At 42.0% G+C, this 144,179-nt stretch overlaps 4 protein-coding genes and 2 long non-coding RNA genes across 7 annotated transcripts; 1 reads left to right on the top strand and 5 right to left on the bottom strand.

Moving 5' to 3' along the window:
* Positions 1 to 67,639: 67,639 nt before the first annotated feature.
* On the bottom strand, positions 67,640 to 70,222 carry LOC133792735 (SEC1 family transport protein SLY1). The gene is made up of 2 exons (XM_062230653.1): positions 70,063 to 70,222; positions 67,640 to 69,820 (listed from the first exon to the last, which is right to left on the bottom strand). The coding sequence occupies exons 1-2, from the start codon at positions 70,091 to 70,093 to the stop codon at positions 67,986 to 67,988; spliced, it is 1,866 nt and encodes a 621-aa protein (XP_062086637.1). The 5' UTR covers positions 70,094 to 70,222; the 3' UTR covers positions 67,640 to 67,985.
* Positions 70,223 to 70,450: 228 nt separating this feature from the next.
* Positions 70,451 to 72,524, top strand: LOC133792751 (phosphoglycerate mutase-like protein 4). Its single transcript, XM_062230685.1, has 6 exons — positions 70,451 to 70,640; positions 70,753 to 70,833; positions 71,235 to 71,363; positions 71,489 to 71,551; positions 71,707 to 71,831; positions 72,008 to 72,524. The coding sequence occupies exons 1-6, from the start codon at positions 70,545 to 70,547 to the stop codon at positions 72,198 to 72,200; spliced, it is 687 nt and encodes a 228-aa protein (XP_062086669.1). The 5' UTR covers positions 70,451 to 70,544; the 3' UTR covers positions 72,201 to 72,524.
* LOC133792746 (protein LAZ1) lies at positions 72,428 to 77,654 on the bottom strand. 2 transcript variants are annotated; one of them, XM_062230664.1, is made up of 9 exons: positions 77,394 to 77,654; positions 76,496 to 76,766; positions 76,335 to 76,391; positions 75,349 to 75,457; positions 74,609 to 74,793; positions 74,411 to 74,499; positions 73,828 to 74,089; positions 73,398 to 73,649; positions 72,428 to 73,214 (listed from the first exon to the last, which is right to left on the bottom strand). In XM_062230664.1, the coding sequence occupies exons 2-9, from the start codon at positions 76,646 to 76,648 to the stop codon at positions 72,861 to 72,863; spliced, it is 1,461 nt and encodes a 486-aa protein (XP_062086648.1). In that variant the 5' UTR covers positions 76,649 to 76,766; positions 77,394 to 77,654; the 3' UTR covers positions 72,428 to 72,860. The 2 variants fall into 2 exon arrangements, with proteins under 2 accessions (XP_062086648.1, XP_062086658.1); XM_062230674.1 differs by lacking the exons at positions 76,335 to 76,391; positions 76,496 to 76,766 and having other exon boundaries at positions 77,394 to 77,653.
* A 16,054-nt stretch (positions 77,655 to 93,708) lies between these two features.
* LOC133828498 (uncharacterized) lies at positions 93,709 to 94,458 on the bottom strand. The gene is made up of 2 exons (XR_009891160.1): positions 94,317 to 94,458; positions 93,709 to 94,081 (listed from the first exon to the last, which is right to left on the bottom strand). It is a non-coding gene; the product is annotated as an uncharacterized LOC133828498 (long non-coding RNA).
* A 4,760-nt stretch (positions 94,459 to 99,218) lies between these two features.
* Positions 99,219 to 99,933, bottom strand: LOC133828392 (uncharacterized). Its single transcript, XR_009891056.1, has 3 exons — positions 99,875 to 99,933; positions 99,515 to 99,775; positions 99,219 to 99,282 (listed from the first exon to the last, which is right to left on the bottom strand). It is a non-coding gene; the product is annotated as an uncharacterized LOC133828392 (long non-coding RNA).
* Positions 99,934 to 99,953: 20 nt separating this feature from the next.
* Positions 99,954 to 101,193, bottom strand: LOC133814967 (potassium transporter 4-like). Its single transcript, XM_062247870.1, has 4 exons — positions 101,061 to 101,193; positions 100,774 to 100,873; positions 100,383 to 100,626; positions 99,954 to 100,270 (listed from the first exon to the last, which is right to left on the bottom strand). Exons 2-4 carry the CDS (start codon positions 100,831 to 100,833, stop codon positions 99,954 to 99,956), a joined length of 621 nt encoding a protein of 206 aa, XP_062103854.1. The 5' UTR covers positions 100,834 to 100,873; positions 101,061 to 101,193.
* Positions 101,194 to 144,179: the final 42,986 nt, after the last annotated feature.

The raw sequence follows: 144,179 nt of genomic DNA, 5'->3' as shown, positions 1-144,179 counted from the left end.
TCATGAACGCACTGTCAATGTAATAACATGTGGCTCTGAGGTAAGCAGAGTCACCCATTCAGTAGCAAAGAGACATACCAGACAGACTAACTGGTCCCAAGGGGAAGCCAGTGCGTCAGATAAGACAACAACCATCATGCCAGCCCAAACTATAAGTTTTTCAACAATAGAGTCAACTAGACTCCTCAACCCACATCACGATGCTTTTGTTATTGCACTTTACATTGCTAACTATCTTACTAAATGTATACTTATTGATAATGGCAGTTCAGGTAACGTTTTGTTTTTAAGTGCTCTCAGGGAAATGGGGATAGATGAGTCGAAGATCATAAAGAAGACTACAATCCTCATCGGTTTCAGTGGAGAGAAAAAGAGAGAATTAACCTATGCACAAGGTTCTTCGTGGTAGACTCTCTCTTTGCTTACAACGTCATATTGGGTCGAATCTTGATACATGAAATGGAAGCAGTCCTTTCAACCTACCATCAAGTACTGAGGTTCCTGACCAAGTGGGGGGTGAAGGAAATCAAAGGCCAGCAAAAAGATTCAAGGCATGCTACCAGACTACCATGAAGACCAAACCTGCCCAATTATAGCAATTACAGCAAGACATACAGACTGACTCACAACCGGAGGAGTTAGATGTAACGACCCAACTATTCTAGACTTTGGATCATTAATAACTACTATTCATAGATACTAATCGTAAGAAAAGCTTACATACAAAATATTCGTAACTTTATTAAAATCTGAAAAAAAAAAACCAAAGTTAAAATACATAAAATTCAGTTAGGATATGGGATCCCATTGTTTGAAAATAAGATATAACATAACTTAAATAAATTAATTACAAAATTAAGTGCGGAAATACATAGAAATCATAATTTAAAAGACTTAAACAACTTCATCCTCAAATCGTTCACGCAGTCCACCGATTTCATTCTCCCTCAATACACATTCCCAAGCAGCCAAGAATCTTCCCGCTACCATATCTATTTTCTTGCACATATAAAACATAAAGGAATGAGCCTAATGCCCAGCAAGAAAAATCTACTACAAGCATGAAACATAATCATACACATAAACTATGAACATATATCAAATACTATAACACATATCATAATTCTAACCCATGTACATGGTGACTATTGGGGTTTGCTAACTAAGCAACTATAAGCCTCAGACTACAATGAGGTTTGCTAGTTAAGCAACTATAAGCCCCAAAAACATAAAAGTGTTGGGGTTTGCTATATAGCAACTATAAGCCCCAAAACATAAAAGTGATAGGGTTTGATATATAACAACTATAAGCCCCAAACATACATATATCATAACACATAAAGTCATACTATAGCATAATCATAACACTTTTATATAAACATAGCACATATCACATAAGAACTATCCTATTTTCCTTACCGAAATACCAGGATGATGAGAACATGGTCGGGATTTTGGAACACTCCTAAAAACCATTAATAGAGAGGTGAGTATTCTAAAAGAAAAGAGATGAAAAGAATGAACTAAAACATCGAGAAGATACTTACCAACAAGAACCTCAAGTTCAAAGAACTTAGATGCCTAATCATGAATAAAGAATACTGAGTTAGGATTTGAGTAGATAAAAACTATAAAAAACTAATGAAACAATACTGAAAGGAACTAAGAATAGGAATACCTTTGAATACTTCTATGACCGAACTACACCTCGAAACTGAAATACACTATAAACCTTACTTCCCAAGTGTTTGATAAGCTTATAATGATAAATCTTATAACCCCAACCCAAGTGTTGAACACTCTAAAGTAAACCTAGCAACTTGTAGGCTCTGAACTCAGCTTGAAGAATGAAGAAATGGCTGGGTACTAGGTCCTATTTATAGAGTTCAAGAATGAAAAGATCTTCATTTAGCTTGAATAAAATAATGGCTTTTTAATTGAAAAACATTTGAATAATCGTTCAATGGAGGCTGAAGACTCAGTGAAAAAGATTCTGGACTTATCAAGAGGTTAAGGATTGAAATGAGCTCGGTTTCAAAATTATTCAAAAATCATGCACTACAGTCAATATATCGCCCATGCAAGGCGATATATCGCCTGGACTGATATTACCGAGGCTTGTCGAAGTTTTCGTGCGAAGTTACGTGTTTTTTGTATCCCCGTGTGGTGATATATGACCCCCTAGAGCTGCGATATATCGGAATACGCTGAAATATTATACACGTAATTACACTTTTTCAGTCTAATTTGAATTGAGTAAACAGCCTTGACTAAGTCTTTTAACGATTTTAAAGCTGCTGGCAGACTCTGGGATTTTCAAATATTACTCTTAATAAACTATTCCTAAAAAATACTTAATTTCTCATTAAACATACACATGACAAGTGTTAATATCTTATTAGGCCTATCTAAACCTTATAGTATAATAAATATCATCTTCATAATTAGTCATATTAATCAAACCTTAGGTTATAATTAATATTCTTAAACTATAGGTTAAACTTATAAAATCTACAAGTGTTGCTACGAGTGTCCAACTAAGTCCCGGATCGAACCAAAATCCACAGTAATGAACGTGCTACAATTACGACTAGTTATTACTATTACTACTACTATCTAACTAGCTAAGTAAAGTTCTTGGACTCTACATTAGACAAAGTCCAGATCCATCCAGACTTCCCAAACCATAAATTTCAAATCGGATCGAGAATAGACCCTGACATCAGAACAAAGATGATCGAATTTCTCTCTAATAACTATGATTGTTTTGCTTGGTCCCACGCAGACATGACTGGAATTGACCTTGAGATCATTGTTCATAAATTGCAGGTTGACCCAGATTACCCACCAAGAAAGCAAAAGAGAAGGAAGTTTGCCCCTGAAAGAAACAAGGAAATCAACGAAGAAGTCCATAAGTTCATTGAAAACGATTTGTATGGGAAGTGCATTACCCCAAGTGGTTGGCCAACGTAGTTAGCCTTGATGACCAAGAGATACAACTAGCCTTCATGGACGCTTACTCGGGATACAACCAGATCCTAATACACCCAGACGACCAAGAAAAGATAGCCCTCTTGACCAACTTGGGCATATTCTGCTACAAGGTCATGCCATTCAGACTAAAGAATGCAGGGGCAACTTACCAACGTTTAATGAACAAGATGTTTGCTGAATTACTAGGGAAGACTATGGAAGCTACATCAACGACATGCTCATCAAATCCCTCATTGTAGAAGACCACATCAGTCATTTAAAACAATCATTCGATATTCTTAGAAAATATAACATGAAATTGAATCCGAATAAATGTTCTTTTGGTGTCACTGCAAGAAAGTTCCTTGGCTACCTAGTCACTCAGAGAGGAATTGAAGCAAACCCAACACAAATAGATTCAATTCAAAGAATCCCCTCTCCAACATGCATTAATGATAACTCTAGTAATTAGAGTTATTTTTATGTTTTTAAGCTTATATTTTTTATCAACAAAAGAGTGGTTTAGGGTGTTTTGTAGTGTCTTTATTTTACTTTTGTCAAATATTAAATATAATAAGATAATATTAAATATTAGTATAATGCTAGAAAAATATATCCTAAATTGTGGAATTTTATCTTGGCAGGTGGTTGATAGAGTTTTGAATATTTTGAAAGAAATTGAAGTTTGAAATGGATTCAAGAGGAGGGAATGTTGCAGCATTGCAGCAGCATTGCATTCTACCAGCCAGCTGTTTGGAAGGCCCACGTGGGAAACTTAAATTTTGTCTTATCCAACTCAGTTTTTAGGACTTGTTTTGATTTAGGTTGAGTATTAATTAAAATGCTATTGGGCCTTTAATTTCTTTTGGACCGTTGGTTTTCAAAAGAAGAGATAAAAATTCAAAAGAGGGAGGCTCACGTGAGAACAAAAAGGGAAACTACCCTATTGGATATCTCATCAGCCTTTTCCTTTTTCTTAGGGGGAGATACACGTACAATACAACAGCCACCTTGGAGAGAAGTAGAGAATAAAGAATAAGAAAAAGAAAAAGAAAGAAGAGGAAGGAGATTTAAGGAGAACGACAAGAAGAGAACCACTTAGGGACACCTATTAGGGCTTGATTGTTCTCATCCTTCTCTAAGTATTTAATTTATTTTCTTTTATTTTATTTTTCTTTACAATGTTTGCATTTATTATTAGTATTTTGGATATTTTAATTACGAGGTGAACTATTCATAACTAGTATTGTTAATGAAACCTGATGTGTGATTTTGGAACTTTGTTAATGGTGTTAATGTGAAATTGGGTAATATTCATTCTAGTGGTTTTAAAGTTATTTACTTTCTTTTATTTAGCCATAAATTGTGAGTAAATGAGTTAATTAATAATTTTGAAAAGGTTTTAATTAATGGACACTCAACTTGAATGGTGCAAGATTAAGTTCTTTTAATTTAATTTGTGTTAATATAGACAAATATTAATGCCTTGCATAATCTTTGTGGAATTGGTGCTTGATAAATATTCTTGAAATTAGATTGACATAGACATATGTTAGTTTAGTTAGAGAATTGATACCATAGTGACTTCAACGGAAGCTTATGAACTAAATTGGAATTCTAGATTAATTATTCATAGTTTGCCACAGCATTAGCATCAAATTTACATTTTAGGAGGAATTAATTATTCTAGCTTATCATTATTTTCTTGCTCCCTCGTTCATTCCCTTATTTTATTTACTTTCTTATGTAGCTTTTAGGTTTAATCAAACATTTATTACTTGTTTTGCTCCAAGTTGTTTAGTATTGATTTTTGCATGATTATTTGCTAATTCAATCCCTGTGGATACGATACTCACTTATCACTTTATTAATTGTTTGTCGAATGTGTACGCTTGCACAATTTTATTTGCTTAAATTTACGCAAGAATTAAGGAGGTACTAAAGCTAATCGGACATGTCGCTGGACTCAATCAAGTCATCTCAAAGTCATCTGAATGATGCCATCCTTTCTTTAACTACTTGAGGAAATAAAAAACATTCGAGTGGACAACAGAATACGAAGAAGCTTTGGTTGAACGTAAGCGCTACCTGACCAGCCCGCCTTTGTTGTCGAAACCAAAAGATAATGAGACGTTGTTCGTCTACCTGGCTGTATCTGAAATAGAAGTTAGTACGGTCCTAATCCGAGAGGACGAAGGTAGACAATATTAGTCTATTATGTAAGTAAGTCCCTATTGGACGCAGAGACGAGATACAACTAACTAGAAAAGCTCGTGTTGGCACTCATCCATGCAACAAGGAAACTACGCCTTTACTTCAAGTGCCATCCAATAGGGGTTCTGACCTCCTTCCAACTTAAGACTATCTTGCACAAGCCAGAATTTTTAGGCAGGCTAACCAAGTGGGCAGTGGAACTCAGCGAGTATGACATGACGTACAAGCCATGAACCTCCCTAAAATCGCAGGTATTGGCTGATTTTATTGCAGATTTTACACCTAACATGCAAATGCAAGCAGAAAAAGAGCTATACTACCTTACTGAGGGACAGCCAGCCAAAGCCTGGAAATTATATGTGGATTGTTCAAGCAACACAAAAGGTGTTAGGGTTTTATGCCCTAATTAAAACCCAATTTCTTTGTAATCTCATTTTATTATCAATAAAAGAATATAAATCATATTTTGACTTGGTTAATCACTTTGCTCACATGGTTTATTTTCATGATTATTTGTTTAATATAAACTTCTATTAAATCTCGAGCATATAGCTAATCGTATTTATAGTGACGTAATCACAGTGGAATATAAATATGATTATATATTCAAAATAAGTTAGTCCTAAGATTAGTCAGTGCACAAGATTTACATTGAATTGTCAATCTACGATACGATCTACTTACACATTGTAGTGTTATGTTCTTTCCAAAACATTAGCAAAGTAGATAAGATCAGATGTATTTGTTACATCGGAATGGACCGATATTGACAGTTGATAGGATAAGTAAACATATCGTTATTATCTATTCTAGTCAGTTGACCATAGGTCAATTCAATCTCAATTCTGAGTGGTTAGTATTCTAACTGATTGTATTATTTGAGTTCTTTAACTTGTTCATTACCAGCTTACCCAACGGACCAGCCCATACTTACATCTTGGGAACTCGGTAGTATAACTGAGTGGGAGTGTTAATCATAGATATGAACATCTATAGCTTCTGATGAAGAAGTGAAATGAAGGTTTCCTTTTAGTTTGGTTCAATGTGCTAAATGATAGAGATCTCATTTCAGTAATTAAATTAGTTTACTGAAATATCATTTACAAGGAACTAAGTGTTTTAAGGATAAAATACAATGAGGGGTAAAATGATATTTTAGTCCCATCTCATTGTAGACCGTCTATAGAGGATTGAGTGACAATTATGGTTGTAACAATGGATAATTAATAGTGTATCTATATTTTTTATAGATCGTTCTATGAATTCAATAGTGAAATTCCGAGTCTTTAGTGGAGTCACGAGGAATTAATAAGTTAGTAAATTTATTTGTTAGATTTATGATAACTTATAGGCCCATGGTCCCCACTGTACCTTGAATAAAATCATCTAGATAGTCTCAATTAATTGATTTAATTATCAATTAGAATTATCAAAGTTGATCAGGTCAATTTTGGATAGTTTCACAGAGTTATACAATTTTGAGAAGAAAAGATAAATAAGAATAGATTTATTAATAAAGATAAATTGGTATCTAAATTAATAAATAAGTTTAAATCAAGGTTCAAATTATAAATAATTAATTTGATAAAGGATTTAAATAATTATTTAATTAATTAATTCAATGGAAAATAATACATGCCTTGATTTTAAGTCCAATGGGCTTATAATAAAATGGGAAATTTCACGGGCCTAAAGCCCATGATAATTTCGACCTAGGGATGTTAATTGGCTATTATTTTATTTATTTTTTAATTAAATAAATGACCAAATTGAGTCTATAAAAGGAATGTTAAGAGAGAGTTGAAAACACATAAGTTGAAACACAAGTTTCTGATAGGTTTTAGATTCTCTATAAACATAAGTCACTTCTAAGCCTCAATTTTGCTTTTCTATTCTTCTTCTCTCTGTATCTATCTCATGTGTTGAGAATTGCCCACTCTAGTCTAGGTGATTCCAAGGATACTTTGGAAGACTATAAAGAAAATTGAAGATCAGTTCAGTTTCTTGGTAATACTCTGTGACAGAAAGGATACAAGGGTTAGAGAAACTGAAGGAAAGACTCATTCATTCCACTGCGTATAATGTAAGTATTCTTATCATTATTTCTCTTTGAATTCAATTTTAGAAATATTTTCTAGGTTATATCATATTAATTTGTTTAATATTTGATCCACATGAAAATAAATAAAGATCTTGTATAAGTTTTCCCAACAAAAGGAAGCGGATTCGGACTTTTCCTGACCTCACCCCAAGGTGACATAATAGAGGAAGCAGTCAGATGTAGATTCAAGGCCACCAATAACGAAGCAGAATATGAAGCAATGATAGCAGGACTTGGACTAGCCAAGGAAATGGGAATCAAATGACTTAATGTCTTCAACAATTCTCAATGAGTAATCAATCAAATGCAAGGCAGTTACCAGGCCCGAGACAACAAGATGACAACCTACCTAAACAAGACCAAGGAATTATAATTAGGCTTCGAAGAGTTCACGATCAACCAAGTCCCGAGAGAGGGAAACATTCATGCAAATGCACTAGCCAACCTAAGATCATCCATCTAGACAACCAACCCTAAGATAATACTAGTCGTCTGTCTCAAATGGCCAGTTGTCTAGAAGAATGGAGAAGAGCAAGTTGGCAACATCTCCACCGATCGGGCATGGATGACCCCTATAATGGAGTACCTGGAGTAAGACATTCTACCTGAGGACAAGAATGAGGTGCATCGAATTAAGGCTTAGTGAGCCTGCTTCACTATCATACAAGGTAAACTTTACAAACGATCCTATTCTGGTCCATACTTAAGATGCATTAACCCTGCAGAGACAAAGTACGTGCTCATTGAATTGCATGAAGGGGAATGCGGAAACCACTCTCGAGGACGAAGCTTAACACATCGAGCCTTGACACAAGGGTACTATTGGCCAACCATGAGAGTGGATTCTTCTTCTTACACCATACATTGTGATAAATTCCAAAGGTTTGCTCAGATATCCCATCAACCTCCAAAACGCCTAATATCCATCACTTCACCATGGCCATTCATGAAATGGGGAATGGACATAGTAGGCAAGATTCTTACTGCACCAAGACATAAAGTTTACATGCTAGTCGTGACAGATTACTTCAGCAAATGGATCGAAGCAGAAGCATTCCACCAAGTAAGAGATCGAGAAGTCAAAAACTTTATATGGAAGAACGTAATATGTAGATACAAGTACCCAAGGAGATTGTAACAGACAACGGGTCACAATTCATCAACTTTGACTTTTAAGACTTCTGCAAGTTTTGGAACATCAAACTTAACTTTTCAACACCAAGGTATCCGCAAGAAAATGGACAAGCCGAGGCATCCAACAAGACGATCATGAACACCATCAAGAAACACCTAGAGAAGGCTAAGGGAAGATGGGCTGACGAGTTGTCGGGAGTCTTATGGTCTTATTGAACCACAACCAGGACTTCAACAGGGGAAACACCATTCTCACTGGCCTACGGGATGGAAGCAGTCATCCCTACTGAGAGTGAAGTTCTGACAGCCAAATATGAGCTAACAACAGATGAATAAAATTGGGAAAACATGTGCCATGAACTTGACACCGTCGATGAAAAAAGGGACAAAGCATTCTTAAGAGTCTCGGCCTACCAACAAAGTGTAGCCAGACATTACAACAAGAACATCTGCACTCAGACACTCAAAGTGGGAGGCTAGGTATTATGAAAAGTATTCCAGAACACTAAGGAAGTAGGACCAGGTAAGCTCACCCCGACATGGGAAGACCCCTACATAATCACTAAGGTAGTCGGACATGGAGCATACAAGCTACAAACTAAAGAGGGACGCGATATCAACAACAGTTGGAATGTTGTCCACTTAAAACAGTATCACTTGTAACTCTACCTAGTCTTCTTTCACTAACTTTCATCAATGATCTCACAAGATCTCCATTCAAGCTACATACTAACACTATCATGCAGGAAGTGTCAGAACTACATTTGGGCTTGATCCCTAAAAAAGGTATGTAGGCAGCTCTACGGAGTGCAGCCCCAATAAGATCCAAAAAAATTTACTAGATTGGTCATCTCGCAAGTCTGCCAAGAGGGTAAACTAGCCTGACCATGACTCACCTAAGGACAAGAACGCCACGAATTAACGTAAGAGAAAACCAAAGTCTAAGTATAAAATAGCAAGTATATTACACTTAGACTAAGGGACAAAGATAGAGTAAATCATCCAGTCAATCAGCCATCCAAACAAGGTAAAGTACAAAAAGTAAGATAATACAACCAATCATCTAGTCATCTAAAAAAATGGATTACACAACCACTAAATCGTCTTAAAATGAATACAAGAGGATGAGCTAAGTCGATCAGGCGACTGGAACAAAGGAAAGGATGAGCTAAGTTAATTGGCCATCCAGAGAGTCCTCCAAACGACCATCTAGACAAAACAAAAATGAGAAGTATGATAACACCATTTTTCAAACAAAGAAAACATACATTGATAAAAGATTGTCTTCAGTTAAAATACAAAAAAAAGAGCTACATAAAGCATCAAGACTGACGACTGACCATACCAACCATTCAAACTTGCTTGACTCCTACATAATCAAAGATGTAAGCTACAACAACTAATAAAAAGTTCATACAGTCATCCAACAAAAGGTTCCTACAACAAAGTTTTAGTAAATCAAACAAAGGTCAGGGATCAATCCTTCTGACCAAGGTCGCCTATAGCCATATCTTCAAAGGAAACAACCAGGTTGTCAACTTAACAACCACCTCAGCCTTCATTCGTTGCAGCTCCTCTTAATACCCGATAAACTGAGTTACATCCCAAGAATCAGTCTTCCCATCGTGAAAATCATCGCAATCTGACCGCAGACTAGACCTCAGTCTCCAAGCCGATATCAGTCAGACGACCCTCCATCATATCAACCTTTGCTTGAACATCGGCTAAGGTAACCAAAGTAGACTTCAGACGACTGACATCCTGCTCCTTAGCATTCAACTGGGTCTTAAGTTCCCCGTTAAGTTTCTCAAGATCCACATTGCAAGTCTTTAACCCCTTAACCTCAGTCTGAAGGTCAACCCTCTGAATCTTCAGCTCTTTCACTTGGTTTTCCAAAGCTCGAATCTTCTCATTTTCCCACATAAGGCCCTGCATACCCTAACAAAAATATATATATAAAAATTGATAATCAATTATCTGATAAGTCAGACATACCTGAAAAAGCATGGGAAATGGAAGTGGAAATCGATGATTCTGATCCAAGCTGATGAAACCAGTCCTTGTCCTCGGGCCATAATAACTTGTTAACCTCTCCAAAGTATGGAGTGAACTTGAAATGGGATGAAGTAGATGACGGGAAAGAAAGCACTATCTTCTCACCAAACCAGTCAGTTGGAGAAGTCTGTTTCTTCTTGTTCTTTTCAATCCTTCCAACAGTAGGAGGGGGAGGTGGAACCTCATCAACAACCTCTTTTTCAACACTTAAAGTCACGCCTGCTTGCTTCTTATGTGCTCATAGGTGTTCCATAGCCCCAGAGCTAGCCAGATCCAGATGAAACATTCGTCCAGCCATGAAAATGTCTGCGAAATTCTATTCGTGGCATCAGTTCAGTTAGTAAAAAGATTCATACTCCAAAATCTCAAGACTCCTTGTGGTAAGTACAATTTGAGATTGAATGTGACTCGTAGGAAGGGCATTACCTTCGGGATGACGAGGAACCTTACTCCACAAAGAGCTACCCCAAAGATTCAAATCAGACAAGACAACTTGCCACCTACAGCCTTCTTCCAAAAAATCAGTTGTTGACCTATGAAATTGGCCAATGGTCGTATGTACGATATACAACACCTTTTGAATGATATAAATGTAAATATATGACAAAGTATAAATGTCTAAACAAAACCTACAGAAATTTATAGTGGTTCAGCCATGTTCTAATGAACAGTAATAACCTAATCCACTTAGTAGTTAGTATTGAATCACTCAATTGACAATTACAAAGATGAACTGAAAGAGTTCACTCGTCACAAATTTTCCAAGAAGTTAATCCAAATGATTTATCCAAAAGTCTCTCCCCAAAAATCCCTTTTTTCTTTCAAATGAAGCCCTAGGTCCTTTATTTATAGTATCAAGAGGTTGTTACATGATCAACAAGACTGGGGATCGTAGTTTGGTACACAATCATTGGGAGTGGAGATACGTGTCCACCTTCCCATGATTATGAGTTTGTAGGTCTTCTCGTCATTTCTCTGGATTCGCGGTTGACCATGCACGATTGAAACCTTCGGGAAAACGCTAAGTCTTGGTTGGTCCATAAGACTTAGGTGCTAGGCCCGATGACCATGTAGAGCTTGGGCGCTAGGCCTATTGATGTTCTGGGTGCTAGGCATGTTGATGTTCTGGGTGCTAGGCCTGTTGATCTTCAGCTTAAACGACCGTGAACTTTATCCAGTGAAGTGTATTTGGGAGTTTAGGTCGACCACCCTATGAAGAATAGGGTGGGCTGACCCCCCCCCCCCCCCCCCCCCATGTGGTTCTTAGGTCATGCTAGGCCGACCACCCTTAGGGATTGGGGTCAGGCCGACCACCCCTAGGGGGCTAAGGCCAGGCCGACCACCCCAAGGGGGTTTAGGCCTGGTCGACTTCCCTATAGGTCCTGGACCTATCCATCTTTGTTCATCGGACTTTTTCAATACTTTGTCATATTTTCCATGACTTGTGATGTCAAGTGTTGTTTTCTCATTCGCCACGTCGTCTCTTGAATTTTGAAGGATAATTTGCCCCCTAAGTTTATCGTACTGTGTACAACATTACGGTGAACTTGATCTGGCCCAAGAAACATATCATAGTAGTACTCTAACAGCAATGTCCCTCGAGATATTACGTAGTACTTTATCAACTATCGATAATTTTCTCAGCATGTATTTTTCAAGGATTCTGGTCCTAAAAATAGCTACATTTTTCAAAGAATTTTACTCCTAAAAACATAATCTATTTTTCAAGGAATTTTTTTAATTCTTAAAAACGATAATATTTTTCAAGGAAAATTGTAATTCCTAAAAATAATCATATTTTTCAAGGAAAATTAATTTCCTAAAAATATAATATATTTTTCAAGGAATTTTGAATTCCTAAAAATATAATATATTTTTCAAGGATATTAATCCCTAAAAATACAAAATATTTTTCAAGGAATTTTGAATTCCTAAAAATATAAGATATTTTTCAAGAAATTTGAATTCCTAAAAATATGGTTAGCCTGAGAGGCTATAAGTAGGGACTCAGTCATCATATCCCTAACCTATGCGCATACTTCAGGGAAATTCTAAGCTGTAAAATTCTCCAACTCTTCATCAACTTTGTGTATCTTCTCTTGGGTAAGTATTCTCTCCCAATCTTTATGTCTTTGATGAATCTGTCTAAATTTCCTTGCTCTGTTTTATTTTGATTTAAAACAACTAACTTGTTTTTAATCAAAGATTGGCTTGATCCTTGTTTATTTTTGCGCGATGCTTTAGGTTTTAGAGGTGTGTAGGTCGACCACCCTTATATTTTCCTTAGCCTGGGTGATTTCCATACCTACAAATCCCATCATAGGCTGACCACCTGTAACGACCCAAATCCGCTAATAAGGCTTGAGGGCCTTGATTAGCGTGCCAGGAGGGCATGATGGGATTTATGTGTGATTTTATGAGTTAAATGCATGATTATGATTTAAAGTGTGTTATATGACTATTTGATTATTTGAGATGCATGACTATGTGTATTAGTATGCATGTGGGCCCTGACTGTGTTAGAAGGGCATAATTGTAATTTTGGCCATGTTGGGCATAACTGTATTGATATGTGATGATTGTTGAGACCACACTGTGATGTGGATGTATCTGTGATTTGTGACTCGAGACGATCCCAGTGAGCGGACTAGCGGAAAGTCGAGGCAGAGATTTATACCCGGCTCGGGGCGAGCCTAGGGTTATAAATAGGAAGCTAGTGAGTTTATTGGGGTTTATTTTGATATTGAGGAATACTTATTTGGTGATTTATCAGGTGTTGGAAAGCAGCGGGAAAATATTAGAGACACTTGAGGATTAGCGAGAATTGGGTAAATTGACTAAAATGGCCCTACATGGACAAAAGGGTTTAGAATTAATAGGGAGGGCATTTTGGTCAATTGGCTTTCTAGAGATTGATTATTGGGGCTTTATACACTTAGTGGGATTTATAGAGAAAGTGTGTTGGCTGTGGAGAGAAAGAAAGAAAAGAAAGAAAAAGGAAAGAAAGAAAAGAGAGAAAACAGAGGGGTTTTTCTCAAGGTTCGGTTTGTGCATTCTTGCACCATTTCTCTCCATTTTTCTTGGGGCAAAGCTCAGTGGGGAGCTAGGATAGGCTGAGCATCAAGAATCTTAAGGTTATACTTGAAGATTTGGCAAGGATTAGCAAGAACACATCAATGTTTGAGGTAAGTTTTTAGAGTTTTCTGTTTTAAGGGTTTGGCTGGTTTGAGCTGTGTTTTGAGCTGAGTTGATGGGAATTTTAGGGAATTTCTGGGCAAGCTTTGAGGATGAACAAGCTAAGGAGGTCTAGGGTTGAATCAAGGTCGAAATTTTCATCAATGGTATGAATTCTAAGCCTTTAACTTTGTTGTTGACTGAATTTCTGCGCTTAGGGTTGTTCATGGTGAATTATGAGATTTGGGATGTTTGTGCTTGGGTTTTGAGATTTGGGGATGCTTGGGATGAATGGAGAGTGTGTATAAGCTTGATTTTGGGTTTGGAAAACGTTTGGACAAGTTTGGGGTTGAAATGGTTGAAGGAAATCGTAAGAAGCGATTTTTGGGTTTTGCTGGGCTGCAACTAGCGCTAGTCAGTGGGCGCTGTAGCGCTAGCCCCTGTTCTGGGGGGAGTGTTTCTGCTTGTAGCGCTATAGCACCCTCTTTAGAGCGCTGTGGCACTGCACTGTTCACAGAATGGGATTTTCGGGTTTTTGATGAGGAATTTTGACCTAGGGTTCGGGGCTCGTTTCCGCCACTTTGTTTTGGGGATCTAGGACTTCCCAGGGGCTCAGGAGTGGTCCCGAGGCTAGGTATTCGGACTTGGGATTCGTGTTGACTTTGACCTATGTTTGTGCCTAGGTGTGCGCTAAGGCTCGAGTGGGATCGTGCTCAAGGAGTCAGGTGATCTAAGCTATGGAATTGAAAGGTAAGAAAACTATAACACCCGTAGGACAGGGCATGGGCCCATAGTGTGATTGCGGGGCACGACCCTATATTGCATGATGAGATGATTACAGGGCATGGCCCTATATTGCATTACATGTTAGGGTGCAGACTTAAATGAATTGATATTTGTTTGAATGTTATTTTGAGATATACTATATGTGTGATTATAGTGAAATGAACGGCTATGGCCGAGGGCGGCAAGGCCGAGAACGACAGCGGGGCCGGAAGTAACACTTAGCACATGGGATGCTTATAGTCAGGGTAGGACCCAGTGGATACATGTGAGATCCTACGGTAAGGACCGAGACCCTAGGCTTTGGTAAGGCTTCTGGGGCGGCATGGCCGTGTTTGCTTAGTCTAATGGTTGACTTGTTTATCTGTGGACTATCTGATATGATTAACTGTATAATTTGCATATGTTATGTACTACTTGAGTTTTCTTGCTGGGCTTCGGCTCACGGGTGCTCTGTGTTGCAGGTAAGGGCATAGATTGAGTCAACCAACCATGAGTACGGAGAGCGTGAAGCGACGCGTACATGTTTGGCCTGCCTGACTGCTTTGGTTGGGGGTTTATTTGAGAAATGGCTGTAATAATCTATGAATTTTATAACTAATCAACTGTAAACTTATTTCAAGATGTAAATAGTTTTCAAACCTTATTTTGGGATCCCAAATGTTTAATACTAGAAGTTTTTTAAGAAACGGCGCATTTTCAAAGATTACAGCCTTAACTTTTTATTAGTCACACTTTTGTTTTAAAAACCTCGGTTAGCGAGTTCATTGCACTGTTTTGTCTTAAAACTCACTTGGTAACGGATCTAAGGTAGTAGGGCGTTACACCACCCTAGGGTTTCCATATCTTGGGCGATTTCTAGGCCTACAAATCTCATCATAGGCCAACCACCCCTAGGGTTTCCCTAGCTTGGGTGATTTCCAGGCCTACATAGGCCGACCACCCTAGGGTTTCCCTAGCCTGGGTGATTTCCAGGCTTATAAACCCTATGATTGGGCGATTTCTAGGGTTTCAGATCTAAGCATAGGCAATTTCCAGGGTTATAAATCCAAGCCTAGGTAGCATTTCTCATGCCCTGGGCGATTTCCAGGGTTCCCGAGTCTGGGTGGTCGGCCCAAACCTTAGCATAGGCCGACCACCATACTCCTTAGGCAATTTTCAAGGACCCAAAATCTAGGGTGGTCGACCCAATCATTGGTCGACCACCCGGGACCCTTAAATTTTTTTTCCTTTTTATTGATCTCCTTAGGATTTTCCTTGTTCTGTATGATTTATTGGAGACTTGAACCTTAGCCCTCTGGCATTTTTCTGAAGTTTACATCCTAGGATGGTCAGCCTAAGGTGGTAGGCCGACCACCTATGACATTTCCTTCCTGTTTTGTAAGCTTAGGGCCTAAGCCAACCCTCCTTTGTGACTTTGATCAAATTTTCCTTAGATTTCTTCACTTTTTCTCCTTAGTAACAGATATGCCCCCAGCTACTGGCCTATATGGTTCATGGTAGGGAGCTTCATTATGTCGATATATTAACTTTACTTTTTATCCTTTTTTTTGTTGCAGATGTCCAACTCATCTTCATCTGACAAGTCTTTGAGCGAGCGTACTCCCCAAGAGCTGTTGGAAAGGGTAAAAAGGACTCTTTCTCATTCTGCCCTATATTTATTCAGTGAAAAAGATTTCTTGAAAAGGTATAACCCAATGGAGAGAGTAAAACAGACAACTCACAACCTTCTGAAGATGATCCTCACATTGTCAGGCATGTCACTCAAGGCTCTTCGTCTAGCTCTTCTCAGATCTATTCTTAGCATAGTACTCCCTGTGGCTCTCAGGGCACATCTCATCGAGGTGCATCTCAGGCTCTCCGACATTGTACCACTCTGCCTAGTGGTACTTATGTGCCTCGAGGTCATTCTTCTCAATAAAGTTTGTCGGTCAGCGAGACCCCTCGCAATGCCTTCTCATCGGGATACTATTCGGGTTCCCCATCACTCTTCTTCTCAGGGAGAGTATACCAAGGGCTCTCCTTGCCAGGCTACTTAGCTTCAGGAGCATTCTATTCACAAGTTTCGACCTAAGGTGGCTTGTAGTTCTCCCAAGAGCAAGATAGTCTCACCAGCTGCGCAGCAGAAGAAGAGACGACAGAAAGAGTTCCATCCATCAGATTCCAGGGCCACCTTTGCTAGAGAGATCATATGGAAACTGGTTGAGAAGCCTCACCCTACTGATTATGAGGTGGTTTGTTTCAAAGGGCTTGCCTCTGACATGATCGAAGAGAGGTAAAGAATTTAAGGCGGCCTTCGACCATTGTGGCATTTCCATCATTATCCATGGTCTGGATGACAGAGCTGAGGACCCCCCTTTGGGTATGTGCGCTTGGACATGCTTTGCCATTTAATTCTGGTGCCCTACTTCCTCTTCATCTGTATTTCCAGAGCATGGCAGATTATTTTGATATTAGTCCCACTCAGTTGGCTCCCAACGCTATCTTGGTATTATCTGCATTGTACATTATTTATCATCGTAGAAAATGGGTTGCTCCAGTACCTCATGAGATCCACTACTTGTTTGATCTGAAGACGAACCCTTCTCAGCGCAACTCGGTGTACTTCTACTTCCACCATTATACGAGCGAGGGTACCAACACCTTCTTGGAAGAGATTTCTGGAAACAACAAGGCATTTAGATATGTCAACAATTATTTCTTCACTAAAGATGCAGAGGCCAACTACTCCAAGTTCAAGTATGTCGGGCCTTTTTTATAGACCGCTCCTGACCTACGCCATGACTATTAGGGCCAAGGCATTAATTTCCATAACTTCTGAGGAGAAGAGTGTCAAGGTTCTCGTTACTTCAAAGAACCTTAGGAAGGTCAAGTTATTTCCTTCTAATGTCGTCGATGTTCCGGATGAATATAGCATCAAGCCCGTGAACGCCATAGACTCCCCGGGGCCTATTAATATCAAGGAGGTACCTTCTTCGCCCGTGTTAGCTGGACAGGAGGGTGATGAGATGGGTGCATCCACCCACTCACTGGTTGCTTCAGATGACTTTGATGAAGCCATGTTCGAACCCGAATCTCATTCAGAAGATTCGACACTTTTATCATCCTTACTTTATGTTTCTTCTGTGTTTGATATCCTGCTAATATTTGATCTTCCTTTGCAGGTTTAGATATGTTCGGCTTTGTTCACACCAAACAAAGGTCGACTCTGACCGAGACTATCCCTTCCTTCCGAGCGGCCAAGAGGGCTAGGGTTGAACCTGAATCGATAACGGAGGTCCCTCCTGAGGCACCTCCTTCAACTCCACTAGCATCTAGTCCTGCCATAGAGGTAGAGCCATCCTTGCCCATGCCGGTTCCTCCCAGTATTAGTGATGCAGGTGCCTCCTCCTCTACGCCTGCTCCTTTATTTGAGCCACACCAATCTGTCATATGGAGTTTAGGTGCCATTATGGACCAGGCATTCCATCTGAAGTAGACGACAACGATCTTTAATGGGATTAAGAATGAGGACTTGAGCACCTTCCTCACGAAGTCACTCCTTGACATTCAGAGTGTAAGTCCTCTAAATTTTTGTTTTTGTCTGGTTAGCTTGTGTGTTGATGTTATCTAACACTTGTATGTTTTTTGCAGGCACTGATGTTGGTCTCCCATGTCCGCGATAGGTCTGTGGAGTATACTTCTATGTTTTCCAACCTTCGCTCTGAGTTTGAAGTTGTCCGCCAGGAGGTGCTGGACCTTAGGCACGTTCTTGGCTCTAGGGATGCAGACATTGCTTTGAAATATGAAGAGATCAGAACTCTCTGTAGTACCGCGGAGCTTAAACAATGGGAAGTGACCGAGTTGACTCTTAGGGTAACCCAGGTGGAGGGGAAACTTGCTGATCAGCTTAAATAGTATGAAGCTGATTGTTGAAACGAACCAATTGTGGAAGGATGCTTATGTCGAGAAGGAGCAAGAAGTCAAGGCTGGCCGAGAAAAGGCATGAGAGGAGTATACAAAGACTGCTTTCTCTTGCTTCTTCTTGATCTGGAAGTCCAACAAAAATATGAACTTGGATTTCCTCCCCGAGAAGATGCGAGCGAATGAGCTTAAGAAGTGTCTGGCTTGTGAAGCTGCTGAGGCTCGGTGTGGTCTCTCAGATGATACTCCTTGCCCTAGTTAGTCTTCTTTTGGTCTTTTATTATTTGTCTTTCCTTTTGTGCCATTGGTGGGGAACCTTGTACTTGATGGTTTTACATACGACATTTTATGCCTTTATGCTTTTTGTTATGAGTACTTAGCGTATTGATTAAAAAAAATTATTTCCAATGCTTACTAAGTATATCAACTCACAACTCTTATTGGTTCAGGTATTAGTATACTCTGAACACATGTATTTCATGTGCCATACTAACCTTACTCCTTTACGTTTTTCATGCTAATAACCTTGGTAATGTGAGTAGTACGATACTTCACCATGTACCACGAACAAAGCAGTTAGGTTGACCACTCCATGGGTGATAGGCCGACCACCCTATAGGGTTGATGGTCTGGCCAACCACCCTATAAAGGACATGGCTAGGAGTCTCCCTACCAATGCCTTTTTTGTTTTTGTTTTTTACGCTTTTGGAACACATGTTGAACAAATGTCCTAGAAAAAATTGAGCTTCCTTAGTACTTAGGGTAACATCCTCATTGCTTGTGTATACCCTGATCGGTATGTACTATATGCCCCCCAAGTGATTATTGGTTTAAAAGCCTTGGTCACTTGCTACTTGACCATGCCTTGCTTTGAGCGTTTAGACACATAGTACTATCCTTTTCACCCAATGATGAAACCAGCAAATGCTTGTCCCTCATTAGTAGTCGGGTAATGGTTTCATACTCAGTAGTAATGATACCTATACACAAATGCAGATTGTGTAGCAAGTGTCGATCATGATCAACGTAATCTCTCATGTACTTGTTATAATGATTGTAGACAGAAGTGTCTAAGTTGGACCAATCGAGTCTTGATGGGCTAATTGAGCCTGTAACGAGTCTTAGATCAAATTATCGATTGGTCCCTCAAGGACCAGATTCGATTACGATCTGATGATGGCGACTAGTCTTCGGACCAGTCTCTTTTTTGATCGTATGGGTCGATAGGTTCCATAAGAACCATGATCGAGCATGATCAAATGATGGTGATTGGTCCTCGGACCAGTCTCTTTTGTTGATTGTATGGGTTGATAGGTTCCTCAAGAACCAAGATCGAACATGATCAAATAATTTGTCTGAGACTATCTTCTTCGGTAGACCGAATTGACATATGATATTCTTTACCACAAAGTCTAAGAATTTCTTCGTGGTGATGGTGGCGAGCAGTTCTGCTTCGGTCCATTTGGTGAAGTAGTCTATGGCTACAACAACAAATTGGACTCTTCCCCTTCCCATCGGTAGCTTCCCGATCAGGTCGATTCCCCATACAACGAAGGGCCAAGGGCTTTGCATTTGTATTAATTCATTAGGTGTCGCCCGGGGTATCTTTGAGAACATCTGACACTTGTGGCATCTTCTGACATACTCCATCAAGTCTTCGTTCATCATCGGCCAGAAGTATCCTTGCCTTAAGATTTTATTTGATAGGCTTTGCCCCCTAGCGTGATCTCCACAAAACCCCTTGTGTACCTCGATCATTAACAGATTTGACTGGTCTAGTGTAACGCACCTTAGCAACGGTAGGGAGCACCCTCGTCGGTACAGGACCCCTTCGACTATCATATATCATGCAGCTTGTCTCACCAACTTCCTTGCTTTATTCTGATCACTGAGTACTACTCCTTGGTTGAGATAATTATTAATAGGGGTCATCCATGTATCTCCTAACTCAACAGGTAGTGCCTCCTGCTCGGTTATGCTTCTTTCCGCCAAGTATTCAATGGGAACAACATTCAGGGTGTCCGCGTCTTTGGCACTGGAAAGCTTGGCCAAGGCATCAACATTGGCATTCTTCTCCCTCGGGACTTGTGTAATCGAGTATCTCTTGAACTGTGCCAACAAGTCCTTCACCTTGTTCAGGTATTGCACCATCCTAAGTCCCTTGTCTTGATACTCCCCCAATACCTGGTACACTAATAGTTGGGAATCATTAAATGTCTCCAGGGACTGTTCATGCACATCCTAAGATAAGCATAATCCTACTAGCAATGCCTCATACTCAACCTCGTTGTTTGAAATGTTGAATCCAAATCTGAGAGCGCAGTGGATTTGATGATTCTCTGGAATGATCAGTATGATTGCTACACCTGAGTTGTGTTCATTGGATGCTCCATCAACATATATCTTCCATACGGGAGTATCTCCTTCCTTCTCGGTATCTCCATTCTCCAATTGGTAGGAAGGGTCTTCAAGGTTGGTGCCCTCAGCTATGAAGTTCACCAATCCTTGTCCTTTTATCGTCGTCCTCAGATGATAAGTGATATCAAACTGTCCTAACTCCACCGCCCATTTGAGTAAATGTCCTGAGGCCTCTGGCTTCTGAAGAACTTGTCATAGTAGTTGATCGGTTAGGACTCATATCGGGTGAGCTTGGAAATATGGACGCAACTTCCAAGAGGTGATTAATAAATAGTAGGCTAGCTTTTCAAGAGGAGGATACCTAGACTTCGCACCTACTAGCCTTTTATTAATATAGTACAAAGGGTGTTGTGCCCTGTTCTCTTGTTTCACCAAAACAGCATTGATTGCATGCTCGGTGATTGCCAAATAGATGAATAACACTTCACCATCTATTGGCTTTGCTAGGATGGGAGGTTGAGCAAGATGCTCCTTCAAGGCTTGGAAAGCTTTCTCGCATTCCTCAGTCCATTGGATCTTCTTGCTTATCCTCAGTAAGTTGAAGAAGGGGACACACTTGTCCGTAGACTTCAATATGAACCTACTTAGGGCAGCTACTGTCCCTATTAAGCTTTGCACTTCTTTGATTGTGGTAGGTGACTTCATGTCGATCAATGCTTTGATCTTCTTGGGGTTAGCCTTGATTCCACATGAATTGACTATGTATCCAAGAAACTTACCAGAACCAACTCCAAATGAGCACTTGAGAGGATTTAACTTCATGCGATACTTTCTAAGTATTTCAAAGCATTCCTCAAAGTCTTGAACATGCCATTCACTAAACGCTGGTAGGTGGCTCCTGTGTTCTTCAAGCCAAATGGCATTACCTTATAATAGTACAATCACTTGTCTATCTGGAAGCTGGTATGTTCCTCATCGGGAGGGTGCATACTTATCTGATTATACCCAGAATATGCATCCATGAATAAGATTATTTCATGACCTGCAGTTGCATCGACCAGTTGGTCTATTCTAGGTAGTGGGAAGCAGTCTTTGGGGCAAACCTTGTTCAGATATGTGAATTCCACGCATGTCCTCCACTTCCCATTTGGTTTTGGGGCAAGCACGAGGTTTGATACCCAATGTGGGTAGTAGGCCTCCCTTATAAAATTGTTGTCCTTGAGCCGCTCGACCTCCTCCTTCAGGGCTTGAGATCAGTCTTTATCAAGTAGTCTCCTCTTTTGTTGCACCTGTGGGTAGGTTTTGTCCACATTAAGGACATGGCTTATCACAGACGAAGAAATTCCAACCATGTCCTTATGTGACCAAGCAAAGACGTCCTGGTTCTTCTTCAAAAATTCTACCAACTGTGCCTTAATTTCCACCTTTAGTTCCTTCTCAACTTTGATTATTCTAGTTGAGTCCTCCTCATCTAGTAGAACTTCATCAAGATCTTCGACTGGTCCTTCCCCATGACGACATCCCCAAAGCGAGGATCGATTTCATTTCCCTCGCTTTGGGATACCTGTTACAATAACAAATCTTCATAAAAAGGAGCCCCCGGCTCTAGTAGAGTGTTTCCTTCAACGTCAACTTCCATGTTGACAACCTCATCGGTTCCTTCATTCCCTTCGCAACAGGTCACCACTATGTTGTTTACACATGGTCCTTTCTTTGCTTTGACAACTGATGTTATAGCATTCTCATGCCTCCCTTTGGTTACCATGTACGCATTCTTGCCATGCGCTTGTGGGGACTTCACAGACAAATGCTAGATAGACACTGATGTGTGTAATGCCATCGGGCGGGGTCTCCCGAGCACTACGTTGTAAGCCGAGGACATGGCTTATCACAGACGGAGAAATTCCAACTGTTGACGGTGAGAATTCATCAACTAAGTTAAGTAAGAAAAATCGCAAAGTAAATATTATCAAAAGAAAAGTTTTAGAAATCTAACTGTAAACTCGAAGAACAATTCCAAAAGAACAATGATGAACTCAATTTTCATTCAATATGGTGCCCTTGCTACAGTAAAATTTCTAACCCCCTTCCATGTGGAATTGGGGTGTATTTTATAGTAGGCTCTAATGCCCCCTGATACAAGGTGGTCCAGGGGACCAAGCAGTACATAGGTACACTGTCTGGAGAGTGGTTTCAGAGGTTGTGGTCTTGTAACCAGTACAGGGACAGGTACCAGGAGGATATCTCCACCACTTGTCCGTACCAATGTCAGAGGAGTGGTGCAGGTGGTAGTGGTGTCGACTCTGACATCTGATTGGGAGTATGCAGGCCATGTCCTTTCTTCTAGTGCTCCCACTACCTGATTAGCATGAGTGCCATGGTCAGACGTACGGGACCTTACAACCTGTACCCCGTACGAGATTGTACCATCATGACCCTTCAGAATCATACTTGGACCTTCCCTTCTAGATGGTGGGGTTTCCATAGGTCTCCATGGGAGATGCCATCTCAGGATGAAGGGTGCGGGATGCTCTCTCGCGAGGCTCTCATGGCACGGCAGTGGCGAGGCGAGACATGGCCATGTCTCGTGAGGCCCTTGGAGCGTAGCTCCGGAGGTGATTGGGTGCATGAGACGTGAGGCGAGTGCTTGACGCATGAGGCGGAGGTGGCCTCGCGAGACGCTGGGCCCCGCTTGATGCTGGCACACGCGAGGCAAAGGTGGCCTCGTGAGACATGGGGCCTCGCCTGATGCTGGCATGCACGAGGCAATGGTGGCTCGGGGTCACCCCAACTCAGCCATATTTTTGGATGTTTATGGGACCTGAGCATACACTTTGAGTCTTTTAAGGGCATGGAATATTGAGCATCCACACTTGCCCCCCAGTCTAGGAGAGGACCTTTAGGTGCTCTTGTAGACTATTCTCCTTGATTCTTATAAATAGGCCTTCATGCATGGCTCATTATTTTCACCTTACTTCTTTGGCTTAGTGGTTTTAAGAATCCTCCCCCTTCCAAGAGGTAAGGGGTTCAATCCCCCACTCCCACATTTTTGCCATAGTTTCCCTCATTTTATTTTTTCATCTCTTTTTTTTTTTTATATGAGCCAATTTCTTGGTATGTCTATTTGGAGGCTAACACATCATTTTTGTCTATTTTTGCAGACGTGTATTTTCGACCATTTGGTGCTTTTGGCCCTCGACCTCCTTTTTTAGCCTCGACAGCCTCTAATTTCTACATCTTGAGGTATATTCTCTTTTTCCCTGGTTTTCATTGGGTCCAAATTAGCGTTACTCGGGATGGGGTACCATGGCCTGAGCTCGTAGTGAGTTTGCCGAGTTGCATGCCCCTCTTTTCTATACTCTGTAGTGGGTCATTTAGGGCGTTTGCATCTAGAGGTATTAAGCCTATTCCTTTGTGTTTTGTAGCCATCCCCTCGTTTATACGTGAACCCCTTTTTGCTTTTGGGACTAGGTCTCATGGCCAGTGACGGCCCGTCCGACATACCTCCGAGGGTTGAATTTATTGACCTGTCCTCAGATTCAGAGTCCCCTGAGGAAAACCCCTACCAGGACTATGACTCCTTAAGGCAGGCCCGTATCCACCATCTTGAGTACATGGCTGAACTTAGGCGTAAAATTTGGGTGGTGGAGAGCGAAATTGACTCGGTGTCGGGAGGAGACGGAGCACCTTTCCCCCCAGACCTTAGTGACCATGTAGCGAGCCTTAGGGTGACCCTTTTAGAGTTGCAGAGGGAGTTGGAGTTTATGGGGGGACACCTTCCGCCCGAGCCTTCCATCCCATCCTCACCTGATGACTGTCATGGGGCTGCCTCCGCTTATCCTCAGCCCCTAGTCTCGATTTTTCCTAGCTCAGCGCTTCCGCAGTCGCTCCCTCGATGGAAGACTCTTGCTAGGAAGAAAAAATGGAGGGTCAAGTGTTCTGTCTCTTCCTCACATTTTTCTTTTGATTTTGCAGATATGCCGAGGGCACGACGACAGGTATCTATCCAGGAACAGGACGACGCTCCTTTACTGGCGTCCGAGCTGGTGTCGCATGTGTCCGAGAATAAATTGAAAGAAATTGTGAAGCACTATCGTGTTCCCCCAGAATACGCCTTATACGCTCCTCTGGAGACATGCCGGGCTGACCGCCCTCGGGCCGGCCTTGTGGCTTTGAGCGAGCACATTTTGAAGGCGGGTGGCACCATCCCCTTGCACCCGTTTTTCGTAGCTGTCCTTAACTTTTTTGACATGGCCCCCCTTCAGCTGTCACCCAATAGTTGGTTGACCTTGAGCTGCCTTTTTGTGGTGTTCAAGGAACTGGCTAAACGTGCTCCTACGGCGCAAAAGGTGCACTTCCTGTACAACCTCATGGCCTCTCCCAAGTCCAAGGGCTTCTACTATTTGCAAAAGGCCAATAACGAGCTCCCCTTGATAGAGGGCTTAGTGTCCAATACGGGGTCTTGGAAACAATAATTTTTCTTCGTAGAGGGCCCTCTCTCTGTCCGTGAACACTTCCGCGCCACCCCCAGTAAGTACCCTGGTCCTCCTTTTCTTTTTGCTAGAACTTACTGTTTTGTACTTATGTTTGCATTGACAATGGCGTGGATCATGCAGAGCAATTTGCTGTTCCCGCGGTCGTTGGGTCGGAGGCAGACGCCGTGAAGGACCTAATTAATGCTGACCCCGCCATGAAGAAGGCGGCATTCTTATTCACCATGGAAAATCTCAACCTCCACTAGTTGTCCCCAGTTTTGGACCCCAACTTCCTATGGTCGATTTCTGGGTCAAAGAAGACTATGGCTGTGCCGGCTGAGCCTTTCCCAGACGAAGGTGAGGCTGAGGAGGAGCCGTGGGAAGCCCCCCTTGAACGCGGGGGACCCCACCAGCGATCCTTGTCCCCCGGGGGATGCCCCCCTTCTGACTCCTTTGACCAGGACATGGCCTTCCAATCTCGAGACCAGCATGTCGCACCGGGGTGTTATGTTTGCCCTGACCCTGAGGGCTACGACGCCTTCCCTCAGGCTCCTCTCGACCCTGGACCATCGGGGACTTACTACGCCGACCTTCCGGAGCCTCCCTCTGATCTACCAGAGCCTCAGTTTTCCACTTTCACCGCGCCGCCTCCCGCTTCGGCTAGCGGGTCATCTTTGCTCATCCAGCCAGGCGCCCTTGGTTCGGATGGGGAGCCCTGGGTGACTCGGATGACAACGTCTTACAGGCAGCGATACATCCAACTTGCCTCGAGCCTCCCCGTATCTGACTGGAATGGCCTTGGGAATGTGGCTCAGTTGGACCTTGGGGAAAACCTAAGGCGCGCCATGACTTGGGTGAGTTCCTGCACCTCGTGTTGGCCCTATTATGTATAGGTGTTTATGCATATATTTTTTGTTTTTGTCAATTATTGTTGTTGTTGTTAACTTTCTTGTGTAGGCCTATACTGTGGCTCTACGGTTTGCCGACTCGGCTGGCAATCTTTCCGCATCGTGCACTGAGAGGGACCGTCTTGCAGCACGGGCTTAGGAGCTTGAGAGAGAGCTTAATGAAACCAAGGCTAAGTTTTCAAGGGTTTGGACCAAACTTGCCAACTCGTTACTAAAGAGGAAGAAAGTGGTTGCCAAGGCCAAGGAGCTACAGGGCCAAGTTACCAGCTTGGAGAGCGAACTCCAGGGGGCCAAGACCATTGCGGCCGCATCGCAACAGAGAGTTACTCAGTTGGAGGCCGAAGTCAAGGCTACCAGGGCCAAACTCCAGGCTGCTAGGGCCGATGTCGCCACGTTGCAGGAGAGAAATGCTTCCTTGGAGGCGGAGAAGGCTGCCATTGAGCACAGGTCCATAGACCGTGCCCTTTACAGCATGTGGAGGCAGGATCCCAATTTTGATTTCTCTTCTTTTAGTGAGCACGCTGTCGCTCGAGCGGCCATGTGGAGTGCCCGCGGTAGGAGGCCCTGAAGTATTTATTTCATAACTTTTGTCAGCTATCCCACCATGGGTGTACGCTCTTTTTTTTTGTTTGTTTGTATTTTGAGCCTTTGTAATATGATTGTCATTACTACTTTTCTTTTGTAACTCTTGTATTGTCTTCAAAACTTTCTTTTTCAATGTATGTATATATGTGTTGCTATTTATCTCTTATTCTACTGCATTTGAGGTCCTTTTGAGCCTGTATGATGGGGTTTGGTTGGTTCCCCTCTTTTATTTACCAGGCTGGAGGTCCTTTGGAACCCATGTGAAAGGGTTCACCGGGACCTCTTTTGGTGCCTCTTGATTACTTTTATAAGGATATTTTGACCCCTTGGGTTCTAGCTATCCTTTTATATATTCTTGCGCGCGATTTTTTTTTTTGCGAGAAGCGTCCTTCTCGTCGTTATTCATAGTACTATTTTTGCAAGGGTCTCTTTTAGGACCCTTTTGGGCTAGACGGCTTGGTGGCCACTCTAGACTTATTATTGTCGTTACCATATATATATATTTTTGTAAGTCCCTATGGCCTCCTTGATGTTCACAAGGGTAGCTAATCCTTGTGATCCCAGGGGATGCCTTGTAAGGACTTTGCTTAAGGCCCTGATATAGGGGGTCCCTCTGGGACCCCCCATTAAAGGGACCATTTTAGGGTCATGGTCCCTTTTGGGTCCTCCTGATGGAGGTTCCTTCTTGGGATTCTCCCCTTTGTTGTATGCTTTATCTTCATGGGCATGGTCCCTTTTGGGTCCTCCTGATAGAGGTTCCTTCTTGGGATTCTCCCCTTTGTTGTATGCTTTATCTTCATGGGCATGGTCCCTTTTGGGTCCTCCTGTTTGAGGTTCCTTCTTGGGATTCTCCCCTTTGTTGTGTACTTTATCTTCACGGGCCACTATTTCCCCCCCAAGTGTCTGGTGAGGTTTACTTCGGCAGGCACTTTGATTGATGCTTACGTAAAGTAAAGAAAACTGGAGTGCGAAGGTGAAACTAGTTTCATTCATTGAATTCCGGCTACAGCGATACATATATGATTCTCATAGGAAATAAAAAAAAAACTTACACCTACTCAGGAGGTTATCTAAGTAACCTCTTTGATTCTTCTCTACCATACTAAGATAACATGCAACACTTTTGAGAACCTATCCTTTTAGCACTGGGCGTGGGCGCCTTACTGGTAGTACTTCCTAAGGTGCTCCGCGTTCCATGCTCGAGGTATGATGGTGTCGTCCATGCGCGCCAGCTTATAAGTGTTTGGGGGTATGCACTGAGCAACCTGGTAGGGCCCCTCCCAGTTCGCCCCAAGCACTCCTGCCCCTGGGTCTCGCATGTTGGGGAGTACCTTCCTTAGCACCAGGTCGCCAACTCTGAAAGTTCTCTCTTGCACCCTCGAGTTGTAGTACCTTGTTGTGCGTTGTTGGTATACCACCACCCTCATTTGTGCTTTTTCCCTTCTCTCTTCTAGCATGTCCAAGCTCTCAGCCAAAGCTACGCGATTGGCCTCGTCTCCATACGCCTGTACCCTAAAGGAACTCACCTGCATCTCCACTGGGAGGACAGCCTCGCACCCATATGCTAAGGAGAATGGGGACTCTCCAGTGGTCGTGCGAGGGGTGGTTCTGTATGCCCATAGCACATTCGGCAGCTCTTCCACCCAGGCTCCTTTCATCTTTTCTAACTTGGTTTTCAGGTTCTTTTTAAGAACCCTGTTAATGGCCTCCACTTGCCCATTGGCCTGTGGGTGTACTACTGCTGAAAAACTTCTCTTTATCCCCATTTCCCTACAATATTCCTCAAATCCCCCCCCCCCCCTCAAGCTAGGTGTCGTTGTCAGAAATGATTTTGTAGGGCACTCCGTATCTGCAGACAATGAATTTGTTGACGAATGAGGTGATGTGCTTGGCAGTTATCTTCACGAGTGGCTCCGCTTCAACCCACTTGGTGAAATAGTCCACAGCTACCACTGCGTACTTCGCCCCTCCCCTACCTATAGGAAGGGCGCTGATCAAGTCTATCCCCCAGATAGCGAAGGGCCAGGGGCTGGTTAGGCTAATTAACTCATTTGGGGACCTCCGAGTGTAGTTAGCGTGTTTCTGGCATTTGTCGCATTTCTTGGCAAAGTCACTTGCATCTCTTTCCATTGAAGGCCAGTAGTACCCTTGTCTTACGGCCTTCCTAGCCGTTGACGGTCCACTCTCATGGTTACCACACTCTCCTTCATGTATCTCATGTAGTACCTTTAACGCCTCCTCCTTCTCTACACATCGCAGAAGTGGCATTGAGAAACCTCTCTTGTATAGAACCCCATCTATCAAGGTGTATCTAGCTGCCTTATACACCAACCTTCGGGCCTCTTTCTTGTCCATAGGAAAGGTTCCTTCCTCCAGGTATCTTTTAATCGGCTCCGCCCACGACTCCTTTGGGATACTAATCATATGTACGTCCGCGCTTACGATGCTGGGTTTGGGTAAGTACTCCACGGGTATCGACTCTAGGATATCCCCATCCTTGGTGGAAGCCAGCTTCGCGAGTGCATCAGCATGGGAATTCCTTTCTCTGGGGATCTGCTCTATGCTATAAGCTGCTAACCGTCCCAGATAGCCTTTCACCCTCTCCAAGTAGGCTGCCATCTTGGGTCCCCTCGCCTGATATTCCCCCTTTACCTGGTACACCAACAACTGAGAGTCGCTAAAAATACGAAGGCGCGTTACTTTTAGTTCTTGGGCTAAACGCAAGCCCGCCAGGAGCGCCTCGTACTCCGCCTCGTTATTGGAGGCCTCAAACCCGAACCGGATCGCACAATACATCTTATGTCCCTCGGGTCCTGTCATCATGATACCTGCTCCAGACCCTCCTTCATTGGACGCCCCGTCCACATGCAGACTCCATTCCTCCATATCCCTTCGTTCTTCCTCTATGACAGGCTGCTCCCCTTCTTCACTTCTTCCTCCATTCGGCTGACGGGTGAACTCCACTATAAAGTCTGCTAGCACCTATCCATTGATGGAAGATCTTGGGTATACAAGATATCGAATTGACTCAACTCGATCGACCATTTCATCAGCCTCTCTGAGGTCTCAGGTTTATGCAAGACCTGCCTTAAAGGACTATCCGTGAGAACTTCAATTGCGTGCGCATGGAAGTAGGGCCTCAACTTCCTCGAGGCCACAACTAATGCATAGGCCAACTTTTCAATCTCTGGGTACTGGTTCTCCGCATCCACCAAACACTTGCTAATATAGTACACGGGTTATTGCTGCTTCTTCTCCCCTTTAACCAAGGTTACGCTTATGGCATGTTCATACACTGCCAAGTATAGGTATAGCTTCTCGCCTTTCTCAGGTTTCGCCAACAGGGGTGGCTTCCCCAAGTGCTCCTTCAGCTTGATAAATGCCTCTTCACATTCCTCATCCCAAGCGAACTTTTTGCTCCCTTTGAGGATGCTAAAGAAGGGGAGGCACTTATCGGTTGACCTTGAAATAAATCTATTAAGGGCCGCCACCCTTCCCGTTAAGCATTGCACTTCCTTCTTGTTCTTAGGCGGGCTCATCTCTATCAGGGCCTTTATCTTATCAGGATTGGCCTCGATGCCTCTAGAGTTGACCATGAAGCCCAAGAATTTTCCTGAGGATACACTGAAGGTGCACTTGACGGGATTCAACTTCATTCGGTACTTCCTAAGTGTGTCAAACATCTCACCAAGGTCCTTGTTGAGCTCTGTTGCATTCTTGGTCTTTACTAACGTATCATCAACATACACCTCCATGTTCCTTCCGATCTGGTTAGCGAACATCTTATTGACCAACCTTTGATAGGTGGCACCCGCGTTCTTCAGCCCGAAGGGCATCACCTTGTAACAGTAGAGCCCTTTATCCGTAATGAATGACGTATGCTCTTCATCTACTGGGTTCATTGGAATCTGGTTGTACCCCGAGTAGGCATCCATGAAGCTCAGTAATTCATGTCCTGCCGTCGCATCTACTAATTGATCTATCCTTGGGAGCGGGAAGTTGTCCTTAGGACAAGCTTTATTCAGGTTTGAGAAATCGACGTAGGTCCTCCATTTCCCATTTGGTTTTGGGACTAGCACTGGATTCGACACCCACACAGGGTAAAAAGACTCATGGATAAACCCATTGGCCTTCAGCTTGTCGACCTCTTCCTTTAAGGCCGCGTACCTTTCTGGGTCCAGCGCCCGCCTCTTCTGCCTAACGGGCCTCGCTTCAGGGGAGATATTCAAATGGTGGCACATAACACTAGGGTCTATACCCACCATATCTTCATGACACCATGCGAATACATCCAGATTATCCTTCAAAAACCTTATCAATTCCTTCTTCACGTCACTCTGCAGGTTTCTTCCTACCTTCAGTTTTCTCAACGGTTCTTCCACTACTATAACCTCCTCTACTTCCTCCACTAGTTCTGCTCTTGACTCCTCCACGACTCGGGGGTCTAGCTCTTGCGGACTCCCCACGGGCACATGTAGTGCCTCATGTATCACCATGGCCATTGGTTTCCACGGTTTCACAGGAGCACGGAGTGAGGTGTTGTAGCACTCCCTTGCTTCTTTCTGTTCTCCCTTCATACTAGCTACCCCTCCTAGAGTTGGGAACTTGACAACCAGGTGATATATAGAAGTTATGGCTTTCAATTATCTTAGGGATGGTCTCCCCAATATCGCATTGAAAGCTGACGCACAATCTACTACGACAAAGTTAGCCATGACTGTAGTCTGCCGGGGTTGCTCCCCCATGGTGAGTGCCAATTCGATCATCCCTAGGGGTTGCACTGAGTCCCCCGTGAATCCGTATAGGGAAGATTGGCAAGGCTTTAGATGACGAATGCCCAGTCCCATCTTTTCCAAGGCAGGGCGATACAGGATGTCCACTGAGCTCCCATTGTCCACTAGGACCCGATGCACGCGCATATTTTCCAACTGAACTGTCAACACCAGCGGGTTGTTGTGGGGAAAATGTACCCCCCGCGCATCCTCCTTAGTGAATGTGATCAAGTCATTTTCCCCCTTGAAGCTTTTTGGGAGTCGTTGTTCCAAACTCATGACGCAGGGTGGTGGACTTCGCCGGGCCTCTCTTGTGTATCTATCTCGCCCCTTCCGAGAGTCTCCCCCAAATCCTGGACCTCCGAAAATGGTTCGAACCTCTCCCTGTATTTCTGGGGCTCGCCCTTGCGTCTGGGGTATCACAGGCTCGTCCTCTGGCTTTGGCCTTTCTCTCCTGACATAACGGCCTAGATGCCACCTGCGGATGAGCTCCTCAATTTCCTCCTTCAAGTGGATACACTCTCCCGTGGTGTGCCCAATATCCTTGTGGTACTGGCAGTATCTACTAGGGTCCCTTTTGGACTGGTCCTTTCTCATTGGTGGGGGCTTCTTGAAGGGATCTCGGTCTTCATTGATGAGGTAAATATGCTCCCTGGTGTCTGTAAGGTTCGTATAGTAAGTGTAAGCCGCTTGCCTATGATCACTCCCCCGTTTGGTCTTTCTCTGCTGATCATCTCTCGACCCATCATACGCCCTTTTTTTCTTTGCTACATTCGACCCGTCGTTAGCTGGGGGCTTCGCGCTGGACCCCTCATTTCCTGCCTTTAGGTTTGTGTGGCCATCCTCCACACGAATGTATTTCTGCGCCCTCTCGTAGAAGTCATCTAAGTCGGTGACTTCCCTCTTCAGCATGTTGTCCCACAACTTGCTTCCTGGGCGCACCCCGACTGTAATGGCCATTTTTAACTCTCGGTGGGTTAGGCTCCCCACTTTTGCGGCCTCCATATTGAACCTGTGAATGTAGCTCTTCAAGCTCTCATTTTCCCCTTGCTTCATGTTGGCCAGGCTGGTGCCTGGCATCGTGTAGTCCCACACGGCGTGGTGCTACTGGAGGAATTCATCAGAAAACTACTGCCAAGACCTGATGGACCCCGGCCTTAATCTTTTGAACCATTTGTGGGTGGGTCCTTTCAATGTGACAGCGAAGCAGTGGCATCTGGCTCCACTACCAATTCCTCTCAGTTTCATCAAGTCATGGAATGCATCCAGGTGGTACTTTGGATCCGTGCTTCCTTCGTAGGGGGTCATATTGGGTTCCTTAAAGTTGGCAGGGAGTCGGATGGCCTGAATCTCCCTCACAAAGGGCGACTCATGGTCGAACTCTTCCTCAAAAGCCTGACCGCCAGAGGCGGTGACGATCTTGCTTTGCAGGCTCCTCATTTCTGTGTCCAGGTCCTGCCTCCTCTTGCTTAGAGAGTCCCTCAAAGTGGACGGGTTAAGATCCGCCTTTCCCTTGCCCTCTCGAGGCACCATAGGGGGCGTGGTCCCTTTACCCGCCCTCTTTTTATTGAGCTCCTCCCATAAATCCGAGGGTGCTCTTTTAGAGGTGACCTCGTCCTCGCTGTGAGGGGCAGCGTTGGTCCTTGGCTCTGGTTTCTGGGCCTGCTTCGGTGGTTCAGGATGTTCGCATTGCTTCACTCGGGGGGTGTTACTGGTGGAGTGTCGGGTTCTCCCATCATCTACCGATACAGTGGTCTCCACCCCCTCCTGACCTTTCTCTTTTCTCTTGGGCAAAGTCACGCTCGACTTACCCTGCAATAGGCCATTCAGCACCTCTTGCATGTTCTCCAGGGTGGTCTCCAACCGTTGGTTCTTACGGTGGTGCTCACGTATTTCTTCTTCATAGAATCGAGATTTTGAACTCGAGCTCACGGAATGGACCTGGGGATGCTTATCATGTCTACGCGTCGAGGGGCCCGGGTCTTGCCGGCCGGAGTTCGGTACTTGTGGCGATTTAGGGAGCGGGAATTCGTTGGTATTCCCCGGTGGTGCCCTTGGAGGACTCCCTCCGGGCGGGACGGCTGGTGACAAGGCCTCTCTATCACCCTCGTGAACCTCAGGGTCCCTTGGGGGCTCCACATCTCTGGGTGGAGGGGGATCCTTCATGGAGGCCTTCAACTGGACTCCGTTAAGGTGGACCTCCACCTCTCGTGGCTCCCTGAGTCGCTTCGAACGTCTTGGCATTTCTTCTCACTGGAAGTAATGGTAGAACAGTATCTTGGAACTTAAGTTCCCACAGACGGCGCCAAATTGTTGACGGTGAGAACTCGTCAACTAAGTTAAGTAAGAAAAATCGCAAAGTAAAGATTATCAAAAGAAAAGTTTTAGAAATCTAAGTGTAAACTCGAAGAACAATTCCAAAAGAATAATGATGAACTCAATTTTCATTCAATATGGTGCCCTTGCTACAGTAAAATTTCTAACCCCCTTCCATGTGGAATTGGGGTGTATTTTATAGTAGGCTCTAATGCCCCCTAATACAAGGTGGTCCAGGGGACCAAGCAGTACATAGGTACACTGTTTGGAGAGTGGTTTCAGAGGTTGTGGTCTTGCAACCAGTACAGGGACAGGTACCAGGAGGATATCTCCACCACTTGTCCATACCAATGTCAGAGGAGTGGTGCAGGTGGTAGTGGTGTCGACTCTGACATCTGATTGGGAGTATGCAGGCCATGTCCTTTCTTCTAGTGCTCCCACTACCTGATTAGCATGAGTGCCATGGTCAGACGTACGGGACCTTACAACCCGTACCCCGTACGAGATTGTACCATCATGACCCTTCAGAATCATACTTGGACCTTCCCTTCTATACGGTGGGGTTTCCATAGGTCTCCATGGGAGATGCCATCTCGGGATGAAGGGTGCGGGATGCTCTCTCGCGAGGCCCTCGTGGCACGGCCGTGGCGAGGCGAGACATGGCCATGTCTTGTGAGGCCCTTGGAGGCGTAACTCCGGAGGTGCTTAGGTGCATGAGACGCGAGGCGAGTGCTTGATGCGTGAGGTGGAGGTGGCCTCACGAGGCACTTGGCCCCGCTTGATGCTGGCACGCGCGAGGTGGAGGTGACCTTGCGAGACGCGGGGCCTCGCCTGATGCTGGCATGTGCGAGGCAGAGGTGGCCTCGCCTGATGCTGGGCGCGCGCGAGACGCTGGGCCTTGCCTGATGCTGGCATGCGCGAGGCGGAGGTGGCCTTGCCTAATGCTGGGCACGTGCGAGGAGGAGGTGGCCTCACCTGATGCTGGGCGCGCGAGGCGGAGGTGGCCTCGCGAGATGCTGGGCGACCTCGCCTGATGCTGACACGCGAAGGGGAAGGGCCTCGTGAGGTGCTGATGCACGAGGCGCTAGTGCGCGAGGCGCTAGTGTGCGAGGCGCTTAGGGGCGCGAGGCCATCTGGGCTGCGCAGGAGAGGTAACGGTGGCTCGGGGTCACCCCAACTCAGCCATATTTTTGGATGTTTAGGGGACCTGAGCATACACTTTCAGTCTTTTAAGGGCGTGGAATATTGAGCTTCCACACCAACCATGTCCTTAAGTGACTAAGCAAAAACTTCCTGGTTCTTCTTCAAAAATTCTGCCAACTGTGCCTTAATTTCCACCTTTAGTTCCTTCCCGACTTTGATTACTCTAGTTGGGTCCTCCTCCTCTAGTAAGACTTCATCAAGATCTTCGACAACTCCTTCCCCCATGACCTCATCCCCAAAGCGAGGATCGATGTCATTTCCCTCGCTTTGGGAAACCTGTTACAATAACAAATCTTCAAAGGAGCCCCCGGCTTCAGTAGAGTGTTTCCATCAACGTCAACTTCCATGTTGAAAACCTCATCGGTTCCTTCATTCCCTTTGCAACAGATCACCACCATGTTGTTTACGCATGGTCCTTTCTTTTCTCTGACCATCGACGTGTTATACCATTCTCGTCCCTCCCTTTGGTTACCATGTACGCATTCTTGTCCTGTGCTTGTAGGGAACTTCAAAGACAAATGCTAGATAGACATTGTTGCATGTAATGCCATCAGAAGGGGTCACCCGAGCACTACGTTGTAAGCCGAGGACATGGCTTATCATGGACGGAGAAATTCCAACCATGTCCTTATGTGACCAACAAAGATGTCCTAGTCCTTCTTCAAAAATTCTACCAACCGCGACTTAATTTTCACCCTTAGTTCCTTCCTGACTTTGATTACTCTAGTCGGGTCCTCCTCATCTAGTAGGACTTTCTCAAGATCTTTGACTGGTCATTCCCCTATGATGTCATCCCCAAAGCGAGGATCGATGTCGTTTCCCTCACTTTGGGAAACTTGTTACAATAACAAATCTTCTTTAAAATGAGCCCCCGACTTCAGTAGAGTGTTTCCTTCAACGTCAACTTCCATGTTGACAACCTTATTGGTTCCTTCATTCCCTTAGCAACAGGTCACCACTGTAATGCCCTGAATTTTCCGATGTGTTTAATGGTGGGAATAGTAGGCCGGGAGGGCCATACTTGTTAATTATGCCATTAAATGAATATATGCATGTTTATGAGAATTATATTATAATATGATGTTAAATGCATGCACGTGGGTCCACATTTGTTTACAGGGGTATTTTGGTAATTTGGCCCGTTGAGGGCATAATTGTATATTTGTTTGCATGTCAATGATATATTGTGAGGCCACATTATAATGTGGATTGGTTCGAGTTATTCGGCATGAGACGATCTTTAAATATAAATTATCGGTTTGGTCATAACAGGCTTAAGCTCGGGGCTTGGGGTGAGTCTCGGGGTGTTTTGGTGAATAGAGCGTTACCGGGAATTAGAGGGTAACGGGATAAGAATATTTGGTATTTGGGAATATTGAGATTAGCGGGAATTGGAGAGCGTTAATTATGATTAACGAGATAGGTGGGAAATACCAATTTTACCCTTGGGGAGACTTTAGAAACTTTAAATGACCTAGGGGCATTAAGGTCATTTGGCTTGGGTTTATATAAGACTTTGGTTGGCTGTAGAAGAACAGAACAAAAACAGAGTCCTCATTTCTCCTTCCCGTACATCACCTTCTCATTGTTTTCCTTTGGAGTTTTTGAGCCCAAATTGAGGAATCAAGCTAGAAAATCAAGGAGTTGAGTTTATAGAGTTGGTTCATCCATTGAAAGGGGTTTAATCTTGAATTTAAGGTAAGTTTCAGCCATTAGTTTCTGGTTTTACTCTGCTTTGGTTTAAGTTTTCAGCTTGTGATTTCTTTGTGGATAGTTGGAATTAATGGAAGTTTGGTTGGTGTTTAACTTGGGTTTTGATGAGGGTGAGTTGTAGATGAAGTTTAGGGGTTGAATTGGGTGTTAGGTTGATGTTTGGGATTGGTTTGAAGGGTTAGTTTCAAGGGAAAACTCAGGGGAGAAAAATCTGGTTCCTTGCTATTTTGCGTAATGAGCCGCGGCATGGCTATGGTGAGCCGCGGCCTGCACTGATTTCTGGGAAGGGCCGCCTCTGTTTGTGGGGCGAGCCGCGGCGCGGCTAAGGAGGGCCGTGGCCCATAAGGACATTTTTTGGCCAGAAATGAGTTTTTAGCTTGGGGATTCAAGCCTTAGGCCTTGGGATCGATCCTACTACCCGGTTTAGTAGGATTCGATGTCTCGGAGGCTAGGTTTTGGTTTGGGACCCTTTGTTATTCATTTTCATTTATGAATCCTATATTTTGGTTATGACCAGGTGACCGTCAAGGAATTAAAAGATTGATCGTTCTCAAGGGTCGTTCTTATATTAATTTTCACTCGAACCAGAGGTAAGAAAACTGCACCCTGTGTATATGTGACATGCGTGTTTGTATTGACGCATGTTGATTAATAAGTGTGGATATGGATTTCCTATTAAATGCTAGCGAATGTTGTATACTTGTATATGTACTGACTAGTCAGGGACACTGACCTAAGAGTCAGAAATGGCATAGCGTCATGAATGTCGAGCCAAATGAAGATTAGATCTAATCGATATCAGCGTTGAATGGCTCTAAGGCATTAACGTTGGACTGACCCTAAGGTCGACGAACTTATAAGCGATTGACTAGTCTAAGACTAGTTACTGAGAGCCAGGGCATAAGGCCCAGGTGACTGTTTGTGACATGGCTAGGGAACGCTGTTCCAGGGTTATGACCCTATGGTCATGAGGAAGGTTATGTTGGTGACTAGTCACCATGCACCTATCCTGTTCGAACTGATAAAAGTTCACTTATCTATCAAGCCCCGGTGACCCTATCGTCACAAGGCTAAAGGGAGCTAGACCCAATTTAGTGAATTTTGCGATTGTCACTTATTTGTTTGGACGGATGGTCCTGAATGATTATTATGATCATTGTTGATATTATATCATGCTTTATTGTGTTTTCTTGTTAGGCCTTGGCTCATGGGTGCTATGTGGTGCAGGTAAAGGGAAAGAAAAGCTCACCCAACCTTGAGTGGAGAGCTTAGGTGGTGATGTGTACATGTACGGCCGCTTGACCACCACGGTCAAGGAGTTCTCAGGGGGACTAGGGGGTTTACCCTATTTTTGCCGCTTAGGTCGGCGGGTTTGTAATTTTGAAACTGTAATGACCATTTTGAGTTGTAAATAACTTGTAAATCTTTTATGGGCCCATGAACAGTTTTATGCATTAAATAAAACATATCCTTTCCTTTTTGTTAATTTTTTTCACCTTAACCTGATAATAACACTTAGATCACGTTTTTAACCAAAGGACTCGGGTAGCGGGTCAAATTTCCGGCTCACCGTTCACCGTAACTGTTCTGGGGTAACCAGGGCGTTACAACTTGGTATCAAAGCATGCCAAGGTTAAGGTTCCTGTAGCTGGCTAGGCATGTACATACATCACTGAAGTCAAGCTCGACTCATGGTTTGGTAACTATTTATGTAGTTATATGTGTAACTGCTTAGATATGGTATATATGCTTTACCTGTATGCATGAGACACCATGTTAAACATGTGCCCTAAAATATTATATTCTTAGCAAATGTGTGCTAATTAGTACTGAGATTGCTGGAACATACTTATTAGTGTGGTTGTTTATGAGTTATTATGTGATACATGCTGAGTGCTAAATGATATAAACATGTATCTGCCTGAATAATTGTATGACTGTGGAATATGATAATTGTCTGCTTGTTCTTGGACCGTAAGGCAGCAAGAGGTTTAGTTATTACTACCTGACTGGCCGTATTGATCATTGTTTCAGCAAGGTAACAGATAAGAATGAATGCTGGGCAGACAGACATGTCAGCTGGCCAGAGTGATCAGGGCCAGAATAATAATAACAGCCAGGGTCAAGAGAATGACCAGTCCCAGATTCCACAGCCAGCTCCTGAAAAGTGGCAGCAGTTGTTTAATGATTTGCAGGCAACAGTGTTGAAACAAGGAGAGGAGATTCTTCTTCTGACACAGCAATAAGTGCCTGCGGTGATTAGTGTATCAGAGGCACCTCCTGTGTCGGTGCCAGCAGTAGAGTAGCTGCCTGAGGTAGGAATTAATTGGGAACCTCTTTATGAAAGGTTCAGGAAGAAACAACCTCCTGTATTTGAGGGCAGTGCAGATCCTGCCAAGGCAGAACAATGGATGAGTATGATTACCACTATCCTTGACTTTATGAGGGTAGCTGGTAATGAGATGGTGGCATGTGCTACCTATATGTTTCGGGAGGATGCCCGGATTTGGTGGGAAGTGATTACCCAGACCAAGAATGTTAATGCCCTGAGTTGGGAGGAGTTTCAGACCTTGTTTAATGAAAAGTACTACAATGATGCTATCAGGGCAGCTAAAGCTGAGGAATTCATTAGGCTACTTCAGGGAAGTTTGTCAGTCACTGAGTACGCCTTAAAGTTTGATCGTTTGGCAAAGTTTGCCAAGGAATTGGTGCCCACTGATGGGACCAGGAGAGAGAGATTCCTTCAGGGGCTACAGCCTAGATTAGCCCGTGATGTACGTATCACCACTGTGGCAGGGGTTACTACCTATGCACAGGTAGTTGAGAAGGCACTCACACCTGAGAGTGCAGAGATCAAGATCTGGCGTGACAGTGCAGCCAGAAAGGATTTAAGGAGGAAAGTTCCTCCATTTGTGGGTTCAGGTAGGGGTGTTGGCCCCAGTGATCAGAAGAGGAAGGTTCCTGACACCTTCCCAGTTCTAGGTCCTGATAGACGGCCTCGTGGTATTTCAATGGGTCGTTCAGGTGGTAGTGTAGCCTGGAAGTCTTATCCTGAGTGCCCTAGATGCAAGAGGCATCACTTGGGAGAGTGTAGGGCAAGGGCCTGTTTCTCATGTGGAGCAGTGGGTCATCTTAAAAAGGATTTCCCTAAGGCAAGAAAAGAAGAACCCAGAAAAGCGGACAGCTCGGCCCCAGCTCGAGTGTTCGCATTGACACAAGCAGAAGCTGAGGCTTCTCCCTCAGTTGTTACAGGTCAGCTTCTTAGTGCTGGAATCGCTTATAATGTATTGATTGATTCTGGTGCTACACATTCTTTTGTTGCTAGTAGTGTTATTGATAGACTGTGTAGACCCTGTGATTTTTATGCTGTGGGGTTTGGTACTTTGCTACCCACTGGAGAGTTAGTGGTATCCAGGAGATGAGTCAGATCTTTGCCTGTGACAGTAGAGGGCAGAGAGTTGTCAGTGGATCTGATAGAGTTGGTTATGACTGACTTCGATATGATACTGGGTATGGATTGGTTGGCAAAGTATGAGGCAACCATTGATTACAGAAGGAAGATGGTCACCTTTGAGCTTGAAGGTGAGGATCCTTTTGTATTTGTTGGTGCTATTCATGGACCTCGCATACCATTGATTTCTGTATTGAGGGCTAGGGATTTATTGCAAGGAGGTTGCATTGGATTCTTAGCCAGTGTGGTTGATACCACTCAGGTCGTGCCAGTGAGACCAGAAGATACCAGACTTGTATGTGAGTTCCTAGATGTATTTCCAGAAGATTTGCCAGGGTTGCCACCACACAGAGAAATTGAGTTCGTTATAGAACTGGCACTAGGGACGGAGCCAGTGTATAGAGCGCCTTACAGAATGGCCCTAGCTAAGTTGAAAGAATTAAAAGTGCAGTTGCAAGAGCTGTTAGATTTGGGTTTTATTAGACCTAGTTTCTCACCTTGGGGTGTGCCAGTTCTGTTTGTGAAGAAGAAGGATGGTTCTCTGAGGATGTGTATTGATTACAGAGAACTGAATAAGCTAACAATTAAGAACAAGTATCCTTTGCCAAGGATAGATGATCTGTTTGATCAGTTGCAAGGTAAGAAGGTATTCTCAAAGATTGACCTTCATTATGGTTATCATCAATTGAGGGTCAAGGAGGGAGATATACCGAAGACTGCTTTTCGTACCAGGTATGGGCATTATGAGTTCTTAGTTATGTCATTTGGATTGACTAATGCCCCTACTGCTTTTATGGATCTGATGAACAGAGTGTTCAAGGATTATCTGGACCAGTTTGTAATCGTCTTCATCGATGATATTCTGGTATATTCTTAGTCTGAGTCAGAGCATGAACAGCATCTGAGGTTGGTTCTACAGAGATTGAGGGAACACAGACTATTTGAAAAGTTCAAGAAGTGTGAGTTCTGGTTGTCTCAGGTATCCTTTCTTGGGCACATTGTCAGTAAGGAGGGGATTAAGGTAGATCCAGCAAAGATTGAAGCGGTCAGAGATTGGCCAAGGCCAAAGAATGCTTCTAAGGTTAGAAGTTTTCTTGGATTGGCAGGTTATTATAGGCGTTTCGTGGAAGGGTTCTCAAAGATAGCTAGGGCTTTGACTGAGCTAACACGCAAGAGTCAGAAATTTGTGTGGTCAGATAAGTGTGAGAACAACTTCCAGGAATTGAAGCAGAGGTTGATTACAGCTCCGATTCTGAGTCTTCCGACAGATCAGGAGAAGTTTGTGATTTACTGCGATGCTTCTCATCAGGGTTTGGGTTGTGTTCTAATGCTGTCAAAGAAGGTAATAACTTATGCTTCTCGTCAGTTGAAGGAGTATGAAAAGAGATATCCCACTCATGATTTCCACTCATGATTTCGAGTTGGTTTTTGCTTTAAAGATATGGAGGCATTATCTCTATGGAGAGAAGTGTGAGATTTATACAGACCACAAGAACCTGAAATACTTCTTCACCTAGAAAGACTTGAATATGAGACAAAGGCATTGGCTGGAGTTAGTAAAAGATTATGACTGTGAGATTTTGTATTATCCAGGAAAAGCCAACGTGGTAGCTGATGCTTTAAGCCGGAAGGGTCCGGGACAGATTCACGGTATGAGGCTGATAGCCAAAGAGTTAGCTGATGATATGACCAGAGCTGGTATAGAGTTGCTGGTGGGGCAGCTGGCTAACATTACGCTACAATCTACACTATTAGAGAGGATTAAGGAAGGTCAGCTGAGTGATCCACAGCTGATCAAGATCAGAGAGGATCTTCTGGCTAGAGCATCCAGAGATTATACAGTGTCTGAGATAGGTTTCCTGAGGTACAAGGGGTGGATATGTGTTCCGCTGGACACTGCCTTGAGGCGAGAGATTCTGGATGAATCTCATACTACACCTTATTCTTTGCATCCAGGCACCACGAAGATGTATCAAGATGTGAGATCGTTGTATTGGTGGTCGGGGATGAAGAGAGATGTAGTAGAGTATGTGGCTAAGTGCTTGACATGTCAACAGGTCGAGGCTGAGCATCAGAGGCCGACAGGGTTATTGCAGTCTCTGGATATCCCAGAGTGGAAGTGGGAAGACATCACAATGGATTTTGTGGTGGGCTTACCCAGGACTGTTCGTTAGCATGATTCTATTTGGGTGATAGTGGATCGCTACACCAAGTCAACTCACTTTCTTCCAGTGAGGACTACTTATACAGTTGACCAGTATGCAGATCTTTATGTGAGAGAGATCGTGCGCCTCCATGGAGCTCCTAGGTCGATCGTGTCAGATCGGGACCCTACCTTTACTTCCAAGTTCTGGGGGAGTTTGCAGAAACCCATGGGTACACAATTAAAGTTCAATACTGCTTATCATCCTCAGACAGATGGGCAATCTGAGAGGACGATCCAGATATTGGAAGACATGCTGCGGGCATGTGTGCTGGACTTCGGTGGATCTTGGAGTAAGTATTTGCCTTTGAGAGAGTTCTCCTACAATAACAGTTATCAGTCTACCATTGGAGTTGCACCTTATGAGATGCTGTATGGTAGGAAGTGTAGATCTCCCATTCATTGGGAAGAGACAGGTGAAAGGAGATACTTAGGTTCTGAGGCAGTTCAAAGGACCAGTGAGGTCATTGAGAAGATTAGAGCTCGGATGCTTGCTTCTCAGAGTAGGCAGAAGAGCTATGCAGATCCCAAGCACAGGAACGTGGAGTTCCAGGTAGGAGACTATGTTTTCCTTAGAGTCTCGCCATGTAAAGGGGTGAAAAGGTTTGGGAAGAAAGGCAAGCTGAGTCCTAGGTTTGTAGGTCCATTTGAGATCCTGGAGAGGATTGGTCAGGTGGCTTACAGGCTAGCTTTGCCTCTAGCATTGTCAATCGTGCATAATGTATTCCATGTTTCAGCTCTTCAAAGGTATGTATCTGATGTGAGCCATATTTTGAGTTATGAAGATCTGGAGCTTGAGCCAGATCTCTCCTTTGAGGAGCAGCCAGTTCATATACTTGACAGAAAGGACAAGGTCCTTAGGAATAAGACGATACCTTTGGTTAAGGTATTGTGGAGGAACAACAAGGTTGAAGAGGCGACCTGGGAGCTGGAGTCAGATATGCAAAGTCAATATCCCGAGCTATTCAGGTAAATTTCGAGGACGAAATTTCTGTAAGGAGGGGATAGTTGTAATGCCCCTAATTTTCCGATGTGTTTAATGGTGGGAATAGTAGGCCGGGAGGGCCATACTTGTTAATTATGCCATTAAATGAATATATGCATGTTTATGAGAATTATATTATAATATGATGTTAAATGCATGCACGTGGGTCCACATTTGTTTACAGGGGTATTTTGGTAATTTGGCCCGTTGAGGGCATAATTGTATATTTTTTTGCATGTCAATGATATATTGTGAGGCCACATTATAATGTGGATTGGTTCGAGTTATTCGGCATGAGACGATCTTTAAATATAAATTATCGGTTTGGTCATAACAGTCTTAAGCTCGGGGCTTGGGGTGAGTCTCGGGGTGTTTTGGTGAATAGAGCGTTATCGGGAATTAGAGGGTAACGAGATAAGAATATTTGGTATTTGGGAATATTGAGATTAGCGGGAATTGGAGAGCGTTAATTATGATTAACGAGATAGGTGGGAAATACCAATTTTACCCTTGGGGAGACTTTAGAAACTTTAAATGACCTAGGGGCATTAAGGTCATTTGGCTTGGGTTTATATAAGACTTTGGTTGGCTGTAGAAGAACAGAACAAAAACAGAGCCCTCATTTCTCCTTCCCGTACATCACCTTCTCATTGTTTTCCTTTGGAGTTTTTGAGCCAAAATTGAGGAATCAAGCTAGGAAATCAAGGAGTTGAGTTTATAGAGTTGGTTCATCCATTGAAAGGGGTTTAATCTTGAATTTAAGGTAAGTTTCAGCCATTAGTTTCTGGTTTTACTCTGTTTTGGTTTAAGTTTTCAGCTTGTGATTTCTTTGTGGATAGTGGTAATTAATGGAAGTTTGGTTGGTGTTTAACTTGGGTTTTGATGAGGGTGAGTTGTAGATGAAGTTTAGGGGTTGAATTGGGTGTTAGGTTGACGTTTGGGATTGGTTTGAAGGGTTAGTTTCAAGGGAAAATGCAGGGGAGAAAAATCTGGTTCCTTGCTGTTTTGCGTAATGAGCCGCAGCATGGCTATGGTGAGCCGCGGCCTGCACTGGTTTCTGGGAAGGGCCGCCTCTATTTGTGGGGCGAGCCGCGGCGCGGCTAAGGAGGGTCGCGGCCCATAAGGACATTTTTTGGCCAGAAATGAGTTTTTAGCTTGGGGATTCAAGCCTTAGGCCTCGGGATCGATCCTACTACCCGATTTAGTAGGATTCGATGTCTCGGAGGCTAGGTTTTGGTTTGGGACCCTTTGTTATTCATTTTCATTGATGAACCCTATATTTTGGTTATGACCAGGTGACCGTCAAGGAATTAAAAGATTGATCATTCTCAAGGGTCGTTCTTATATTAATTTTCACTCGAACCAGAGGTAAGAAAACTGCACCTTGTGTATATGTGACATGTGTGTTTGTATTGAGGCATGTTGACTAATAAGTGTGGATATGGATTGCCTATTTAATGCTAGCGAATGTTGTATACTTGTATATGTACTGACTAGTCAGGGACACTGACCTAAGAGTCAGAAATGGCATAGCGTCATGAATGTCGAGCCAAATGAAGATTAGATCTAATCGATATCAGCGTTGGATGGCTCTATGGCATTAACGCTGGACCAACCCTAAGGTCGACGAACTTATAAGCGCTTGACTAGTCTAAGACTAGTTACTGAGATCTAGGGCGTAAGGCCCAGGTGACTGTTTGTCACATGGCTAGGGAAAGCTGTTCCAGGGTTATGACCCTATGGTCATGAGGAAGGTTATGTTGGTGACTAGTCACCATGCACCTATCCTGTTCGAACTGATAAAAGTTCACTTATCTATCAAGCCTCGGTGACCCTATCGTCACAAGGCTAAAGGGAGCTAGACCCAATTTAGTGACTTTTGCGATTGTCACCTATTTGTTTGGACGGATGGTCCTGAATGATTATTATGATCATTGTTGATATTATATCATGCTTTATTGTGTTTTCTTGCTGGGCCTTGGCTCATGGGTGCTATGTGGTGCAGGTAAAGGGAAAGAAAAGCTCACCCAACCTTGAGTGGAGAGCTTAGGTGGTGATGTGTACATGTACGGCCGCTTGACCACCACGGCCAAGTTGTTCTCAGGGGAACTAGGGGGTTTACCCTATTTTTGCTGCTTAGGTCGGCGGGTTTGTAATTTTGAAACTGTAATGACCATTTTGAGTTGTAAATAACTTGTAAATCTTTTATGGGCCCATGAACAGTTTTATGCATTAAATAAAACATATCCTTTCCTTTTTGTTAATTTTTTTCACCTTAACCTGATAATAACACTTAGATCACGTTTTTAACCAAAGGACTCGAGTAGCGGGTCAAATTTCCGGTTCACCGTAACTGTTATGGGGTAACCAGGGCGTTACAACCACCATGTTTTTTTCGCATGGTCCTTTCTTTGCTTTGACCACCGATGTGTTATAGCCTTCTTGTGCCTCCCTTCCGTTACCATGTACGCATTCTTGCCCTGCGCTTATGGGGAACTTCAAAGACAGATGCCAGATAGATACTGCTGCATGTAATGCCATCAGGAGGGGCCTCCCGAGAACTACGTTGTAAGCCGATGAGAAATCTACCACCAAGAACTCTGTCATCACAGTCTCGTGCCTAGGGGCATCCCCCACCATGAACAGTAGTTTGATAGTTCCTAATTTTGCTAGATATTCTCCTGTGAATCCATATATCACTTGGGAACAAGGTGTCAGGTCCTTGACCGTGAGCTTCATCTTCTCGAGGGATGATTTGTAGATGATATATACTGAGCTTCCCATATTCACTGAGCATATTTTCACTCGGGCATTGGCAATTTGAATGGTAAGGACCAGAGGTTCGTTGTGGGGGTACCTCACATGCCTGGAGTCATCCTCCGTAAAAGTGCGAGTTTCACTTTCATACTTCAAATTTTTTGGAGACCGCTCCTCGACTACCATGCACTGGGAAGACTACCCTACCTCATGTCTTAGGGTACTTTCATATCGCTCACAAGCATTGTTACTGTTGCCTGCTATGTGAGCCCCCCCACATATGGTGTCCAAATGTGAAGTCCACGGCCGTTGGCTCCAGTGGTGGACTCCTTTGCCTTTGGAACTCTAGATTCCTGATTGGGGTTTCCTGATCGGAGGAGAAACTCTATCTCATCCTTCAGCTGTTTACACTCATTTGTGTTGTCCATAATCATTATGGAACTGACAAAACTTGTTCTTTTCCCTCTTTCCTTCTGAGCTCAAGGATGGTGGCTTTCAGTATGGTACCTCCTGGTATGTTGCCAAGTAAATCTCAGCCCTTGTTGTAGTCAGGACAATATAGTTGGTGAACCTGGGCTGGTAAGGCTGGTGCTTAGGCTATTTGTTGGTTGGTACTTACTTAGTCTTCTTTTCTCCACTCTACTCAACCTCTGAGGTACTCCTCTTCTTACAGTTGCCCCCATTGTTTCCCTGAGGGTTTGCGACATTATTGCTTTCCTTGATAGTGGTCGGATGGTTTATGCCTTTTTCTTCCTTAATGATAGCGTCATCTAGCTTCATGTATTTGTCTGCTCCATCCAGGAACTCCTACAAGGTGCTGATGGGGTTCCTGTGGACGCTATCCCCCAAGGGACTACAATAAATGATTCCTGCCGAGATGGAAACAAACTTCCCTTCATCTCCTACCGTGTATGCTCGATTTGCTTCTCTTATGAATATTTGGATGTAGTCTGTAATGCCCCGAAATCCCTAATGCGTTTTAATGGCAGGATTAGTAGGTCGGGAGGGCCATAACTGTTTAATTATGTCATTAAATGAATATATGATGTTATATGCATGCATGTGGGTCCACATTTGATTATTAGGGTGTTTTGGTAATTTGGCCCATTGAGGGCATATTTGTATATTTGGGTGCATATTGTGATTTGTGAATGAGATCCCATTATTATGGAGATATATTCGAGCTATTCGGCATGAGACGGTCTTATATGACAGATTAGCGGTTTTTTCATAACGGGGGTCTTTTATTGGGATATTGAGTTATGAGGATGTTATTTGATAATTAATTGGGAGTTATTGAGATCATGAGGAAATTCTGGGAGTTTTGACTATAATGTCCTCGGGGGTATTTTCGGGACCCCGAGCACTAGGTTTTATTTGAGGTTACTTAAGCTTGAAGTAGCTTGTCAGATAGAACCGTACGTTAGAAAACCTCTTGTTTTCTTTCCGTTAGTTCGTTTTACCGTTTGAGGCATTTTCGAAGAAATCTCGAGTTCTAGGAGTTGGAATCAAGCGAGGATCGAGGCATAGCAATCCTAGGGAAGATTAGAAGCTTATTAGTCGAAGGATTTAGTTGGAAACAACTCAATTGAGGTAATTCAAGTTTTAAGTTTTTAAAATTTTTTAAGCTTAGAATTGGGCTTTGTGAATCGTTGAGTTTTTTTGAGCCTCGGGATTTGATGGTTTTGGATCATTGGGAAGCTTGGGAACTTTGATTTTATGATTCAGAAGTGTTTAGGTATGTTTTTGGAGGGTTTGAGATGATGGAAAATGGGTTTATGGCTGGTTCTGGGTTAGGGGTCGCGGCCCTAGCTCGATGAAGCAACTGGGGAGCTTTTGGCCTTGCTGGGCGCCGCAGCCCTAGGTGTAGGGCGCCGCGGCCCTTGCTCCTGGAGTGGCTGGGGTTTGCAGCCCAAGGTGTTAGGGCCGCAGCCCTTGGACAGGTTTGAGCCCGTTTGAGTGTTTTGGCCCCGAGAACTTGGTTTTAGGCCTTGGGATGGTTCCTACTACCTGGATTAGTGGGGATTGATGTCCCGGAGGCTAGATCTTGGTTTGGGAACCCTTGATGTTCATTTTATTGATGGTGTCCCATATTTGGTTATGACTAGGTGACCGCTGAAGGCTTAAAAGTTTATCGTTCTCAAGGGTCGTTCTTTTATTCATTCTCGCTCGAATCAGAGGTAAGAAAACTGTACCCTGTGATATGTGACATGCATGGTTATTATTGATGCATGTGGGATGGTTAAATGTGACATGCATGGTTATTGTTAAGGCATGTCAAGTGATTAAATGTGATTCATGTGATGCACGAGAAATATGTGATTAGGGCATGCTATGCATATTGATTTTGAGATTGATCAGAGCTTGAGTCTCTGTAATTGTGCATGATTATAAATATGCTTTTGATTAATGAGTGAGCATGCCAATTGCCTTATATCCGAATATTTGACATATGATATATGTCTGTTTGTATTACCTAAATGATGAAAGCACTAACTTATTAGTCAGGGATTGGCAATGGTGTCAATATCAATTGTGAAGCTGTGACTCATTAGTCAAGTTCGGCAGTGGTATTGAGCACTGGTCACATGGGATTGACTTATAAGTCAAGTACGACCTTAGTGTGTTTAATGCAAGCCGATAAAAGATTAGATCTAATCGACATCTGCATTGAATGACTCAAATGAGCATTAATGCCGGACTGACCTCAAGTTCGATGAAAATTAAAAGCGCTTGTCTAGTATATGGGCTAGTTAATTAGAGCCAGAGCCAGAAAGGCTAAGGTGACCTACATGTCACATGGCTAGGAGGGTATGGGACCTCCAGAGATTGAGTTATTAGTCATCTATACAGAGTGTGACTTATTAGTCACTGATACCAAGCGTGACTTACTAGTCACTAATACAGAGTGTGACTCATTAGTCACCTATACAGTGTATGACTCATTAGTCATCCATACAGAAATTGTCTTATTAATCATCTATACAGAGCGTGACTCATTAGTCTCTTGTAAAGAGTGAGACTCATTAGTCTCCCATACAGAGTGTGACTCATTAGTCACCTATATAGAGTGTGACTCATTAGTCGCCTAGACAGAGATGGACTTATTAGTCATCTTCACAGGGTATGACTCATTAGTCATCTATACAAAGTGTGACTAATTAGTCACTTATACAGGGTGTGACTCATTAGTCACCCACTCCGAGATCGACTTATTAGTCATCTATCCAAGAAGCAGGTCCTCAGAGAATGATTCATTAGTCCTCTATTCAAATGCAGGATCCCATAATCATTTATTTGAACTTATTTGCATGCGTGATGGAAGCTATTATTGCAAGGCATGCACATTATGATTCGATGACATGTTATTACTGTTCGTGAGCATGTTGAGTTTTCTTGCTGGGCTTCGACTCACGGGTGCTATATGGTGCAGGTAAAGGTAAAAGAAAGCTGGACCATCCTTGAGTTGGAGAGCTTAGGTGACGACGTGTGCATATGCGGCTGCTCGACCACCACGCCCGAGGGTTGAAAGAGGAACTAGGGTTAAACCCTATTTTTCCGCTTAGATCGGCCTGTTGTAAATATTTTCTTGTAATAAACGTTTAAATTATATTTTTGGGATCCCAATGTATACAGTAAACGTTCTAATGAAACGTTACATCTTAACCAAAAAATTTAATCCCTAAACCGCTAATCATACTTAGTTACACGATTTTGGCCAAAGGGCTCGATTAGCGAGTTTAGCACTATTTACAAGGCCCACCGTAACGGTCCCTGGAGTTTAGGGCGTTACAACTTGGTATCAGAGCGATCCAAGGTTTATGGTTCTTAAAGACAAGCTGGGCATGTACAATCATCACTGAAGATAGTTTCACTCAGGGAATGGTAACTATTTCTGTAGTTATGTGCTTAACTGCTTAAATAGAATGTAAATGCTTTACCTGCACATTGTATTAGGGAGCATGAGATTCTGATAGAGCCTAGCTCTTGACTATATGATTATATGCTCCGTGAATATTTATATGAATATGATCATATGATTACTTGCTCCATGAATATATAACTGTAATATTTGCATGTTGGAGTTGGAGGCATGGTGTGGATATTGAAAGGGCAGGGATCGTGATTAATGTATGAATGTCGTGGGCATGTTTTAGCACTGCAAGTGATTAATGAATGTGGTGTGGTAATATTTATCCCGTGGGGGAAAGCTCTTGATATCCCTCATCACCTGAGCAGCAACTTCAGCGTTAGCTCGAGCTAACTGGGTAGCCGCCTCCAGGGCCACAGTAGACTCTTGTGCCTTCAGTCAGCTTCCTGCTCCCTCTGGATCATCCTCTGGACCTGCTCATCTATCTCCCGTCGTTATCGTTCTATAGTCACCCTCTGGAGGGCAACTTCTACAGCAAAGGCCTCCTGCCTCGCCAGAAATTACGCCATCTCCTCCTGGTGAGCGTCCTGTGGATAATCTGCATTAGGTTGATCTCAAACCTCCACTTGAGGTTCATTAATGGGATTGACGGGATCCTGAGTGGTGGAATCTCTGGGAGCCTTATTCTTCATCTGACTGGTTTTTGGAGGCATCGTAAAACTGATGATAGTGTGTTTCTTGAGCTCAGCTCTCAATGAAAGTGCCAAAATGTTGACCTGTGAAATTGGTCAACAGTCGTATGTACGATATATGACACATTTTGAACGATATAAATGTAAATATACGACAGAATATAAATATCCAAACAAAACACATAGAAATTTATAGTGGTTCAGCCTTGTTTAGTTGAACAGTAATAACCTAATCCACTTAGTATTTAGTATTGAATCACTCAATTGACAATTACAAGGATGAACTGAAGATTTCACTCATCACAGATTTTCCCAGAAGTTAATCCAAATGATCGATCCAAAAGTCTCTCCCCAAAAATCCCATTTTTCTTTCAAATGAAGTCCTGGGTCCTTTATTTTTGGTACCCAGGGGTTGTTACATGATTAGTAAGACTGTGGATCGCGGTTTGGTACATGATCATTGGGAGTGGATTTACGTGTCCACCTTCCCATGATTATGAGAACGTGGATCTTCTCATCATTTCTCTGGATCGTGGTTGACCATGGACGATTGAAACCTTCGGGAAAATGCTAAGTCTTGGTTGGTCCATGAGACTTAGGTGCTAGGCCCGATGACCATTTAGAGCTTGGGTGATAGGGTTGTTGATCTTTTGGGTGCTAGGCTTGTTGATCTTCTGGGTACTAGGCATGTTGATCTTCAGCTTGAACGATCATGAACTTTATCCAGCGAAGTGTATTTGGGAGTTTAGGCCGACCACCTTATGAAGAATAGGGTGGGCCACCAGCCCATGTGGTTACTAGGTCATGCTAGGCTAACCACCCCTAGGGGTTGGGGTCAATTCGACCACCCCTAGGGGGCTAGGGCCAGGTCGACCACCCCAAGGGGGTTTAGGCCTGGTCGACTTCCCTATAGGTCCTGGACCTATCCATCTTTGTTCATCGGTCTTTTTCAATACTTTGTCATTTTTTCCATGACTTGTGATGCCACGTGCCGCTTTCTCATTCGCCACGTCATCTCTTGAATTTTTAGGAATAACATCATCAAATTGATCAACCCTTCCTTGAGCCCCCCAACACACCCAGGGAAATGGTAAATTCACTCTACCTGCAAAATAAACAAGATAACTAGTTAGAAAGAATGTCACTGAGACTACAAAAAGGAGTTAACAATTTCATCACGTGCAACACTCATTGGCTGAAGACCATGCATGAGGAATTTTACAACCAGCCAACAACCCCAACACATTATAAGGAATGAAAAAGTATTTATCCTTCCAATATTTGTCACAATCTTTCAGACCAACAATAAGGGAACTCTTAGACAAGAATTAGTATCTACCCTTGTCCTTATGATGCTCCTTCAAAGAATAAGCATGTAATGCCTCTGCAACAGTAAACTCAATGCCATGTTTCTCACTGTTATCCCTGTTTTCCCCCTGGACACGTGGCGCGACGCAATGGGTCCATGGGCTCCTTTAAGAGATCCGGACCCATCCTGAGGCTGATGACCAAGGAAGTAGAAAGTTCTAAAGGCCCAATCATCAGTAAGCCCAACAACGTCTGATAGGCGCGACCATGAAAAGGGAACTGGGAGCAAGATGCAGGCCCAACTCATCTTCCCGGTCCCAATTTTTCTTTATCCTCCTGGATGCCAATAGAAGTGGTTAACTCACTAGTTTGTGGATAGACCATGCCACGGATGAACCCGTCCTGGTGAGCGAACCAAGACTCTAGAAAATGAATTGGATATTAGTAAAGGAATCCAGCCCAGATGTCTGGAAAGGGCAAGATTGATCTTCCCTGACCCTGACATATCCCCAAGAAACACGGAAGTTGGTCTCCTTAACTAACCTGCGAAAGAGGTTACATACGGAATGTACGCTGCTACTAGGAAACAGTACTGCCACTACTCTGACAGATCCTATCCCCAGGATCCCCTTAGAAGCCCACATGGACTAGTCTAAGGTTATGTACGGTTGACAGCTGTAAGGCTTGGCCATGCCCAACCCATCCCAATGGGCCTTGATTAATATGTATTATTTAGCAATATCCTTTATATTAAACCTCATTAGCGAGAAAACCATGATTACATCCCTATTAGGCCCAGATTAGTCTGGCCCAAAACCATCGCACCTAACTGCCTATAAATAGGACTAGTTGTGCACTATAGCGGGGATCCCAGTTTTTCTCTTGTAAGCAATCACTCTACTCAAGCTTACAGAAAAATCCATTGTCAAAAGCTCGCTAAAAATCTAATACAATAGACTCATGGACTAAGGCTCATTAACGCCCCAACCACGTAAAAACTCTACTTGCTTATCTTTGAGCCAATCTTTCTAGCTCTCTTTTCTTATTATATTTCTAGTTTCTGAAAAACTCGGTAAACATTTTGGTGCTTTCATTGAGAGCTGAATGAAGCTTGAGTTAATCTCGAACATCTGCAACAATGGTGAACACCAGGCATACCATATTTGATCCTACTCACCAGCAAAAACAAGGCCATGAAGAACCATTTCCCAATAAACCATCTCTTCAGCACCAACCTGAGGATACACCTTATCATGGGCCTCTGCCTGACGACTCCCAGAACTCCGGGGACAGGGCTGACTACGACGAAGGTTACTACGAAGAAGATGGAGAAGATAAAGGGGAATATCAGGATTATGAGGAAAAAACCATGTTTCCCGTAAAGAAAAAAATATGAATCCCGAAGAGGAGGATCCAGAAGTTGTCCGCCTGAGACAGCAAGTCTTGGATCAAGAAGCCAGGATAGCTGAACAGAAAGAGGTCACTCGCCAGATGCAAGATTCCCTCCTGGCTCTTCAGGCCTTCATGACTGCCCACCTCCAACCGTTCCACCTTCAGGAACACAGCTGCCAGTCCCACCAATTAGGACTGGCGTACCTAAGAACATCAGCCCGATCCCTCCTCCGAGACCACATCTCGGAGTCGGACCGTCAAATCCCGCTCAAGAAAAAGGAAAATCCAAAATGGCCAATCCTGTGGGAAAAGAAAACCCCCAAAAGAAAGCTCATTCCGTTCTAAAAACTGGGGCTAACCCAGGGAAATTTCCTAGGAAAGAACGGATGCATCATATCCCAGGACGGGATCGTCCGAACGATCCACGGGGGAAGCGCCCGCAGGGTGTCAAGCCCCGGAATGTCCCTAGATAGAATGAACGGGAACGACGCTTCTATCCCAATGCCTCCGTGAACAAAGATCACGGAGGACACAAGTGCGAGGAAGAGCCGAAAGTCATCAGTTCGGGAGACAATACTTCCTGGGTAGACTTTCGCGATGGCCTTAATGCCCGGAAGGAACGGGCCCGGAAGAAAAAGATTCGCCCCCGAGGAGGCGACTTGAGGAATAACCTCAACGACAGGAGGAACGAGAGATTCCCCCTGGACGATGGAATGGCCAGACATTTCATGGATCAGTTGGTCGTTCTTAAGAAATTCATGGACCGCTTTATTTAAAAACAAGAAGGCGGAGGCTCTGATTCTGAAGAGGAAGAAAATGAGCCATGCGCCAAGCACATACTGGATGTTGTTCTATCGAAGGGGTTCAAGATGTCAAACCTCCCCACCAATACTGGGAATGCAGACCCCAGGGACCATTTGTCCCGCTACAACTACCTGATGATTGTAGCTCACATATGCGATAACGACAAGTGTTTGTGTTTCTCGATCACTCTGGCCGGGCCCATGGAAGAGTGGTGGAAGAGACTTAAACTAGGATCAATCCAATCTTGGTCTGGATTGCAATCGACATTTCTTAAACAATTTTGTGGCCGCCATGAAGATGGACATGCAAATCAGTGCGTTGGCCAATGTCAAACAGCATCCCACGGAGACCCTCAGGGCCTATATCCAGCACTTCATGGAGGAAGCCTCAAAAACTAAGGTGGACGATGAATAGTGCCTGGTGGTCCAAATCCAATCTTTTGGGTGGCAGCCGGCAACCCAGTTGAGTGCCCAAACCTTCCTCGAATACGGGATGCAGTATCTCGCGAACCTCTATCCAGCAACCCCGACGGCGTCCGGATCTATCGGTACCCATGGGATGACGTTTATGATGGCCCCCCTGATGGTCTACGGTCCCACTTCAACGGGGTACACTCCGGCTCAGTCGGCCCCATTTTCTAGGTATGGGGTGGCACCAGTTGGGTACAATGCCGCTCCCGGTGGAGCCCAACCATCTCATGCCAGAGGAACTGAGGCAAGCGTAAACCCTTCTCGGGGAAAGAGATCGGGCAAGGGACAGAACCTATCCAAACCCTTCAAAAGGGGAAAAATGGGTTACGAACCCCAATACACAGAATATACCAACCTGGTGGACACCCGTGAGCATATCTATCTGGCGACGGGAAATACAGTCCATTACCATAAGCCAGCCCCCATGTTCAAAGGGGGAAATAATTCGAGGGACACCAACAAAAGGTGTGCCTATGACAAGGACGTGGGTCATACGACCGAAGAATGTCATGAATTGACGGACGAGATCGAAAACCTGATCAAGTTGGGGCATCTCCACCAATGGGCCAGAATGCCAGTGGGGGTTCTGGGACTGCCAGTAGTTCCCGGACAACCTGCGACCCCAGGTGCACCTGGATCGTATTGACCTCCCCAGGGAGGGTACGCTACAGGTTCGGGAGCACAGGCCCCTCAGGGGGCCCCAATCGTGCAGGCATCTGAACCCAGAATGCCATATCCTCCCGGGACCACGCCCCCATGCGTAGATGGTCACATGGCCACCATATCAGGAGGCCCGCATCTGGGAGGACCATCCCGGAACAATCAGAAATGCTACCTCAGCGAACTCGGTCACGACCACGAGGTATGCGCCTTGGTCCAAACTCCAGCCCAACACTCGAAATTAATGAACTTGCCCATCACGTTCACAGATTTCCCGCATCATGATCCCTTGGTCATTGATGCCCAAATCGCCAACAAAATGGTATCCAAAGTGTTGGTGGATGACGGGAGCTCCGTCAATGTGATGTTCAAGCCGACCTTCACTGCAATTGGTTTGACTGAGGCAGATCTGGCATCATGCCCAACATAGATCTACTACTTTAATGTGGATACATTGCTCTCGATGGGTAAGATTCAACTACCTGTGATGCTGGGGAACGAGATTCAGGGTTCGTTCAAATGTTGCACGTTTGTAGTAGTGGATTTCCCCACCGCTTACAATGTTATCTTCAACCATCCCACGTTGGTAGATTTTAGCGCCATCAACTCCATCTGCCACCTCTACATTAAATTCCCATGCGATTATGGAGAGGTGGGGACTGTCCAGGGAGATCAGAAGAGCGCCCGGAAGTGTTATCACTTCTCCGCTCGACCAATTTACATGGTCCGTGAAGAGCCTCTTGAAGAGGAGAATGCTGATCCAATTCCACCCCCGCAACCAGCATGGAGTGTGATCCGGGAGGAGGATGAATTGGACCCGTGGATGGGAGTGGATAGGGCATTAGAACCCATGGAAGAGGTAAAAGAGGTGTGCATTAGTGACAGTGACCTGACCAGAGTAATCCAGGTTAGGAGGAACCCTAACTCGAAGGTCAGGGCTACCATAATTGCCTGGGTAAAAGAGAACCAGGATGTCTTGGCCTGGTCTCACTCGGATATGACGGGAATCGACCGCAACGTCATATGTCATGCCCTGAACATTGACATAAATGCAACCTCAGTCCAGTAGAAGCAGGGACCTCTAGGGGCAGAGAGGGTAAAGGTCCTCAAATTAGAAGTTGAGAAGTTGTCCTCGATCAACTTCATTCGGGAGTCCTTGTATCTCGTCTGGCTGGCCAATCTGGTGTTGGTCCCAAAGCCGAACGGGATGTGGAGAACTTGCATCGACTTCATCGACCTTAACAAGGCTTGTTTGAAAGATTGCTTCCCTCTGCCCCGGATCGACCAGATGATAGATGCTACATCTGGGTGCGAGATATTAAGTTTTATGGATGCCTACTCTGGCTACAACTGGATCTCAATGCATGTAGTAGATCAGGAACACACCGGCTTCTAGACAGACAAAGGTGTGTACGGCTACATCGTCATAACCTTTGGGCATAAAAATGCCGAAGCCACTTATCAAAGGCTGATCAACAGAATGTTCCAGACCCAATTGGGAAGGAACATGGAGGTCTACATAGATGACATGCTGGTCAAATCCAAGACCTTGGAGGGACATGTGGATGATCTGGCAGAAGCATTTACCATCATTCAGAAATATGGGACGAAGACGAACCCCAAAAAAATGCACCTTTGGCGTGGCATCCGGGAAGTTCCTGGACTTCATAGTGAGCTCGAAGGGAATAGAATACAACCCGGACAAGACCAGAGAATTGATCGAGATGCCTTCGCTGCGGAAGCACAAAGATGTTCAAAGCTTGACGGGAAGAATATCAGCTCTATATCGCTTCATCTTGAAGTCCACATACAAGTGAATTCCTTTCTTCAATATACTTTGTGGAAGTCAGAGGTTCGAATGGACGACCGAATGTGAAGAAGCCTTCCAGGAATTGAAGGAGCATCTGGCCCAAGCGCCAATCTTGTCGAAACCAATGGATGGGGAACCATTATATATATATTTGGTCGTGTCAGAACACGTTGTCAGTGCAGCGTTAGTACGAGAAGAGGGAAAGGTCTAGCTCCCAGTCTATTAGTGGGGCAAAAGACTGCTAGGCACAGAGCCCAGATACCCATCAATCGGAAAGCTGACATTTTGCTTACTGATCGCTTGTAGGAAGCTAAGACCTTACTTTCAGGCCACGCCTTTTAGATAATGACGAACCATCCCCTACAACAAGAATTACAAAAACTCGAATCGTCGGGAAGACTCTTGAAGTGGCCCATGGAGCTTAGTCAGTTTGACATAGCATATGTCCCCAGGATCTCTATCAAGAGACAGGCCCAAGCCGACTTCATCTTAGAATGTACCGAGATTACTGAAGATGAAGAACCCGTCGACCCCGTCATACCTCTATGGAGAGTCTTCGTAGATGGAGCCTCGAATGAAAATGGGGCCGGGGTCATCTTAATATCCCTCCAAGGTCATTAGTTGCAGAGCACCCTACACTTCTAGTTTGAAGCGTCAAACAACGAATCTGAACACGAGGCCATGTTAGCCGGATTACGCTTGGCCTGATAGGTAGGGGCAACGAATATAGAGGTCCACAGCGACTCCAACTAGTGGTCAGGCAGATTTCGGGGGAATACCAAACAAAGGGGGAAAAGATGGCCGCCTACATGATGCGAACCCGAGAGTTACGCCAATCCTTCAAGAAATACTTCATCTACCAGATCCCCAAGGAACAGAATGTGTTTGCAGATACATTAGCAAAATTGGCGTTGGATGTTGAAGTAGAACTTTCTGGGCTTGTCCTGATCGACCATCTTCTTGCACTCAGTATTCAAGCCCCCGCCATCATCAACGCCATAGATTACTCCACGTCCTGGATGGGCCCTCTCATCCACTACTTTACCACAGGGGGTTGCCCGTGGAAAGGGCTGCAACCAGGAAACTTCGGTACCAGGCTCCCAAATACGTCATGATGGATGGAAAACTCTATCGCAAGGGGTTGTCCATGCCATATCTTCGATGTGTATTTAGGATAGAAATGAGATGCAATCATGCACGAAGTGCACGAAGGTTTTTGCAGAGATCACGTGGTCGGACTCAACTTGTCCAAGAAAATCCTAAGGCAAGGATATTTTTGGCCAACGATGAAGAAGGAATGTGTTGATTACGTCTAAAAATGTGAACAGTGCCAAAGGTACATGAAGATCCTGTAAGCCCCTCCAACAGAAATAACCCTAATGACCAGTCCCTGGCCTTTTGCAGTGTGGGGGATCAATTTAGTAGGATCACTCCCGACCGAAAAAAGTGGTGTAAAAAATTCCATCGTGGTCGTCGACTATTACACCAAGTGGGTCGAAGCGGAACCAATGAGCACCATCACCTCCAAAAAGGCCCTAGACTTCGTCATCAATAACATTGTGTGTCGATACGGCCTCCCTCACAAAATTGTGTCCGACAATGGGAAGCAATTTGACAGCGTCCACTTCACTAACTTTTGTGAAAGACATGGGATCATCAAAAGATTCTCCGCAATCACAAGGTGTCAAGGGAATGGGCAAACAGAGGTCGTGAACAAGATTTTGAAGGGGACATTAAAGAAAAAATTACAAGACTGGAAGAACAAGTGGCCAGAAGAGTTGCCCCGCCTCTTATGGGCCTACCGGACTACGGAAAGAACGTCAACCGGACATACCCCATATTCGATGGTGTACAGATGCAAAGCGGTCATCCCAATAGAAATGGCAGTCTCATCTCACAGACGGGACACATATGATCTCGTTCAGAACCACGCCTTACTCTAAGAATCCTTAGATCTCATTGAAGAGATTTGGGAGGAATCACGTGTGTAGTTGAAGATGTACCAAGGAAAGATCGCCAAGCACTTTAACTCTAAAGTTAAGAGCTGGAGGTTCGAAACCGGTGATCTAGTCCTTAGAAAAGTCATCCCTGCAACTCAAGATCTAGGAGTGGGGGTTCTGGGACCAAACTGGGAAGGACCCTATGAAATCCAAAATGAAATATGTCCAGGAACATATCGCTTAAGGCGACTAGATGGAACCGAGGTCCCAAGAGCTTGGAATGCAGAACACCTCCACCGATACTATTAGTAGTCGGGAGGATCTTATTCTGTTGTTTTTCTTGCTTAATTTTTCTTCCTTTTAACAATGTACGCCCCGGGGAGATGTCCTATTTAATAAAAATGGTGTATACAAAACATCGTAAAGAAATATTGTACGGAAATAAAAAGTTCACACCCGTCTTCATTTTTTACACGAACAAGTGACCTAAGACTACACTCTTTGATCACTTGGGGGGTATGACCATCTATACAAGTAAGTCCAGGAATATTAAAAAAAATAGGATGCAAAGCTTAGAGCTTAGTCTTGATCCGAACTAGTATAGACCGAGGGGTTTAAAACCCAATAAGATGCAAGGCTCAAATCCCAGTCCTTAGCCTGACTTATATGATCCCAGATAACCAATTCCCTATTCATGTTTTCTTTATGATGGCCCAGAACCATTAGAATGTGAATCTTAGGTATAAGTTGTTTAAAGATTATCTTGCAAATGACCCAGGTTGTTAGAACCTGAACCTCAGGTTTGAATTAAGATAATCAGCTAATCTCTGATGGCCCAAGCCATTGGAACCTGAACACCAGAATTAGGACAAATAAATCAGACGACATTTATTAACTCCTTAACAGTCCAGGTTATCGGAACCTGAACATCAGGTCCAGAACGAGTTAATTAATTTAGTCATACCTAAAAGAAATCTCTAATGGTCCAGGTCATTGGAGCCTAAACTATAAATTTAGGGTAAATCAGCTAATTTATTTTTAAATGCAAAATGGTCCAGGTCGTCAAGACCCGAACATGGGTCTGAAGACAGGATAAATACCTTCTACAACATTTCCCTAGTGGTCCCGGCCATTGGAACCAAGACCCAACATTCGACCTAGATTCGAGGAAAAATAAATAAATGTAAAACAGAAATCATTGTGCAAAAAATAAAATCAATATAAAAAATGAACAAATAAAAATTTCCTTGGACGCATCTGTGTCCATAAATGTGATGGTTACAAAAACAGGATGGAAGCCCTAATTAAGATACAAAGGCCCAGGCCTAGGCTTCACCTTGATCCAGAACATCCAGAGTATTCTTATCTTGTTCGTCCCCAGCCAGAAGCTCCGCATCAGCTTTTTCCTTGGCTTCAAATTCAGCCCCTTTGAAGTCAGATCCAAATAGAGGAGGGGGTTCATCTTCTTGTCTTGGAGCCAGGCCATGTAAATGACCTCATGAAAAGTAGCCTCCAGCAGTGCATCTGCTTGCTCCTTCACTTTGCAAGCCTCCTTGCTCCGCTTCTTCTCAAGCTGAACCGTGCCCTCCAAAGCCTGATTCTGAGACTCAAGGTTTGCCACCCTCTCCCGCTCCTAGAGAAGTTGGGCCTCAGCTGCCTCCAGAAGGGTCTTGATCAAAGCCTCCGAGCCATAAACACGATGCAGCTCCGCCTCTAGGTTGTCCACCAACTTCTTATGTTCGGTGTCCTTCCTAGACAAAGCCTCATCATACTGGGCTTGAACTCAGGTAGCTTCCTTGGCTAAGGCCTCCTTAGCAGCTTCCTGCTAGTTCACAACCCCCTCTAGCTCTATCCAAGCCGTCTCCAACTTCATCTCCATTTCGGCCACCAGATCTGCGCTCCTATGGGCCAACAGGGCGTCCTGGAACAAACCAAAGTTAGAAAACATACAGGCAACAAGTATGGTAAAGTAAAAGATCATATGGGCATGTGAGTTACCGCGGTGGCTTGGTGACGAATGGCTTGAGAAACGAATATGACATCCTAGCTAGCTAGGGTAGCATACCGCTTCAGCTGGAGGGTTGACATGGTATTCCCCACCTGGGCTAACAAGTCAGCAACCAATGGAGCTGTATCTTGACCCAGCGCAGGCCGAAACCCGATCTCAGCTACCAACCAGTCCACGATGGATTGGAGAGCATTAAAGGCCTCCAGACGAGTGGAAAACTCCACCTTCCGCCGGATGAATAAAGCCCGGGCTACTTCATCCATTTGGTCCCGAACTTCATCCCATGACCTAGAAACCACTTTCATCCTCTCTTCCCAGATGATCAAGTCCTCCTCCTTGGGAAGGGCTGGATTGACAAGAAGCCTGGGCGCATCCAAAAGCTGCGACGTGATGATCAGGCTCTCCTCAGAGGAGTGCTCCTCGGCCAAGGGAAGATCCTTGGTCCTGGCCCTATTGGCCCGCTTTAGGGACTCTGCCACAACAGGGTCTAATTTCCTCTTGACCGCCTCTCCTCCTCCATAAGGCTCCTAAGACAAATTGATAACTTATAGAGGATCAGGTGAGGACAGGACCGGTTCAATGCACACCATTGGGAGGATACTTGCAGCTGGAGCCCTCTCAAAAACTTCCGGGACTAGCCTCGAATCCCCGAGAATCAACTCTATCACCTTTTTCTTGGCCTGACCCTTGGCGGCCCTCTTCGCCGACACCTTGGTTGTGGCGGCCCTAGCCTCGATCATTTCCTTCATCTTGGACACAGGGTTAGACATTTCCGGATCACCTGAAATAGACAGACAGAAGCTAATCAATAAAATATACGAATGGGGATGGAAGTCAAAAATGAAGGGAAATATTAAGGTCTAAAGTCCTCCGGGACGAACCCTTGTCTAAAGAATTGGCATGACTCAATTCCTCTTGGGCGAAAGAGTGAATTTTGTCCCCGTGTCGTCCAGGTCCAAAAAGTTACCATATTTTAAGAACCCAGATGAATACATGAGGGTTAATGTATCTATAACAATGGAGCAGGGAAGCCCCACTTCTCTGACGGCCCCAGTCAGGTAATCCCGGTATTGTTGCCTATCCCTAACTAAGTCCTCAAAATGAGGAGCATAAGTTAAATCGAAGGCGAGTTACCTTGCCCCGAAATTCTAGCTCCAGGAGCTCCAGTGTTTGGTTGAGTCCCCTCGAGAAGGGCGTCCAATTCTTCGGACGTGGCCCTCTCCACTTGACTGGCCTGCTCCTTCTTCTTCTTCTCCACGTCCGCCATGGTCGCGGCCTCCACAGCCTCTGTAAAGCCCTGGTTACTCCAAGATCGTTTATGTGAACTTTAAACCGTGCTTAACTCGCTAAACGAGTCATTTGGTTATAAATGTGCATCTAGGTGTTATTAATAGGCTAAGGTGAAAAACTCGATCAAAATGAAAGAATATATTTTATATAAAATATAAAATTGTACATGGGCCCATAAAAGCATTTACAAGTTATTTACAATCCAAAATGGTCATTACAGTGCAAAAATTACAACTCGCCGACCTAAGCGACAAAAATGGGGTTAACCCCTAGTTCCTCTGAGAAACACCTTGGTTGTGGTGGTCAAGCGGTCGCATATGTACACATCGCCACCTAAGCTCTCCACTCAAGGCTGGGTGAGCTTTTCTTTCCATTTACCTGCACCACATAGCGCCCGTGAGCCAAGGCTCAACAAGAAAACTCATTACTGCATGTATATAATATCAAATGATGATCATGATAATCATACAAAGCTTATAGCCCTAAACAGATGAGTGAATATCACTTCAAGGTTCTGGTAACCATGTTGGGGCTTGTAGACCTAATCAGATAATATCGAGATTTTGATGATCATGCTGGGGCGTGTAGCCCTAATCAGATGGTGATTGTTGAGTAAGTCACTAACTTAAGCCAAATGAGTGACTATGGAGTCACAAACTTGAATCAGATGAGTGACTGATGAGTGAGTCACTAACTTGGGCTCTGTACCCTTAGCCATGTGACGATCCAATAATTTTGTCCCCCGTCATCTTCCAAAACTCCTCGTTGCTTGTCATAGAGGGAGGCCCATATGTCGCATAAATATGCCAGTGAGTGTGTGGAGGATTTGACTTGACTAAAGCTTTGATACAATTCTTGGATAAACTTTGCATTTCAAATTGAACTCCTTCCTTCCAACAAATACCCAATCCACCAAGAGACCCACATAAGCAACATAAATGAAATCATAAAAGTAAATTACTAATCATAGCAACAAAATGATCATCTTGCACTCTTGTTTCGAAGAGAATGATCATCTCTGGTTGGTGGATCTTGTTAAGTTTCACTAGTTCTCGAACTGTCAGTCCGCGGGCAAGACCTCGACAGTTCCATGCTATAATTTTCATGAGGACTTTGGAGGCTCTTCTTGGCCAGCCTCAGAAGCCCCAAAACAAAAAACCTAAACGGTTTAAGTTGATTCCGATACCGATTGCGAACTAATATGGTCATCCTCCATTGGTTGGTCTTGCTTTTGTGAAGAATCACCAATGTCATCATTCTCATTGCTACGTAATTCTCAGATAAATTTTTGGAACTCTTTTTCTTTTAGTGTTTCCACAGTGTTAAGTGTTACCTCAATTGCCTTCCCCATAGCTTCCATGTGACCTTTTCGCGGTCTCCCCCTTGCTCTGCCACTTGACGAATTGGAGCTTTGGTTTTGAGACTTGGAAGGTGTCTTCAAGTGCTCACATTTTTGGCTCCAAGAAGAGAGAGATCCTTGTTTGGCATCTGTGCTCTCAACAGCCCCGGGAACAAAACCTAGGTTGCCTTCAAAAGATGAGCAAGTTGAAGTGGATGGTACACTTAAGTCGGGTGAGGGAGTTTTGGGTAGATCGACATCAAGACTATGAGATGTTGTATCTGGGGTTTCAATTGACGAAGAAGAAATTATGTGGGTTGGTGGTATTGGGATAATAGGCCCAACAAACTTTTTTTTTCTTAAGGGCTCTTTAGTGTGATCCAACAAGTCCTCAAAAACCAGAGGTGGTTTAAGAATGAAGGTGTGGGCTAGTATTTACTAATAGTTTCTTTGCCCAAATAGAGGTTGTCAATGTTTACACATGCCTAAGACGATGGTAGCGTCGAGACAACCTATTGTCCTTCCTCCGGTATCTCTGTATCCATCAGCGTTGTGACCGTTTCAGTCACCGGAGGTTGCTCCATTAGGATTTTCGGACAAGTGTGGCGTTTCTTTGGTGGGGGTGACTTGATTGCATTGTCGTCAGTGCTCATTACTTGGGCTAAAGGTTGCATTTTTTCTACATTCGAACCTGGTTTAGATGATGCTCATTCTAAGAATCACTTGGGTTGCACAGAGTGGAAGGGAGATATCTCCCAACTTTTAACTTGGATCTACTCACCATACATCGAAAAAATATGGCCTTCGTAGTTCTTTAGCAAGGTTGGCTGTCGAAAACAATGACTCATATCGTGACCCATGATCCCTCACTTGAAACATAGTTTAGGTATTCAGACATATTTGTATTGAAGCCACAATGGGGTCATGTTCTCTCTTCTCAGTGGGAAACTAAATACTAGAGGCTTGTTGATCTCTATAACATCTCTGAAACGAAATGTTCCGGAGCCATACACTAAAGCTCGATCTGGGATCGTGTACGTCTTGCTAGCTCTAGTAGCTACCATATGAAGGTTTGAGTTTTTCCCAACTCCGGTGGGGATTTCGTGGACGTAAACCCAAATTAGTGTAGTTAAGTACTCCACCTCATTGCATCTGACGTCTATAGGACATGGTTCTAGAGCATGGAGTGCACCACTAATAGACCAAGGTCGGCGATCCAGCATTTTTTGTGCATCTTCCATATTCTTGAAGTGGAACATGTAGAGACCATTTTGGAGCTCATTCGTGGACCATCCATCCATGGAAGCCCACACCTTTTTCAAAGCATCCTTTAAGATGTTCATTGAGATCCTCTTCTTTGAGAAAATCTTACCAAGTAGAAGGCTCTCATGGATGTAAGGTCAACAGAAGGAACTAGCTTTATTTCCATGTCCTCCATGGATACTTGGAGAGCTTCATCAAACCATTCGGACAGTTCAGGTGCATCCACAGTATGGCATCCCATGGTACGAAGGTGTTGTTGGTTAACCAGGTTACTAAGGTACTTGAGTCTTGGGCTTACTGGATAAATTGTTAAAGGATTACAGTGTCTACTTTGGCTTAACCAGAAAGCTCATTGAGAGCAAATGCTTTCCTCTAAGAGAAGTATTTTAGAGCTCATTGAGAGCATTTGCCTTTTTTTGTTGGATTTGTTGAAAGCATAAGCATGGACAAGACTTGGAAATGTGTAAAGGTTTTACTTGGTGGGCTTTAGTTGAGAGGGAAACTCAAACTCCAATGTTCAAAAAGTTTAAGATTACCCAAAAAATTCACTAAAAATGAGACCCATTTAAACATAAGTCGTTCACTAAAAATCATACCAAACAAAAGTTTGGTTTCACATTCCCATTCCCAAAATCCTAAACTCCCATAACAAACACCCCAACTCTTTTTGTAGGAATTATATGGACAAGTTGTTCTATACAAATTGCTACATCTTAGGGGTGTTCAAAAAACCGTCCACACCGCACCACACTACACCGCAATTTGCGGTTTGGAATCCTTCGCGGTGCGGTTGCGGTTTGCATTTTTGTCAAACTGCGCAGTGTGGTACGGTTTTAAATTTTATAAATGCGATTTAAACTGTACTGCACCGCATCGTTTACTACATATTAAACTTTTTTTATTATTTTACTACATTTAAACTTAATGCATATATATTTATATAGTATAATATACACAATATCTAGAAAAAAATATATATATAATGTTTCATAGGATGCTATCACATATTCTACTTCAACCTATAGATATTTCTCCTTAATTAAAATACTTACTTCTACATTACATTTTTTTTTGTTATTAGTTTGTTGTATTTTTATTATTTTGCTAAAATTTTATTAGTTTGATGTACATTTAAATGTTTTGTTAAATACTCTTTAGTTATGAGAGTTATAATGAATATTTATTAATTATAATGTTTAATTGTTAAATTATTTGGCAATAGATATAAACCGCCCACATTGCATCGCACCACACCATTCTGTATTTTTGCGATGCGGTTTATACGGTTTGAGGTCTATGCGGTGCGGGTTGCGGTTTATAAATTGCTCAAACTGCATATGCGATGCGGTCCAAAAAGTTGGAGAAAAATCGTACTGCCCGCACCGAAAACACCTCTACTACATCAATTTCTCTAACAAGTTAGGTATTTTTATGATAATAAAGATATATTGTCTTTTTTAAAAAAAAAATTATTGTCTAATTTTCTTAGGACATATTTTTCTCATGTAGATTGTATTATTGGCTCATGGATGAACTTAGCATGCCTTTAAACTAAACAATAAACCCATTTAAATAGAAAAAATCAGTCCCCCTTTTTGTAATATTTTTATTTTAATATTAATACAGTCTATTATAACAAAACAAAAAAAAACTACTAGTGCCTATAAACACCTCAAATATGTTGGGAGTTGTTATGTGATATGGCATGATAAGTTAACAAAATTCTTGCATAATATTTCATTTATTATTTTATTAATACTTTTGTAACTTAAATTTAAATAAGTTTATAGTTGAATTTAAATCATTATTATAATGTAACAAATGAATATATATATGTAATATTTATATCTCATAAATTACAAGTCTCTACCGAAGTTTACAAAATTCATATGTAAAGGGGTTTGAATTCTAATTCTCTAGATAGAACTGCTTCATTTTGTAATCCAAATCATACCCATTGTTGGATTCTGGTAAGTGCAAGTAAATCATTCTCTACTCTACTCTGAATTCAGGCGTTATGTTGTGCTTGGGATTTTCAATTCTCTCGGCGGAGAATGTCTGAATACATTATTGACGATCGACTGCTGCTAATGCTAATATTTGCTCTTATATTGATTGATTTGTTCAGCTCAGAGTACTAAAGACAGGTTTTACACCAACATTGTCAAATAAAGCTGAAAAAAAAGGACTAAAAAGTACATAAAAGAGATGGATACAAAACAAGAAATTACTCTCCCATTTAAATAAATAAATATAACACTTGTTATTTTTAGTTTTACGTGTATAGATAGATAGATAAACATATTCCAGCTTTTGGGCATAATAAGCTGTTAGATCGGTGAGGAGGCACATGTAAGAAACATGGTAATTGGAACTTTAAAAGAAAATTCCACTTACGACCATAATGAATAAATTCTAAAAATTGTTACAATAACAATAACAAAATACTAAATAAATTTTAATTTAACGATTAAAAAGAAAAATTCACAAACAAATTCTTATAATATAATAATAGTAATAATATAAATATGAATATTATACATATATACAATTCATGGAAAAGCCAATGACCAAACGAGAATTTTTGTACCATGTTATGCATCCATGAGGGACTGTCATTAAACTAAGTTGCAAAGAAACAGTATTCTTGAGATATTTGTGATTGTAACTATTTCCAATAACAGTATGATTCATTTAACACATACTAATTTGCAACAATACACTCATCATTCGGACGGTAATCTTTCAATTAAATCAATGAACAGGAAATACCGAATTTTTACGCATAGAAACTTATGAATACAAAACTAATCCAAAAAGTGAAGATTACAAAATCAAATGGAAGTTCTTCCAAAGCTCATTGACAGTGAGTCCTGTCTGAGAATCGTCACACAGGCCTTACAAAACAAGAAAGGAGAACATTTGCCAAGCTTTCATCTATCACGAAATGACAACATGAGTAAAAAATTTCTATGAATTTGTCCACCAGTGCATCATCGAATTCAGAAGGCCATCCTTCTTATACTAAGACCCTTAGATTCTGTAATTCAGATTCTTATGTAGGCGTGGATTGGCTTACTGTGTTAAAGCAGTAACAGGAGCACCACCCAATCCCATTTTTTGACCCAACAATGAAAGCTGTTCCACAAACTCCTCTCCGGTCAGTAATTCTGTTGTTCCGTATATAACATGCCTGGCAGGCTGTTGACGCTGCACGAGCTCTTGCAGGCTCCCATATTCAACATAGTTACCACCACCAATCATGAATACAATAGCTTCCTTAAACGGCCCTTTCAAATGGCTGCTAGTAGATCCAGAGCTTGACTTTGGAGCGCGAGGATCAAAAACAAGGTAAGAATCAACTTCTGGATTCGGCTTCCCCTCCATCAAGGCATCCACTGTTCTTGTCAATGCCAACTGCCTATCATTTGACAAAAGATTCTTCACGCCTGCTGTCACAGCACTGATTGACTGCCCATATAGTTTCTCAGCCCAATCAACAATGTTACTTCGGCTAGCAGAATTGGCAGATGCCAATGAGACATTCAGTGATTTGATCTTCTTTACATACTGAAATGCACGAGTGTCAACTTCGGACTCCCTAAGGGCAGCTTCCACAGCCTCCACTTCTGCTTGATTCATGCTTTCTGAAGAAATAAGATACATGATAGCAAACCTCAGCTTATCCAACTTAGTCCCTTTACCTCTAAGTACACCTAGAAGATCATGTCGATCAATTCCCCCTCTGACAATCATATCGTTCTCCTTTTTGGCATAAGAATCAAGAGACCTTTCCTTGATCTCACCCAACAACACAGTTGCAATGTTTGTGTGCTTATCAATTACCTGCTTCCTCTCAGTCAACTCTGGAAGTGAGTTCACTGCATTCATCAAATGTTTAGTGTTTCCAATCATGTCAGTCCCATCAAACTCAGTTCCATCAGTTCCGCCAGTTCTTCTATTGACATCGTCAACATCTTTCTTATATTTGTTCAGCTGGGTCTCAATCTCCACTGCAACTTCTGGAAACTCCAGAGATCCATTTGCTACCCAAAATAGATCTGAAGAATCCAACTCAAAAGACTTTGTTCCACCCTTTTCACCTGGGACTGTCAACCTATTTAGCTTCAATCCAAGCACATCATGCACCAAAGGACGGTACCTAAAATCGTGCTGTATGCCCACAGACAACTCAAAATTCCGATCAAATATGCACAAAATGGGACGCTGGAAAGAGCTCACAAAGTTCCCACCTTCAGTAAATAAATTATTCTTAGACAATAAGTGATCCCGAAGTCTCTGATCCAATGCTGATGCAACCATCTCTGCAGGACCTCCACGCGGACACCTTATAATTGGCACCACTCCAAGAGTGGCCAAAACACAAAACAACCCACCAACTATCTTCTCAACTATCTCCTCAATCTCTCGATCACCTGCGGATGGATCGTTCAGCTGGACATAACTGGATTTCTGTGCCAATGAGAACAAATTATCCTCCAGTGTTACAAATTCCAAATACTGATCGTGCACCTTTGAAATCCGACCAATTGAATCTGAATTCAGAGTCCCAGAAGCCAGATCCTCGAGAAGCGGGCGGGGAATTGAAGATGAAAAATTTACGTGGAAGCTATCATAGAGTGATCTAGAGGCATCAGCAATGATTCTCTGGATATTAGCCGGACTGGGTTGAACAAAGTAGACAGCAGGAACATCTAGGACCGGTTTTCGATCTTTGTCTATAAGAAAATAAAGGGTAACACCATGTTTGCGAAGATCCTTAACATGAATCAATGGCGAAAGGATATTTTGGCAAAACCTATCATAGATCAAGATCTTGTAAACCTCTTCGTTTGCTGTTCCCGTTGCGTTCACGGGTAGGTTCATATTCAACATTCGAATAATACATTCTGAATCCAAAAATTCTCAAATCAAATTCAATATCTCATATACACGAAATTCATAACCAATTTAAAAAACTCAAAGATACATAATATATATAGTGCCTAGTACCACTAAAAATCCATACCATTTCCTAATTGAGCTCAATAAAAAAACAAACTACAGGGTTTTTGGTTCAAATTCTGAAATTGATTTGAAACAGAGATCTAAATCAAGATTAAAAAAGACCAAAGAAAGATTCGAAGCTTACCTGTTTGTCTCTGACGAAGATTGAGAGCCATCGCCGGAGATCTGAAAGCTCAGTTTCAGAAAAAGCTAGTTCAATTGAAGACGAGGCTTGTTTTTCAGAGCTCTCAAATTTTTGGGAGAGAACCCTCTGAACGTCGAATCGAACGGTCGAACCTCGTGCAGGGCATAGATGTAAGAAAAAAGTTTGAGGATTATTTCTTATGCGGCAGGTTTCTTTACAAAATATTTTATAATTCACTAATATGGTGCCACGTGTACTAAAAAAGAAAAAAATATTTTCTGTGGGGGGTTGGAATTGACTAAGGCAATTTTTGGAGAAATATGATTGGTAGAAAGACGTACGTAGGTTGAGACCCGACCAATGAGGAATGGTTCTTATATATATTGTTATGCAGAAGAAGAGCGCAGAAAACCGTTCTAGGAATTCGGAAAGGCAGTTGAGTTAAGAAGAGTGAAGAGGAGAAGGTGAGACTGAGCTCCAGGATGGAATCGACGACGTCGTTTTTGAGAAACAGATATTGGGTTTTGAGGCACGGCAAGAGCATTCCAAACGAGCGAGGCCTCATCGTTTCATCTCTGGTATTTGTTTTTTCATTTTTTTGTGATTATATATATGTATATGTATATACACAGACAATTGTGTTTGTATTTTGATAATGGGATGTTGTAACAATAAAGATCGTACTTGCAGGAAAATGGGACTTGCCCAGATTATGAATTGGCATCGGAAGGTGTAAACCAAGCACAACTGGCTGGACAATTGTTCCAAAAGGTATACTTGGTACTAGATGTTATACTCCATTATTTTTTCCTTAAAATAATAGGGTTTTGTTAGTTTATGGAAACTTCATTGTTTGAAATTATTTGAACATTGTTTAGAACATACATTTTGGTGAGGTGAGATCTACATAAGCTTGTTTTATCCTTGGTTAAGGGATGTACGGTCAATGCAAGTTTTTTATGTCTTGATGTTCTTAAGTTAATGAGAAAATTATATATAGACAAAATTGAATTTTGTTTGATAAGATAACAAATGTTAGTTTATGGCTCTTTTGGGTATGAGTAGTGAGTATCAGGATTCATATTTCTGATACTTCCGCTGATGGGGTTTTTTAATCAGTTAGAAAGATTGTGTTTATTTCTTTTTGTGGACTAACTGTGATACATTTTCAGGAACTGAAGGAAAATAACATTCCACTCGAAGCTGTTCGCATTTGTTACTCTCCATTTTCAAGAACAATTCATACTGCTAAAGTAGTGACATCTGTTCTGGGCATTCCATTCGAAGGAGATCAATGCAAGGTAAGCCATTTCACCCCTTAGAGAAATTTAGAAACTTTACTGTTTAGAGGCACTACTATTGTTTGTAAACATTAGTCATGTTGACATATTTCATCATAGTCAATAATCTGTATTTTGTCGGACAGGTTATAGAAGATCTTAGGGAGCGTTACTTTGGTCCTTCGTTTGAACTAAAGTCACATGACAAGGTAATGACACATAAATTGTTAAGTTCGTTTTCATTTGAAGTTTTCTTAATAGAGTTATGAAGCTAAATCAATTTTAAAATCAAGATTTCATAATTTTCTTTTCATATGTGGTGTTCTTAATTTCATTTAACATTTAATCTTTTTGTTATAAACAGTATGCAGAGATATGGGCTCTCGATGAGAATGACCCATTGAACAGGCCAGAAGGTGGAGAAAGTGTTGATGATGTTGTGGCTAGACTCACAAGGGCTCTTGCAACCATAGAGGCACAGTTTCAGGGGTAAATTATTCTTCTTGTTTTGCCTTCTTTAAATGCTTAAAGTTTTAACATGTAGTCTAGTGTGTGTTGACGAAAAACACATTCAAGCCATTCCCTCTGTTGCATGCATCCCTGATTACCGCTTGTAGTTGCAAAGTCTTAGCTTTTCATCATAGTAACAGATGATGAATTTGCAGGTGTACAATATTGGTTGTGGGCCATGGGGACCCTCTTCAAATCCTTCAAACAATACTTAATGCTGCTAAGCAACACACAGGGCCCAGCTGTGATAACTTGGAATCAAGAATTCAAGCTGTTAGAACCCCTCCCGTCTTGTCACAGCACCGGAAATTTGCACTGCAAACTGCAGAGCTAAGGGCAGTTTTATAAAAGAAAAGACCCCTCAGCTGAAGTTTGCCCATTATTGTTTCCCCTTGGTAGATTCTTTAGTGAAAATTTGCCGGCTCAGCTGGTTAGTGGCATTGTTAATGTTAGGCTACTGTCACAATAATGCTTAACGCAGTGTCGAATAATGACAATATGGCATTCCATAGTTGGCTATTGCTAACTATTCTATGAGACAAGCAAGAGTATAAAAATGCTTTTGAAGCATGAAAGATCATGGAGAACTTGGTCGACATCTCAATTTCCCAAAAATAGTTCATTGTACACAACGGTCCTTTGAAACGATTAAATACAAGTATTTGAGTATCATCTCTCAGGCACCCAATAACTATATATCTCTATAAACAAGCCCCTGATTCATAGGGAAGTTCTGTACAGAAAATTTTATTAACCTAAAATCATAATAGTGAAAAAGATTTCAACAGCCCCAACCCAAAAAAAAAAAACTGTTTCATCATTACAGCAGATGAATTCAGATCACGAACCACAACACCAAGGTGAAGCCAACTCCGGCATTGGTAAAAACATGCTAAGCTGCCTCCTGCCCATGAGTGGAAAATCACTGGACCATGGCCAAAAATACTAAAGGCACGATCCCCGGCATTTGAATCCTCCTTTTCTGATACAATGAGTTTCACCTTCCAACTAATCTTTTGTGAGCCATCTACGGCCTCTAATCTGATACCCACCGTAGCTTTGGTCACTACTGCTCTCTCCTCCGCTTTCTGCACTAGTATATCCTGATTTTTTGCGATGCTTCTTTCCCCTAACAACCCCACTATCACTAATGCTTCCGTTCAACAGGGGATCATCTATTCCACGAATCACCCTCCGTGCTGGAGGTGTTGCAAGGAAACTGTCATCCTTTGTTCTTCTTCTTTCCTTGTCATGTCTCTTAATGTTTTCATGGATCTTATGTAATTTCTGGTTGAACTTTGTGATCCCCTTCTCAACTGGCTCCACTGCCTGGGTTACCGTGAACTTCACATCATTCACAATCTGTAACAGAGACAAACAGCTAACTCAATATTAAACTATATTGCAAGACCCAATCAGATAGCTATTTTTGCTCCCAGAATCAAGTATCCAACTTTAATGAACAAAACAAAAATGCTCTGCATGCCCAAAGAAACTCAGAGCTTCATTGTTAGCTTACACTCAACAATACAGTAAGAAACTTACATATTCCCCACCACCAATAAAAACATCTCGAACACTTTCTCTGATCGACATACCACTCTTGCCACGAATATCGGGAGAAGGAAGTCGAAGCTTTGTTGGGCGCTCACTGTCTCTAACCTCATCAGGATCTAAAGGACCATCAACAGAAGCATAGTCTCCAAGAACTGCAACACTTCCGGGGAACCTATCTCCCATTACCTCATATGGTTTTGCAGGAAACACATACAGGTGAACAATAGAAGCAATGCACATCTGCACTAGATGAACACATATATGTTGAATAAAACAATTTTCAATAATAAACTTTTTGGAACATGTAAAATAAGGTACATTGGAAAGAGTGGGAGAAGGAACATTAGATGCAGAAACAGGAAGCAAATCCCTATTGCTTGTAAAAAAAACAATAATTCTGACACAAGACAACACTTACCTCTATACAAATAATGAAGTCTTGGACGCTTGACTTTAATTGTAACCCTTGAGCTATTGGACTTTTGAACAAACCAAGGGCATAGAGAACAGCAATTGCCACACCTTGCCACCACGTCAAAAATACAATTGATTTGAAAGTCAAAAACTTGTACAGAGGTTTTATGTGAGATAATTCATCCTTTGTAACAGTATAGAATTGAACTAGGCAATACAACGCCCATGACTGACTAAAATTCAGAACAACTGCAATATAAGGATACCTGCAAGTTAATAAAGAGCAAAACCCATTAGTTTCTTCTAACAAGTTAGATGCCATGACTTCTTTCTCTGCAAGTTTAACCGTGCAAATAACAAGATTGTACTGACTTCCCACATGAAAGAAAATAGAAATTGCTCATCTTCAGTTTCTTTACAATCACAATAGTAGAAAATAGAACAATTCCATATTGCTGGCGATGACAAATAAAATTCCCCAGATTTTTTTTAGCAAAACAAAATCTAATAGATTCATCAGAAAAATGAATTAAACAAAGTAGAATTTAACAAATCCCCAAGATTTTCTCTATGTTAAAATATCTTACCCACATCCCAATTTAAATTCTCCTTCACAATATACACCGAAGGCTTCAAGAACTACAGCTAAAATAGCACTTAGAGTCTTGATTAACATCTGCAAAATGAAAGGAAAAATAAAAATCTACCATTCTGTATGGAGGGAAAAAAGTTGGAAAACAGACACTAAATAGTGATACTAATTTTCAGAGTGATAGCAAACATACATACTGAACAATTCCAAATTTGATAATCTGGTAAAACCATTGGCCAAGTTTCCATGGTTTTAGAAAATAGTTCATTGGAAAAGGATGCTTCACTGTTCCCTTTTCCAAATTGTGCTCTAATAGAGGAGTCTTAGAACTGGCACGTCCTTGTCTTTCCATAAATTCTATAGTCCTCTCCTCCCCACCTTAACAGAAGAGGGAAAAGGAAAAAAAACAGAAACATTAAAAAAAAAAAAAGATTTCATCATAAATCTTAACCAGCGAAAAGTGGCAGCAATCTGAGCTAAACATGCAAATACCATTGACAAAAAAAAAGGGATAATTCAAAATGAATCTTGTATGATGTCCGTGAAATCATGTGTCACCATAGCAGCATTAGATTAAAACTAGAGTATGAAAGGAAAGTTGTTATCTTTGTGCTTTTGAAAATCAAAATCACCTTTTTTAAACCCTTTTTAACCTGTCAATAGTAATAGAACACATCAAAAATTATAATCACTGTTTTAACACATCGTTGCTTTATAAAACTACCAGGTCGTGGAATTTCAATAAATTCAAAGATTCAACAAATATATAGCCATAATAGTCTTTAAACTATCCCACTGTTGCACTTGCTTGAGCTGAGAACCCCCTCTCAAAAACCCAAAATCTAAAAAGCATTACTTGCATTCTGCAGAAAATAAATCATATTTCAAATATGAGTTTTCCTATATCATTGAAAGATCATGATACCGTCATACCCAAGCACGCAACGAGATATCTTCCAAAGCAATACATGGCAAATGATTCATAACAATCTCGAAGTATTCCACAATCAACACCAATTGATGGATGCACCAGTGAGACAAACTGTCAATTAAGTGACGTTAGAAGAAAGTTAAAAACAACAACAGCAACATAAAAGCAACTATCAAGAAGCTAGGTGGCATGTATAGGGTAATCATTTTTTACAATAACAGGAAGAAACTCTCTGATATTCAATACAGAAAATGAACTGAAACATATTTATATGTAAACACTTCAGAAAACATTTTGCTAAACTTACAAACTAACAACCCTATCTACAAACTATTCTGGTAAAGTACAAGACATTCCATTACCAATCTACAAAGCAACATAAAAGTGAACAAAGATAATAAATGAGCCAAATTTAAAAACATACCTATACTAGTCAAAATCCAGAGGGGGGAATTATATATATATATATGTATATTCATAACATATATAAAAGAGTGAAGAAAAAGTGTGGTTTCGTTTGTCTATTTTGGCTTTTTATGCATTGTTCATCGGTACAAGTATGGGGTTTTTTTTTTGTGCTTTTAACTTTTCATTGATATTTTATTTCACTTTAATCTTTTCTTGCTTTACTTTTTCTTCTCCCAAAAAAATTTTACTTTGTATTTCTCGCTGTTTAGTTGATTCACTTCAATCTTATGGTTTATGTGCCTATGACCTAGCTAAGTGTCATAGCAAAATAATGTCTTTAAAATGAGAAAAGGCTAATAACTAGAGTCAAATGTTTGTCAAGGGTACACAAAGGAAATAGTAATCGATCAAATAAATTCAGCTACTTGAAAATTATATAACAAAATATTATGTGAGGATTCAAAAATCACAATGCAAACAAAGGGGAAGTGCATCGCCTGACCAACAAAATATTTTGAACATATAAAGTGCCTATAAGATTACATTAATGCAATTGCATGGAGTTTTGTACAGAACTCACAGATTCTACTGAATAGCAGGGAACCATGAGTATGACAGCAATCAAGAATTTTTGTTCCTGAGTGTTGAGGAAAAATCAAACAAGATAATTAGTGTTTATGAAAAAAAGAACAGAAAAAGAGAAACTAAGCATCTATTAATTAGGGATGTATGCATATCTACCTCAGGATTCTTGTACGCAGAAAGGTGTTCAAATAAAAGGTAAAGTGAAAGAGTAAGAGTGACAAGTACAAAGCCACCTGCAACTAAACTTGCCCATGTAGGAGGTGAGTACCCCAACTCAATAAAAAGATTTAAACCAGCCGTGATCCTCATCAGCTAACTAAACTTCGAACCGTCCAATATTTACATGAAATGCCAGCATAATGGGACTAATAACTCCCCAATGAAAAGCACTGGCTACAGAGTGAAGATAGGCAAAAACTATATGAACCTGTTATCATACATGATGAGAATTTATCAATAATCATCCCATCTAATATATTACCTCTGGAAAATTCATAAGCAAATTGACAGACAAAGGGGACTGACAGGGTGCAGGCAAAACATCCCCACAACCTAGTAAAAGTTCTAATAACATAATCCTATCACACAGCACACATATACCCTTCAGTGAAAATGCAACAAACAAAGCTTAAAAATTTGGTTAAAAACTAAGCAATCGATAGTATTCAAAATCTTAGTCCTCGAAGAGTATGTGTCCAAGGGCGGAGCTACGGAGGGTCCAGTGGGTGCATGTGGATTTTGTCTAATTTGTTTTAAGATACACATAAGGATGGGTGTTTACACATATATATTTCCTAAACAAGAAATGCAAGATAATTCATAATGTTGGAAGCAAACATATACTTTCTTTTCAACAACCAAAACAAAATTGATTTAATAAGAAATTTGAGAAGAAATAGGTAATCTTATCATTTCTTTGGGAAATTAACTCATATCAAAATCTGACTTCATTTTCTTATAGGCAATGATTTCATTTTCACTTAGAAGGATCTAAGTTCAGTAATAAAAATTCTGGTCAACCCATGTAAGAAATGAAAAATAAACAGTAAGATACCTGATAGCGCCGTTGGGTTGGCCGGAGGACCCAACTGGAGCGGCGGAGAAATTAGGGTTTACGTGTGAATTTGAAAAGGAAACAACGGCGGATGATGGAACTAGAGAGCAGGAGAAGATGATAAATGGAGATTTTTAAGTTTCTTTTCCCGTGGACATGGAGACTAATAATTCATATCATCATATTTGGGTTTTCTCAGAACCATTGCCCTGTCCTTGATGAAAATAATTTTGCAATCTGGTCTTTGTGATATTGTTTTGTGTTCAAGAATATATTTGTGTTTTTAACACCCATAGCCTACCACATTTTTGTATGTCATTTTTGCCACAAGTATCTATTTGCTACAATTTCATAAATAACATATTCTTGCAAAAATTTACAATAAGCTACTCCTTTTTTACCTTATTAGTAGGATACGTCTTTGTTTTAGGCACATAAATTAATTATAACCCCATTTTTTTTATGATGATATTCATTGTAGTCAAAGGAGACCTCCTGTAAATTTTTTAGAAATTTCAGATGATTTAAAATATACTAAAATCAGGGTTCAAACAATCTATTACACATGCCTTTTTTTATACGTATGGAAAACAAACTTTTTGAACTATGATTTTGGCACCATAAATTATCTTGAATTTTTTGAAAATTTGAAGGAGGTCTGATATGCCTATAATAAATACTGTCATAAATAAAAAGTTTTAAAAAAAAACTAGGGCTATAATTAATTTACGTACCTAAAACATGGTATTATTCTACCGTTAAGGTAGAAAGGCATCAGGACCGACCTCATCCACTTAGAAATTAGGCAAAAATCTTTGGCCTCAAATTTTTACTTTACTTTATATATAACAAAAAAGGCCTCAAAAAAATTTCTCCGTTAGAAATAAGGCCTTAAAATGCTAAAATACTCCTTAAAAAATATTAAGTTGGTCCTAAAAGACATACCTTACTCTTAACTCTCCCGCATAATCTTACCATGAGTAACTTATGAGTATTAAGAACTAAATTTAACAAGTGTGTACCATAATTTCATAATTTGTTTTTTACCATTTACACTATGGGAGAATGGATTCAGAGGAGAGATAAAAGTTGAGATTCCTTCTTAATTATCCTAAATAAATCATTCTCAATAGGAGAATAACACTAAAAAATCTTTTAAATAAATACATTATTATCTTTTTAAAAAATATATATTAAATATTTATTTTTAAAATATTGTAACAATAATATCAAATATTTACTAATAGTTGCACTTACCTCCATATTCACAGCTTGAGACCCATATCCCGCTTGTGCACGAGCTTGCAATTCATTGGTTGTCATGAGCCAAGGGCGACAACAAAACCATGCCCAATGTCTTGGGCTCATCTTTTAAGTAGCAGACGCCTATACAACACCTTGACTCATATGAGACAATGTCATCCTTCTAGTCATTCAAGTAACAATGAATATACTTTTCGCACTAGATGTGTCTCGTGCACACTATCGTCCCTTGAATAACTCTTACCGAGTCATGCTCACAAACATATATGAGTGCATCCATGCATCAATGTTTTATAACCAAAATACTCACATTGTCTATAAGTTCCCACTAAGGTAAGTCAAATCCCAACCTTGTTGCTCACTCAAACATTCACAAGCTAAGTAGCATGTGTGACTAAGTGCCAACACCAAGCCGAATGCCAACTCCTTTCGTCATGCCTCATTCGATAGTATCGAAATAGTTTCCCTTGACAGCAAGTACTTTCTCTTGTTTGTGGTCTAATCCTCATGACACAATGCCTACACGTATGCTAGCAGGCCCTCAAGACTATCTGTGTGACAATAGCATACATCATACCACTGTCATTTTCTAACATTATATAGCTATCTCCTGCATGTGTAGTATGAAGTTTAACAAATGCCTCAATTTAGTCCTATATTGGCTATCTTTAAGACAATTTATGTTTACTCAAAAGTTGTCACAACAGCTTCAAATGTTGTCACCACATGTTTTCAACATGTCTTGACAAACTGTGTTAGTTAGAATCTTGAGCTTCAAGAATTTGAGTGTGAATTTAAGTAGCAGATATTCTCTTAATATTCTTGCTATTAAATTCGAATATTCGGCTGATGAAATGTAATTTTTATAATGAAAATATGTCTTCTATATTATAGTATATGCTTTCCTTATTTTTAATTAAAAAAGTGTGCTTTCTCTCCACAAATAGAACATTTGGTATATTTGATTTATTCACTAATCATTTTTTATGGAAAGAGTTTTACGGCATGATATATCTCGGGTAAGGATGCAATCTAAATTCGAATTCTCTTTGATAAGTGACTTTGGTCACATATTCAACCACGTTTATCTATCAATCTTTCTAAACATATTTTTCTATCTGTCCTAACAGATTTTGTCTTTTCAAGGAAATTGTGTTTATTTTATTTAATTGTTTGCAGATTCTTGGATTAGCGTTTTGGGCAACCATTTGACTATAAATTAGATCCCAAGAGTCACTAGAATCAAGCATCTATTCCACCTCGTTCAATTATTTGTTGTGTAATTCATTTGCAATATCTGACAAGTGTTTCTATGGGGTGAGATTAAGATAGATATTTTTTTAGTCTAGTTTAGGTTGCCATTTTATATCATCGTAGAAGAGAGCAACACTTTCTTTGAAATTAATCAAGCTTCATCTTCGGTAGTAGATACCCCACTTTGTAAAAGAGATCAACACTTTTTTTCGGGTAGAAAAAAAAGCATAATTTTTAGAAGAAGATTCATCACCAGCATTGAAAAAAGTTCAAGTGCATAATGACTTGGATAAAGGTTAGATTTGAAGAAGTGTTAACAAAATATTGTGTCATAGTATTAGAGGGAGTTTAATTATGCATAAGACAAGTGATAATCAGTTTTATCTCTAGGTATGGTCCTGAAGATTAGGCTTACCAAACCACGTAAAAAATACATGTGTGTTATTTATTTTAATGTTTTTTTCATTATTGTGAGCACTCTACTATACCAGTTTGTTAATATGTTGTGTCAAATGTAAAAACGGTTACAACAAAGTATGCCCTTTGTAATGTCCTCCTAATCCAGGAATATTACACTGTGTATTTTAAATTGTGTTAGACTTGTTAATCAAGTCATTTGGTTATAAACGTGTAACTAAGGTTAACGTCAAGGGTTAGGGTTAAAAATTTTGATCAAATGAATTGTTGACTTTTATTTAAAAAGTTTCATACGTACATGGGATCCCAAAACATTACAAACAAACATTTAAAAGACTATATATACATCAAAATTACAGTCGGTTGACCTAAGCGGCAAAATCAGGGATACAACCCCAGTTCCTTTGAGACATCCTTGGCTGGGGTGGACAAGCAGCTGCATATGTACACGCCACCACCGAAGTTATCTGATTAGTGGTGAAAATTGTATTATTTATTGATTTTAATAGCCAAAATAAATTAAGTTTAATTAATATTTTCATTGAATTAATATGATTTATTTTATAAATGAAAATATTTAATTATGATTTAATTTATTGTTATTTTGTAGGAATTAAATATGCATTTTCTCACAAAGAAAAGAAAATAAATAAATAAATAAAGTTGAAGAAAGGAATGAAGAAAATGGCATTTTTGAAGGAGTTTGGCCCAGTCCCGAAGGCCCAAACGAAAGCCCAGGCCCGCTGGCCTCTTTCTCCACCTTCAGTGCCAAGTGTCCGCACCCCAGAGCGCCACGCGTCCTAGCAGATCCTTCCTTCCCTCCTGCGTTGACCGGTCAAACCAGCCTCCTCCTTCAGCCATGCGCCCAACTCTTCAATATAATACCTCAGCAGCCCCTGCTCTTTTCAACGCCCCAGCAGACCAAACAAAGGCCCAACTCAGCTGAAGCCCACCTGAAGCAACCCAGTAGCCTAGCAACTCTTCAGCCAGATTCTCCAACAGCCAACGCAGGCCCATCTGAAAGCAGCCCAATCCTACCCCAGCCAGTGTGACGTGGCGTGCCCTCATTGGCTGGGAATGGGTCAAAAACCACTTCTGCCACAGCCACCTTCAACCCATATTTTGTGGGTATTGGGCCTTGCAAAATTACCATTTTGAGCTTTAAAGCTCATCTTTTTTGGTGCTTTTGAAAAAGGGTATTTTGACCATACACAAATAACTAGGTTAATATTTATAATAAGATTTGATTTTTCAAAATCATATTTTATTATTAATATTTCAGATTTATTTTGTAAACCCAAAATTATTGTTTAATTTCTTTTTAGTCCTTTTCTCCATCTATAAATAGGGACACTTTCTTCACATTTTGAATGTAATTTTTAGGTAGCAAAACTCTACCAAATTTTAATCTCATTTCTCATATTTTTTCTCTAGAATTTCATGAGAATGTCTAACATAATAGGCTAACCTTCTTAGGAAGGTTAGGATGATCCTATATGCACTATGACTTTGTTTGGTATTTTTGATTCACCATGTGCTTAAAGTTTATATATTTTAGTGATTTATGTTCTTTCATCTTTACTTCTTCATCTTATTATCTATATTTATGTTTACTAATAGTATATAGATTTTGTCATGCACTTTCTATGTATTATCAAATTAGTGAAAATAATATAGATAATATCTTTATCATTTTCTCCATCTCACTCATATATATGTACTTTTGCTAAAATCTATATAGAATTAGTCATGCTCTTTCTATGTATTTTATAAATAGTAAAAGTAATATTTGTGTTAGGTTTTATGTCCAATCTTTTATTGCATTATTGCCAATGGTATAATGTCATTTTTAGATTTCTCATAAGATTTATCTCATCTTTCCATAGTAAAGAATAATAATCACTTGAATACATTTTTGTAAAATATATTTGTGCTTCAATGTTAAATCTTCCAAATGAATAGTTGGGATGTGAATTTCTCATTTGTGTAACTTTTGTGAATCAAAGATCCAAATAAATAAGTATGCATATTGGTGACTCTTGATCCTTCCTACTTGTTACCTATTGTTACATCACACTTTATTCTATCTTTATTTCTAATCTTTAAATTTAAAAAACAACAAAAATATCACTTGTTCTATTTTCCTCACATTATTTATCTCTAACATTTATTTATTGATTAACTTTATTTCTTTGCCTCCTTGTGGAATCGACCGCCTGATCTATACTACGACAACCGCTAAGTGGAAGTCACGTTTGGGCGTTAAACACTATCCAACTCATGGTTGGTCAAGCTCTCCTTTTCCCTTACCAGCACCACGAAGCACCCGTGAGCCAAGGCTCAGCAAGCAAACTAAAACATGTGCATGAACAGAGAATACAGATTTCCAAGTACTTATCTAGTATGTCCAGCAGTAATAACCTACTTATACATGCATATAATTACAAATAAATGGTCATTGGACCATTCTGGATTGCTGTCCTAACTAGTTGACCATAGAGTCAACCTCGGGGCCCTTTGCCCTAGCTAAATGACCATAGAGTCACCTGGGGCCCTCGCCCTTAGCTCTGGGTAACTAGCCATAGAGCTAGCCAAATGGCCTGTTTTCTAATGACCATTGGCTCGAGCAATGTAGTAGTATGCTGCTGATTTGGGCCTAAGCCTTTTGACCAGCGCGTAGCACGCTATTGTCGTCCTTGACTAATAAGTCAAGCCCTGAACCAAGTATTTAGATACAGATACAAAAATAGATACATATAGGCACACTTCAACAATACAAGCATGCATACATATTGATCATAATATACCATAATCGCAAACATAGTAATAACCATGCTCCTTAATAGGGCCAAGCCCTAGCTACGCAAAACATGTGAACTGTTATGTAACACTTAGTCAGGTACAGAATATTCAAGTATGTTCAATCAACAAGTGAAACGATAACTTCAACATAATCATTCTTAGAGGTCCACAATCAACAAGTGAAATGATAACTTCAACATAATCATTCTTAGAGGCCCAAGCTCTATTCATAATTATTATTAATAGTTGCGCCAAGCCCTAATCACATATATCACATATTGGGTGCAGTTTTCTTACCTTAGGTCCGAGTATAACGTATATAAGAACGACCCTTGAGCACGATTCCAGTTCTGAGCCCCTAGCGATAACCTAGTCACAACCATAATATAGGACTCTATCAATAACGAGCAAATAAAGGATTCCGGACCGAGTCCTAGCCTTTGGGACCTCGAATTCTACTAAACCGGGTAGTAGAATCGATCCCGAGCCCTTAGGGTTGAGTTCCCACACTCAACCCTCCCGTGGCTTGAAACCCCAAAGACCTGCGTCGCGGCCCACCCAAGTCAGAGGCCTCAGCCACCCTTCTCACTAGACACGCCCCGCAGCGTGCCTTCGCGTCAAACACCATCCTTGGCCCCTGGGTTCAAGAGGGTCGCGACACCCCAAGAACAAGGTCACGGCCCGCCCCCACGAACCTAGAATTTCTCTGGTTTTTTCTTCAGGCAACCGAATCAAAACCATCCCAATTCAATTCTAAAACCATAATTTAATACCAACAACAACTTTAATATCTTCCTAGCAACAAAACCCAACTAAAAACTAGATTAAAGACCCACCAAAATCCAAAATCTCATACTTGAGCCACAAGCTCAAGAACACCTCAAAGCTTAAGGAAAACATGGCAGAAATTCAACTAGAACAAGGATTAAAGCATTACCTCTGCTAGGAATGATGATCTTCTAGCCACAACCAATCTCGAATCATAACCCGAGCATTCAATTCCTTGGTTTCCAACCAAAATCTTCTTAACTTCTCAAGAATAAACTTAGAATAGCTAAAGGAGAAAGAGAGAGAGAGAGAGAGAGTCAGTTGAGTAAGTGAGGTGTTTGAGTGTTTTGTGTTCTCTTAAGGCTTAAGTTTACTTAAGCTAATCCCGAGGCTCGGGGTACCGAAAACGTCCCCGATAGCAAAATGGTCAAAATTCCCAGTATTCCCTCATAATCTCACCAACTCCAAATATATTCTCAATTATTCATTCCCATTACCTGATAACCCAATACTATGCTAAATACCTAAAATACCCCTTGACTCGCCCCGAGTCGGGTATTGGGTCCTGTTGTGACTTTCCCGCTAACTTGCTCCCTAAGATCGTCTCGTGCCGAGTAACCCAAATAAACCCACATAATAATGTGGTCTCTCAAATATATGCACACATATACAATTTTTCCCACACCATGCCAAATTACAAAAATTTCCCTTCTAATAAGAAACGGGCCCACATGCATATTTAATACTCCTAACACATGCATATCTAGTTACATTATCATATAACCCACATAATCATACACAAATATATCATATAAACATATAATTCCATATATTGCCATCCTGGCCCCCCAATCAAGGCATTTAGCCTTATTAGGTAATGTGGGACGTTACAACTATCCCCTCCTTACAGAAATTTCATCCTCGAAATTTTACCTAAACAACTTGGGATACTGAGTCCGCATATCTGCCTCCAGCTCCCAGGTCGCTTCCTGGACCTTGTTGTTCCTCCATAATACATTAACTAAAGGTATAGTCTTGTTCCTCAGGACCTTGTCCTTCCTATCTAAAATCTGAACTGGTTGCTCCTCATAGGACAAGTCTACCTCCAGTTCTAGATCCTCATAACTCAATACATGAGTCCCATCTGATACATACTTCCTCGGCATGGAAATATGGAATACATTGTGCAAGCTAGACAGTGCAGGGGGTAAGTCCAACCTATAGGCCACCTGACCGATTCTCTCCAGGATCTCAAATGGTCCCTCAAACCTAGGGCTCAACTTTCCCTTCTTCTTGAATCTCTTCACCCTCTCAGTGGTGAAACCTTAAGGAAGACATAGTCCACATGGAATTCAACGTTCCTCCGCCTTGGGTCTGAATAACTCTTATGTCTACTTTGAGATGCGAGCATCGAAGCTCTAATCTTCTCAATAGCCTCAATGGTCCTTTGAACCGCCTCAGGACCCAAATATTTCCTCTCACCCATCTCATCCCAGCTAATGGGTGATCTGCCCTTCCTACCATACGACATCTCATAAGGTGCCACTCCAATAGTAGATTGGTAGTTGTTGTTATAAGAAAGCTCTATCAGAGGCAAGTATTTACTCCAGGACCCTTCAAAATCCAATACACATGCTCTCACACATGTCCTCCAATATCTGGATAGTCCTTTCAAACTAACCATTGGTCTGAGGATGATAAGTTGTACTGAACTTTAGCTGTGTACCCATCGCCCTCTGTAAACTTCCCCAAAACTTGGAAGTAAAGATAGGGTCCCTATCAAACATGATAGACCTCGGAGTCCCATGAAGGCGAACTATCTCTCTCACATATAGATCTACATACTGGTCAACCGTGTAATTCATCTTCACTGGCAGAAAATGAGCTTATTTCATATACCGATCCACATTGACCCAAATCGAATCATGTTGGCCCACTATCCTGGGCAATCCCACCACGAAATCCATCGTGATTTCCTCTCACTTCCACTCCGGGATATCCAGAGGCTGCAACAGCCCTGCTGGTCTCTGATGCTCTGCCTTGACCTACTGACAGGTTAGGCACCTTGCCACATACTCAGTCACGTCCTTCTTCATCCCAGGCCACCAATATAAAACTTTCAGATCCTGGTACATCTTCGTGGTGCTCGGATGTAGAGAATAAGGAGTAGTATGAAATTCATCCAGAATCTCCCGTCTGATCCCGGTGTCCATCGGAATGCAGATCTGATCCTTGTATCTCAACAAACCTATGCTTGACACCATATAATCCTTAGCTACCCCAGCTAGGACGTCCCCTCTAATCTGCCCCAATTGTGGATCATCTAACTGCTTTTCCTTAATCATTTCCAAAAGAGTTGACTATGGGGTGATGTTGGATAACTGGCCTACTACTAACTCAATTCCTGCTCTAGTCATATCGTCAGCTAACTCCCTTGATATCTACCTGACACTATATAACTGTCCCAGACCCTTCCAGCTTAAGGCATCTGCTACCACGTTGGCTTTCCCAGGGTGATAGAGGATCTCACAATCATAATCCTTTACCAGCTCTAACCAACGTCTTTGCCTTATGTTCAGATCCTTTTGAGTGAAGAAGTATTTTAAACTTTTGTGGTCTGTGTATATCTCACACTTTTCACCATATAAGTAGTGTCGCCACACCTTTAGTGCAAAAACCACTGCTGCAAGTTCTAAATCATGTGTGGGGTATCTCTGCTCATATTCCTACAATTTACGTGATCCATAGGCAATCACCTTCCCTATCTGCATAATAACACAACCCAGGGCCTGCCTCGAGGCATCACAATAAACCACAAACTTGTCCTGATCTGTAGGAAGACTCAGAACCAGAGCGGTGATCAAACTTTTCTTGAGCTTCTGGAAGCTGTCTTCGCACTCGTCTGACCATATAAGCTTCTGATTCTTGCGTGTTAACTCTGTCAGTGATGACACAATCTTTGAAAACCCCTCTACAAAGTGTTTGTAATAACCTTCCAATCTCAAGAACCTTCTGATCTCTTAAGCATTCTTCGGTCTTGGCCAATCTCTGACCGCCTCAATCTTCATTGGATCCACCATAATCCCATCCTCACTGACTATGTGACCTAAGAAAGTCACCTGTGGCAACCAAAACTTACATTTCTTGAATTTCGCGTACAACATGTGTTCTCTCAACCTCTGTAATACCAATATGAGGTGTTGCTCGTGTTCTGTCTCTGACTGAGAGTATATTAGTATATCATCGATAAAGATGATCACAAACTGATCCAGGTAATCCTTGAACACCCAATTCATTAGATCCATAAATGTTGTCGGGACATTAGTCAATCCAAATGACATCACCAAAAACTCATAATGCCCATACCTGGTGCGAAAAGTTATCTTCGATATATCCTCCTCCTTGATCCTCAACTGGTGATAACCAGATCAAAGATCTTTCTTGGAGAATACCATCCTACCCTGAAACTGATCAAAATGGTCATCAATCTTTGGCAAAGGATACTTGTTATTGATAGTTAACTTGTTCAGTTCTCTATAATCGATACACATCCTCAGAGAACCATATTTCTTCTTCACAAAGAGAATTGGTGCGCCCCATGGCGAGAAACTGGGCCTGATAAAACTCAAGTCTAATAACTCCTGTAGTTGAATCTTTAGTTCCTTCAGCTCAGCTGGAGCCATCCTGTAAGGTGCCTTAGATACTGGCTTTATCCCTAGCACCAATTCAATCATGAACTCAATCTCCCTGTGTGGAGGTAATCCTGGCAGATCCTCTGGAAACACATCCAGAAACTCACAGACTAATCGGGTCTGTCCTGGTCCCACTGGCACGACTTGAGTGGTATCCACCACGCTAGCTAAGAACCCTATGCATCCCCCCTGCAATAGGTATCTAGCTCAAAGTACAGATATCATAGGTATATGAGGTCCATGCATAGTGCCAATGAATACAAAGGGGTCCCCACCCTCAGGCTCAAAGGTTACCATCTTCTTCTTGCAGACAATCATTGCCCCATACTTCTCTAGCCAATCCATATCGAGAATTATATCAAAATCAGTCATCACCAGCTCCACCAAGTCAACTGATAATTCCCTGCCATTCACTGTAACTGGTAGTGATCTAACCCATCTCCTGGAAACCATTAGCTCCCCAGTAGGTATCATAGTACCAAACCCCACAGGATAAAAGTCACATGGCCTACACAATCCATCTATAATCCTACTAGCAACAAAAGAGTGTGTAACACCTGAATCAATCAAAATAATATAGAAGGTTCCGACATTAGAAATCTGACCTATAACCACCGAGGGACTAGCCTCGGCCTCTGCCTGGGTCAAGGTGAGCACCAGAGCTGGTGTTAGGCCGTCCAACTTCTTGGGCTCTTCCTCTTTGGCTTTCGGGCAGTCCTTCTTCAAATGCCCCACACTACCACAAACAAAACAGGAATTTGCCAAACATTCCCCAATATGGCGCCTCCTACATCGGGTACACTCTGGGAATGCTCTCCAGGTCTCACCACCACCCTGGCAGCCCATCTGTATGCCCCGTGGCCTCCTATTTGGTCCTAGAGCTGAAACTATATCCGGAGTCTTCATCTTTTGGTCACTGGGGCCTCCACCCCTACCAAAGCCTGTAAATGGAGGTTTCGACCTCCTAGAGTCCCTTCTAGCCGCATTCTCACGCCAGATCTTGTTTTCTATGCACTCAACTATAAGCGCCTTCTCCACGGCCTGTGCATAGGTGGTCAATCCTGGCACAGTAGTAATACGAACATCCCGGGTTGTCATAGGTTGTAGTCCCTGGAGAAACCTCTCTTCTGGTCCCATCAGTGGGCACTAGATTCTCGGCAAACTTTTCCAATCTATCAAACTTCAAGGCGTAATGAATCACTGTCATGTTACCCTGAAGTAACTTGTTAAACTCCACAGCCTTCGTAGCTTTAACTGCATCATTGTTGTACTTCTCATTAAACAAGGTTCTAAACTCCTCCCACTCCATGGTGTTTACTGCTTTGGTCTGGGATACCACCTCCCACCATATTCGGGCATCCTCCCAAAACATGTAAGTGGCGCAGGCCACTCTCTCATTACCACCTACCCTCATAAATTCCAGAATGGTGGTTATCATGGTCATCCACTGCTCAGCCTTCAGTGGATCTGAGCTGCCCTAAAAAACTGGAGGGTGTTATTTCTTGAACCTCTCATACAGGGGTTCCCATCTATCTCCCCCTGCCTGGGGCTGAACTGTCATTGGTACCTCTGCCTGTATCATTATCGATACCGTGGGCTGTGGGTTCCTTGTCAGAACCTGTTGCTGTCTCAAGAGGCAAATCTCTTCCTCCTGCCTCTCTAATCTGGCTTGCATGCCAGCAAACACCTGTTGCCAGTTTTCTGGAGCTGGCGGTGGGGCCTGGCCCTGGTCATTCCCTTCCCTGGCCTGTAACTCTTGGCCAACCAACCTCTCTGACCTTCGAGGATTCATACTGATATTCAACCCACTCTGCAGTGATCAAATCGGTCGTTAGGTAAGTAATAACCATACCTGGTGCCGCCTGACGGTCCAAGATCAAACAGACAAACAAATGCAATGCTAATCAGCATGCCAACACATAATATATTCATTCATAGTGCTAATAAGCACTTTATGATATTCATCAGCAAATAACAATGCTAATAAGCATTCCTGACATTCATAAATAATTAACGATGCACATAAACCTATTCAGACATTTACACATGTATAATAATGCTAATAGGCATGTTCTTTATCGTTCATGCAGCAGTCAAGGGCTAGGCCCTATCAAATTATCTCATTTTTCCTAAATAGGCACGCAGATAAGGCATTTATATCATATTTAAACAGTTAAACATGTAACCACATAATAGTTATCGAACCTTGACTCGATCTTGTCTTTAGTGGCTAGTGTACATGCCCAGCCAGTCTTCAGGAACCCTTAAACCTTGGCATCTTTGATACCAAGTTGTAACGTCCTCCTAATCTAGGACCATTACACTGTGTATTTTAAATTATGTTAGACTTGCTAATCAAGTTGTTTGGTTATAAACGTGTAACTAAGGTTAATGTCAAGGGTTAGGGTTAAAATTTTTGGTCAAAGGAACTGATGACTTTTATTTAAAAAGTTTCATACATACATAGGATCCCAAAACATTACAAATAAACATTTAAAAAGGGTATATATACATCAAAATTACAGTCGGTCGACATAAGTGGCAAAATCAGGGCTACAGCCCTAGTTCTTCTAAGACAACCTCGGTCGTGGTGGACAAGCAGCCGCATATGTACACGCTGCCACCGAAGCTCTCCAACTCATGGCTGGTTAAGCTTTCCTTTTCCCTTACCTGCACCACGAAGCTATCGTAAGCCAAGGCTCAACAAGAAACTAAAACATGTGCATGAACAGAGAATCTAGATTTCCAAGTACTTATCTAGTATGTCCAGCAATAATAACCTACTTATACATGCATATAATTACAAATAAATGGTCATTGGACCATTCTGGGGTCGCTGCCCTAACTAGTTGACCATAGAGTCAACCCCAGGGCCCTTTGCCCTAGCTAATTGACCATAGAGTCACCTGGGGCCCTCACCCTTAGCTCTGGGTAACTAGCCATAGAGCTAGCCAAATGCCTTGTTTTCCAACGACCATTGGCTTGGGAAACGTAGTAGTACACTCTTGATTTGGGCCTAAGCCTTTCGACCAGTGCGCAACGCACTATTGTCGTCCTTGACTAATAAGTCAAGCCTTGAACCAAGTATTGAAATACAAATACAAAAACGGATACAGATAGGCACACTTCAATAATACAAGCATGCATACATATTAATCATAAATATATCATCAAGAAATTGGAAAAATAGTAATAACCATGCTCCTTAATGGGGCCAAGCCCTAGCTATGCAAACCATGCGAACAGTCATGTAACACTTAGCCAAGTACATAATATTCAAGTATGTTCAATCAACAAGTAAAACAATAACTTAAACATAATCATTCTTAGGGGCCCAAACCCTATTCTTAACTATTATTAACAGTCAGGCCAAGCCCTAATCACATATTAGGTGCAATTTTCTTACCGCAGGTCCGAGTATAGTGTAAATAAGAATGACCCTCGAGCATGATCCTGGTTTCGAGCCCCGAGCGATAACCTAGTCACAACCATAATATAGGATTCTATCAATAACGAGCAAATAAAGGCTTCTGAACCGAGTCCTAGCTTTCGGGACCTCGAATTCTACAAAACTGGGTTGTAGAATCGATCCCGAGCCCTTAAGGCTGAGTTCCCACACTCAAAAAAACTCACAGGGCTCAAACCCCGTTAAGCGTCGTGGCCCCAGAGACCTACGCCGCAGACTGCCCAAGTCAGAGGCCTCAGCCTCCCTTCTCACTGGAGAGGCACCGCGGCACGCCTTCGTGTCAGACACCCTCCTTGGCCCCTGGGTTCAAGAGGGCCGCGATACCCCAAGAATAGGGTCGCGGCCCGCCCCCACTAACCCGTAATTTCTCTGGTTTTTTCTTCAGCCAACCCAATCAAAACCATCCCAATTCAATTCTAAAACCACAATTTAATCTCCATAACTACTTTAATATCTTCCCAGCAATAAAACCCAACTAAAAACTAGATTAAAGACCCACCAAAATCCAAAATCTCATACTTGAGCCACAAGCTCAAGAACACCTCAAAGCTTAAGGAAAACATGGCAGAAATTCAATTGGAACAAGGATTAAAGCATTACCTTTGCTATGAATAATGATCTTTTAGCCACAACCAATCCCGAACCCTAACCCGAGCATTCAATTCCTTGGTTTCCAGCCAAAATCTTCTTAACTTCTCAAGAATAAACTTAGAATAGCTAAAGGAGAAAGAGAGAGAGAGAGAGAGAGAGAGAGAGAGAGAGAGTTGGTTGAGTAAGTGAGGTGTTTGCGTGTTTTGTGTTCTCTTAAGGCTTAAGTTTACTTAAGCTAATCCCGAGGCCCGGGGTACCAAAAACGTCCCCAAGGGCAAAATGGTCAAAATCTCCAGTATTCCCTCCTAATCTTACTTATTCCAAATATATCCTCAATTATTCATTCCCATTACTCAATAACCCGATACTATGCTAAATACCTAAAATACCCCTTGACTCGCCCCAAGTCAGGTATTTGGTCCCGTTGTGACTTTCCCGCTAACTTGCTCCCTAGGATCGTCTCATGCTGAGTAACCCAAATAAACCCACATAAGAATGTGGCCTCTCACATATATCACATATATGCACATATATACAATTATACCCACAACACGCCAAATTACGAAAATTTCCCTTCTAATAAGAAACAGACCCACATGCATATTTAATACTCCTAAACATGTATATCTAGTTACATTATCATATAACTCACATAATCATACACAAATATATCATATAAACATATAAATTCCATATATTGCCATCCTGACCCCCTAATCAAGGTCATAAGCCTTATTAGGTAATGTGAGACGTTAAACCATTGTTCCAATAGCTTACATAATATTATGCATTTTAATAAGTTGTTTAAGTAATCACTTGGTAATCTTTAAAAAGGAATTTTCAATTGGTATCTGAGTAAGTTACAAAATTCTTAATGAGATCTTGTGTGTTTATCCAAAAAACAGTTGTGGATGACGTGGCAATAATTTTCAACACATGGCCGACACATGGCAGAGATGCTGCACACCTATCGACCAGATATACTTCCATACGCGGGGTTCAAGTTTTATATACAATCAGCCTGGTCATATACTCCATTTATTTATGTATAAATTTGTATAGTTGTAATGATAGCCAAGAATATCTCTTCATTATAACCTGAATATCTGTTTATTAAGGAAAGATATGATTGATTGACTCATGTAACCCTCCTTGAGCCTATAAATATAGAAGAAATAGCTCAAGGGGGGATCTTTTTTTTTAATCCTCTTTTTTGATCTGAGACAAAGAGAATTGTATTGCTATTATCCATCGTCTGTATTGTTTCTTCTTCTAAGGTTTGTGAAACTCAAGAACCCTAGTTCTTTGATCACACCTTTGAAGCTCAACATTAATAATAACATCAAGTGGACGTAGGTCATTACCAATCTTTGGGGCCGAACCACTATAAATCTTTGGTGTCATTTTCTTTTTTCCCATTAGATCTTAATTGTCACATTATTTTCATCCAAGTATTTGACTCCGTGTCAGTTGGCCAAAATAAGGGTCAACATTCTGGTGCTTTCATTGAGAGTTGAACTCAAGAAGATAATGGCAAAAACATCCAAGAAGACTGGACAGGCCGCTAGCTCTGCATCATCCCAGCCTCCTCCCCCAAATGTGGCTGAGGACGAACCACATTTGGAGTTTGATGAGGAGGAGTTAGATTCTGAAACCTTGAAGGCAACACTAGGCACTACAAGAAAAAATGCTTTTAATAACACCGAAAATGTGTTATCAAAACATACGATAACACTTTCTGATGTGTTAAGACCGACTATGTTATCGTAGGTCAGGGTACTTTACATAACACTTTATTAGTGTTATACAGATGTGTTATTGTACTATCAACGATAACACAATTTCTGTGTTATTTTAATATATAGATAAGTGTTTAATTATGTTATTTATAGTCGATTATATAACACTTTTTTTGTGTTATACTACACTTTAGTATAACACATTGTTTGTGTTATACTACACTTTAGTATAACACATGTGTTATATTAGCTTAGAGAAACATAGTCTTTTTTTACTTACACAAAACTAGGAAAACAAATATGAAAGTTGAAGCCAAATAAGGTAACATAAATAGATTTTTATTAATTACTCAAATGTAATTACAATATTTAGTCTACTAGTCTAGGCTTAAGAAATCATATTACAACATAATTTATGCCCAATTCAGATTCCTTTATCACTAAATACAAAACAAGAAATGTATACAAAAATTAGTGAAATACATTCTTCCATTTTAAAGGCCTCAACTACAAATGTTGTCAAGAATTGCTCCAAAGAAATCACTCTACCCTGTTCGTTCTGTCAAGTTTCCAAAAAGTGAGAGGAGGGGTTTAGGTATCAGCAACTTACTCCCAATACTATAATCAGTTGCTCTTGCTGCTTGCAAAAGCATTAGAGGTGAAACATATAACACAAACAACAGCTAAACCCGCAACCTGCAAACCCAAAGTTACATTCATTCAGCACATCTTAACAGCTTTCATGAAAAAAAAACATGGAAAGTGCTCATAAATAGGTTTTCAATTTATATGCCAAAAAACAAACCTTTTGAGCAATCTTATATCTGGATAAAGTTGAAAAGTAAAGCATGTTTAGCATCAGAGATGGAAAAACTCAAAGCAGCTAAGAAAGAAGGGAATATCATATTAAGAATGAATTGGGAAAAAGTACCTTCCAAAGCTCTGAAGAAGCTCTTTCAGTTCCGACTTTGCTCATTTTCAGGCATAGTAACTTTTTCCTAGTGGAATTCCGACCTTAAGGTAGCTAACTTCATCTGTATCTCTATTTCCAAAACCATCTTAGAATGGACTGCAATCGGTAGGAAACAAGGATTTGATTTCTTGAGAAAATTGGAAAACTCTAGTTAATACAAAGAAATATCCGTAGAGACCATAAAACAGGTTCTACTTCAAAGAAATATATAAAATATGACATAATGGAAAATCATAGGGTGCTGAAAGAGGTTGGATTTGGGCACCCTGGCTTAGATAATATTGCAGCAGTGACTAATTTAAAGAGAGTGAGAATTGGACTATCTCCACCATCTTGAGAATGTAATACTTGCCCATCAGCACTGGGAAGTAAACCCAGCCAAGGGGCTGTTTACATGAAGTGTCAGGTATCTACTTCTCTCTGTTCAACATCTGAGATAGCAACAATAAGATTCAAGTGGCCAGAAACACTTATTTCAACTTTAACTAACCAATTAGATGATATACATCATGATTCAGGCATCTCCAGTTCATTTTGAAGACTTCAGTAAAATTATAGCAAAAGCAAGGACACCAGCAACCTTAATTTTATAAACAAACTCTAAAGAAAAGTCTACAAAGTTTGTAATAAAGATCAGATCAGGCTACAAAAACAGTGCCAGTCCTTGAGGTTTTGCTAGGAGTAGAGTCCTTATTGGTCTATGATTAATAGAGGGATCTGCTACTCATTTTTCAGCTCTTTTGTTTTGCTTCATCAAACTCAATTTCCTCTTGTTTTTCTTTCTTTTTTTTTTCTTTTTGCTTGAGAAAAACATGCATGAGAGTTAATAACCATATATATATATTACCTTTATTAGTTATATTCAAAGGTATCATGTAGAGTTATTAATGACCGAATATTACTTCTGTATTCCACAAATACTCTACATGGCTATCTATCTAAATAGAATTTTAACAAATTTGACCATATATTATAAACAAGGTAGCAGACAAAAGTGAAAGAAAAAAAAATGAATAAACTTAAACAGTACACAAATAGCAAACATTCAAACTCAGATTTAGAGCATTGATCTCTTTCATATTTATAGAATACCAATAAAGCAACAACAAATGACATGATAACACCAGTTATATACACATATCAAGAAAAATGCTCTGTATGTGCATGTTAAAAAATTCCCATCCAATTCACACAAACCATGTCTTATGGTCGATTCTAAAATATATTCACAAGAAAATGCATCTGTTCTGTTCAAAACTTCCAGGTATGCTTAAAAATATCTATATTGTACATGTCTTCAAAATCAGTATTTTCTTTAAGTTTTATTTGGTTTCAAATGAATTTTAATGTTATGCCATGAATGTTGGCTAACCCTCAATGGCAATTGTTACTTTGTTAGAATAAAAACTTGTCAATTTCTTTATAGACCATATACTTCTTGGATTTGCAAGGTCAAAATATTACTCAGCTAAAATATTACATTAATAGATGAATGAAGTAAGGGTAGACTTAAGCAAAATAAGCTAGAAACAATGTTAAGCTGGTGGGAAAATATCACAAGCTATTTAACTTAAGAGACAATTCATCAAAACTGTCAATCATAAGATTCCATTTTCTAAAGATCATAATCATCAACAATTATGCTAATTGATTTATTAATTAAACCCAATAGCTCATAACCAATGTAGTTTAAAGTAGTTAGCAAAATAAGAATAAAAGTGTGTTTAATTATTAGATATTTAATCTACAAAACTAGGCACTAATATTGGTATTAAAAATAAATAATTACTAGTCACTGATATTAATATTAAAAGTCAATAAACAACTTAATTAAATTATACCAATCTGAACCAGAAACCCCTCTTGCATATTTTTCTGATTTAAATATTTGGACACCTCTGTCATACCAAGACTTAGTATAATTTGGATCCAATTTCAATTTCCTCTCAAGTTTCAAACTCTAACAATAAGTTAGAAAGGAACAATGCTGCATAAATATACAGTTTAGACATTAGACTCTCACAAAAATAATTTAGCAATCTCAGAAATTTAAAGCTTACCGGTTCTAAAAAATGACATATAGAGGAATATGAAAGTTAATCTCTTTGCCATCTTCATCAACCTCTGTTGGTGCAAGCCCAGATTTACGAGCCTTCTCCAATTCAAGTTGTTTTCTATGATCCTCCCAAGATTTATATGCCACTGAAAAACCCAATACAGTAAGACTAACAATTCATGCCAGCACATCCAAAACATCAACAATAAAATATCTTAAAATCAATTCGTAAAAAAAAATATTAACACAATTGTGTTGTACAGTCAGACATTTCCTTGAACACCTCATATACATTTGGCTATGCCTACTCTGTTTTAAAATATGAAATGAGCATTTGTACATACTCACTACATGGATTCAGTAGCTTATAATAGATAGAAAATCTACAATTATATCCAAATATATATGTATGAATGCAGTAGCTTATAACATAAGGTCTAAAATTATGTATATATATATATGTATGGATACGGCTAAACAATAATCTGGCAGCCATGGAGATGAACCATAACAGTACAACCTGGCATGACTATCAATCCTTGTAAAGATGCACATCATAAAAGGGCACACCAGGAAAACAGTAATATAAAATACAATGAGCAAATTATTCTTAATTAAATATCCTGACTGTATAGATGAAACTAAATATCCTGACTGTATAGATAAAATACAATGCATGAAACTTAAGCAATCAAAATGAAATCGAACAAATCACAAAATATAATGAAAATTTGTACCTCGATGTAAGCTGAATTAATGGCTCGTTGTGCTTCCTCAACAGTAGTGTCAAACCCTTAACACAAGTCAAAAGTTGGAAAATTTTATTGAAAGAACTAAAACCAACAAGAAAAAATATCTCAAAAAGAGACGTTTATTAAATTTTGATTTATTAAAGTTGAATAAAGATATTTAGTCTTCAAAGTACACATTTTTAGCTAATTTTCAAGTAGTGGGACAAAAGTGAAGCATATAATTGTAAATTTAGATTTCTATTCATTAAGATTTGTCCACTAAAAAAATATATAAGAGTGTAATCCCCCATTCTCTCTATTCTGTAGCCATTAGATCATCTTTCTGAAATTGTCTTGCAAAAGCAGCTCCGCTTTGAACCATTTGATCAAAATCTGAAACATTGAGAAAGTGAGGTTCCATCCCCGGCAGACTGTCCCAGATCATATATCTGAAATTACTGTTCACTGTAGTGTTCTTGAATTCAGGAGAGCTGCATATAACGGAATGGAAATAACCTTCTTGGGACAAAGTTACATTGGTAAAATACATAAGCATGGTTCGTGGCAAGTTATCCCAACCAAGTATACAAAATTAGAGAAATGGTCGACTAAGTGTGACCCATGGCGAACCTGCAGATTATGAATGTCACTGACTAGCATTCCCAGTTGAAAGATACCAAAAACATAAACTTGACTTGTGTGTTATAGTTATACACACACACTGTTACATATATGTGTGTGTAAGAGGGAGAGCATTGAAGAGACTTGCTTGTAAATGCTTTAAAAGCATCGGGTGTTTTCCGTTTTTCTGTACCATGAAAAATTTGGCTCCTCCTGGCTAGGTAGATCGCTGGATCAACTACAATTGGTTGAAACCTTTGAGGTCTGCATAGAAAAGTAAAATGCCAATCATCTGGATTTAATCTATGTGCCATAAAAATAGCCATATATAAAAATGTTTTTTGCTAAAAAAAACCCTCAGCAAAACCAAGTGGAAGGGTTTGCATACTCTTTCCATCCAAGGTCACTGGTGTGATCAATGAAATTAAGATCTCTTCTGACAGAGGAGAAGACACGAGAAAGATAAAAAACTAGTGAGGAAAAAGCCTCCAAACACACAGCAAGATATAAATTACGGTGAAAATTTAGGAATCTCCCACATCCTTCTGATTTCATATCAATCCATGTTGCTTGTGCATACATATGGGAGTGTGAATGTGCAATAGGCGTTACAGAGAGAAAAATAGCAGAGGAAGAGCAAAGATAATAATGCCAACTGTCAACTAATGACAGTAAACCAACATTAAAGTAAACAAAAGTAATTAAATCCACTAGGAAAAGATTCCTTTAAGAAGTCAAGAAGTAACAATATAAAGCAAGCCTACTCTGGTATGCATATTCCAATAATTCCTACACTACCTAAATGGAACTTCATTTAATTAACAAGCATCCAACTTTTAAAAGATACTAGCCGAGAATAATAAATATTCACTAGTTAAAGTTGTAGCTCATCAAGTGTACCAATAAGAAATCAAACAATTGAAATCTCAAGTTCAACCAAAACATTGAATTAAACACTTCAGGTTTCAAACGTATTCCAACCCGAAAGATCATATAAAATACATCAAACCAACCCTCATTGCCTAAAACTGAAAGTTCTTCAGCGATAGTTTTTACCCCACTAACCAATTTTCATCCTAGAATGGTTTCTGTATTATTAGAGAGTGGCCAACAGATAAGAGGTTTAAAATGTCAATGTCAAAATGCCAAACATGAGACAGTGTAATAACAATCGCCAAACAACCCTCATCCAGTTTAATCCATGCTCTTAGGGGAAGATCCTTGTGTAATCAAAACTAGTAATACTGACTTTAGAGTTAAGGCGAAATTTAAGAAATTTAACTATACCGAATTCACTCACACTGCTATGCAAAATCAATCTTTTAAACATTGAAAGGGACATCAAGTCAAGTCAGCTTTTCTAAACAATTATAGGAAAGTATTATTATCTACACATGTAAAAATGTGTAGAAAAGAAATTCAATATATTTAGTAAAAAAAAATTATAATAATATAAAACTCACCCTTATTGACAAAGCAGTAAAATGACCAAGGTCTGCAAACATAGCTTCGGTTCCTGGAAGGAATTAGAAAATGCCTATCATTAATTTAACTAACAGAAACATATACTCTAGAACTATAACGATATTTTTTTTGAGGGTATTATAACGACATTTTGTCCTTAGTAAACTACATAGAACTTAATGGTTGACCAGACTTATAAAGATGAGTAGTGGCATAATGGAATTTAACATAACAAAGTCAATGAAAATGATGTTTATTTCCATTAAGTAGGATATAGCACATACCAGTTATAGAAAGAAGAATCCCACCAAGAGAAATCCAACCATCTTTACCAGTCTCCTTAAAGAACTTGACAATATAATGGGGTGAAAAAGCATAAACAACTTTTGGGTTCCAATGTATTGTGTTGTAGAGACCAATAGAAAAAATGGAAAATAATCAGATCAATACGATAGGTGCAAATAAAAAGGCAACTCTATGTGTGCCACAGTGCTGCAGAGCAAACAGACCGATCAAGATGCAACAAGCAATCAAGAGAAGTTCACCTAAAAACAATGAGCATCACATAGTTTGTTAAGTCACTCATAAAGAATCAAAGTGAAAATAAAATATATGTATATATATAGCAAAACATGACAACTTACCACTAGTTAATTTCTTTTCTGTAACTTCAAGCCCCGAAACCGAAGATAGAACTGCAATTTTTTTTTTTTTACAAAGATGTTAAATAGAGACAAGGAAATAATAGTACCAGTAGTTACATATGAAGCAAAATAAGCAAATAGAAAATTGACCTGAGATAGTAGGAGTAAGGACACCATCACCAATGACCATGCAAGCTCCAAACAGTACAACAACTAAAAGGGCAGTCCTTAACCTTTTATGCTTCTCCAAAAATCTCTTCAAGGGAGAGGAACTAGCATGCTGAGAAGATGGACCATATTTATAGGCAGTGAGCTCTTCATCAGCTGCTTGCTGGTTGGGAAGCAAACTAAACTTAGCATGGCGGCAAAGCAGTAAGTAAAGAGCAAAGGTCCCACCTGAAAATGAATTGAATTGAAATGAAACAAAAACTAAAATTGAAATTGAATTGAATTGAATTGGATTGAATTGAATAAAATTGAATGAAAAGGGAGGAAACAAAACACTCACCTTCACCATTATCATCAGCACTGAGTAAGACAAAGACATACTTAAGCAAAGGGATAAGAGTAAGAGTCCAAAAGATCAATGAAAAAGCACCGAAGATTGCATCTTGGCTAATATGTTTCTGTAACTTCCCAGAAAATGTGCTTGAGTAAACATAAAGAGGTGAAGTACCCAAGTACCCGTAAACTACACCAAAGCTCTGATAAGCTTGTAACAAATTCCTCGACATCCTCGACCATGAAAATTGCTGCAACAAAAAGGGTTATCAGTAAACAACACTAAGAATCATCATCACCAACCCATCACAAGATCTAATAAAGATTCGCTCCCCAAAATTCTCATCTTTATACATACATATAAATATATATAAAGACGTGAAAAGATTGGTACAAACCTGGCCTATAGTAGTAGAAGTCGAGCGGTGAGCAGTGGAAATCCTAGATTCTGGCTCCATAGCCTTGTTTATCTCTCAATCTCGTTCTCGTTCTCTCAATCTAACGAAAAAATTATATACAGAAGAGAAGAGAACAGAAGCTCAGGTCAGGACTCTGCCAAAAATACTGTTTTCCTTTCGGCTTCACTGAGTCGAATCATTCTAAACCAGCATAAACAATAATGCAGAGCGAGACACATAAAACAAAGAAAAATAAATACATAAAGAAATCGATGCATCTAACATACCGAGCAGTCTGTTCGGCCAAAGCTTCAATATTTTCTGTAGGCGGAAATTGAGAAGACGATCCTCCCACTACAGTGCCGCCTTCACTGCCTATATAAAAAAGCTTAATAGCCTCCTGAAGCTTCCAACTTGTGGCCTGTTCTCCCAACAAAATTCCATAAATTATCTCCAAAAGCCCAATTCTCAATCAAAATCTTCTGATTTCAACAAAACCAAAATTAAATAAACCAGAAGACTATTGGAGGCAAGTACAAATTGAGAAAGAGAGATAGAGAAACCTGCAAGAACTGCCTGGCAGTCTTGGCAGTTTGTCCAACGGCGATCTCCAAGAACGATGAGACCACTGGGTCAAAGGCACGCAGAGGTGGGCTCGCACCTGGGGTCACTTGGTTCGGGGGTTGGGTTCACGGGTTCTTGAGATTTGGAGCTTGACTTAGAGAAAAACGGGTGTGAGGATGGTGGTTAGGTGGTCAGAGCTGAAGTTGATGGTGGTTACGGGAGTGCGGCTAGGGCGAAGGGAAGAGAGAGACGAGAAGGAGAAAGGGAAAAAAGGTAGGAGAATTGGGTCTCTCTCGGGTCTCACAAATTTTGAGGTCAGAAATGAAAAAAACTCTAAGTGGCGCCCTTTTTTTATTACCGCCCTTTTTTTCACAAAGTGGCCCATTATTACTCTAGCATAACACTTTTTATTAGTATTATATTCATGTGTTATGGAAATGGGTATTTGGTGTAGTGAGGGGTGTTGCAGGATGAGTTGGCCAATCTGAGGGCCAATCAAGAGAATGCTGCAGAGATAATGGCATCGCAGCAAAGGGAAATAGAATGCCAGCGTCAGGAGCTGAGCGAGAGGCAAGCTAAGATGGATCGTCGACAGAGAGATGCCATGGACGCCCTTGAAGCAGCCATCCAGCTAGCAAGGAATCAGGCTGCGCCAGCCTCCCAGCCAGACCAACCACCAAACGGGCCACCTTAAAGGGGTCCCAATCCTAGTCCTCCGCTCCAGCCAATAAGCCCTCAGAGGCCGGAGCAGCCACCTATGGCTCAGGATGATGTCCCACCTAGGCATCCTGAGCAGTAGCCTCTGTCTCAGGCTGGTCGAGGCAATCCCCCGCGCTTGAGGCAAAATAGGGCCGGGCAACCACCCCGCAGCCCTAGACGCCCAGGGGATGAAGAGCCACATCCACCGAGCAGGGGATAGGGTCCTTCTGCCAACAGGAGGAACTCAGAGACAGGCTCTGTGGTCAAGGGCCCCCCACGGCATAACAATGCACGGGGACCCACCGACCAGTGCAGGCCTCCCCCTAACGCTCGGGAAATGCCAACCCAAGGAGGCAACAAAGTGAATAGTCGGTCGCACCATAGTCAGCCACGATTCAGAGATGGCCATGAATACAATGAAGTCGACTCTGGCAGAGGAAATGTTGGTCGGAGGAACGAAGAAAGAGGTGGAGGCAGGAACCCCCCACCTAGAGAAGACCGACCAGCGGGTCATAATGCTGGGGGGCAGCCCAGGAAAAATAACATCTTTAGTCGGCTAGGAGCCAGCGAGCAGCGGTGAAGAGACGATGATCTGAGGGACGTGCTTAACAACCGTCGAGAAAGGCACGATGAGTACATTCCCCCGGCACCAGAGGCCCCAGCAATCCCAGAAGTTGTTCAGGCTCAAATCGATGCCCTAAACCAGGCGGTGCAGCAGCTGGTCGGGGGGTGAACATCCCACATTAAGTACGATCGAAGGAGAGGCACCCCCTTCGTACAGAGGATTGCAGTGGCTGAAACCCCCAGTAAGTTCAAGATGCCAACATTGCCAAATTTCGACGGGTATGGAGACCCGGTATTTCACGTTAATAAGTTTGAGATACAAATTGATATACAAAAGGTGTCAGAAGATGCCCGCTGCCGCATCTTCCTGGCAACCCTGTCTGACACTGCCCAGGAGTGGTTCTTTAAGTTCCCTCCTACTAGTATAGTATCATGGGAAATGTTCATAAAGGAGTTTTACGGACAGTTCTATGCGGGTTGTGTGCACCCCACTGAGGCGAACCAACTGGTCGAGATACGCCAGAAAGAGGGGGAGCCCTTGAAGGAATATGTTCAATGCTTCATGCGAGCTGCAGCTGGAGCCAAGACTGTGGGCGATGAAGGTAAGATGATGGCCCTAACTGCTGGGGTTAGACACCATTCACCCCTCTGGAGCAGCCTCAGAAAGAATGGGGTAAGGAGCACCCAAGAGTTCTTAGATTGAGCTGATCAGTACATCAAGCTCGAAGACGCGATTGCCAAGGAAGGGAAATCGCCAACAAATGACAAGGGGCCTAAGGAAGAACCCACCAAAGCTGCCAATGGGTCCGAAAAACCCAATGGCAACGACAAAGGTAATGGGAATGGAAATGGAAGAAATGGTGGGAAGCGGGCGAGCAACGAACCCTCGACCTCCGAGAATAAGCGCCTCAAAGGTAATCGGTATGAACTGAGATTCACCAACTACACTGCCCTTGTTGAAAGTCGTGCTGAGGTCTACCAGGGGACTAGCTTAAACGTGGCCTACAAACGACCCTCACCTATAAGAAAAGATATCTCCAAGAGAGATGCAACAAAGTTCTGTCATTTTCACAATGATTACGGGCACGACACTAACGAGTGTAACCAGCTGAAGGACGAATATTGAGTTCCTGATAAGGCAGGGACATTTAAGAATATTTGTACGAGCCGTGGGAGGTTCTTAGCGAGAGGCTTAAGGTGGCAACGAGTCGGCACCTGCACGCCAATGATCTCCACCTTTACAGCCAGCTCCCGTGGCAGGTACCCTACTCACCATCTGAATCACATTGGCCCACTATTCTGAGCAATCCAACCATGAAATCAATCGTGATGTCCTCCCACTTCACTATGGGATACACAAAGGATATAATGGCGTTACTGGTTTCTGATACTTTGCCTTGACCTGCTAACAGGCTAGACACTTTACCATGTATTCAATTACGTCCCTCTCCATCCCAGGCCACCAATATAAAGCTTTCAAATCTTGGTACATCTTCATGGTGCCTGAATGAAGAGAATAAGGGGTAGTATGAGATGAATCCAGAATCTCCTGTTTAATCCCAGTGTCCATCAGATCCCAAGTCTGATCCTTATAACTCAATAAACTCATACCTGACATTGCATAGTCCTTACCTAATACATTTAAGAAATTCCACTCAATCCTTCCCATTTGTGAGTCACTCAACTAATTTTCCTTTGATCCTCTCTAAAAGAGTAAATTCAAGCGTAATGTTGGCCAACTGGCCCACCAATAACTCTGCCCTAGTTCTGGTCATATCATTCAGCTGATGTGATGCATAGGCAATCACCATTTTCTCTCAATGAGGTGACAATTCTTGAGAACTCTTCCATAAAGCACATGTAATACCCTGCTAATCCAAGGTAACTCCTGATCTCTAAGACGTTCCTTGGCCTTGGCCAATCTCTGACTGCAAGTATACCAAACTATCATCGATGGAGACGATCACAAACCAATTCAAATAATCTTTGAACACCCTGTACATCTATTCCATCAAAACAACTTGGGCATTAGTCAAATCCAAAAGACATGCCTCAACACTCCTAGTGCCCATATCTGATATAAAAGCCAGTCTTTTGCTTATCCTTCTCCCTGATCTTCAGTTAGTAATAACCAGATCGAAGATCCACCTTGGAGAATACCATCTTACTCAATAACTGAACCTTTAGTTCTTACAGCTCTGCTGAAGCCGTTCAATATAGTGCCCTAGATCTGCTTCCGTCCCTAGCATCACATAACCACAGTTCTATCTCTTGGTGTAGAGGTAACCCAGACAAACCCCTGGAAACACATCCAGAAACTCGCAGACTAATCTAGTCTGTCCTGGTCCCACTGCATGACCTAAGTGGTATCCACCACACTAGATAAGAGTCTTATGCATCCTCCTACAATAGGTCTCTAGCTCTAAGTACAGATGTCATAAGTATACAGGGTCCATGCACAGTGCCAAAGAATACAAGGGTTTCTGTAATGCCCTGGATGGCCAGGACCGTCACACTGTGTACTTTAAATAGTGCTTAACTCGTTAAACGAGTCATTAAGCTATAAACATGCATCTATGTGTTATTAATGGCCAGGGTTAAAATTTTGGTCAAAAGGAATGGATATTTTATTAAAAATGTTAAACTGTGCATGTGATCCCGTAAAAGTGTGTTACAAAGTTGTTTACAATCCAAAATGGTCATTACAATTCAAAAGTTACAATCTGTCGACCTAAGCGGCAAAAATAGGATTAAACCCTAGTTCCTCTTAAACACATTGGCTGTGGTGGTCAAGCGGCCGCATATGTGAACATTGCCATCTAAGCTCTCCCATCAAGGCTGGGTAAGATTTTCTTTCCCTTTACCTGCACCACATAGCACCGGTGAGCCAAGGCTCAGCAAGAAAACGTATTACAGCATGTATACAAGTATTAATAAATGATCATTTGGGGCTTGCAACCCTAATTAGATGACGGATGTTAAGTCATTCTGGGGTCCTGCACCCTGGATTAATGACTACCAAGTCATTCTGGGGTCCTGGGCCCTGAATAGATGACTAATAAGACATCCTAGGATCATGCGCCCTAAATAGATGACTAATAAGACATCTTGGGGTCCTACGCCCTAAGCCATGTGACCAACAAGTCACCTAGGCCTTTTAGCCCTAGCTCTGAGTAAGTAGCCATAGACTAGCCAAGCGCTTTAGTTTTCTTCGACCAATAGGTCAGATGAGCATATAATGCTCTTGTTTATTAGATCTAATCATATCGACCAACGTTCAATGCGCTATTGCTGCTCTTGACTCATAAGCCAATTCCATACGACCATCGTTCAGTACTATTACCGATCCTGACTAATAAGTCAGAGCTTCACGACCAGCACTTAACACAATTGTCATTTCTGACTAATAAGTCAATGCGTTGCTTAGATAAACAATGCATTCAAGCATTCATAATGCAATAGATATCCAAATATAGAGAAATCAACATACTTCAACAATAATTATGTATGTCACATAATGTGTGCAGTTTTCTTACCTCAAGCTCGAGTGTGAAATAAGTTAAGAATGACCCTTGAGAACGATCCTGACCTTAGGCCCTTAGCGGTCCCCTAATCATAACCAAGTATGAAATCCCATCAATAAAATGAGTAATAAAAGATTCACGGACCAATTCCTAGCCCTCGGGTGCTTGAATCCTACTAAAATGGGTAGTAGATTCGATCACAAGCCTTAATGTTCGAAAACCCTCGCTTAAAACCAAGTATAACTAAGCCTGGCCAAAAACAGACAGGTGGGCCACGACCTGCCCCCAAGGGCCGTGGTGGACCTCCCAGAAAGACAGGCCCCCTGTCTGGGTGCCAGGGGCAGGCTGCGACTTGCCCTTAAGGGTCACGGTGCGCCTGCCAGATAGAGCCCAGTGAATGCTCTGGGGTTCACTCAAGTTGTGGCACCCATGAACTCAGTCGCGACTTGACCTCGTGAACCCAGTTCCCCTACATTTTCCTCAATTAAAACTAAGCCAAAAACACAACCCAACAATCCCAATATCAAACCAAACTCCAAAACAACATAACCACCAATTTAACAATAAAACCCAAGCTTCATCACACCTAAAACACCATCAAATACTCAACTCCATAATCAAACTTCCAAGCTTAACAATAACCTTAAAAACAGAGGAAACTCAAAGTTTAAGCTTAGAATCCTTACCTCAACTATGAATTAACACCTTCAGATGCTGCAATAATCAATCCTTAACTCTCAAGCTCTAGAACTCCAAGCTTGAATCCCCTAACTTGCCTCAAAATACAACCGAATGAAAGATAGGAAATGACCGAGAGAGAGAAGAAAGAAACTTTATTTTTTTTCCTTGGTTCAATCTACAGCCTTCCCTTGTCTTATGTCTATCTAATGGCCTAAAATGAGCAAAATGCCCCTAGGGCCATCTAAAACCCTCAAAGCCACCCAAGGGCAAATTTTTCATTACCACCTACCCCGTTAATCATAATTAACGTCTTCCGATTCCTGTTACTCCCAATATCCTCAAATAATTACCAAATCATATCCCATTACCTGCTTAATCCCGGTAATATACTAAGCACCAAATTACCCCTAGGCTCACTCCGAGCCTGGTAATTAACCCCGTTATGACCAAACTGCTAACTTGCTTTCTAGGATCGCCTCATGTCAAATAGCTCAATCATAATCACATAATAATGTGATATCACCCATATATCACATACATGCACATAAATATAAAAATATAGTCATATAATCATAAAATGCACATAATCGTTCATATAATCATATAATAACGCATCAAATCAGTTATGGCCCTCCTGGCCCCCTAATCCAGGCACTAAGCCACATTAGGGAATTTGGGACATTACAGTTTCTCACCCTCAAGCGCAAGGGTTACTATCTTTTCCTTGCAATCTACCATTGTCCCATACTTGGCTAACCAATCCATCACCAAAATCATATCAAATTCGGTCATAACCAACTCTATCAAGTCAAGTGATGAGTCCTTTCCCACCATAATCTAACTCATCTCTTAAAATTACCAATAAGGTACCAAATTCTCATCACAGCATAACCATGTAATCTGCATATCAAGTCTATGTCTTTCTTAAATGCAACAAAACAATGAGAAACATGGCACCAAAACCCATCAGCATAATACAAGAATCAAAACTAGGAAGCTAACCTACCACTCCTGAGGAACCAGCCTTAGTCTCAATCTTTGACTCTGGCTGCGTCAGAGCGAACACTCGAGCTGGAGTTAAGTTGTCTGTTCCCTTTGGCTCATCCTTAGCTTTGGGCAATCCCTCTTGAAGTGCACAACCATTCCACATAAGAAACATACATTTGCTCGGCATTCTCTCAGATGACTTCTCTTACACCGAGTGCATTTTGGGTATAGTTTGCAATCCTCATCCTCTTCCCGATGGCCTATCTGAGCACTCTGGAATCCCTTTTATAATCCAGAGGTACCGAATACATTGATAACTTTTCTTTCCTAATCATTGGGACCTTTACCCCTGCCTGATCCAATAAACGGATGTATCATTGCTTGAGCTTCACGTTCTCCGGCACTCTCCCTCCAAATCTCATTTCCTGTGCCCTCAACAACAAGGGCCCTCCCTACCACCTGAGCATAGGTAGAGATCTCATGTGGTGATTCTAACACCCTGAGCTATTTTGGGATTCAATCCCTGGATAAATCGCTCCTCCTAGCGACATCCTTGGGTACCGTATCAAAAGCAAACTTGGCCAACCCATCGAATCTGTCAACATACTCTGTTACTGTTGTGGTTCCCTGAACCAAGTTCAGAAACTCATTTGTCTTAGCTATCCTAACTACATCACAGTAATATCTCTCATTAAACAACTGCCTAAATTCTTCCCAATTCATCACAGTTGTATCTCACGTCTGTGATACCACTTCCCACCATGTTCAGGCATCTTCCCGCAACACATATGTAGCACAGATCACCCTATCGTGACCCACCACCCTCATACTGTCGAGGATGGAACTGATCATGCCCGTCCAATGTTCAACTCTGAATGGATCTAGGCCTCCCTAAAAAACTGAAGGGTAATATTCCTGAAATCTCCCACAAAGAAATTCTCATCTATTCTCAACCCTAGGTTGAGCCAAAACTGGTGCCACTACTGGCAAAGCAAAGGAAAATGTGTTCCCTGATAGATTATACTGCTTTAAACATCTGATCTCTTCCTCTTGCCTCTACAATCTTAATTTCATATATGTGAACACCTGCAGCCAATTCTGAGGGGCAGGCTGAGGGCTTAGGCCCTGTCTGTAATTCTCAGCCTCGGTATAACCACCACCGGGTCCCATTAACTGCCTTGGGTACATAACCTCTTATTTAGTCTGTAGTCAATAACTTGACCCATTAAGCATGATGAGCACATTCAAAAGCCTTTCCCCACAGGAAAAATCACATAGCACAACATTCACATACCACTGCAGTACTAAAATACATGCCCACAACATTCATACATCAACCAATAACCTTGCTCTATCCAACATGCATACCATGCTCTCAATTCTAGCATGTAGATAAAGCATTCATATATTCACTGAGCAGGTAATCACATAATCATAACAATAGTCAAGGGTCAGGCCCTATCAGAATATCATGCTTCCTAATAAGGCATGCAAGTAAAGCATTTACATCCTATTTAAGCAGTTAAACACATAATCACATAAATAGTCACCATACCCTAAGTGATCTTGTCTTTAGTGACTAGTATACATTCCCAACTTGTCTTCAAAACCCTTAACATTTGCACGCTCTGATACCAAGTTGTAACGCCCTACTACCCAGGGACTGTTACACTGTGTATTTTAAATAGTGCTAAACTCGCTAAACGAGTCATTTGTCCATAATCATGTAACTAAACATGATTAATAGTTTAGGGTTAAAAAATTTGGTAAAAGATACAAACGTTTCACTAAAAATTTTACTATACTCATGGGATCCCAAAATACATTTAAAAGGTTAATTACAATAAAAGAGTTACAACCTACCGACCTAAGCAAAAAAATAGGGTTTGACCTTAGTTCCTCTTTAAACCCTCGGCCATGGTGGTCGAGCAGCCGCATATGTACACATCGTCACCTAAGCTCTCCAACTGAGGATGGTCCAACTTTCTTTTACCTTTACCTGCAACACATAGAACTCATGAGCCGAGGCTCAGCAAGAAAACTTAAACATGCTCATAAGCAGGTAATAACATGTTGCCAAATCATAATAAGCATGCCTAGCAGTAATAACCCTACTCATGCATGCGTACAGGTACAAATAAATCATTATGGAATCATTCTGATGGTTGCATCCCTAATCAAATGACCATAGAGTCAACTTGGGGTCTTCTGCCCTGAATAGATGACCATAGTGTCAATCTGGGGTCCTTTGCCCTGTCCTTTGTATAGCCAGCTTTGGAGCTGATCTAGCGTACTCGGCGCTAAGTTTACTCCGACCAATAGATTGGTCAAGCGTATGATGTGCTACTAGTTAGGCAAAATCATATGGATCATCGCTCTGCACTATTGTCATGCTTAACTAATAAGGCAATGCCTTATGACCAGCACTCAATGTGCTAATGTCATCCTTGACTAATAAGTCAATGCTTTAAGACCAACAGACCCCATGCTAATGTCGTCCTTGACTAATAAGTCAATGTTTTACGACTAGCACTCACCGTGCTAATGTCGTCCTTGACTAATAAGTCAATGTTAGGATATGGGACTAATAAGTCACCCCGAGTCCCTTAGCCCTTTCCTCTGTATAATTGTACCTGGCGCTGACTAGCACTCCACATGCTAATGCTGTCCTTGACTAATAAGTCAATGCTTTACGACTAGCACTCAACGCGCTAATGTCATCCTTGACTAATAAGTCAATGATTTACGACCAACACTCACCATGCTAATGTCATCCTTGACTAATAAGTCAATCCTGGGATATGGGACTAATAAGTCACCCTGGGTCCCTTTGCCCTATTATTTGTATAACCAACTTTTGAGCTGATCCAGCGTACCTGGCGCTGAGTTTTCCCCGACCAATAGGTCGGTCAAGCATATGATGTGCTCCTGTTTAAGCATAACCATAACGACCAGCGCACAACGTGCTATTGCCGCCCTTGACTAATAAGTCAAGCCTTTCTCAATAAGATAATGCAAATAGACATATATCATATGTCAAATATCTAGATATAAAGCATTCAACATGCTTAATCAACAATCATAAGCATAATCATAATCATGCACATACTCAGGCATGCATGCCCTATTCATGTTCTTGTTCAACAATTCGGGAATCACAAGAATAATAATAATAATCATGCACATTTATAGAGACTCAGGCTCTAATCAATTCTATATTCAACATTCAGGCCACGCCATAACCACATGTATCACATACTTGTTGCATTTTTCTTACCTTTAGTCCAAGCACAGGTTACCAATAAATGACACTCGAGCACGATCTCATTTCCGAGTCCCTATCGATAACCTAGTCACAACCATGATATAGAATCTCGTTAAAACGAGTAAACACAGGCTTCCGCACTGAGTCCTAGCCTCCGGGACGTCGAATCCTACCAAACTGGGTAGTAGGATGGATCCCAAGCCCTTATGTTTAAGTTCCCATGACTAAAAACTCATTTTGGCCAAAACTTCCCTTTTGGGCCACGACCCCAAAAACCTAAGTTGTGGCCTGCTCAAGAACAGGGGATCGCCCTCTTCACTGTCTGTGTCATGGGTCGCGGCCTGCAAAAAAGGTGTCGCGGCCCAAGGTGCCCCTGACAACGAAAAACCAATTTATTTTCAATCTTGGGCTGCGGCACACAATAAAAGAGTCGCGGCCCAACCACGAACTCAGCCATGAGACTCCTTTTTCCCCATTTAAATCCTTCCAAAAACCTATCCAAACATACCCAAATCTCAAAAACAAAGTTCTCAATCATCTCAATGGCCCAAAATCATCAAAACCCAAGCTTCAAATCATTCAAAATCTTCTCAAAATGAAAAATCCAAATTCAAAATTTAAGAAACTTTAGGAAACGGAAACTCAGAAATTCAAAGCTTAAATTACCTCTTATTATTCTGCTTTTCGCTAAATCCTCTTGCTAATAAGCTTCTAATCTTTCCTAGAATTGATATGACTCGATCCTTGCTTGAATCTGAGTCCTAAAACTCAAGTTTCCTTCAAAAATTCTAACGAACGTCAAAAAGGGATAACGGGAGATAGAGAGAACGTACTTGTTATGGCAAGTATCAATGGTCTATTCTCAGACAGCGTTTAGAAATTTTCTTTTTATGTTCCTGACAGGTTACTTCAAGCTTAATTAACCTCAAACAAATCCCAATGCTCGGGGTCCCAAAAACGTCCCCGAGGGTAAAATAGTCAAAGTTTCCAAAATTCCCACCCGATCTCACTAACTCCAAATATATCATCAAATAATCATTCCCATTACCCAATAACCCAGTAATGTATTAAATACCCAAAATACCCCTTCACTCACACCGAGTCAAATATGGGTCCCGTTGTGACTTTCCCACTAGCTTGCTTCCTAGGATCGTCTCGTGCCGAGTAACACAAATACATCCTCATAATAATGTGGTCCCACACATATATCACATATATGCCAAATATACCCATAATAGGACAAATTACAAAAATTGCTCTTTTAATCAGAAATGAGCCCACATGCATATTTAATACACCCACACATGCATATCAAGTCATATTATAATATAACTCACATAATCATATAATGATACACATATATATCACATAATCACATAGTTTCCATAATTTTCCATCATGGCCCCCTAATCAAGGCCCTAAGCCTTTTTAGGTAATTTAGGATGTTACATCAACCAAACAAGAGCTAGTGGCAACACTTAGTGAAGTCAATGCTATTCTTGGAAAGGTGAATAGGTGGTGGTATGATACTTGTGCAACAATTCATGTTACCTATGATAGATCTCTATTCAAGACCTTTGAATCCTCAAATGAAGGGCATGAGAAACAAATGGGCAATGAGAAAAGGTCCAAGGTTGAAGGAAGTGGGACTATTGATTTGTTCTTCGCATCCGGCAAAAAGGTTCTACTCGACAATGTTTTGTATGTACTGGAAATGAGGAGAAACCTAGTGAGTGGAAGTTTGCTTGGCAAACCGGTAATCAAGGTTGTGATAGATTCCAACAAGCTTACTTTGTCAAAGGAAAATGTATTTGTGGGAAAGGGTTATGCATGTGATGGCATGTTTAAGCTTTGTACTTCTATTGAAAATGTGAAAAATAAAGCTTCCACTTCTTCCTTTTATATGCTTGACTCAAATTCTATTAATTTGTGGCATGTTAAACTTGCACTTATAAGATTTAGCATAATTATTTGAGCAATTGAATGTGGATTGGTTGATTGTGACAATGTTGAGCATGATAAATGTGAATTATGTGTGTAAATCTAAGATGGTAAAGAAAATACTTCCAAGTATTGAAAGAAATTCTAAGTTGTTAGATTTGATACATAATGACTAATGTGAACTAAATGGAATGTTGACTACAGGAGGAAGTAGATATTTTATTACTTTCATAAATGATTGCTCTAGGTTCACATATGTATATTTTCTTAAGAACAAAGATGAAGCATTTAATGTGTTTAAAGCTTATGAAGTGGAAGTTGAAAATCAATTAGAAAGGAAAATTAATGTACTTAGAAGTGATAGGGGTGGTGAATATTTTTCAAATGATTTCAACTTATTTTGAGAAGATAATGGAATAGTACATGAATGTACAACCTTTTATACTCCACAACAAAATGGTATAGTGGAAAGGAAAAATAGAAAATTTCTTGAGATGATTAATGCTATGCTATTACATTCAAAATTGAGTTTTAGTTTGTGGGGTGAAGCCTTGCTATCTCCTTGTCATATTTTGAATCGTATTCCCATGAAGAAAAATAATATCTCTCCATATGAATCATAGAAAGGAAAGAAACCAAACATTGGTTATCTTAAAGTGTGGGGGTGTCTTACTTATTTCAAAACCACCAATCCCAAAAGGACCAAGTTGGGTCCAAGAGCTATAAGATGTGCATTTGTGGGTTATGCCCAAAATATCAAAGCTTATAGAATATTATACATGGAATCTAATGTGATAATTTAATCAAGGGAGGTTGAGTTCTTTGAGAACATGTCATGCGATGACAAGAAGTTAATAAAACCAACTCAAATTAGAGATCCTCAAGAAGAGACTCCTAAAATGGTTGGTGAGCAACCTTAATTACCTAGATGGAGACAAAGGCTCAAAGACATCGAATCAAGTGAGAAATGTTCTCAAACAGAGACAATATACCTTGTAGAAGGTAATAATGAGGAAGTCACTTGGCAATATCCAATAGTACTTCAAATAGAGGATGATCCCAAAACTTTCGACGAATCTATGTCCTCAAGGGACTTCGCTTTTTGGATGGAGGCAATTAATGATTAAATGGATTCAATTATGTCTAACCAAACTTAGGAATTGGTTGACCTTCCAAAGGGGTCCAAACCAATTGGGTGCAAATTGGTATTTAGAAGGAAATATCATATCGATGGCACCATACACACCTTTAAGGCTAGATTAGTAGCCAAAAGATTCAAACAAAATGAGGGAATATATTATATTAACAGTTATGCACCAGTAGCAAGAACTACTCTATGATATTGTTATTTGCCTTATCATCTATATATAACATTTATGTTCACCAAATTGATGTCAAAACAACATTTCTAAATGGGGATCTTGAGGAGGAGGTTTATATGGAACAACCAATGAGTTTTGTTCTTCAAGGAAATGAACATAAAGTGTGTAGAACTGCAAAATCATTATATGGTTTGAAACAAGCTCCATAACAATGTCATGAGAAGTTTGATAAATTCATTATTTCAAATGAATTTAGACATAACAAAAGTGGACAAGTGCTTATACTCTAAGACTTGTGATGACTATGCCATATTAGTGTGTCTATATGTAGTTGATATGTTGATTTTCAGTAATGACATGAGAGGAATAATGAAAACGAAGAGGTTTCTAGAGTTGGATACCATTCTAGGTATCAAAATTAGAAGGAATAGTGGGGGTTTTGTGTTGAGTCAAACCCACTATGTAGAGAAAGTGCTCGACAAATTCAGTCATCTCAAAATCAAAGAGACAGATACACCATTCAATTCAAATATGAAGTTTCAAAAGAATGAGGGAAGAGTGGTGGCTCAATTGGAATATGCAAATACAATAGGAAGACTAATGTACGCCACTCATTGCACAAGAGCGGATATTCTATATGCGGTTAGTAAACTTAGTAGGTTTACTAGAAATTCAAGTATCAAGCATTGGAAGGCTATTGAGAGGATTCTTGGATACCTGAAGAGTACCAAAGAATATAGCATTCACTATTCAAACTTTCCAAGGATACTTGAAGGATATTCCGAAGCTAGTTGGATATCGGGAGTGGGAGACAATCTCTCCACCGTCGGTTAGGTGGTTACTCTTGGAGGAGGTGCAGTCTCATGGGGCATCAAGAACCAAACTTGTATATCACACTTAACAATGGAAGTGGATTTATAGCTCTAGCGGCAACTGGTAAAGAGGTCGAGTGGCTTAGGGATCTTTCTAGTGAATGTTAATTCATAAACTGATTTGTGAATTTGAACTCAATAACCTTTCGGTTCCAAAAGTCAACCCTTAAGAGAACCGTTATTCAATTCCTCTAGGGATGGTATAGATTATATATCTATATATTATGTCCCTAGCCATCTACAGCAATGAGTTCCCAAAACAAAAGTTTTCAGACTGATCATTCTGACAAACCATGACAAGTGAATCAAAGAAGTCATATGACATAAACATGAGCTCATAATAACTTCAGGATTAAGATCAATTTTTATATGATCGTCTTATTGATATGTTTAATTAATACTTATAAAGTAAACAGTGTTATTCAGTATTAATAACATATTAAGTCCTGTTCACGTATAACCTCTTTATACAAAGTACCTCCACTAAGATGTCCTACTACATCAGTAATCCGGATCTAGATTATATGTATTCATAATACTAGTGAATCGTAGTTACAGTATTTAATCCAAGATTCCACATAACTTTGTTTTATTGCATACTGTTTAAATTTATTCCCTACAATCTTAATCCTCTCATACCAAAACAAGATTATAGTCACAATAACGAATTTGGGAATTTTTTTATATTCATATAATATTTTTCTAATAATAATAATAAACAAACAATATATGCTAAAAATCATTTCAATTATTTATTTCATAAAACATCGTTTAAAACATATGATTTATATAGCACTAATCCCAACAAAGTGTTGTTATACAAGCTAGGTATAAAACACTTATTGCATTTCGCATAATGAAGATGTGAAATTGGAGTTTCAATTGTAGCAACTTCAAAATTCTATTTTTAGGTCCAAAGTTATAAATGGAGGTATCTAAGGATCCACAAAAAGTTTGATAGTATTTGGAGCAATTTTAGGCCCATTGGAGGGGTCATTGGACAGTGGGAGTGGTGATGCATCGCCTCTTTGGAGGTGTTTCATCGCCTAGATGCAAAGGGGCTTGAAAGCCCCAGCAGGCTATGCATCCTCAGCTAGTAGGTGGTGCATCGCATACAAGCAGGCGATGTGTCACCTGACATGTCCATACAGACACTTGTTTTAAGCTCCAAATGACGAGTTCTTTAGTTCTAATCCTATTGGCCAGACCTAATGACAATGCTTACACTATAAAAGGGTCCTCATAGAGTTTTGGAAGACATGATCACTCTCTCAAATCTTTCTTTAACCTCTCTCTCTCTGTCTATATATATATATATATCTTTCAAGAATCTCACCATGTTTTTGTTGGAAAAACTTATACAGGTTCTTATTCATTTTCATGTAGATCTTATATTAAACAAATTAATATGAGACAACCGAAAACATGTTTCCAAAATTGTACTCATACAGAGATAATGATAAGAACGCTTACAATATTGTGTAGCGGAATGATTGAGTCCTTCATTCAGTTTCTCTAACCCTTGTATCCTTTTTATCGCAGGGTATCACCAAGAAACTGAACCTTTCTTCAATTTTCTTCACAGCCTTCCAAAGTATCCTTAGAATCACCTAGACTAGAGTGGGCGATTCTCAACACATGAGATAGATACAATAAGAATAAGAATAGAAGAGAAAAATTGAGGTTGAGAAAATGACTTATGCTGTAGAGAGAATCTAAAACCTAGGGCATCAAGAATAGATCTTCTAATCTTCTCAAAAACTTGTCTTTTCAACTCTCACTTAGCATTCCTTTTATAGGCCCAATTAGGTCACTTATTTAATTAAAAAAATCAATAAAATAATAGCCAATAATCAACCCTAGGTTGAATTATCATGGGCTTTAGGCCCGTAAAATTTCCCTTTTTAATTTTAAGCCCGTTGGACTTAAAATCAAGGCCTATATTATTTCTTATTGATTTAATTAATTTAAATAATTATTTAAATCCTTTATCAAATTAGTTATTTATAATTTGAACCTTGATTTAAACTTATTTATTAATTTAAATATCAATTTATCTTAATTAATAAATCTGTCTTAATTTCTCTTTTCTTCTCTAAATTACATAACTCTGTGAAACTATCCAAAATTGACCTGGTCAACTTTGATAATTCTAATTGATAATTAAATCAATTAATTGAGACTATCTAGATGATTTTATCCAAGGTAGAGTGGGGACCATGGCCTATGAAATCAAGCTCCAATAAGTTATCATAATTCAACAAATAAATTTACTAACTTATTAATTCCTCATGACTCCACTAAAGACTCAGAATTTCACTCTTGAATTCATAGAACGCTCTATAAGCAATATAGATAATATATTAATTATCCATTGTTACAACCATAATTGTCACGCAATCCTCTATAGACGGTCTACAATGAGATGGGACTAAAATACCGTTTTACCCCTCATTGTATTTTATCCTTAAAACACTTAGTTCCTTGTAAATGATATTTCAGTAAACTAATATTAATTACTGAAATGAGATCTCTATCATTTATCACCTCAAACCAAACTAAAAGGAAACCATCATTTCAATTAGATGTTCATATCTATGATTAACACTCTCACTCAATTATACTACCGAGCTCCCAAGATGTAAGTATGGGCTAGTCCTAAGGGTAAGCTGGTAACGAACAAGTCAAAGAACTCAAATAATACAATCAGTTAGAATACTAACCACTCATAATTGAGATTGAATTGACCTATTGTATTGTTCCCAATTCCCTAATGTGGCTTAGTGCCTGGATTAGGGGGCCAAGATAGCCATAATTGATTTAATATGTGATTATATGCAAGATTATGTGAATTATATTATTATATGATGATAATTGCATGCATGTGGGCCCACTTCTTATTAGAAGGGCATTTTCATAATTTTTGTTATTAAGGGCGTATTTGTATATTTATGTGCATGTATGTGATTTATGGGTGAGACCACATTATTATGTGGATATGTTTGAGCTAATCGGAATGAGACGATCCTAGGATGCAAGTTAGCGGTTTGGTCATAACGAGATTAATTACCGAGCTCGGGGTGAGCCTAGGGGTAAATTGGTGTTTAGTACATTACCGTGAATGAGCGGGTAATGGGATATGATTTAATAATTATTTGAGGATATTGGGAATCATGGGAATTGGAGGACGTTAATTATGATTAATGGGATAGGTGGGAAATGACAATTTTTCCCTTGCTTAGTTTTGAAGTCTTTAGATGGCCCTATGGGCAATTTGGTCATTTTGACCATTGGATATGTTCAGCCAAGGAAGGCTATGGAATTAACTAAGGCAAAAAAGAGTTTTGCTCTCTCTCTCTCTCTCGTTGGAATTTTTGAAGTTAAGCTAGGGAATTCAAGCTTGAGGATTAAGGCTTGGAGTTTAGGGTTGTGTTACAGCAACTAAAAGGGATTTAATTCATAACTGAGGTAAGGTTTTCAGCTTGAATCTCAAGTTTTTTACTCTGTTTTTAAGATGGATTGTAAGTTGAGAGTTTGATTGTGTAATTGGGTATTTGATGGTGCTTTAGGTGTTGAGAGGCTTAGGTTTTATAGCTAGATTGGTGATAATGTGATTTTGATGCTTGGTTTTAATATTGGGATTATTTGGTTGAAGATTTGGTTGAGTTAGAATCGAAATGTAGGGGAGTTGGGTTCGCGGGGTCAAGTCGCGACCGAGTTCATGCAAGTCGCGACTTGAATGAACCCAGAGGCCCCCTTGGGCTCTGTCTGGCAGGCGTGCCACGACCCTTAGGGCCAAGTTGTGGCCCGCCCCTGGCACCCAGACAGGGGGCTCTCTATCTTGGGGGCGCATTGCGGCCCTTGGGGGGCAGGTCGAGGCCCGCCTATCCTTCTTGTGCCAGGCTAGGTTTTAGTTAGTTTTGAACGCGGGTTTTTGAATCTCAAGGCTCGGGATCAAATCTACTAACCATTTTAGTAGGATTCGAGGTCCCGAGAACTGGGTTTTAATCCATGAACCTTTTGTTACTCATTTTATTGATGGAATTTCATATTTGGTTATCAGTAGGTGACCGCTAAAGGCCTAAGGACAGGATCGTTCTCTAGAGTCGTACTTTATTTATTTTATGCTCAAGTCTGAGGTAAGAAAACTACACCCAATATGTGACATACATGATTATTGATGAGGCATGTTGAGTGCTCTATATATGGACATTTGTTGCATTGTAAATTCCTGGCAGCATTGTTTACTTGTGAATGGCACTGACTTATTAGTAAAAAATGACAATGGTGTTTAGTACTAGTCATGAAGCTCTGACTTATCAGTCATCATCGGCAATGGTACTGAGTGTTGGTCGTGTGGAATTGAATTACGAGTCAAGAGCGGCATTAGCGTATTAAACGCAGGACAAAATGATTAGATCTAATCACATGAGTATTAAATGCTTGACCGACCTATTGGTCGAAGAAAACTAAAGCACTTGGCTAGCCTAAGGCTAGTTACTCAGAGCCAGGGTTAAAAGGCTCAGGTGACTTAATAGTCACATGGCTTCGAGCGCAGGACCCATAGAGACTTATTAGTCATCTATTTAGGGCGAAGGACCCCAGGATGCCTCATTAGTCATTATTTAGGGCGCAGTACCCAAGAATGACTTACTAGTCATCTATTTAGGGCGCAGGAACCCAGAATGACTTAATAGTCATTATCTGATTAGGGCTGAAGACCCAGAATGATTTCTTGATCATTTATGCATTTATTTATATTGTATACATGCACTAATAAGTTTTCTTGCTGAGCCTTGGTGCACGAGTGCTATGTGGTGCAGGTAAAGGGAAAGAAAAGCTTACCCAACTTTGAGAGGAGAGCTTAGGTGGTGATGTGTACATATGCGGCCGCTCAACCACCACGGCCAAGGTGTTTCTTAGGGGAACTAGGGTTTAACACTATTTTTGCTGCTTAGGTCGAGGGATTGTAACTTTTGAAATGTAATGACCATTTTGGATTGTAAATAACGTTGTAAACACTTTTATGGGATCCCATGTATAGTTTAATGCTTTTAGTAAAATATATCCATTCCTTTTGACTGAGATTTTAACCCTGGCCCATTAATAACACTTAGATGCACGTTTATGGCCTAATGACTTGTTTAGCGAGTTAAGCACTATTTATAGTACACAGTGTGATGGTCTTGGCTAACCAGAGCGTTACAACTTGGTATCAGAGCGTGCCAAGGTTTAAGGTTCCTGTAGACTGGCTGGGCATGTACACTCACCACTGAAGACAAGCTCAACTCATGGTTTGGTAACTATTAATGTGGTTATGTGTTTAACTGCTTAAATAGAATATAAATTCTTTATCTGCCTGCATTAGATACACTAATAGGGTTGGCCCTTGATTGCTGCATGAAGAGAAAGAACATGCTTATTATCACTAATATTGCTAGAACATGCTTATTAGCATCGTTAATTTTTAACTATTAAGTGCCAAATGTTAAATGTTATGATCATGAATCGACATGCTTATTAGCATGATTGTGGAACAAGGATGGATTCTGTTTGATCTTGGACTGTGAGGCGATAAGAGGTTTAGTTATCACTACCTAACTGGTCGCATTGATTATTGCAACAAGGTATTTGTTGAAAGTATGCTTCCAAGGCAGATAGAATCATTAGCTGGCCAGGAAGATGAGGGCCAGAATGACAGACCGAGTCAGGATAATGACCAGGGTTAAACCCCTCAACCAATAACGGGCAGCAGCTGCTTGATAATTTACAAGCCAGAGTAACGAGGCAGGAAGAAGAAATCTACCTCCTGAGACAACAACAGGTTCCTGCAGGGAATATCTTGCTAGAGGCACCACCTATAGCGGTGCCAATAGTTCAGCAGCCGCCAGAGGCTGTGTAATGCCATGGATAACCAAGACCGTTACACTATGTGTTTAAAATAGTGCGAGACTTGCTAACCAAGTCATTTAAATAAAAATTTGAATCTCAAGACATAAACAAGTTAGGTTTAAAGATTTTGGTCATAAATGAGTAATTTTCATTAAAATAAATGTTTGATACATGGGATCCCAAATCAGGGTTTAAATGACATAGTTATAGAATTTCAAAATGTTATAAATAATCAAAGCCACTCTAATGGCAAAACGCACATTTTAGGTTTCTGTCCCTATACACACCCTCGACTGTGGCGGCTGAGCAGCTGACAATGTACACCTCGCCCCTAGAGCTCTCCAACCCATTGTCAATTCATCTTACCCTTGCCTTTACCTGGACCACGTAGCACCCGTGGGCCGAGGCCTAGCAAGAAAACTATAACATCATAGCACAATCAATACTGATAACAAAATAGTTCAAAGAGCATAACCAAATGATTTACAAGACATTAGTCAATTATCCAGCAAGCCATAACATTTACTAAAACAAGGACAACAGTCAATAACCAATTATCTAATATCCAGATATTCAGCACATCGTATACATCTGATTAACAATAATACACATGTCATGCAATAACTAGGGTTGACACCCTTAGGCCGCACCCTCTATTTAACCCACTATCTTTGGCTCACTTAGGCCAATCCCAGTGTTCAACCCACTGACTCTGGTCCGATTAAACCGAGCTCAATGATTATTAAGCTGTCGTCGGCTAACAGTGGCCGAGCCATGTCCTGTGCTCTAGTATAGATTTTGGCACTCTTAGGCCGCTTATCACATGTCCCCATGGCATAATACCATCCTATGACAACACATACAAATATAGGGAACTCTTGTATCCAACATAACCACATAACCAGGTGCAGTTTTCTTACCTTTAATTCCGAGTATTTTGACTAAGAAAGACGATCCTCGAGCACGATCCTGCCCCGAGCCCTAGCGTACACCTAGTCACAACCATGATAAAGAATTCCATCAATCATAAATGAATAAGGATTTCCAGTCCAAATTCTAGCCTTTGGGACATCAAGTTCCACCAAGCACGGTAATGGAATCGATCCCGAGCATCCTAGGTCGACTCCCCGCACCTTAAGCCTCTTTAAGGCCAAAATTCCCTTAAGAGCCGCGGCCCAAGGCTCTCCATGCCGCGGCCCGCCCCCTACCAGAGGCCCAACCTCCCCAGACAACACACACAAGCTGCAGCCATAAGCTTCCCATGCCAGGGTCCGCCCTCCTTCCTAGAGGGCCGCGACACACCAAGAACTGAGTCGCGGCCCGACCCCTTCGAACCCAAAAAAACTCTATTTTCATCCACCAAATCTCAACCAAACTAACTCAAAATCATCCCAATAACATATTCTAATTATCACAACAGTTCAAATATGCTTCCAGTAGCAAAACCCATAGGAAAACTAGCCTAAAGACCCATCAAAATCATACTTCAATCCTTGAAACCCAAAAGTTCATAAACCTCCTAACACATCCAACAATTCAGAGAATCCATGTAACGACCCAAATTTACTAATAAGGCTTAAGGGCCTTGATTAGTGTGCCGGGAGGGCATAACTGGATTATATGTGATTTAAATGACTAAAAGCATGTTTATATGATTATTTGGATATCCGTGACGCATGACTATATGTATTAGTATGCATGTAGGCCCTGATTAGGTTAGAAGGGCATATTCGTAATTTTGGCCCGTTGACGGCATAAATGTAAATATCTGTGATAAATTGTTGAGACCACATTATTATGTGGATATATTTGTAGCCTGTGACTCGAGGCGATCCTAGTGAGCGGTTTAGCAAAAAAGTCACCGCGGGATTTATACCCGGCTCGGGGCAAGCTTGGGGGTATTTCTGGGAAGTTAAGAAGTATATTAGGGATTATTTGATATTGAGGAATATAATTGGTGATTAGTTAGGTGTTGGGAAGTAAGCAGTAAATATTAGGACACTCGAGGAATTAGCGGGAATTGGGAGTAATGACTAAAATGCCCTTAGGATGTTTAAAAGCTTAGTTTTAATTGGGAGGGCAGTTTGGTCTTTTGGTGTTTAAAATTAGATAAGTGTTGTCTTTGGCTTTATTTCCTTAGTGGAATATGTAGAAAGATTTGGAAGTCTAAAGAAATAAAAGAAGAAGGAAAAGTAAGAGTCTTCTTCTCTCTCTATCGATTGGTTTTTCTCTCAGCCTTTCTGCTGGAAATTGAGGCTGAAATTCAGAGGATCTTTAGGCTAAGGCTTTGCACTTGAGACCTTGATCAAGTTTGAGAGTTCAGCAGGGATTAGGCATCCAACTGAGGAAAGTTTCTAGATTCTTCTCTTGTGTTTCTAGTTTTGGCTGAGATGGTTTTCTAAACTTGAGTTTTGGATGGAATCAAGGGGGATAAGCTGAAGGAAGTGAAGGGCTTGAGGCTAAAAGGACACTAGGGATAATCTAGGTTGAGAGTCTCCATTGAAGGTATGAAATTCTAGCTCTAAAGTCCTGAAGTTTCTATTGTTTTCTGTTGAGCTTTTGAGCTATAAGCCCAACTATGGTGATTTCTTTATTTTGGGGTGCATGTGATTGAATTTTGTATGGCTGGGCCATATGGGGGGAGATATAGATGTTGGTAGGCTTGTTTTGGAGTTTGGTTGAGGTTTGGAAGGATGTTGGAGAGTTTTGGCTCAAGGAAGTTCGAAGAGGTGAAAACAGGGTGTTGTCTGGCTGTGACTAACGTTGTAGCGCTAGCCTTAGGGCGCTACAGCGCTAGGCTTGGATGCTTAGGGCGTTCTTGGCTCTATTTGTAGTGTTGTAGCACCCACTTTAGGGCGCTGTAGCACTACCCTGTTCCCAGAAGGGGATTTTTGGGTTATTTCCTAGGGTTTTTGCCCGGGGGCTCGGGGTTTGATTCCACCACCTCGTTTGGTGGAATTAGGGCTTCCCGAGGGCTCGGGATTGGTCCCGAGGTTAGGTTTTTGGGATTGAAGTTTGGTGATGATTTTGATCTATGGCTGTGACTAGGTGTACGCTAGGGCTCGGAAGGGATCGTGCTTGTGGGGTGTCATCACTGATCAAAGCTACCGGAATCCAAAGGTAATAAAACTGCACCCGGTTATGTGATTGTGTTGGACTAAGAGCTCCCTATATCTGTACGATGTCATAGATGGTATTATGCCATGGGACATGTGATAAACGGCCTAAGAGTGCCGTAAATAATATTTGGGCACAAGGCGCGGTTCGGCCACTGGTAGCTGAGGACAACTTGATATTCACTGAGCTCGGTTTAAGCGGGCCGGAGTCAGTGGGATAAACAGAGGGTGCGGGCTAAGGGCATTGACCCTGGTTATCATAAGTGAATTGGTTATTAGTATGAAATGATGAACTTGGTATGCTGAATACTTGATTAATGTGAATATTTGGAATGTTGAGTATATGATTATACTGTATGAGTTATTTGGTTGTTTGTTTGATGATTATGTTTTGTTATTGGGTTTTCTTGCTGGGCCTTGGCTCACAGGTGCTACGTGGTGTAGGTAAAGGCAAGGGAAAAGTGGACCAGTCCTGAGATGGAGAGATTTGAGGCTGAATGTACATAGTCAGCTGATCGACCGCCACGGCCGAGGAACAGTACAGGACGGGAAAAGCCTAAATGTCTGTTTTTCCCTTAGAGTGGCTAGTAGCTGTACTTTTATCCTGAAATTTTGTAAACTGTCTTTTAACGTTATTATTTTTGGGATCCCATGTAAAAATGTTTGATTATCATAAATGTAGCTTTTGTGGCCAAAATCTTTTAACCCTAGTTCAACTACGGTTTTAATAACACATTTCTAACTAAATGACTTGATTAGCAAGTCTTGCACCTTTGTAAACACACAGTGTAACGGTCTTGGCTATCCAGGGCGTTACAACTTGGTATCAGAGCGTCCTAGGTTTAAGGGTTCCTGACGACTGGCTGGACATGTACATTCACCATCAAAGACAAGCTCGACTCAAGGTTTGGTAATTGTGTATACATGATTATATGCTTAAATAATTAGAATGGAATATGAATGCTGATGTTTGCTTGATTAATAGGGAGCATGAGACACTGATGGGGCCTGGCCCTTGACTATTGTGTGATGATATTGAGGCATGCTTATTAGCATTGCTATACATGTGAATGAATATATGGATGAATACTTGGATAAACTGCTATATCTTGATTGTTTGTGAATGTTTGAGTCCCAGTGGTGGATCATGAAAGGATTATTACTCTGTCATCATAGTCTGACCGCCGAGTCGTTGATTGTAGATTAACTTGCATAACTATGCGTCCAAGAAAATCTACGCGACTAGCTGGCACCAGGTCTTATTAGTAATTTTGGGTCGTTATAACTTTCCCCTCCTTATAACAATTTCATCCTCGAAATTTACTCGAACACATTAGATAGTAAACCTCGTACCTCTGACTATAATTCCCATGTCCAACGCCTTTACTTTTTACTCTTCGATAACACTCTTACGAGAGTAACAATCTTGTTCCACAAGATCTTGTCTGATAACTATAATTTTGTTAACCTTCGCTTGCACATCAAATCTGCTAAAACTCCAGGGTCTACTTATTTCATAACAATCGCTTTATTGTCTTATCATCGATACCAGGAATACTTATGAGTTATCACCCCTACCAGGGTGAGATCAGCTTATAGGCCCCCGGCCTAACCCTTAGTACAATCTCAGAATTCTTGTCGAATTGGGAGTCAGAACTCCCCTTTCCTTCCCAGAATATCATACTCTTCTTTGCCTGCACTACTTGGAGAAATATAAATCTCTCATCCTGGAACTTTGCATTCCAAAACTAATAATTTGCAAGTTCCTATGTCCTTTCAAATAGGCAGATACTTCTACCTTAGGAATTCCAGCAACCTCTTTGATTTCCCCCCGAACCAATACTGAACTGTAGTATCTACTACCTTTCATTTCTTACTTAGAACAGTACTCCTTGCTTTTTATTTTACCATGTCCTATGCCATGTCATCTTAGTTGTACCCCCAACATTCATCACTGTGACTATTTCATCAAGGATTATACTTTCCTTAATATCTCAAATATCTGCACATACGAAGCATACTCTCTTAAATAACTGTTAAGTCTTAAAATTACCATTCCATCTGCAATCAACCACTAACTCCATATTCCCACTCTATTCTCTTCGTTCTCTAGTTCATTTCCAAAACTTGGAAAACGATAGGGTTTCAACTCAGCATTATCAATGCTTTGCCCCATTACCAGCTCACATGAACCAAATTACATTAACTCATTTTACTGAGTTATAACCTTCCTTGTCCAATCACCTTACTTGTAGTCTAATGTGGTCCATTCCAACGATCCACCACTATATCACTTTACCTTCCAATATCCAAACATATTAGATTTTGTCACCCACTTAAACCTCCCGGTACAATATACATGATATCCATTTAAAATTCTCCTCTCCATGCCAAATTCCCATCGGACCACTCATCCGATCCTTATACCTTAACTCGTATCACACTAATAGGGTTCTTCCCCGTCTCCACAAAATCATCACTCTAGATTCCATTGTCCAAAGGGATATATATCTGTTCATCACCACTCACTGATGTTATACCAATCTCAATCGTTACCTTGTTCATTTCACTGTAGTCCGTGGCGTTTTGCTTAACTGACACACATCTTCCAGGTAAGAGGTCTGCCTCCAATTAAATCTCCTCCTCGTACAGTCGAGGATTTCTAACATCAACCATCATCCATTATGTTTCACTAAATCTTGGTCTTAAGGTTATCTTTCTTACAAATGACCAAACGCTCAAATACCCTACGCTATGAATTCACCGCCAACTTTACATTCCATGTATATCAGCCACATTCCCATTCTTTCACCTCCCGCGAGGCTCGAACCATTCTCTTGTCAGTCTATGCCTAGGCGCGTCTCAGCCTGTGATGTACCACGCATAGTTACATGCCTTATCAAAATTAGATCCTTCATGTTATCCTTCTGTATTCATCCATTACACGTACATTCTTATATCACCAAGTGCTAATCAATCCTCACTCTGTCTTCTGAACATCTGATCCGACACTATCCATTCAGTCTAACTTCAAGTTTTACTGTCATTCTAATCTCTGGTGTAGTTGCCTTCGAAGATACTTACATAGTAGATGACGTGTTTAACGGCCCCATTGTGCTCCCTATTCTTCAATCGTTCTTCAGTAGTTTCTCTATGGCTTCAGACCAAATCTCTTCATACCTGACCCCTTATCTTCTTGTAGCATTATCTTGAATACCCCTGGTGAGATCGAAACTGACACTTCCTGGAGCCTTACCTATGACCCTGCTTCTTTAGTATTAACATCATCAATGTAGTAGTCGCTCGCATTCCACTTCTAACTGGAGAGTAGTCCAATATATTGCCAACAAACCTGAAGGTGACTTGTTCACATTGTTCCTACATTTTCTGCTTGTAGAACTTACCTGTGCTGCTGAAGCTTGAATCAGTTAAGAACCTTTTGTTACTAATTTGTCACACTCTACTTGGTACAAGTAGTAATTCCTTAAATATCTCTTTCCTTGATCCTCAGCTAGTAATAACCATATCGAAGATCAATTCCTGAAGACATTGTCCTGTCTTGTAGCTGGGCATTAAAACTCCTCACCCTTAACAAACGATACCAACAATTCCCACGATACGATGCTCCGTCAGATCCATCTCGAAGTCAAAACTTCTTTAAATGCTTTAATAATTCTTCCTGTCCAACTAGTACTATCTCTCATAATGTCCCTGATACCGAACCTGTTCGCAGCCCAATCCTGGAGCGCACCTAATCACTCCTTGCATACCCATCTGAATCCATACTGATCAACTCAGTTTCCATTCAGTCCAATTAACTCACAATTCATGGTTATCTTTTAACAAATTAACTCTCACTCTGGCTCATGTCAAGGCTCCCATATGACAAGCTCTATTACTCTCACTACGAACCTCTTTATTGCTTGCATTCCAATTCCTCTTTAACCAGTCCTAATACCTTGAACCCCTCATATACTATCCTCGAGGAATATATTCCACATTTTGACCTTTCCTGGGTAATACTCAACACCGAACTCTTCCAACTCGTTATATAACCAAAACGTGAACTATCCAATCGACTAGTCATCTCTGAGGAACTAATCTCGGGTTCCAAATGTAACAAAGCATTCTAGTCTTTCATTCTCTAATCAAGGGCAATCCATCCTAGCATATCGAATCATTCCATGTAGAAGTTGTGTCCTCACCTGCCGTCTTTCCAGGTGGCTTCCCCTGCCTCTGGTGCATACTAAATAACCTCACTGGTTCCCATCACTATCTTGATGGCTATCTTGTAAATTAGATCCCTTCCTGTCAAAACCAGGAGCCATAGCACTATCCAGGGTTCTTCTGCTTCGATTATCGAGAATATGTCCTTACTAAATTCCACCAATGGAAATACTATCATTTACATCTCTTTCCCTATGGCATTCATACTCTATACCTCATTCCACATACCTCATATAACATGGCCCTCCCTGCTGCCTAAATACAGATGAAGATCTCATACACTGGAGCGACTCTGACGCTCTGGACCATTCAAGAGTTTAATCACTAATTGGGTCATCATTTCCTGCTACATCCGCCTGTATCAATTTCCAAAATGAATTATCCAACTCACAAAACTCATTGACATACATTATCGCTACCTTACCGTTCCAAAACAAGCTTATAGACCTATTAGTCTCCGCAGTTCAAACTATGTCTTCATAACCTCTTTTATCAAATCACCATCTGAGTTCTTCTCAACCCATCATGCCAATATCCTGGACTGAGTACCATTTCTGGGCATCCTTCTGCCAAAAATACTTAGTGCAACCTCTTAGTCATGACCTCTCATCTTCATATAACCAAGGATGGAATTAGATTTGCCCATCCACTAACCAATTCTTAGGCAAACCCAAACTTTCCTCAAAACAAGAGGGTAATGCCTTCTAAGCCTTCCATATAATACTCTTATCTGTCTATATCATCATATTAAACCAACACTGGTAACCTCACTGTCAAAGTATACAAAGCAACTCTTTCCCTAGAAAAGTCTGCTATTCTCCCATGTAGTCTCTGCTATTAGACCCCACAACTTACCCACATACTAGCAAACATCTGCTGCGACTTTCAGGGGAAGATGGAGGTTTCCAACCACAACTATCATCTGCAACCCCCTTTATAACAACACCAAGTCCACTTAACCATTCTGGGTGCAAACAATTTGAATTCATCTGCCTTTACTGACTAACCCCTTAGCTCTGAGGTTCACACTCCGACCCAGTCCACGACCAGGTCCAAATAACAATAGCAATCATGCACACATAAAGCATAACAAGCACTAACCTACAATACTATGCATTTAGCCACCAAATTTTATTGCTACCAGGTACATTCACACTTTACCATGCTTTTTACATACCAATAAACAGGTATAACATATAAGTTCAATTTAGACAGTTCACCACATGTAATCAACATACAAACCATTATCCAAATATCCATTCACATGCATTAGCAATGCTAATTAGCACGCCTCAATCTCATCACACAATAGTCAAGGGCCAAGCCCTATCAATATCTCAAGCTCCCTATAATCATACAACATAATACATTCATATCTCAATCAAGAACTTAAGCATATAATCTCATATACTCAATTACAAAACCCTAAGTCGAGCTTGTCTTTAGCGGCGAGAGTACATGTCCAGCCTATCTTCAGGAACCCTTAAACCTAGGATGCTCTGATACCAAGTTGTAACACCCTGGATAACCAAGACCGTTACACTGTGTGTTTAAAATAGTGCGAGACTTGCTAACCAAGTCATTTAAATAAAAATGTGAATCTAAAGACATAAACAAGTTAGGTTTAAAAGATTTTGGTCATAAATGAGTAATTTTCATTAAAATAAATTTTTGATACATGGGATCCCAAATCAGGGTTTAAATGACATAGTTATAGAATTTCAAAATGTTATAAATAATCAAAGCCACTCTAATGGAAAAATACACATTTTAGGTTTTTGTCCCTATACAAACCCTCAACTGTAGCGGCCGAGCAGCTGATAATGTACACCTCACCCCTAGAGCTCTCTAACCCATGGTCAATTCATCTTACCCTTGCCTTTACCTGCACCACATAGCACCTGTGAGCCGAGGCCCAGCAAGAAAACTATAACATCATAGCACAATCAATACTGATAACAAAATAGTTCACAGAGCATAACCAAATAATTTACAAGACATTAGTCAATTATCCAGCAAGCCATAACATTTACTAAAACAAGGACAACAGTCAATAACCAATTATCTAATATCCAGATATTCAACACATCGTATACATCAGATTAACAACAATACACATGTCATGCAATAATTAGGGTTGACGCCCTTAGGCTGCACCCTCTGTTTAACCCACTGTCTTTGGCTCACTTAGGCCAAGCCCAGTGTTCAACCCACTGACTCTGGTCCGCTTAAACTGAGCTTAGTGATTATTAAGCTGTCGTCGGCTAACACTGGCTGAGCCACGTCCTGTGCGCTAGTATAGATTTTGGCACTCTTAGGCCGTTATCACATGTCCCCATGGCATAATACCATCCTATGACAACACATACAAATATAGGGAAATCTTAGTCCCAACATAACCACATAACCAGGTGCATTTTTCTTACCTTTAATTCCGAGTTCTTTGACTAAGAAAGACGACCCTCGAGCATAATCCTGCCTCGAGCCCTAGCGTATGCCTTGTCACAACCATGATAAAGAATTCCATCAATCATAAATGAATAAGGGTTTCCGGTCCAAATTCTAGCCTTCGGGACATCAAATTCCACAAAGCACGGTAGTGGAATTGATCCCGAGCATCCTAGGTCAACTCCCCACATCTTAAGCCTCTTTAAGGCCAAAATTCCCTTAAGAGCCGCGGCCCACCCCCTACCAGAGGCCCAACCTCCCCAGATAACACACACGGGCCGCAGCCCTAAGCTTCCCATGCTGTGGCCCGCCCTCCTTCCTGGCACACCTCTATTCTAGAGGGTTGCGGCACACCAAGAATTGAGCCGCGGCCCGACCCCTTCGAACCCAGAAAAATTCTATTTTCATCCCCCAAATCTCAACCAAACTAATCCAAATTCATCCCAATTACATATTCTAATTATCACAGCAATTCAAATATGCTTCTAGCAGCAAAACCGATAGGAAAACTAACCTAAAGACCCATCAAAATCATACTTCAATCCTTAAAACCCAAAAGTTCATAAACCTCCTAACACATCCAACAATTTAGAGAATCCAAGGGCTAAACCATAATTAAAAGCTTACCTTTTCTGAAGAGCAAATCCACATAGTATTGTAGAGCTAATCCCCAAGTTCCTAGCAATAAAACCCAACAAGAATTTAGCTCAAATCCTCACCCAAAGCTTCAATTAAATCATAAACATCAAAGACCCAAAAACCCTTAAAACTCAGAACTTAAATATTAAAATCATAATCCAAATCTTACCTCAAACTCTGCTTGAATCCACCAGCAAAACTAAGCTAATCTCCAATTCTTGTGAACCCAGCCCAAAAATCCCTTGGTTCTAATGGATAGCTTGAGAGACTCCTTGAGAGGAAAGAGAGAGAGAGAGACAGAGTCAGTTTCAGGCAGGCTTTTAAATATTTCTTACCTTTGTCTTATCCAACTTAAGCCTCTTAAGTTAATCCCAAGGCTCGGGGTACCAAAAACGTCCCTGAGGGCAAAATGATAATTTTCCATAGTTTTCCCTCCTAAGCTTCCTCACCTCAAATATATCTCCAATTATTTATTTTCATAACTTAGTAACCCAGATAAATGTCTATTGCCCAAAATACCCCTTGACTTGCCTAGAGTCGGGTACCGGGTCCTGTTGTGACTTTCCCGCTAACTTTCTCCCTAGGATCGCCTCGTGTCGAATGCTACAAATATATATATATCCACATAATAATGTTGTCTCAACAGTTTATCTCAAATAACCACATCTATGCCCTAACAGGCCAAAATTACAACTAAGCCCTTACCAGCTAAACAGGGCCCGCATGCCTATTCAACACTCATAAACATGCATTCCACATATCCATATAATCATAGGATCATGCATATCACATAATCATGCACTTTTACCAGTAATTCACATAACTTCCAATTATGCCCTCCCGACACACTAATCAAGGCCCTTAAGCCTTATTAGTAATTTTGGGTCGTTACAGGCTGGAAGCAAATGGGAACCTCTTTATGAAAGGTTCAGTAAACAGCACCCTCCATTTTTTTAAGGTAGTGCAGATCCAGCTAAGGTTGAGCAATGGATGTGCATGGTTACAACCATCCTTGACTTTATGAGGGTGTCTAGTAATGAGAGGGTGGCCTGTGCCACATATATGTTTCGGGAGGATGCCCGATGTTTACCGAGTTTTTCGGAAACGAATACAAACAGAATAATAAAAAGATAAGAACTGTAGAAGTGCTGAAATGTAACTAAACAAACAGTGTTTTTACGTGGTTCAGGCGCTAACGAGCCCTAGTCCACGAGTCGGTGTTATTATACTTGGAAAAGTTTACAGTAAGATGGCTGGTGTACAAGAACTTCACACACTCACAATGTTTCTCTCGGGTTCTCTTGAAGAAGATGAAGCTAGAGAGATTTTAGTAGAGTTCTTGCTATGTGATTTTTTGGCCCTCTCCCTTCTTGTAAAATGAAGGGGTCTTTATAGCTAGGGTTTTGGATTAGGGTTTTTCTCTACGTACATGAGTCTTAATTACACCAGCCATAAATAGGGGATACAATTACTGTAGTAGCATGGCTACAAGACTCTATGTGGGTATATTTACGTGAAAGTATGGGGAACACACAAAGTCAGCCGTCTTTTCCAAGTTGTCAGCGGAACAGTAGGCGAAAAGGTACCCTTAGGCGTGCTGGGATGTGTGCGGCTTTGACCTGTCGGGCGTGTCAGGCGGGATCCTGTGTCAGGTGGATATCATTCCAAATATGCCTCCTCCATGACTCGACCGTTTGGTTTTGTTCCGTGCGAGGCACGGAACTGTTTCCGCGAAGACTACTTGAAGAGCTTCTCCTGGAAGGAGCTTCCCCGAAGAATACCCCTTCGGGAGTCCGTGAGGATTGATGAGCCTCCGTGTCGCGTTTTCTTGGAAGAGTAATCCGGACACTAAACGGGAGAGGCGAAGCCTTTCTGTCCATCCGCGAGCTCTGGTCACCTACCGTGAACGACATTGGTAATTCTGCTTCCTCGAGGGTATCAATCTAAACGCTATCCGAAAATCTGGATAACATTTACCCCCCAAGGTCACGGAGCTTTGAGAGGTCCGGGAGCTTGTACAGTCCTTCGGGTACTTCGGTTTCTTAGATTAGGCAAGGGGCCACCTTCTGTGTTCCCGGAAGGGTTCCTTTTTCCTGCCTGAACGTTAGTATGAAAAAGAAAGGGAATTTCTTCTGTTTGAACTCAAGTACTCAAGTGCGGCAAGGACCACGCGTCATGCTGGGGATGGTTCTGCGACCAAGACGTGTGCGTGAGGCGACTGGTTGAGTATGCGTGCGTCAGTCATCTGAGTAATGATTTGACGGTTTTTTTAATGGTACTCCGGGCCCGAGGTGGTATAATGATGGGAAATAAATACTTTATTCCCATCAGAGGAGTCATAAATAGGATCGTCGCTTCATCTCCAGCCGTTGGATCCGATGCACACGGAATGGGAAGATCGGGACCGTCCGTTTGAGGAATTCGAAACGACTTCTTCCCTGCTATAAAAACGAGGGAAAGGACCTTTCTTCCTCTTTACGCTTTCAAATTCTCTATCTTTCAGATTTTCAGATTTCCAAACCTTCAAACTCTCAGGCTTCCCAGCTTCCGTTCCTTCGAACTTGCCACTTCTTTTGGTAAGGATCTGGAAACTTTTCTTTTGATTTGGCAGTGGGTTTATTCGCCGAAGTTCCTGGTTTGAATCGCCGTTCGTCTTTGTAGCTTTTACTTCTCGCGATCGTGCTATGCAGTGATCCAGTTACTCCTTCAACCTCCAACTACCTGAATATCAGTAAGTATTTCTACTTTGCTCTTTCCTCCCAAACCTTAGGTTGTTGGTAGTTGTTAGAGTAGAGGTTTCTGCCATTATCGCCTATGTGCATGCGTGAATAGGGCTTTGGTAGGCATGTGATTGATGTGAGTCGATAAGTAGCCTTTTTTGCATGCTTTGACGATTTGCGTTTGGAAAGTCGTTCCTTGTTTTGCTGTTTTAGGGCATAAGCATGAACGCCTTTAGGGTTGTCTTTCTCTGTAAAAACACTTCTTTTGGTGGGCTTAGGCTCGGAGTCTGAGTCTGGTTCCTTGCTGCCCTTCGGGTGGCATGGTGCCAACCCCTCGGCAAGCTCGGTGGGAGCCTCTCCAAGCAGTTTTCGGGGAGGGTCTCCCCGACGCCTTTGATACCACTAGGGTATGACAAGGGTGCTGACTGCTTAGAGTGTTTTCTTCTTTGTTTCTTTTGTTCAGTGATGAACATCTCAAAGGAACAACTCCTCGCTGTGGTGGAGGCTGATTCTGCCCAGGAGAAGGGTTCCCCTGTCGCTGGCGCAAAGGGGAAAGGAAAGGCAAAAGTGGTCGCGGCTAGCCCACCGACTTCCAATAGTTCAATCTGGGAGATGGACCAGAAGCCGAACCTTTTCAGGAATTATGGCATGCTGGAGCTGTATTCCTCCGAGGCAGGCCTGAAGAACATCCCAGGTCTGATGTGGCACCGTCTGTCGGTGCTGGGCGAGTCGGCTAGCCAGAGTCACGAGGGCTTTGGTGCCTGGAGCTGGGCACACATAGTGTGTGGGGCGCACTTGCCCCTAAGAAGTTACTTTGCCAATTTCTGTGTGAAGGCGGGGATTGCCCCCTTCCAGTTGATTCCTCCCAGCTACAAGCTCCTAGCGGGGTGGTTCATCTTTTGCAAGTCCCGGAAACTGGAAGCTCCTACCCCGGAGGAGGTGGTGTACTTCTACGGGTTGAAGTCTCAGCCTATGAGGGGTCATTCAGACAAGATGGGGTTTTACAGGCTGGAAAGGCACCCGGACGTGATGTGCCCCACCTGTCATACCGCGAGGGTTCCAGACCTCCGGGAGTACTGGTTCCTGACGACTGGCTTCCCGCTGAAGAGGGTGCCAGCCCTATCTTTGGACTTCAAAATCCCTGGTAAGTGCTCCTTCCTCTCCTTTTCAACTTTGTTTCTTTGCGTTTGATTTGCCTTTTGGGAGGATCTCTAATGCTCGTATTTGAATTTTGCAGAGGTCGTTTCGCGGACACCTCGCTGCGCGGAGATGATAAGGAGGTCCAAGTTCTACGAAGGGCTTTCTGAGGAAGAGTTGAAAGTGGAGGGACTTGTGACCTCCGAATCGTTGAGGGAGTATGGGCTACTCGCCTCTTTCCAAAACATCGAGCCAGTGAGTGGCAGGGGGCAAAGTCAGGTGTCAGCTAACATCCGGGAGCAGATTGCCCTGGAGCTGTCCAAGGTGATCACCCAAGCAGGCCGGGACGAAAATACTTTATCTCCTAGTTGGGCGGAGAGGTTCCCCGACCCCCAGCCGGAGGAAGAGGAGATCGAGGCTCGCCACGCCGCGGCTTACCCTAACGAAGGGGCTCTGGGGGCTAGTACCTCCGGGAGAGGTAAGACTAGTTTTCGATTGATCCACGCCCCCAGCCTGTCTGAGGTTTCCCGGACCTCTCAGATGGGGTTTGATCCCCGTTTCCTTAGGCTAGATCCGCGTAGGATACCCTTCGACAGATATTGCGATAGGGTAGATGAACTTCTCGGGTGTCTGAGTGACGGTAGTCTGCCAGAAGGTGTCATCATGGTTGACCCTTCTTCCCTCAGCATGTCATTCCCGGACTTCAAGGAGTACGGGAGCTTCCTGGAGCAGGAAGCGGTGTTTTGTTTTGCTCGGGGAAGGCCATCCACGTTTCTCGTGCATGGTCGTCCCTTTCAAACTTTTCTTTTTCTTGTTTCTTGTTCTCTGCTGGCCGACTTGCTTATGCTTTTATGTTGTTGATTGTCTTGTCTTCCGCTTATCTTTTTTCTCATGGCTTGTTGGTTCGTTAATCTTGCTTTGTGTGTTTCTTGCAGAGTATCCAGAAGCCAAGATGTTGGGGAGAGTTACTTTGCTCATTAAGAAGGCTGCCACCAGCCAAGACCCGTCCACGGGGAAAGGACGGAAGACCAAGGCTGGTAGGGGGGTAAAGTTGCCACCCCCAAGAAGACAAGTGGCGAGGCGCAAGCGTCTCCGGAGGTAGAGAAATCTCCTGCTGACGGGCCTTCTGAGACTATGATGGTCTCGAGTAGCAGCAGCGACGGGGAAGGGCTTGTGTTCCCCGTGAAGACAACTGGGGTGAGCAAGCGTCCCAGAGAAGATGCTGAGGGTGCTAACAAGAAACGCCTTAAACACTCTTCTCCTGGTAGAAGGCAACAACAACAGCAACGACAGCAACCACAACTACACCAACAGCAGTAACAAGAACAACAGAGACGATCACCAATGCCACAGCGGCAGCAACAACAACATCCAAACCAGCAGCAGCAACAAGGGCAATTACTTCCGCTGCTGCAGCAGCAAAAGCAACAGACCGGGGCCTTAATACCCCGTCTGCCTCCTCCTCCAGCCCAAAAGGGGTCCACCCTTTCGGGGTCTCCTTCTTCTCAGCCAACAAACCTTCCTCTGCCTGGCCTGAAGTTCCACTTCCCGCAGAAACCAACCCGTTTCCCCGCTGCCCTCCTGGAGGGCGTAAGACGGGCCAATAATTTTTTGAAGAGACGGTTGGAGGCTGAGAAGGCCATTACCCAGGGAAGGGCAGACAACTTGTCTGCCGTGAAGAGAGCTGAGTTGGTCGAGGGGGTGAGGTCTCTTCACCCGGCTGGAGTGGTTTTGGATGGCCCAGCCTTGGAGAAGAGGCTGGTGCCTAGGCTTGGACGTGCATTGGCGCCGTTCGGAGCGGAGATGATGGAGGACATGACCCTGAGCTTGTGCGAGCTCAATTCTGAGAAATGGGCCATCAGTAGCAGTAAGGATCCGCTGTTGCTGACACATGCCGTGAAGCAGCAATTGTCCGGGGTAAGCCGTCAGTTGTTGTGTTTTGGGATCATCTGTCTCTTGGTCTGGCTTAACTCATTCTGTTGTCTTTCCTTGCAGGCCTCTATGATCGCGGAACGCTCGTTCCGGGAGGTTGGTGCAGTTCTGGTTCAGCTGGAGGAGAGCCAGCTGGCTCGCCAGGCCTTGGAGGCGGAGAAGCAGAATCTGACCCAACAGGCCTTGGAGGCTTCGGAGAAGATTGATCAGGTCCGGCGCACGACTGAGGGAGAGGCGGACAAGAAATATCTTGCCAAATATCAAGAGTACCGGGCCAAGGCAAAGAATGAGTTCAGACAGCGGTCGAATGAGATCTAGGCCGAAAACTCCAAGCTCCGGGAAGAGCTGTCCCAAGCCAGGGTGGAGAAGGACACCTTGGAAGCCCGCTTGCAATAAAAAAATGATCTCCTCCTTAAGCAGCAAGAGGAATATTCCACTCTTCAGAGTAAGCTGCACGAGGAGGAGCAATTTCATAAGAGGAGCAAGGATCTCGTGTCTATGCTGGAGTTGGGGCTCGCCGAGAAGGATAAGGAGATCGGGGCCTTGCAATTCACTGCCAGGGGGCATGTGACCGAGAAGCAATCCGTGCTGAGCCAAAATAGGGAGCAGCGCAAGGAGATTGATTCTCTTAAGGGAGAGCGGGATGCCTCCAAGGCCGAGATGGACCAACTAAGGGCTCAATTAGCTGTCGCGGAGGCACAGCTGGCAACCTCCGAGGCGGAGCGCTTGAAGGAGAAGGAGGATGCCGAGGTGATACTGAACAGGACGATAAATATATCGCATGTGGTCCTCATGCATCAACTCTGGAAAGTGAACCCGGAGGTACTAGGCTATCTGGGGGAGGATGCCGACGCCATGAGGGAGAAGCTACAGGTGTGGGATCAAGGCCCAGAAGTGTACGTCCAAACTTACAACATTGACGAACGTGCTGGAGCCCCTGAGGCAGGAGATCCCGGAGAGGCGGGGACCTCTGAACCTTCTCGTGACGAAGTTCCGCCTTCCAATGAGCCGACTCCACCAGCCTCAGTTGAAGCCGATGTCCCCGAGGCCGCGGTCGTGGAAGCTGCAGCCACCCCCAATGCTTGAAGGGGTTTTACCTTTAATTACTTTTCATTTGAGTTTTTCTTTGGGGCGAAGCTCCTTGTACTTTTTTCTCATCGCAGACATATTTGCCATAATGATAGCATTCTCCTTTCTTTTCTGCCGAGTTCTTTATTTTTCTTTGCGTTTAGGGTAGACTTTTATACGGTAGAAACTGTTGTAGGGGCGCATGAGGTTTTGGTTCCAACGGCCAGAACCTATGCACTTCCCACTTGAAGCTCTAACGGCTGATGTCTTTTCCCACGTAGTTTCTAGGTTACGAAGGTTTCCTGGTTCCAACGGCCAGGCTCCTTTCACCGTACTTTAGCTTTCCTAAGGCAAATAGCCAATCCCGGGACTTGTAGTTATACTGTTCGCTGGGATTGCTTAAGGTGAGCCGTTCCACGGCTTGGAACAGGAGTTCTTTTGGTGAGCGTCGCTAGACTTAAGGTTAGATCTTTGCGAAGCAAAACTAACTGTTGTTGCGAACATCATGGTGGCTGACTTCAGGGACCTAGCATGGAGCCCTGCGAGGCAAGGCTCGTTGCTGTCGGGGAAATTGCCACGGCCACCAGGTGTGATCCCGGAGCAGGGGCTTTGCGAAGCAAGGCCTGCTGTGAGCGGGGGATCGACCATGTCTGCTCCTGGAGCTGAAAATTGCAATGGTCGAGGAGCTCGCCATGCATTATTTTGTGAGATCCGGAGCTGGAGCCTGCGAAGCAAGGCTTACAACGGTCGCGGATCTTGCCATCTTTCGCCTTGCGGGACCCGGAGCTGGAGCTTGCGAAGCAAAGCTCTACAGCGATCGCGGAGTATTCTGCAGTGGACTTGTCAGGGAGTTGGGGGTGTTTCGGCGTAGCTCTATGAACGTGCCTCAACCCCTAGTCCTGTCCATCGTTGGGCTACACAGGAGATGATTTTCATGATACATACTGGCAGGCATTTCAATGGAAATTTTCACATAAGCACATAATGCATATATGACACATAATGCAAGCATGTTCATGGCAACAAATAAACCTAAGCTTAACAATTTAAACATTTCAAACAATTTAAAATTTTCAAACACAATGCTAGCACATAAGTGGTGTTCTGTGTATGTTTTGTTCAAGGGGCGTATGGCTATGCCTTAGCCATGTATACCCCCCCAAGTGAGCGTGGGGTCCGGACGTCTCCGGACCGCGTGGTCACTTGTTAAAACGCAGCTTTGAACACAGGGATAAAAAGTGCAGTAAAAGTGGAGTGAACCTCTCCGTGTTTCATTAAATTAGCCTGCTAGGCACGTGTTTTACAACAGGGAGGACTATTTCCACATTTTTCACTTTTGCTAATTTCACCAAGGACTTCCGACTAGATGGTCCGGGGCCTACTGGTAGTAACGGCGGAGGTGCTCCGCGTTCCAGGCGCGCGGGACTTTAGATCCGTCGAGTCTCTTTAAGTGATACGTCCCATGGCCCACTTTTTCTTGGACTTCATAGGGGCCTTCCCAGTTGGGTCCGAGGACTCCCACTCCCGGATCCTGCGTAGCAGGAAATACTCTCCGTAGGACAAGATCCCCAACTTCGAATGTACGGCTCTTGACTCTCGTGTTAAAGTGTCAGGCTATCTTGCCTTGGTACATTTTTAGTTGGACCTGCGACTGCTCCCGGAGCTCTTCGATCATGTCCAGGGACTCCTGGAGAAGGGCGTGGTTTCGGGTAGGGTCGTAGGTGTCCTGCCTGTGAGAGGGGATCACAGTTTCTACTGGGATGATGGCCTCGCAACCGAAGGTCATGGAATAAGGTGTGTGCCCCGTTGAAGTTCTTTCTGTGGTGCGATAGGCCCAAAGTACTCGCGGAAGTTCTTCCGGCCAGTGAGCCTTGCAGGCTTGGAGTTTTTTCTTCAACGTGGTCTTTAATATTTTGTTTACAGCCTCCACTTGCCCATTAGCCTGGGGTCTGGCGACTGCGGAAAAGCTTTTGATAATTCCATGCGAAGCACAGAAGTTCGTGAAGTGTTCACTGTCGAATTGCTTCCCGTTGTCGGACACAATTTTTCGTGGAAGCCCAAAACGACACACTATATTCCTGATGACAAAGTCCAGTGCTTTTTTAGATGTGACCGTGTTCATAGGTTCAGCTTCAGCCCATTTGGTGAAGTAGTCTACCGCGACTATGGCATACTTCACTCCACCTTTTCCAGTTGGAAGGGAACCTACTAGGTCAATGCCCCAAACGGCGAACGGCCAGGGGCTGGCCATTAAGGTAATTTCTGTAGGCGGCGCTCGCGGAACCTTGGCGTACCTCTGGCACTGCTCACATTTTCTGACATAATCCACACAATCCTTCTTCATGGTGGGCCAGAAGTATCCTTGTCGAAGAATCTTTTTGGAGAGGCTCAGCCCGGAGGTATGATCGCCACAGAAGCCTCCGTGAACCTCATGGATGATGGCGCTGACTTCGGTTCCGGCAACACACCTAAGGAAGGGTATGGACAACCCCCTGCGGTAAAGCTTTCCATCCATAACCACGTATCGGGGAGCTTGATACTGGAGCTTCCTTGCGTCAGCTTTATCAGTGGGGAGCTCTCCGGTGGTGAGAAATCTGAGGATGGGTCCTATCCAGGAGTGGGAAGGGTCGATGATGGCGTTTATCTTTCGTGTCTCAGTACTGGGGGCTTCTAAGTGCCCGATGGGGACTAGGCCATACTGTTCAATCTCCGGGTCCGTTGCGAGCTTGGCCAGCGTGTCGGCGAGTGAGTTCTGGTTCCGGGGGACCTGGCGGATTTGGTAGCCTTTGAAATGCTGCAGGAGGCCACGGGAGAGAGACACGTAGGCAGCCATTTTTTCGCCTTTCGTCTGGTATTCCCCAGATATTTGGTTTACCACAAGTAGGGAGTCGCTGTATACTTCGATTTTTTGGGCTCCGACTTCTCTGGCCAGTCGTAATCCAGCCAACATGGCTTCGTGTTCTGCCTCGTTGTTGGATGCTGGGAACGCGAAACGGATGGCGCTCTGGAGCTGATGCCCTTGGGGGGATATTAGGATGACCCCTGCTCCAGCTCCTTTTTCATTTGAGGCTCCGTCTACGTAGACCTTCCAGGTGGGAAGTTTCGGGACAGGATCTTCTGGGAGGTCATTCATCCCCGAGCATTCCACAATAAAGTCCGCGAGAGCTTGACCTTTTATGGAAACACGTTGTTGGTAGTGGACGTCGAACTGGCTCAGTTCCATGGCCCACTTAAGCAATCTGCCAGAAGACTCTGGTTTCTGCAAGACTTGTCGGAGAGGGTGGTTGGTGAGTACTTTGATGGTGTGCGCCTGGAAATATGGCCTCAGCTTCCGCGAAGCAATTAGCAAGCAGAGGGAGAGTTTTTCGATCATTGAATATCTGGACTCGGCGTCCAGTAACCTCTTGCTTACGTAATACAAAAGGGAGCTGGATACGGCCATCTTCCCGGACGAGGGCGGCACTCACTGCGTGCTCTGTCACAGCTAAGTATAAGAACAGCGCCTCTCCTTCGACAGGTTTGGACAGAATGGGAGCCCGGGTTAAATGTTCCTTGAGGTGTTGGAAGGCTGCTTCGCATTCGGGGGTCCACTCGAACTTCTTGTTTCCTCGCAACACATTGAAGAAGGGGATACACTTGTCAGTGGCCTTGGATACGAAGCGGCTGAGAGCAGCTATCCTTCCGGTAACGCTCTGGACATCTTTATGCTTCCGGGGGGAAGGCATATCTATGAACGCCTTAATTTTCTCAGGGTTGGCTTCCACTCCGCGGGAGCTAACAATGAAACCGAGGAACTTTCCAGACGAGACCCCGAAAGTACATTTCTTTGGATTCAGTTTCATTCCATACTTTTGGATCACGGTGAAAGCTTCCTCAAGGTCGTCACTGTGGTCACCGGATGTCTTGGATTTTACCAACATGTCATCCACGTACACCTCCATGTTCCTCCCCAGTTGGTCCTTGAACATTCTGTTTACTAGACGCTGGTACGTCGCCCCAGCATTCTTCAAACCGAAAGGCATGACCACGTAACAGTAGACACCCTTGACTGTGAGGAAGCTGGTGTGTTCCTGGTCCGCGACATGCATCTTGATCTGGTTGTATCCGGAGTACGCATCCATGAAGGATAAGAGTTCGTATCCGGAAGTAGCGTCTACCATCTGATCGATTCGTGGGAGAGGGAAACAATCTTTCGGGCAGGCCTTGTTTAGGTCCGTGAAGTCAATGCACATTCTCCAGGACCCATCGGGCTTCGGGACTAGAACTGGGTTGGCCAACCACACGGGATAGTGTGACTCCTGGAGAAAGCCTATGGACATCAACTTGTCCACTTCAGCTTTGACGGCTTCGGCCCTCACTGGGTCTAACGGCCTCCTCTTTTGGCGAACTGGAGTTGCAGATGGGTCTATGTTGAGTGCGTGGCACGCAACATTAGGATTAATCCCCGTCATATCAATGTGGCACCACGCCAGGATATCCTGATTGTTCTTCACGGTGGCCACGATCTTATCTCGAATGGCCGACGGCAGGTTTTTCCCCACCTGAATGACTTTGGTGGGATCTCCCGGGTTGAGGATCACCTCTTCGACTTCCTCCATCGGTTCCATCGCTTTCTCGATTCCCACTCTTGGGTCGAGTTCGTCAAAGTATGCCTCCTGAGCACCCCCAGTTTCTGGTAATTCTTCCGCCAAAGGAATGGCAGCAACCGTCTCCTGGACCGTGTAGACGGATCGGACGGAGACGTTATAACAGCTTCGTGCACTTCGTTGGTCTCCTCGGAGGGTGCCGATACGCCCATCGTCGCATGGAAACTTCAAGCATAAGTGGCGTATCGAGGTTATGGCCCCACAATCTATTAGGACCGGCCGGCCTAGGATGGCATTGTACGCCGTGGGGCAGTCGACCACCACGAATGTGCTGTGCTTGAAGGCACAAGCGTCGCTTTCTCCTCTGAGGGTGACTGGAAGTTGAATTTTGCCTAATGGCATGAGTGCATCCCCATTGAACCCTTGAAGCTGGATGGGGCATGGGGTCAGGTCTGTCTCGGTTAATCCTATCGCGTGGAAGGCCTCTTTGAAGAGGATGTTTACGGAGCTTCCGTTATCGACCAAGATCCGTGAGACCTTCTTATTGGAAATCTGGGCTTCCACCACGAGGGGATCGTTGTGGGGGAAGTGTACATGTCGAGCATCGTCCTCTGTGAAGGTGATGGGAAGGTCCATCATTCGGGGACGTTGAGCAGGTGATTGAACCAAGGCGCACAACTCCCCGGTGTGTTCTAACTCCCTCAAGTACCTCTTCTGGGAGTTGCGAGTGCTTCCGGCAAGGTGCGGTCCTCCGGAAATGGTGGCTACGTGTCCGTCAACGGGTGGCGGAGCAAGGCCGGGCGGATATGGGTTGCCAGGTCCTGGAGCCAACAAGGCAATGGGTGCCGGAGCGGTTGGAGCAGGAAGCGCTGGGAACTGAGACCTGGGAGCTTGGGGGTGACCGGCTCCAGGAGCGCTAGCGGTCCCCCTCTGTCCCGGGGAATATGCAGCTCCGTGAACCACCCCCTGTCCGGGATAGATAATGGGTATCCTTACCCACTGACTGAGGTGTCCCGCTCTTGCCAGGGACTCGATCTCATCCTTCAGCTGAAGGCACTCGTTCGTGGTGTGCCCCACGTCTCCGTGGAACTCACACCTCTTATTGGAGTCTCCCGGATGCCTTCCTCCGTGAGACACTTTCGGGGCTTCCTGTAGTTGACCATATTACAGGTCGCCCAATAGACATTCTCTCGCGAGTCTATCAAACTGGTATACTCCGTGA

The sequence above is a fragment of the Humulus lupulus genome, chromosome 1 (assembly GCF_963169125.1).
Source record: "Humulus lupulus chromosome 1, drHumLupu1.1, whole genome shotgun sequence".
Classification (NCBI taxonomy): domain Eukaryota; kingdom Viridiplantae; phylum Streptophyta; class Magnoliopsida; order Rosales; family Cannabaceae; genus Humulus; species Humulus lupulus.
Note: the sequence above shows the minus strand (reverse complement) of the source record. Positions and strands in the feature narration are given on the sequence as shown.

What these genes read in the sequence shown, in the direction of transcription:
- LOC133792751 (XM_062230685.1), top strand. Translation starts at nt 70,545, where the DNA reads ATGGAATCGACGACGTCGTTTTTGAGAAACAGATATTGGGTTTTGAGG. An exon ending in TCGAAGGAGATCAATGCAAG is followed by an intron (nt 71,364 to 71,488) that starts GTAAGCCATTTC and finishes TTTGTCGGACAG; the next exon opens with GTTATAGAAGATCTTAGGGA. An exon ending in ATAGAGGCACAGTTTCAGGG is followed by an intron (nt 71,832 to 72,007) that starts GTAAATTATTCT and finishes ATGAATTTGCAG; the next exon opens with GTGTACAATATTGGTTGTGG.
- LOC133792735 (XM_062230653.1), bottom strand. Translation starts at nt 70,093, where the DNA reads ATGGCTCTCAATCTTCGTCAGAGACAAACAG. An exon ending in TCTTCGTCAGAGACAAACAG is followed by an intron (nt 69,821 to 70,062) that starts GTAAGCTTCGAA and finishes TTTTGGATTCAG; the next exon opens with AATGTATTATTCGAATGTTG.
- LOC133814967 (XM_062247870.1), bottom strand. Translation starts at nt 100,833, where the DNA reads ATGGAGCCAGAATCTAGGATTTCCACTGCTCACCGCTCGACTTCTACT. An exon ending in CTTCTACTACTATAGGCCAG is followed by an intron (nt 100,627 to 100,773) that starts GTTTGTACCAAT and finishes TTTTTGTTGCAG; the next exon opens with CAATTTTCATGGTCGAGGAT. An exon ending in TGCTGATGATAATGGTGAAG is followed by an intron (nt 100,271 to 100,382) that starts GTGAGTGTTTTG and finishes ATTCATTTTCAG; the next exon opens with GTGGGACCTTTGCTCTTTAC.
- LOC133792746 (XM_062230664.1), bottom strand. Translation starts at nt 76,648, where the DNA reads ATGAGGATCACGGCTGGTTTAAATCTTTTTATTGAGTTGGGGTACTCA. An exon ending in CTGCGTACAAGAATCCTGAG is followed by an intron (nt 76,392 to 76,495) that starts GTAGATATGCAT and finishes CTCAACACTCAG; the next exon opens with GAACAAAAATTCTTGATTGC. An exon ending in GAATTTAAATTGGGATGTGG is followed by an intron (nt 74,090 to 74,410) that starts GTAAGATATTTT and finishes ATTAACTTGCAG; the next exon opens with GTATCCTTATATTGCAGTTG.